At 49.8% G+C, this 135,114-nt stretch overlaps 3 protein-coding genes and 1 long non-coding RNA gene across 13 annotated transcripts; 2 read left to right on the forward strand and 2 right to left on the reverse strand.

The window, feature by feature from the left end:
* The first annotated feature begins 526 nt into the window (after window positions 1-526).
* Tpbgl (trophoblast glycoprotein like) lies at window positions 527-3,817 on the forward strand. Its single transcript, XM_028877429.2, is given in 2 exon segments — window positions 527-2,226; window positions 2,228-3,817. Coding segments are annotated over 2 exon segments (1,155 nt in total). The 5' UTR covers window positions 527-1,242; the 3' UTR covers window positions 2,399-3,817.
* Window positions 3,818-26,234: 22,417 nt separating this feature from the next.
* Arrb1 (arrestin beta 1) lies at window positions 26,235-98,761 on the reverse strand. 9 transcript variants are annotated; one of them, XM_028877510.2, is made up of 16 exons: window positions 98,644-98,761; window positions 51,311-51,341; window positions 49,480-49,540; window positions 46,252-46,296; window positions 45,359-45,555; window positions 44,618-44,677; window positions 43,777-43,844; window positions 41,995-42,130; window positions 40,699-40,783; window positions 40,237-40,309; window positions 38,522-38,659; window positions 37,203-37,286; window positions 36,198-36,221; window positions 34,397-34,467; window positions 33,334-33,385; window positions 26,235-32,095 (listed from the first exon to the last, which is right to left on the reverse strand). In XM_028877510.2, exons 1-16 carry the CDS (start codon window positions 98,661-98,663, stop codon window positions 31,984-31,986), a joined length of 1,257 nt encoding a protein of 418 aa, XP_028733343.1. In that variant the 5' UTR covers window positions 98,664-98,761; the 3' UTR covers window positions 26,235-31,983. The 9 variants fall into 9 exon arrangements, with proteins under 9 accessions (XP_028733343.1, XP_028733340.1, XP_028733341.1 ...); XM_028877507.2 differs by having other exon boundaries at window positions 45,359-45,585; XM_028877508.2 differs by lacking the exon at window positions 98,644-98,761 and adding an exon at window positions 62,634-62,767 and having other exon boundaries at window positions 45,359-45,585.
* Window positions 98,762-102,530: 3,769 nt separating this feature from the next.
* On the forward strand, window positions 102,531-111,184 carry LOC119086290. 2 transcript variants are annotated; one of them, XR_005089544.1, is made up of 3 exons: window positions 102,531-102,933; window positions 108,657-108,730; window positions 111,072-111,184. It is a non-coding gene; the product is annotated as an uncharacterized LOC119086290 (long non-coding RNA). The 2 variants fall into 2 exon arrangements; XR_005089543.1 differs by lacking the exon at window positions 102,531-102,933 and adding an exon at window positions 104,494-104,681.
* A 5,319-nt stretch (window positions 111,185-116,503) lies between these two features.
* Window positions 116,504-116,817, reverse strand: LOC114698654 (ATP synthase subunit ATP5MPL, mitochondrial-like). The gene has a single exon (XM_037204053.1). It carries the CDS (start codon window positions 116,787-116,789, stop codon window positions 116,607-116,609), a length of 183 nt encoding a protein of 60 aa, XP_037059948.1. The 5' UTR covers window positions 116,790-116,817; the 3' UTR covers window positions 116,504-116,606.
* Between the last annotated feature and the right edge of the window lie 18,297 nt (window positions 116,818-135,114).

Genomic DNA, 135,114 nt, shown 5'->3' on the forward strand with positions numbered 1-135,114 from the left:
CTTGAGCTTCCCAGTTCTGGAGAGAGAGAGAAAAAAAAGTAAATAAGTAAAAACCCAGAACAAAACAAGCCTATTAGCAGCTCAGCCCCCACCTCAGCCCTAGAGCCTACGACAGCCCTACCCCGCACTACAAATTCAGTTCCTAATTTCCCTGCATCTGGAGCTCTCTCCCCCAACCTGCACACCACTCAGTACTGACTGGCAGGGGAGTTTAGCGGGGCAAAGCTGACCTACCGTGTCTTAGGAGTGCTCAGGGGCTGGGGCAGGGTGGGAAAGCAAAGAGCTGAATCACTCTACCCACGGGTCCCTGAGCCTGGGAGGGGTCCAACCTGAAGGGCGGAACCGATGGAAGAGGTCCTGGCAGAAGCAGCGCAGCCTGAGTTAGGGGCGTGAGAGGTGTAGGGACAGGGGGTACTGCGGACTTCCCTTGGGCATGGGACAGGGTCGACAAAAGGCTGACGCACAGGACCTGCAGAGGTGGAGAACCGGCCGCGCCTAACGGAACTGAGATCGCAGGAGAGGCAGCCAAGGCTAGGTATTTTCCAGGCTCTCGCCCTTAGCACAGCCCCTTTCCTGGACTACAAGAAGAGTAACTTTCTCAGCCCACCTCTCTCTTCTAGCGGCAGCAGCTCTAATCTCCTCTCCCACCTTCGCGGGGTGCACAGACCCACCTGCGAGGTCAGCCCTGCGAGCCCCGCCCCACATGTGCCACGGAGGGAGGAGGAAAGAACCTGCCTAAACGTAGGGGGTGGGGAAAGACGCAAGTCAGAGCTTGGGGAGCCAAACTTCTCAGCAGCTCGGCAACTAGAGAGCAAGGGAGCAAGAGAGCGCAGCGGCCCTAAGCCTGCTGTTCCGGAGCCTCCCACCCCGCCTCCCTCGGCGAGGAGGTGCGGAGACTCCGCTGGGGGCGGAGGAGGCGGCCGGGAGGCGGGGAGGGGGAGGCAAACCCTGCCCACTCGGCTCGGAGCCCGGAACGGCCGCGGAAGTCGGAGGCCGGAGCGCAGGGCGAGCAGGGCACCGGGGGCGGGGGGCTCCTGCCTTACCCCTGTTGCCTCCCACTCAGCAAAGTGAAGGCTTCTCGGACTTTCCAGGCAGAAGAAACCGATCGGGACTGCCAGCCGCTCCGGGTCAAGGTCTAACCCATCCCCACCCTCCCGTGCCACCCCCACCCCATCATCACCAAGCGCTCCCAACTCACTGGTGAGCGCGGCGGGCCAGGGGCTGGATGCGGGGACGGCCGCGATGGCCCCGCGCGCGGGACAGCGGGGGCTCTGGAGCCCGCTGCCAGGGCTGCTGCTCGTGGCGGCGGCGCTGAGCCGGCCCGCCGCGCCCTGTCCCTTCCAGTGCTACTGCTTCGGCAGCCCCCGGCTGCTGTTGCGCTGCGCGTCGGGCGCGGAGCTCCGGCAGCCGCCGCGGGACGTGCCGCCCGACGCGCGCAACCTCACCATCGTGGGCGCCAACCTGACCGTGCTGCACGCTGCCGCCTTCGCGGGAGGGGACGAGGAGGAGACGGACGGCGTGCGCCTGCCGTTCCTCACCGCGCTGCGCCTCACGCACAACAACATCGAGGTGGTGGAGGACGGCGCCTTCGACGGGCTGCCCAGTCTGGCGGCGCTCGACCTGAGCCACAACCCGCTTCGCGCCCTGGGCGCCCGTGCCTTCCGCGGGCTGCCTGCGCTGCGCTCGCTGCAGCTCAATCACGCTCTGGCACGGGGCAGCCCCACGATGCTGGATGCACTGGACGCCGCGCTTGCCCCACTGGCCGAGCTGCGTCTGCTGGGCTTGGCGGGCAACGCGCTGAGTCGCCTGCCGCCTGCCGCGCTGCGCCTGCCTCGCCTGGAGCAATTGGACGCGCGTGGCAATGCGCTGGCCGGCCTGGGCCCCGACGAGCTGCGCGCGCTCGAGCGCGATGGCGACCTGCCCCGGCCGCGCCTGCTGCTGGCCGACAACCCGCTGAGCTGCGGGTGCACCTCGCGCCCCCTGCTGGCCTGGCTACACAATGCCACCGAGCGCGTGCCCGACGCGCGCCGCCTGCGCTGCGCCTCCCCGCGCGCGCTGCTGGATAAGCCTCTGATGGACCTGGATGAGGCGCGACTGGGTTGCACCGACGGCGATGCTAACGAGCGCGGGGAAGAGGTGGACGTCGCCGGCCCGGAGCTAGAAGCCTCTTACGTCTTCTTCGGGCTGGTGCTGGCGCTCATCGGCCTCATCTTCCTCATGGTGCTGCTACCTAAACCGCCGTGGCATCCAGCGCTGGATGCGCAACTTGCGCGAGGCCTGCAGGGACCAGATGGAGGGCTACCACTATCGCTATGAGCAGGATGCAGACCCGCGCCGCGCTCCTGCTCCGGCTGCCCCCTCTGGCTCCCGGGCCACTTCCCCGGGCTCGGGTCTTTGAGCCTCACCTCCCTAACGGGAGGCTGCCCCTGTCAGCTGATGACTTTACTGGGGCCACCCAGCCTTCCCCTGCCTGGCCTGAGCCCTGGAGATGACACACCAATGAGTCTGGAACTTCGAGACCTTTGGATCAATCCTAGCATCTCTCCCATCCCAAAGCTCCAAAGTGTACTCTTTTCCCCTGGCCTGAGAATTTCCAGGTCAAAAACCCAGAGATGCCCCCATCTGTTTCCAGAAACAAATCCTTACTGTCCATCCTTCCTGGACCATTGAAATCCCTTCTCCCTATCTCGGCTCACCCAAAGACCCTGCTCTTCCATTTTGAAATCTCTAGCACTTTCTCCACCACTCTACATGCTTTGAGCCAGACACCTTGGCTAGACTGCACTGATCCCTGGCCCCATTTAGGAGCCCTCCTCAGTCCTTTCTCATAGCTCAGGGGGTCTACATACCTTCTGGTCTTATCGGAAGGTTTTTGTGGAGTTTGAGCCTTTTGTCCCACCCCAAAATTCTGAGCCCTCCATCTTGTAATCCACACCCGGAGGCTCTGTGGCTTGAGTGGCCTCTCCTAGTCTGACGTGCTTCCTATCCTGGTTTTAGTTCAGGCTCCTCCATTCCTTGGCCCTGGCCGGGTGTCAGCTCCCAGACCCATCTCTCTCAACCCACGGACAAGCCTTGGTGTAGAATCCATCCATAGCCTTTCCACGGGGCTCTGATGCCCCAGTGCTCAGTGTTTGTCCTCAGTCTCAAACTCAGCTCTTCACCTCAGTCACTTTCAGGCCCTGCCCCAAGTCCTAGGCTCTCAGTTCCCTGGACACCCATCACTGGCACTTTTACCTGCCCCTGCCATTCACGGGTCAGGGTCCAGAGAAGAATCTCCCCATGGTGGAGAGCTACCCACTGCCCTCTGAGGAGGAGTTCTCCCATCCTGTAGGCATGTAGGCAGACCCTGGTGAGAAAGAGAGCATGTGAGGTGCGCAGGGCCTCCAAACCAGGGCCACTGGTCCACCTGGGAGAGGCTGGGAACTGCTGCCCATCGCTGCCCATCTCATTCACCTGTGCTTTTCCCACCCATGTGGTCCTCCCCCCCCCCCCCTGGAACTCCTGGCTACCACCTCTCATGCCTTCTGGAGAAGGATAGAGTCTGACCTCTTGTCTCAGTCACAGGCCTTCCTGCTCAAGGTCATGGCCTCAGCGCCCTGCCTTCTGCATGATCCCAAAGCACAAAGTGAGTGAGGAGGGACTGCCTCCCCGTCTCTCACCCTACGTCAGGCAGAATGGCAGGCCTGTGCTGCCTCTGCACAGGAAGTCTTCCTTCTCTGGGTGTTGGCTCGAGGCCCGCCTTCCCACCCTCAACTGAGAAATCTGGACCTCCCTTGGGCTGTTTTCTATAAAGTCTGCAATAATCTCCGATACTCTCTGCTCTTGTAAGTGGTGCTGTGTTTTTCCTACTGACCTTGGGGCGATGGTGGGAGCAAGAGGTGACGAGGGCATTTGGGGCAATGGCCTTTATGTGCTCTCTGGGGACGTGGGGAAAGAAATGGGCTGTGAACGCACAGAGCAAGATTGAGGCTATACACACGGAGGGGCTTCCCACCACTCTCCCGAACAGCCTGCTTTTTGATGGTCTCAAATGGGCTTATCCACTACCAGCCTGGGATTCTGGGCTTCCTTTACACTCCCTATCCCTTCTTTGGGGTGGGGTTTGAAAGGAAATATGTTTAGACTGACTAACCTCGCCTCAGATGAGCCGCTAGGGAAGGAGGCCAGCTATTGAGGGAAGCCAGTTTACTGGGGCAAAATTGTCTGAGGGGCCATGGGCTGCTCCGGGTCCATCTGCTTGCACTTCCTGTGTCAGGCTATTTCTTTTTAGCTAAAGGAGTTGAACCTGAGCCCTGGGTGTGCAAAAGGCAGAGAAACAGCAGCCTGGACAGAGTGGGGTGGTGACCCCCTAATAAAGGTGGATTTGGGAGGCAGGTGGGCCCCAGGCTGGAGGAAGATGGAGGAAGGGGTTCATACTTCAGTATTTCCAGAATGTTTACTTATGGTCTGCAAGCCCCAGAACCATGGGACAGAAATCTAGAGCTCCAGCACGTATTTTAGAAGTTCAGAGCCACATGTTTCTAGAATGTGTGACTTCTAAACATTGAAAAGGCGATCCGAGTGTCTCTGTTGTCTTTCGTGGGACACAGTGCACAGTCTCCCTGCCTTCCCCTAGTGGATGCTGTATCAGTTCCCCGAGCCATTTTCCATGAACATCTGTCAGTGACCTTCAGTGTGTGTCCTGAGCATCCTCTAGAAAAGAATAGTGATGTTCTTATGCGGGTTAGGAAACCACCTCTCAACAGATCACCTCAGTGCTAAAAGTGTACCCTCTGGTGACTGCAGTAAATCCTAGCAAATAAAATGTGCTGTTGGCTGTGGGCTCATTATCAGCAAACGAGGGAACCTTTTGCGGTAGTACCACTTTGGATATCTACTAAGCCCTAAGAACTCAGTTTCCCTGAGTCATGAAATAGCACCAGATATTTGGAAGATCAATTAAGGTCTACTGTATATGAGGCAAGATTTTGCCATCATGTCTTTCACGGACTCCATTAGAAGCCAGCTCTGGTCTGCTATGAGGGTAGCGATCTGCCAGCCCACATCCCCAGCCTTCCTCCTCGACAGATCTAGCCACACATTTAGCCTATACTGAATACAGCTCTGCCAGTTCTAAGGAAGCTAATGACCCAGAGCCCCTGACCCAGCCTTAAAGGATTTTGTAGATGAAGTAGCATTTGAGCTCAATTGGGGTTTATTCTGTTTTGGCTTTGCAGTGCTAGAGGGTCAAATCCAGATCCTTGCACATACTAGGCAATTACTGTACCACTGAGCTAAAAACCACAAACCATTGGTTTGTGTTTCCTTTGGTTGGTTTTGATACAGGGTCTGGCTGCATAGCCCAAACTGGCCTTGGACCCAAGACCCTCCGGTCTGAGCCTCCTTAGTGCTATGACTCCAGGAATGAGCCACCTTGACTCCCTGATACCAACCATTCAGTCCAAAGCCTCTCCCAGGAGCTGCTAAAAGTGAGGAGTGGGCAGAGGCCCAGAGGATAGGGACATCAGGGACGAGTGACAAGGAAGAAGCTATCTCTGGGATGTCCCTTACAGAGCAGGTAGGGCAGTGAGCAGGGGAGGGAGGGAAAGTGTGGTTGTAACTGAGAGTGTGGTAGACATGAACCCACTGCGCACTTGGAGACACAGGCAGACTTCCCAGGCTGCTGTGACCCATGAGCAATTTAAAATTGCCATTCACAAACTTCTCTGGGAGAAGCCTCTTGTGTCAGCGACCCTGAGCTTCCCCATGCCCTCGGAGCTGGAGTGAGAGCCAGTGAGGGCCTGGCTTGAGCCTGAGGACTGAGTTTGAATCTAAGCACCCCTCTTTCCAGGTCCCTTGAACCCTTGGACCAAAATATCAGGCGAGTCCTTCCTGCGCACTGGGGAATGCTGCCGGGCGGCCTCTCTCTTTCTAGCCCAGGCTGGCACTGTCCTCCAGTCTCCCTTGCTTCTCTGCAACTCTGCCTTGCTTCCTTCCATTCAGGCTGTGACCTCTGCGGACACGGCCTCCCCTTGAAGCCCACCTCCTTCTTCATTATGTCAGCCTGGCAGATGCTCGGCCCTAATTTACCGCATGGCCTTTCCTAGGCTGACAGAAGTGAGTAGGGCACTTCATATTGCCGTGCTCATGTACATGGCTGCCTTCTGAAGCCCTCCTCCACAACTTCACCCCACCTTGTGGGATGCTTCCCTCGGGTCCCACGGGGGCAGCTTTTCCAGGGATTGCAGATAGATGGCGCTCAACACACTCTTCCTTGGATGCGTGTGGAGGCCAAAGCTCAGAGTCTACAGGAGCCCCTTCCGGTCATACAGAGGCCAGAATACCTGTCTCCAAGGCTGGTCTGCCCTGAGTCTGAGTACCTGGTAGGCCCCTCACCTCTGAACTCAGCATCCTTTTATTCCTGTGGTACTGCTTCCAGAAGCCAGGATGAACCATGAGAACCACAGTGGGGTGGGAGTGAAGGGGTACCATCAGCCGCTTCAAACAGGTTGAAGGAGTACTGATCCAGCTCCTAGGAGGCAGTGGGTGTGCTGGGGGCCATGTCTGCTGTGAGGAGAGCAAGGGTCTGCTTCTGGATGCCTGAGCTCAAGGCCCCGACTTGCATTGGCTTTGCTAAACACCTCCTGAGCACAGGGCTCACAAGCAAGAACCAGATCTCACTGCTGTCCTGGGTCCAGATGGTGCCATAGAGGGTCACTGTGAATGTGGCCATACAAGCACAGGCTGTCAGGGAAGTCCCTGAGTTGACCACTCAAACTGGGAAACTTTGATATAAAAAGACTCACTTATCAATAATCACATGGGGGAATTTTTTTCTTTTTGGTTTTCCCGGACAGGGTTTCTCTGTGTAGCTTTGGGCCTGTCCTGGATCTTGCTCTGTAGACCAGGCTGACCTCAAACTCACAGAGATCTGCCTGGCTCTGCCTCCCAAGTGCTGGGATTAAAGGTGTGTGCCACCGCTGGCTTACATGGGGAAATCCTTAAAAAAAAAAAAAAAAAAAAAAAATACACAAAAAGCCAGGCACACACCTGTACCCCCAGGTGTCCGGGGGCAAAGCTGGAGGATTACCACAAGCATGAGGGCATCCTAGGCCAGACGGAGACCTCAAACAACAGCATCAGGGACTGGAGAGGTGGCTCAGTGCCTAAGAGCACCCACTGCTCTGTAGAGGACCAGAATCCAGAGCCCAGCACCCAGGTCAGGCAGCCCACAACTGCTCCAGAGGGCTTCTTGCCACCTGCTGGCCTCAGACACCCACAGGAATGTACAAATACACACGGATGGACATACACCAATAAATAAGATTTCAAAGTTTTTTTTTTTCATTTAAATCTCAAAAACAGAAGCAGGGACTGGAGAAATGATTCAAGGGTTAAGCACTTGCTGTTCTTCAATGACACCAGTTTGGTTCCCAGCCCTTCGCTGGTAGCCAGAACTGCCTGTAACTCCAGATCCAAAGGATCTGAGCCCTCTTCTGGTCTTGAAGCACCTATACATACTTTTCGTATACATACAGACACATACACGAAAATAAAAACTCAAAACTCTAATTTTTTCAAGTAGGCAGACTAAAGATGTAGCTTAATTGGGGGAGTGCTTTCCTAGCATGTACAAAGCCTTGACTTTGGTCCCCAAAACTGCACGGATATGCAGACTATGCCTGTAATTCCTGCACTTGGGAGATGGAGGTAAAAAGATCAGTTCAAGGTCACCCTTGGCTACATAGAAAGTTCAAGGTCACTCTGGGCTACACGCAACCCTGCTTTTAAAAGAATTCTATAGATACTTGTGTGTGTGTGTGTGTGTGTGTGTGTGTGTGTGTGTGTGTGTGTAAAATCAAAGGGAGACAAGGGTTAATGAGAGCTGGATAGGCTGCAGCCTTGGACTCAGTGACTTTTGGCAAGATCCCAGGAGAGAGGAAAGGGCTGAACTGCTGGGCTGGACTAGCGAGCCTCCCAGAACTGCGTATCTAATGCCCTCGCTTTCTTGCTCTCTGGCCATGGGAGCTCCTCCTCACGGCTTAGATGCAGCCAGCTGTCCCCGGCCCTGGGTCTCCATTAGCACAGTGTCCTTTCCCAGCACAGCATCAGGACTCTGCACTGTGTATCTGGACCTTCACCTGCACTGGACAAGGATAGAACTGTCTCATTTTTAGTCCTCATCCTAAAATGAAAACATTTTCAGAACTCCTCTGGCCTCGGTCCTACCCATCAGATACACAGATTCAGAGGGAGCGGATCACACAGGGCGCTCTGACCTCCCTCTCCCATTTCTCTAGACTCCCACAACCTCCCACCTCATTAAACTGGAATTGCAATGATATAAGATGCCTGGGTGGCCGGTTCCTCCCTCCTGTCCCACAAAGTGAATAAACTTGGTGAGGATGCCATCTGGCTCTTGGGAGGCAGAAGTAGGAGGATCAGGAGTTCAAGGCCAGCCTCAGCTATTCTAAGACCAGCCTGAGCAACCTGAGGCTCCCCAACTCTAAACCAAACTTTTGGAAGGTGAACCCACAAGACATCATTTGGACTTGGCTCTTTCACTTCATTTTTCAGTATGACTTAGTCTTCTGGATCTCCTTTGGATACTTTTTCATGTTCCTGCCTGGGCAGAGCCTCCCCAAGCTTTGTAGTGTGTAGTCTTCATCCCAGGGACCTGAAGAGACATCTATTGGCAGAGGGGTAGCCGAGTGGTGCCAGCTTTCTCTTTTCTTGGCATCCAGGCGCCATCTGCTGGTGAAGATAGGGCAAGTTCCTTTCTTCTTTCCACAATCCATGCCTGAAATATTGAAGTACCTAGGAACTGCTAAGAAGCTAAGGATACAATTTCGAGTAAAACAGAGAAAATACTATGTGACGTCTCCAAGAATTTACTGTATGCCAGAGATTCTTCCAGACACTATTTTTCATTCAACCTGTTATCCTGATGGCCGTTCTATGACACAGCTATTATTCCTGCCTCACAGATCAGGAGCATAGGTCACCAGGAGATGAATATGGCGACTAAGATCAAGATCACATGGCTAGTAAGAGGCCGGTGGGTTTAGGACCCAGACAGTGAGCTCCACAACCATGCTCTAGACTGTAAGCAAGATACTTCTTCGGAAGGAAATGGGACCGAGAATGGTAGGAAAAGACCTTTGAATGACGTAGTCATGGAAGGCTCTTCTGAGGAACCAGCTGGAAGACCAGCCTAGGAAGAAGATACAGCCAATGCCAAGGAACGGAGACCAAAATCTCCAGTATCGGTTGGGAGCGAACTCTGGCCCTAAGTACCTCTCCAGTCTGTCCTCTTTTCCACCACTGCTACCGCCAACTCTGCATCTCTCAACGGGATCATGCCTGGCTTCCTTCATGACTTCCTGCCTGCCGCGCCCCCTCTGGTCCATGTTCAACACTGCAGCCAGGCTGATGGTGGGAACACACTAATAGGATCCCTCTCGCTCCATCGCCACTAGCTTGCTCTTTTCTGGGTGGTGACCACACTCTTTGGGTTGATTGCCTGTGACCTCCTCCCTCTGGTCCAACTCGCTGCCAGCTCTCCAGCCCCTTCACCCCAGTGTCACAAAGGCCTTACAGTTACCTACAGGTCCAGGTTGTCTCTCCCATAAGCATCCTCCCCATGTGCCCGGAATGTCCACAGCTCCTCCTCACACACCTTCCTCCATCCTATCCTTCAGCATTCACATCAGACTTCTCTTCCTCCCAGAAGCCTGTCTGATATCCTTCTCAGCTACCCCAGCAGAGCATGAAGACCCTCCTTAGTGTGGCATGCTGTACTATACATCAAGGTCACTCAGCAGTAAGTCCAAACTTTGGTCTTATCCTCTATGAATGTATGAGCAATTGGTGGAAGATTGCTACAAACCCAGCAAATGGTGCAAACCAATAAGCTATTGTTTGTAGTCTCCTCCTCCTCCTCCTCCTCCTCTTTTCTTGTTCTTTTAGAGGCAGGATTTCCCTGTGCAGCCAAGACTGGACTAGACTTTCCTGTCCTGGACTTCTGAGCACAAAGATTTCTAACATGTACTACTATGCCTGGCTTCTTTTATTTTTCTTTCATGTTGAAATTTGTACAGTTAAAACCCACCCTTCGGGCACATGGGTCTACGAGTTTTGAGGAGATATAAAACAGGTCACTATCCTCTAAAATGACCCTCCTGATACTTCCCCACAGCCAGCTTTCACACTGGCAAGCACTGGCCCTATTTCCCCTCCACAGTGGTCCCTTTACCCACATGTATAAGCAGAACACAGATTGGTCCTCTTAAACTTCCTTTGTCCACTTAGCATAATTCATCAGAGACTCGTATTGTTTGTGTATTATAGGCAGTTCGTTCATTTTTATCAAGGAGTAGCATTCCACTGAGTACAATGGTATACCCATTAGGTGGCTGAAGAACATTGAACTTCTTTCTAGTTTGGATTTCCATTTTGTCCTGTTTTGTGACGGAGTCTCACCCCGTAGCCCAGGCTGGCCTTGAACTGCAGTCTCCTACGGCATCTTTCTAGTTTTTAACAATTGTGAATATAGCCCTTGTGAACATCTGTGTTAAGATTTTTGTGAGATTGTCATTTTTTTATGTCTCTTGTGGAGAGGAAATGCTGAGTTTAAATCTAAGAAGCTTCCAGGGCTGCCCAGGGTACCATCTCCAGTTCCCTCCAGCAATGTGTGAGCATTCAGGTTCCATATCTTCACCAGCACAATTTGTTGAAAATGATGGTTGAATGGCCTCTCTCTTTTGTCTAAAGTCAAGTGGTCCTGTTCTGCGAGGCATTTCTGGGCTCCCGCTCTAGTCATTCATGACCGTCACAGTCAATTGCTTAGCTTCATAGGGAGTCTTTTTAAAAAATTCTTCTCTCACACATTACATCCTGACTGCAGTTTCCCCTCCCTCCACTCCTCTCAGCCCCCTCCCCCCTCCCCTCTCCCCCAGACCCACTCCTCCTCCATTTCCCTTCCAATAAAAAGAGCAGGCCTCCCAGGGATATCAACTGAACATGGCATAACAAGTTACAACGAGACTAGGCACAAACCCTCACATAGAGGCTGGATGAGGAAACCCAGTAGAAGGAAAAGGGTCCCAAGAGCAGGCAAAAGTTAGAGACACCCCCTCTCTACTGTTAGGAGTCCCACAAGAACACCAAGCTACACAGCCATAACATATATGCAGATGACCTAGCTCAGACCCCTACAGAGTTTGATGATTCTGTAGGCCATGTTCTTGCATCCTCAACCCCTGTGTCTCCTACAATCCTTCTTTCCCCTCTTCTGTAGGGCTCCCCTGACTCCTAGTGTTTGGCTGTGGGTCTCTGCATCTGTTTCCATCAGTTCCTGGACGATGCCTCTCTGATGACAGCTGGGGCTAGGCACCGATCGATCTACGAGTATAGCAGAGTATCATTAGGAATCATTTCCTTGGCTTTTTTTTTTTTTTTTTTTTTTTTTTTTTTTTTTTTTGCCAGTCCTGTTTGGTTCTATCCTGGGTCTCTGGGCTCTCCAGACTCTGGTTCCTGGCCATTCAGGCAGTGTCAGATGTGGGCTCCCTCTTGTGGTGTGGACCAGTCATTGGTTGGCATTCCCACAAGGTCTGAGCCACCACTGCCCCAGACATCTTGCAGGCAGGACAGATTGTAGGTCAAAGGTTTTGTGGCTGAGTTGGTGTCCCAGTCCCACTGATGGGAACCTTGCCTGGTTATAGAAGATGGTTGTTTCAGTTTCTGTATCCCCCATTACTAGGAGTCTTCACTAGGGTCACTCTCATAGATTCCAGGGAGTTTCCACTGAACTAGGTTTCCAAATAGCCCTCCCAATGTCCCCCAATTTCACTCTCCTCTCCCTCCATCCCTGCCCCCCACCTGATCCCTTCTGTTACCATACCCACCCACCCCCAGTCTACGTGCAAACTCTATTCTATTTCCCTTTCCCAAGGAGATCCCATGCCTCCCCCACCCCCTTGAGCCCTCCTTATTTTTTTTAAAGATATATTTATTTATTTATTATGTATACAGTTTTCTGTCTGCACACCAGAAGAGGGCACTAGATCTCATTATAGATGGTTGTAAGCCACCATGTGGTTGCTGGGAATTGAACTCATGACCTCCGGAAGAACAGCCAGTGAGTGATCTTAACCTCTGAGCCATCTCTCCAGCTCCCGAGCCCTCCTTATTACTTAGCCTCTTTGGGTCTGTGGATTATAGCATGATTATCCTTTACTTAATAGCTAATGTCCACCTATAAGTGAGTACATACCATGTTTGTCTTTCTGTGTCTGTGTTAACTCACTCAGGATGATTTTTTCTAGTTCCATACATTTGCCTACAAATTTCATAATGTCATTGTTTTTAACAGCTGAGTAATACTCCATTGTGTAAACATACATTTTCTTTATCCATTCTTTGGTTGAGGGACATCAAAGTTGTTTCCTGGTCTGGCTATTATGAATAAAGCTTCTATGAACATAGTTAAGCAAGCATCCTTGTGGTATGATTGAGCATCCTTTGGGTATATGCCCAAGAGTAGTATAGCTGAGTCTTGATCCCAATTTTCTGAGGAACCTCCATATTGATTTCCATAGTAACTGTACAAGTTTGCACTCCCACTAGTAATGGATGAGTGTTCCCCTTGCTCCATATCCTTACCAGCATAAGCTGTCACTTGTGATTTTGATCTTAGCCATTCTGACAGGTATAATATGGAATCTCAAAGTAGTTTTGATTTGCATTTCCCTGGTGGCTAAGGATGTTGACCATTTCTTAAGTGTTTGTCTTAGGGTTTTTATTGCTGTGAAGAGACACCATGACCACAGCAACTCTTATAAAGAAAACATTTAACTGGGGTGGCTTGCTTACAGTTCCGAGGTTCAGTCCATTATCATCATGATGAGGAGTATGGCAGCATATATGCAGACATGGTGCTGGAGTAGTAGCTAAGAGTCCTACATCTTGCAGGCAAGAGGAAGTCAACTGAGACACTGGTCAGTAACCTGAGCATAGCCCACCCCCACAGTGACACACTTTCTCTAACAAGGCCATACCCACTCCAACAAAGCCACACCTCCTAATGCACCACTCCCTATAAGATTATGGGGGCCAATTACATTCAAACTACCACAATGTTTCTCAGCCATTTGAGATTTCTCTGTTGAGAATTCTCTATTTAGATCTCTACCCCACTTATTAATTGGATTATTTGGTTTGTTGATGTCTAATTTCTTGAGTTCTCTGTATATTTTGGATATTAGTCCTCTGTAGGATAAGGAGTTTGTGAAAATCATTTTCCATTCTGTAGGCTGCTGTTTCATCTTACTGAGGCTGTCCTTTGTCTTACAGAAGTTTTCAGTTTCATGAGGTCCCATTTATTTATTATTGGTCTTACTTAGTGCCTGCGCTATCAGTGTTCTGTTCAGGAAGCTGTCTCCTGTGCCAATGCATTCAAGGCTGTTCCCCACTTTGTCTTCCGTCAGGTTCAATGTATCTGGTTTTATATTGAGGTCTTTGATCCACTTGGACTTTTTATGCAGAATGATAGATATGAATCTATTTGCATTTTTCTACATGCCAACATGCAGTTACATCAGCACATTTTGTTGAAGATGCTTTCTTTTTTCACTTTGTATTTCTGGTTTCCTTATTAAAACTCAGGTGTCCATGGATGTGTAGATTTGTGTCTGGGTCTTCAATTCAATTCCATTGATCAACCTGTCTGTTTTTATATCAATACCATGCAGTTTTTATTACTACAGCTCTGTAGTACAGCTTGAAATCTGGGATGGTGATACCTCTGGATGTTCTTTTATTGTACAGGATTATTTTCACTATCCTAGTATTGTCCTTTCAAGATCTATAAAGAATTGTCTTGGGATTTTAATGGGGATTGTGTTGAATCTGTAGGTTGCTTTTGGTACAATGGCCATTTTTACTATGTTAATCCTACCAATTCATGAGCATGGGAGATCTTTCTATCTTCTGATATCTTCTTCATTTTCTTTCTTGAAAGATTTGAAGTTTTTGTCATGCAAGTCTTTCACTTATTTCGTTAGAGTTACCCCCAAGATATTTTACATTATTTGTGGCTATTGTGAAGGATGTTGTTTCCCTGATTTCTTTCTCAACTGGTTTGTCATTTGTGTATAGAAGGGCTACTAATTTTTTTTAGTTAATCTTATAGCCAACTACTTCACTAAAGGTGTTTATCAGCTGTAGAAGTTCCCTGGTAGAATTTTTGGGGTCACTTATGCATACTATCATATCATCTGCAAATAATGATACTTTGACTTCCTCCTTCAAATTTGTGCCCCTTTCATGTCATTTAGTTGTCATATTGTTCTAGCTAGAACTTCAAGTACTATATTGAATGTACAATGGAGAGAATGTACAGCCTTGTCTTGTTCCTTATTTTCTTGGAATTGCTTTAAGTTTCTCTTCAATTTGATGTTGGCTATAGGCTAGCTGTAAATTGCCTTTATTGTGTTTAGGTATGTCTCTTTTATCCTTATTCTCTACAAGACTTTTATCATGAAGAGGTGTTAGATTTTTGTCAAAGGCTTTTTCAGCATCCAATGAGATGATCATGTGGGGTTTTTTTTCCTTTCAGTTTGTTTAAATGATGGATTGCATTGACTGGTTTTTACATATTGAACCAGCCCTGTATCTCTGGGATGAAGGCTACTTGATCATGATAAATTATTTTTTTTGATATGGTCTTGGGTTCAGTTTTCAAATATTTTATTGAGTATTTTTGCATGTTCATGAGGGAAATTGGTCTGTAATTCTCTTTCTTTGTTGAATCTTTGTATAGTTTAGATATCAAAGTGACTGAGGCCTCATTAAATGTATTTGGCAATGTTCTTTCTGTTTCTATTTTGTGGAATAATTTGAGGAGTATTGGCATTAGCTCTTCTTTGAAATTCTGGTAGAATTCTGTGCTGAAACTGTTGGTCCTGGGCTTTTTTAGTTGGAAGACTTTTAATGACTGCTTCTATTTTCTTATGGCTTATAGGTCTATTTAAATTGCTTGTCTGATCTTGATTTAACTTTGGTAAGTGGTATCTATTGAGAAAACTATCCATTTCTTTTGGATTTTCCAATTTTATGGAGTACAAGTTTTTAAATTATGACTAATGATTCTTTGGATTTCCTCAGTGTCTGTTATTATGCAACCTCCTTTTTGTTTCTGATTTTATTAATTTGGATATTCTCTCTGTGTCTTTTAGTTAGTTTGGATAAGGGTTTGTCTGTCTTGTTGATTTTCTCAAAGAACCAATTCTTTGTTTCATTGATTTTTTTTGTATTGTTCTCTTTGTTTCTATTTTATTGATTTCAGCCCTCAGTTTGATTATTTCCTGTCATCTATTCCTCTTGGGTGAGCTTGCTTCTTTTTGTTATAGAGCTTTGAGGTGTACTGTTAAGTTGAGTATGAGAGATCTCTCCAATTTCTTTATGTAGGCACTTAGTGCTATGAACTTTTCCTCTTAGCACAGCTTTCATTGTGTTCCATAAATTTGAATATGTTGTGTATTCATTTTCATTGAATTCTACGAAGTCTTTAGTTTTTTATTTCTGCCTTGACCCAGTAGTCATTCAGTAGAGTTGTTCATGAGTTCCCATGAGTTTATAGGCTTTCTATTGTTTCTATTGTTGCTGAAATCCAGCTTTAACCCATAATGATCTGATAGGATGTGGGGGGGAGGGATTTCAATTTTCTCGTATTCATTGAGACTTACTTTATATGTGGTCAATTTTGCAGAATGTTCATGGGGTGCTGAGAAGAAGATATATTCTTTTGTGTTTGGGTGAAATGTTCTGTAGCTATCTGTTAGGTCCATTTGGTTCATAACATCTCTTAGCTTCAGTATTTCTCTGTTTAGTTTTTGTCTAGATGACCTATCAATAGGTGAGAGTGAGGTATTGAAGTCTCCCACTATGTGAAGGTCAATCTGTGATTTAAGCTTTAGTAGTGTTTCCTTTATAAATGTAGGTGCCCTTGAGTTTGGGGCATAGATATTAAGAATTGAAAGATCATCTTGGTGGATTTTTCCTTTGATGAGTATGAAGTGTCCTTCCCTATATCTTTGATTAATTTTGATTTGAAGTCTATTTTGTTAATTATTAGAATTTATTAGAATCACTATACCAGCTTGTTTCTTAGGTCTATTTGCTTTGAAAATCTTTTTCCAACCCTTTATTCTAAGGTGATATCTATCTTTGATGTTGAGGTGTGTTTCTTGTATGCAGCAGAAGGATGAATCCTGTTTTTGCATTCATTCTGTTAGTCTGTATCTTTTTATTAGAGATTTGAGTCCATTGATGTTGAGAGATATAAATTACCAATGATTGCTAATTCCTGTTATTTTTGTTGTTGTTGTTGTTGGTGGTGGTGGTGGTGGTGTGTGTGTGTGTGTGTGTGTGTGTGTGTGTGTGTGTGTTTCCCTCATTTGGTTCTGCTGGTGTAACATAATTTATTTCCTTTGTTTTTGTGGGTATAGCTAACTTCCTTGGGTTGGAATTTTCCTTTTAGTACCCTCTTGTAGGGCTGAGTTTGTGGATAGATATTATTTAAATTTGGTTTTATCATGGAATATTTTGTTTTCTCCATCTATGGTGATTGAAAGTTTTGCTAGGTATAGTAGTCCTGGACTGACATCTGTGCTATTTAGAGTCTGTAGGACATCTGTTCAGGCTCTTCTGGCTTTTAGAATCTCCACTGAGAAGTCAGGTGTAATTCTAATAGGTTTGTCTTTAATGTTAGTTGGCATTTTCCCTTGCAGATTTTAATATTCTTTCTTTGTTCTGTATGTTTAGTATTTTGATTATTATGTGGCAAGGGAACTTTCTTTTCTGATCCAATTTATTTGGTGTTCTGTAAGCTTCTTGTACCAATAATAGGATAAATGGGTAGATCACTGAATCTACTGTAAAAAGAAAAAGGGGAAGATATAAAAATGACAAAAGGTAGACTGTTGAATCTATTATGAAAAGAAAAAGGATGGAATATGGATATGATAAGATAAAAAGGTCAATTATTGAATCTACTTTTTAAAAAGAACTACTTGTTTTAAATAGGATAAGTAGTGAAATTTTTTGTCTCAGTTTATCAAACGTTACTGGACTGGACATTGTTAATATATATAATGGAGGTTTTTTATTTATATTTACAAGATTTATTAATTACATTAATTGTATTGATTTATTACATTCATGATATTATGTCCTGATACTACTGTCCATTTGTGGGGCTTTCTCATTACAAAAAAACAGAGATTATGTACTTAGGAAATCATTGCTCTATATTCCTTTCTTCTCCACCTTGAGATAACATCTAATCTTTCTGTCTCTATGAGTTTGTATATTCTATATATTACATGTAATACAATTCTATAGTATGTGTCCTTAGTTTGAATGTAAAAATATTTTATGTACAGCAGCAGGAGAAATAATACACAAATACCCTCGAAATACAAACCGGTTACAATTTAAAAGTCCAGTGTTATTTTAAACAGTAAAGTATTTTCTCTGCAGAAAATAGTATAAATGATACCATTTCCCAATAAGCCCTTATAAGCCAAATGATAGTGGAATTATACATATAAATATTGATTAGATTCTGGAATACAGAAGAAACCTATCTTTTGTTAAGAGAGCTATGTTTTACTTAAGTTGTATAAATGAGATTCCTATTCATCTTCCCCTTCACTGTTTGATTTACAGCAGACATTTTTCTATAGGCTAATCCATAATCTATAAAAACTTTAACCTCCCCTTATAATGGAGTTTTTATCTGAATCTGTCAAATGTTAATGGACTAGACATTGTTAATGTAACTCTTGACTGTATATATTGTATATACTTACTGGACAGTTTTTCTTGTATTAGTTATAAGCTTTTTTTAGTTTTAGACAAAAAGGGAGAAATGTGGTGGTATTGTGTTCCCCAAAATACTGTGCACCCTAATAAACTTATCTGGTGTCAGAGACAGAACAGTCACAATATTAAACGTAGATAGGCAGTGGTAGCACACGCCTTTAATCCTAGGATTCCAGAGGCAGAAATCCATCTGTTCAAGAATACAGCCAAACATGGTGACTCACACCTTTAATCCCAGAAAGTGAGCCTTTAATCCCAGGGAGTGATGGTAGAAAGCAGAAAGGTATATAAGGTGTGAGGACCAGAAAGTAGAAGCATTTGGCTGGTTAAGCATTTGACTGGTTAAGCATTTGGCTGGTTAAGCTTTCAGGCTTTGGAGCAGCACAGTTCAGCTGAGATTCATTCTGGATGAGGACTCAGAGGCCTCCAATCTGTGGAAACAAGACCAGCTGAGGATCCAGTGAGACGAGGTAGCTGTGGTTTGTTCTGTCTCTCTGATCTTCCAGTGTTCACCCCAGTACCTGCCTCAGGTTTGATTTTATTAATAAAGAACGGTTAAGATTCCTGCTACATGTACCTTTACAGGGAGCCTCTGTTGGAGTTGGGGCCAGGGTATGGTGAGGGGAGGGCCAATTGGAGGTAGGCTGGGTAGGCACTGAAAGAGTGCGAGCAGTCTGTGAGCAGAGGCCTGTGCAGCCTCTGGTGGAGCAGGGGTCTTCTGCCGGGGTTGTGACCATAGTAATCCTAAAATCAGATAGCAGATGCCTCCAACTTCATTCTTTTCCTTGCTTTTTTCCATTTTTGAAGTGTGTTGTGCATGTGTGTGTGTGCTTTTACATGTGTGGGGGTGCACCTGTGTGCATATGCATGTGGAAATCCAGGGTTGATGTTGGCAATCTTCCTGGATTCCCCACCATATTCGTGGAGGAAGGGTCTCAAACCCAGAGCTTGCAGATGTGGCTCATCTGGACAGCCAGCTTACCCTGGAGACCCCTGTATCTGCAATCCAAGGCTGAACCACAGGCGGCCACCACATGGGTCCTGGGGATCTGAACTCTGGTTCCTGAGCTCACACAGGAAGCGCTTTGACCACCCAGCCATCTTCCAGCCCCAACCTTATTATTTTTTAAAAGAATCGCTTGCCTATTTTAATTCCTTCACCTTGCCATATAGATTTTAGAATTGATGTGCCTACATGTATAAAAACAAAAACAAAACAAAATACCTTCCACAGTCTTGATTTGATCTTTTTTTTAAAAACAGCATCTTGCTGTGTTGCCCAGGCTGATCTTGAGCTCCCAGGCTTGGTGATTCTGAATCTCAGCATCTGGAGTAATCAGACTTCAGACTGGCACCCGGTGCTACCAAATCTCCTAATCTGTGAACATGGTATAGCTCGCATTGTATTTAGCTCTGCTTTGATTTCTTTCATTAGTATTTTTGAACTTCCTGCATAGATTTCATGTACGTATTTCCAATTTAAATCATATTGTCTTTTAAATTCCATTTGCATAAGCAGTGAGATAGCTCAGCAGGAGAAGTGTCTTCTTCACAAGCTGACGTTGACCTGAGTTCTACCTTTGGAACCAAGGTAAATGTGGAAGAAGAGAATGAACTCTGCCAAGTTCCCCTCTGACTTCTATATGTGTCCTGTGTTATATGTCCTCTCCACACGTCATATACACATAGACACATGATGGTAATAAATAAATTTAAATTAAAATTCAATTTTGAGGCCAGGCAGTGGTGGTGCGCACCTTTAATCCCAGCAGTCTGTGAGTTCCAGGCCAGCCTAGTCTACAGAGCCAGATCCAGGACAGGCACCAAAACTACACAGAGAAACCCTGTCTTGGGCACACACCTTGAATCACAGCACTTGGGAGGCAGGGGCAGGCAGATCTCTGTGATTTAGGGGCCATCCTGGTCTACATAGTGAGTTCCAGTTCAGCCAGGACTGCACAATGAGAAACTTGTCTTGGGGAAAAAAGAAAAAGATTTTAATCTCAATCCAGTTCAACGTTCAATGTTACCATATGAAAGTGCAATTGATATTAATGCACTGATTGTGTTCCTATATCCATCTAAATTTCCTAATATTTCTCCCACATTTTTGGTAAGTTTCTTGAGGATTTTAATGCTATAATCAAGTCGTCTGTGAGTGGTGCCATTTTATTTCTTCCTTTATGAATAGTAGTTCTCTGTATAGCTTTTCCTTGCCTAGGTGCATGGGCTAGGGCCACATAAGGTTGAGTAGAAGTTGAGAGAGCACTCTTCCTTGCCTATTCCTAATTTTGTTTTGTTTTGTTTTTGAGACAGAGTTTCACTGTGTTGTGTAGCCCTGGCTGTCCTGGAACTCACTCTGTAGACCAGGCTATCCTCCAACTCACAGAGATCTGCCTACCCCTGCCTCCCCAGTGCTAAGATTAAGACATGCGCCACCACTGCCCAGCTGCCTATTCCTAATTTTAAAAAAGAACGTTCAGTCTTTTAGCATTCAGTGTTAGCTGTGAGGTTTTAAATATGTATTTATTTACCTATTTATTTGAGGGCATGTGCCATGGTGCCAGTGTGGGGCTCAGAGAACAACTTGCAGGAGATGGTTCTCTCCTTTCTCCATGGGTTGAGTGTCTAACTGAGGTCATGAGGTTGGCCATGGTAAGTGCCTTTACCCCCTGAGCCGTCTCATTGGCCTGGCTGTGAGTTTCATAGACCTCCTTTATTGGCTTAAGATTTTCTAAGGCTGGAAAGATGGCGAAGGGTAACGACACTTGCCACCAAGCCTGACAAACCTGAGCTCAGGACACACATGGTGGAAGGAAAAAACCAAGTCTAGCAATCTATCCTATGACTTCCACACATGTGCTGTGGGATGCACAGACCCACAACACACACGCACAATAAATAAATAGTTAAACAAATAAATGAATGAATGAATGAATAAATGTGATTTTATTTTATGTGTATGATATTTTACTTGAATATACACCTTTGTACCTCATCCATGTCTGGTACCCAGAGGGGCCAGTGAGAGGATGTTGGATCCCCAGGAATTGGAGTTACAGATGGTGGTGAGTTGCCATGAAGGTGCTGAGACTGAACTCAGGAACTCTGGAAGGGCAGGCAGTGCTGAGATTGCAGAGCCATCTCTCCAGGTCCTAAATATAATTTCTTAAAAGCAGTTTTTTCTAAGTTTTTTGTTTAAAATCATAAATGGATATTGTTTCTCAACTGTCTTTTCTACCAAGAAAATCACCATTTTAACTCTATCTCGTGAATTCAAATATTTGTTCTTATTTTCATTTTTCTGTCCTGAAATAAAAGGGTCATTAGTAGTAATAGTATTTGAGACAGGTTTCTCTGTGTAATCCTGGCTGTCCTGGAACTCGCTCTATAGAGCAGGCTGGCCTTGAACTCACAGAGATCCGCCTGCCTCGCCCCCCCCCCCGGGTGGTGGGCTATTACTATTGTATTGTATTGGGTTACACAAGGTCATTTTCATGCAAGTGTGTGAGTGTGGTCTGAGTACATCCCCCATATTCCACTACCCTCCCTTCCCCAATCTTTCTTTCCATTTAATTCTATATTTTTTCAGAACAATATTTCCTCTTCTTCCTTGTGAATTCCTTTTTGAGCCATTTAGAGGTGTTGCTTGAATTCCAGATACCTGCAAATTTCCCAGATACTTTTCTGGTGTTAATTTCCAGTTTATTTCTGTGCTGATTGAGAAGAGATTTTTTTTTTATGACCTAAAAATTTTAAGTTTATTAAGGATATCTTTAGACACAGAAAATATGAGCTATGTATTTGAGAAGAAAGCTTATGTTTTGTCTGAGAGTAAAATATTCTATGATGTCTTTTAGGCCATGCTAATTGATACTGTCATTCAGGCCTTCTGTACCCTCACGGTCTTCTGCCTCAGTCAGCTGATGAGAGAGGGATACCATAGGTTCGTACATTTATGCTTTCTGCTCCATCCCTATTTCCTCATGTATATGGACATACAATGATCAGGTGCATCGTGCACTTAGGGTTGCCATGTCTTGATAAGTTGACACTTTTCATTAGTACATATATCCTTCTCCAACCCTGCTAACATTCCTTGTTCTGAAATCTACTTTATCAGTTACTAATATTGCCATTAATTATACTTTTTTATTGTTTGCATGGTATACTTTTCCCAACCTTTGAAGGACTATTTTGTTTTGAAGCCAGGGCCTTAGGCAGCCCAGGTAGACCTAGACGGCACTGTGTAGCTGAAGTTTGCCATCTGTTACCTCCTGACAGCTAGAATTATAGGTGTGAACCAATAAACCTGGCCTCTATCCTTTAAAACTTAACATATCAAGTAGGTGGTGGCTCACACCTTTAACCCAGAAGGCAGAGGCAGGTGGATCTCTATGAGTCTGAGGTCAGCCTGGTCTACAGAGTGAGTTCCAGGACAGCCAGAGCTACATAATGAGACCCTATTTTGAAAAAAAAAATTAACTAAAAGAAAATAAATTTTAGCATACCTCTTATCTTTATACTTAAAGCAGGTTTCTTAGAGATGGAATTTGGTGAGATGACGAGGCTGGTCTGGCAGTCTCTGCCTTTAAGTTGTATTTAGTACATTTCCATTTATTATAGTTACTGACATGATTAGTTTCAGGTCTACTACTTTTATTTTTCTATTTTTGCCATATGTTTTCCCCTTTTTTTGTAGTTGCTTCAAATTTCTTGCCTTCTTTTGGAATATCTGAATTAATTTTTAATATGCTCTTCTTTCTACTTTCATTTTTAGATTTGGTTCTATTTCTAGCTCTTGCTTCAGGGATCACAATACACACACACACCTTTTCTTGGCCTATTTAGGGTTATTATTTCATTGTTTCAAGTATAGTGTATATTTTACATTTATATGTGTTCATGTATGTGTATGTGTGGGTATGCATGCACAACATACTTGTGGAGCTCACAGGACAACATGAAGGGGTGGATTCGCTCCTTCCACCCTGTGGGTTCTGGGGGGGTCAAACTCTGGTCACCAGACTTGGCAGTAGGCACCTTTACCTGAGCCATCTCGACATACCATATCATGTAAGCCAATCTAAGAAATCCCCTTCATAACATATATACACCCTAAGGTTCTCATCCTGCACAGAATCCTGCCTGATTCACTTCTTGAATATGTTAATCTGTGCCTTTCATCAATTGAGGTGGGAGCAGTAGCCCCCATTATTTCCTCAAATATTTTTTTTTCTGCACCAATGTTTTCCTCCTCTGGTCTGAGAATCAAATGACATGAATACTCGATGATCATGTCCCACGTGTTGTCACACACACAGGACTCTATTAGCTCTAAAAGAAATTTATCCCCCTTTCTTTCAGATAGAATAATTCTATCATCTATCTTCAAATTTGGTGAATTTTTTTCTGTTACCTCCCTTCTGTGAACCTGGCCAGGGAGTATTTTATTTCAGTTATTTTTTTTAATTCAAAAATATCCGTTTTGCTATTTTTCCTATAGTTTCTGAAACTCTGCTTTGAACAACTGTCTTTCTAGCCGTTTAAATTATAACTGCCACCTCCGATAATAATCTTAGCATGGAAGTCTTCCTAGAGCTGGCACCTTTTGTAACTTTTATCTTAAGTACTGGTCACAGGGGCGTGTGTGGGTGTGGGTGTGTGTAGTGTAGTAGTGTAACGTGTTCAGTAATCTTAGATTATGTTCTGGAGACTGTGAACGTTACACTGTGTAGACTATGGGTCCTGTTGTCTATGGAATGTTGATGTTGCCAAGGCTGTCTCAAGGAACAACCAACAGTTGGTGAGATGGCTCAGTGTGAACATGCACTTGCTGCTCAAGCCGGTGGCCTGAGTTCGAGCCTCATGCTCACATAAAAGTAGATGGCGAGAACCAACTCCACAAGGTTGTCTTCCGACCTCCACATGTGTGCACACATAATCCACCTCTCTCTCTCTCTCTCTCTCTCTCTCTCTCTCTCTCTCTCTCTCTCTCTCTCTCTCTCTCGTTGTTTTGTTGCTTTCTTGTTTGTTTATTGAGACAAAGCCTCCCCACGTAACCCAGGCTGGCCTCAAACTTGCGGCAAGCCCCCAGCCTCTGCATTGTTCCTGCTGGGACTACAAGTGTGCTGAGATACTTATTTGTGTTCTGGGAGATGACGAACAGATCTGGTCTCAGCTCTAATCTTCCCCTTTCTCCTTCTGCATTTCCAGGCACCGGCAGCAGCAAACTACATTTGCCAGAATGCCTTGAAAGTCAGCTGGGAACTGGGTTCAGCAATAGCAGGTACTGAAACGAAGCTGGAAGAAGGCAGGAGGAAGGCAGAGGCCAGAGTGCTTCTCCCACTCTTCTGGTTTGGGCAGCATCCCCAGCAACGGCTGTGTGGGAGCCCGTTTTCATTGCTGTTACAAAATGATTGACCTAAACAACCTGAAGGATGTATGGGCTCACGGCTTCAGGTGTCACGGCAGGAGACTGTAGCAGAGCAAGTGTGGCAGTCAGAAAACAGGGAGAGAGACAGCCTACACTGGCAGACTTCTTTCATTCCCTCTAAGCCCCTAGCCTGTGGAATGCTGTCACCACCTCTGGGGCAGATCTCTGCTTTGTTAACCCTCTCCGGAAGGGACTCTCTGATGCACCCAGAGATCTACTTTATTAAAAATCCCGTGGGCACTTCTCAGCCCAATCAAGTTAACAAGCAAGACTAACCATCTGGGCTGGGGCAGAACATGCCCACCATAAGCACGAAAACCAGGGTTCAGATCCTTCACCACCCCCATACATGTATATATACATACATACATACATACGTACATACATACATGGTCATAGTGGTATGCCTATGATCCTGAAACGGGAGGACTCTTAGGCTTTGCTGGCCAGTCTAGCCAAATCAGTGAGCTGCAGATTCAGGGAGAGACCCTGTCTCAAAAAAATAAGGTGGAGGACTGAAGGAAACCTGAGACATGTACCTGTGACTTCCGTGTGTGTACATGCGAATGTGTGCACACAGATGCTCCTCCCCCGAAACAAGCAAACAAAAAAACAATACAGCTCAGAACACTCACCATCACATCTGTGTCTCCTTCCTTTTTTCTTCTTGAGACATTTGTCTGTCCAAGTCCCTGCTTGGTTGCCCGGGTTCCTGGGCTGGCCGAGTACTTGCCGCCTCCTCTCCCAGGCCCTCCACCCCAGGACAGGCGAAGCCTCCTCCTATCAGACCCCAGGGGCTTCTCACGCACCGTTTACCTTTCATCTCCAACCTAGAAACATCACATTTCCTGGGGCTGGAGGTGACTCCAAGGTTAAAGCGTGTGTTGCTCTTTCAGAGGACCAGGTTCAGATCCCAGCACCCATACGGTGGCTCACAACCATCCCTAACTCCAGTTCCAGGGCATCTGTGGCCCTCTTCTGACTTTCTTGGGCACTAGGTATGCACATGGTACATACACACATGTAGGCAAAGCACTCTTACACATAAAATAAAAGAACTACATCTAAACATCAACAAAACAGATGAAATGCCCATATAATTCCTCCTGTCCTGCTTTGTCTGTAAGAAAACAGCAGAAAGAAGGACCCACATACAGCTACCCGGGAGGGCAAGGATTTGACCTAAGTTGACACAATTTTTGTGAGACTATAAACAATAAGTTTTCATCACATAATCAATTTTTTAAATTATCATATTCATGGGTCTCTTTTTTCTTTCTTTCTCTTTCTTTTTTTTTTTTTTTTTTTTTTTTTTTTTTGAGACAGGATCTCACTCCGTAGCTAAGTAGACTCAGGACTCGCCCTGTAGTCCAGGTTGGCCTAAAATTGAGAGATCTGTCTGCCTCTGTCTCCCAAGAGCTTGGACTAAGGGTGTGTGCCACCTTGTCCAGCATGCCCTCTCTTTAACTGAAAACAAGATGGTCTATTAGAACGCTGGCTGGTGGTATTCATCTAGGCCCCTCCTCTTCCCCTGTGTCCCATTAGCCCAGGAGCAGGTAAAGCTTGGGGAACTGAAATGACCTCAAAGAGACCCGGCAGGGCAGGCTAGGGAAAGCAAGTAGAGCCAGAAGCGGGACTGGGCTAGGACTCGAGCTGAGGGGACAGTAACCGGTGGGGGACAGGGGCTTCAACTCAGGAGCAAACCAGGGCGCATGGAACCCAGCCAGTTCTGAGAGAGACCAAAGGCTTGGCAGCTTCCCCCACAAAGGCCTCTGAGCCTAGACACTAGGAAAACAGAAGCAGGGAACTCCCTCGGGAACATTCGGGAGGGCACAGATGAGGCACAAAACCAGAGCAGTCCAGGACGGGAGGGCACTTCTCGGTTCCTGTCCTGTGGGCGCTTGTGAGACAAGAGATAAAAGCACAGCCAATGTCCTCTATCGCAAAAGGCCTTTAATAGCCTCTCGTTCAAGGTTCTTTTGCTCATTTGTCCTGTTGGAGTTGAATAAACTACAATGACTTCATAGAACAAGGGCAGCCACAGGGACGACAGGTTGTCCTGGATGTGCTCCAGGAATGAATGTGCCACAAATCATCACTTCACAGAGGGTCACAGGCCTGAGGCTGCCCCAGCCACCCCTCCCCACCACACCCAGGACACATATCAGCTCCCATCCCTCGGAGAGGCAGCCACGCAGCACTGAGTGGAGATGCCCAGGGAAGACAGAATAGCCTGTGTATTCATTCTGTTGTGGACTCGGTAAGTTGGCAACTCAGGCAAGACGTTATTCCCTCACGTAGGCTGCCACCTCATATGACCTCTCTTCCTACCCACGTATATCCCCTCCAGTAGTCCCTGTGAGGTGGGCAGAGCCTGGTACTAGCCCTTTACACGTGGGGAACCTGAGGTCAGTGGGGGTCTCCTAAGTCACACTTGGACTGAACATACACATCAGTTGGCATTCTTTCTCCCATGCCATGTGATTAGCAGTGCCCTGAGCTTCAAATCCTAACCCAGAATGCCAGGAGGTCCAGGCAGGACTGTGCCAAAGGCTAGCCCAAGTCTCAACAACAAGCTGTCCTGCAAGTGAAGTCCCAGGAGGGTGCAGACCAAGGTGGAGGGAAGCTGGTGGACTGCAGGAGGGGAACCAACCTCCGGGACAAAAGCCTCCTGCTGTGCGCATGGACATCCACAGGTGTGGAAGTGGAATCCTAGGAGATTTTCTCAAGGAAGACGTGCTTAAGATGTCTCTGGAGAATCCAGCCTCATAAATGTCCTCCCTGTGGTACCTCTTCCGTGAACCTGGATTCCCACTCCTTGGCGGTGTATAAAGAAGCCAACCCTAGTTTCCCCACCCATTGCCCTGATCTTGCTGTCGAGCCATGGGCCTTGCCTGAGAATGAGTGTCCTGAGTGGAGACGGGGGCCTGGCTCCTCACTCCATGGTCCCGTGCAGCCCATGCCAAGCCCTGCCTTCACTGAGCAGCATCAGGCCCGGCCCACATCAAACTCGTTCCCACGCTGCAGGGTAGGTCAACTAGAAAACAAGCGTATGTGTGCTCAAATGCTTGGGCCTGGTGACCTGAGTTCCGGCACGGAGTGTCTTCGTGTTGGGGTGCGGGAGTCACCCCAACCCACGAAAGCAAGAGGAGAGCCTGTGCTTGCTGGTCTAAGATCAAACCTCAGAAGGGTGGTTTGAAGATTTTTCTTCAAAGCAGAGTTTAAAAGTGAAACCTCAAAAGACAAGAGAGCTAAAAGCAGAGTTATTCTGGAGGAAGTGGAAATGAGGGGAAGGCCGGACACTCGGCCGGTTCCCCCTTCCCCAACTTCCCCCGCAGCAACCCCGGCGAGGCTGTGTGGAACACCGAGAGGTCCACAGTACCTGGGGCAGACAGTGGGTCCCAGGGACCTGTGCTTTGACTGTGACTTCCCTTTTGGGGGTGACGGAGTTGGTAATGTGGAGGGAGGGGGTGCTTCCCCGTCCACAGGCCTCCCTGTGAAGCCAGTGTGCATGGGGGTGGCAGAGGCGTGGATCTGCCCCCACCAGGAGGCTGCCTCAGGCCAGGAAGGAGGGCAGCAGAAGTTACAGGGCTGCCTGGACCAGGCCCAAGACAGGCTGTGCGGATAAAAATCAGAGAAGTCTCATTTGGTCCTTAAGTTTAAAAAGAGTAAATGTCAGAGCAGGCCCCCGCCTGTGTCCTGGGGTTCAAGGTTGGAGCCTAGACCCTCTCTGGTGGATGGGAGCCACACATACAGGCGTTAGCCACTGGTGGGAGAGAGCTGCCTGAGATGCAGAAGCTACCGTGAGTGGATCAGCCAGGCGCCCCCTCTCAGCGCAAGAGGACTGGACATTCCCAAAGGTCTCCAAGGAGCTGTGGTGGTTCTGTCGGTCCTGGACGGGACCTTCTACCGCCAAGAGACAACATCTATCTCCTCTCCCCCTGGATGTCTTGGGTGGTATGATGGTGAGTTCGGCTCCCCGGCCTGTGGTCGGAGGCCAGGTTTCTTGACTTCTGTGAGCTCTAGGCGGTAAGAGAGTCCAGGCCCAGGAGAGTCTAAGATGTTCCTCCCTGTCCCCCAATCGCTGACAACATCCACGTCTTCCGTGTCCTGGTCCTGGGACCCATCCTTGGACAATAGCACCTACACGTCTCCCCCGTGCCGTTACCAAGGCCACAACGGCCGATTGTCACCGTGGCTGATATCTAACCGGGAAAATCAGGACAAAAGACTGGCAAACAGGAGGCTCATTCCACAGCAAGCTTCCTGCGTGACCTCGGGCCTCATCCCTGCGGTGACAAGGCCACCTCTGTGCAGCAGGCTGCAGCCCACAGAGTACTGGCTCCTGGCTCTCCTCTCAGCCTCATAGCAATCCCACAAATCAAGCAAACAAAGGCTATTGTTCCAGTGAGCAGGGACTGAGAGTTGACTTTGGGGACTTTCAGGACATGGTCCTTTTCACTGCACCAGGTGGGAATCAGGTTGTCAGCCACCCTCCAGCGGGAGCCATCTGGGCTTTAAAGCAGAAATGGCCATGGGGTCCAGCCAAGCAACTCAGTCCTTATCTCTCTCTCTGGGAACTGAATTCTTCTCTTGGCTGGGGTACTGGGCAAGTCCAGTTGCCCTCTATTGATGAGCTTTTACCAAAGCATGCTCTTCCTGCCCAGATTGGCATCAACATGTGCCCCTTGGTCTACTGGAAAGTCCCAGTGTGGGCTGTTTGGTGGCACAAATCCCAGTCCCTCAGCACAGGAAAAGCCAATACCACCTGATAGTGCCTGGAACCTCAGGAGGCTCCTTTGCCTCCAGGTTCATGCCAAGTACTTCCTGGCCAGGAATACTCCAGGACAGAGAAGGGCCCTACAGAGAAACATTGGGTCATGTCATGAGATGGGGGTCGGGCATGGTGTCTGGAGCAGACCAGAGGTCTAGACAAAGGATCTAAGCCCCTACTGAAGAAGAGGCCAAAGAAACAAGTTGGCCTGTGCATCTCACCCAGAATGGCAGCACACTCCTGTGAAGCAGACAAGTGACACCCAATCCCAGCCTCGCAGAGTGTAATTTCCAGGGCGGGTTTGAATCCACCTGGAAGGGGCACTGTGTCCAAACTCACATCAAGGCACTATGTGGACTAGCTGTAGCCAGAGCTGTCCGTGCTTTCTCTAACTTTCCCCTGACCAGGAGTTTTCCATAGACAGGGATCCAGGGAGAGATCCACCTCAGTGTCTATAGTGCCTAGCATTAAAGAACAAAGCTGTCAGCAAAGGATGCTTTGGCTGGAATCCAACTTGACCATTGCCTTTAGGCAGGCCCGGCTCAAAACACAGAAAACTCTGATCTTCCCTGCAGCTGGAGAAATTTCGGCTGATCTGTGGGATAAACCCAGAGGATGAGTGGGGATGCCCAGGTGCAGGAAGTTCAAGAAACCAGCCTGAGAGACTTTGCTTGTCCAAGTTAAGGATAGTAGGGAGGTTTGCCAGGGAGGGGTTAGCCCAAAAGCTAAAAGGCCTTGTATCAGCTCCAAAGGTTTTAGTGGAAGCCAGAGGAGGGTGCATGCTTGCCTTACACTGTTCAAGATTTTCATCAATTCTGTAGGTGCAAAAGTGCCCAGGTAGATCTGGCAGGGGAGAGGTACCAGGGGAGCCGGCAGTTACGATCCCAGGGCTGGCCAGGGCATATGACTGCCCCAAACTGGCTGTTCCAATCTGGAAAGAGATGCCTTAGGTTGACTGCTTATGAGATTCAGAAGGTGCAGGGCCAGTGGGCCTGGACCATTTCACCATGAGAAATTATTGCAATCACTGGGTACGATGAACTAAAAATGGTTGGGGTCCGACCTGTAAAATAAAGTATGAAGCCAGTAGTAGTGGGACATGCCTGTAATCCTAGCATCTGAGACAAGAGGATCAAGAATTCAAGGTCATTCTCAGTTACAGAGTGGGTTCATGGCTAGCCTGGGCTACATAAGATTCTGTCTCACAAACAAACCAAAGATGTGGTCTCCCTTCTCAGGCAAGTATGGAACTGGGAAAAAGAGAACAGAAGTGGAGATGAGATCCTCTTGCCCTGATAATCAATATATTTGATAAACCCAAGGTTGTTCACACACTTCTCATGCAAGCCTCAGCAAACACGAGCTCTGGGACAGAGAAATTCACAAAGGCTGTGACCACAACTTGACATCAGACAAGCCAACTAGGGTCCAAGGGCAGGCCTTCCCACGCAGGAAGCTGCATTCGGTGCTCCCCCCAGCCCTGAGTCCTCAGGTCCCATGAATCTCCTCTAGAGGGGCAGCTGACAGCCTCAGCTCCACCTGGTACACCAGAACTCAGAGAGCCACGTATTTAGAGAAACAAGAACTAGAAACTCTTGGGGTCATCTGGTCTACCTTCTGGCTTTCCAACAAGAAACTGAGGCCTGAAGAGGGGGAGGAACTGGCCCAAGGTCACACAACAAGTTAGCATCAAAGACCAAACAAGGCTATCTCTGAGCACTGTTTGCCACCTGTCTGCCCTGTTACCCTGGGAGACACCCCAGTCAAGTCACAACAACACCAGCTGATAGATACTGGGTACCCATGACCCTGATACTAATGGGATCAACTCCTCCAAGAGAGGAGGCACTTTCCTACAGGTGAGTGCATCTCTATGGGTGCCACCTTCTGGGATGGGCTCCCTTAACAGTGGAAATGGTTGCCTCAGGAACCTCTCTCTCTCCCTCCTCTTCCCCCTCCCCCACTCCTAGCTTATGGGGCCAACTCACTGGAAAACTACTAGAGGAAGCTGGAAGATGCTAAAGGCTTCAGCTGCCCACGGCCCTCCATCCTTGCTTCCTGAAGGACCAACCACGAAGGGAAAGAAGGAGGATGGATGCTCATCCCCTACCCTGCCCTGTCTCTTAAACCCCCCTCAGAAAACCTTCTCAGTAGCTTTGGCTCCCTGCTAGGGGCTGGCATTTGTTAAAGACCTGCTTCCTCTCTCTGTGCCCCCATTACAAAATGCAGCAAAGCTAAGGTGACTCATCCTATTAACACTGACAGATGTGTGGGTGGATCTGCAGCCTGCCTCGATCCAGGTGTCTGCTGGTTAGAAAGTCCGTCCATTGCTCTTCACTCCTGGGGTCTGTGTGCCTCCCCCATGAAACACAGGGACATGGACCAAGGATGAGGGTGCAGGGGAGGAGTCTCTGGTGGGCCTAGACCACAAGAAACGCATCAAGAATCTATTCACAGTCTTGCCCTCTCCAACCTTCAATACAGTCATCTGTGTCACCTCCTGAGACGGCAGACATCTTCTTGTGTGTCTTGAACCACCTTGCCCAGCCTCTCCACATCTTCATACCCACCATCACTTTGGCCTTCTGGCCCCACCCTCCCCTTTCTGCTCCCCAACTCAAGCCAAATCCCAAGGCCAGGTAGGGTGGCCTTCCCGGGAATGAGCGTGAAAAGGGGGTGGGCAGGTGATTGCAGAGAGACGGCTGAGGAGGATGTGTGCTGTGGTCCTGCTGGCATGGTGATGTGAGGCCAGTTCTGAGGCTCATCACCGAGACTTGGAAGACCACTGGGGCCCCTTGGTAGAAACTGGAAGAACAAAAGGGAGGGGGAACTGGAATGGGAAGGAGACGAGAAAGCATCCGAGTGCAGACGTGAACCTGGAGCTGCCAGGGCGGGCGCCGGCCCCAGTCTATCTGTTGTTGAGGTGTGGAGAGCCGGTGCCATCCTCCTCTTCGTCCTTGTCGTCCTTCATGCCTTTCAGCCTCTGGCGGGCAAAGTCCTCAAAGACAATGTCGTCATCACTAGTGGAAGAGACAAGGAAAACGCCGTGTGTTCGCAGGGGCAGACAACAGGCAGATCCAGAGGCCTGGTCAGATGTGGGAAGAGGGGCTCAAGAGAGACCCACACTCGCCAGGGGCTCTGGGATGACCTCAGGTGGAAAGGCATGCCGGGCTGACCTGTTTACAAGCCCACTGGTGGCTGTGGGAGTTGCCACATCTAAATTCTAAGAGCCTTGCCTCTCAGTGTATAGGGGCTAGGAAAGTGGCCCACTTCCTGAGGGGATGGAGAAGGTAAGGAGGGGTAGCAATGTGCCTCTGCATTGGATCCCCAAAGAACAGGCCCAAGAAACCCCACTTTACCCCTCAAAATCAAACCAAGACTGCTTAAGGGAGCATGGCTGTTTCAACCAGGAAGTTGATTCTGGGCTCTGTGGAAGAGAAAGCCTATACAGGCCCATTCTACTAGAAGTACTAGTTCACATGCCACCCCAAGGACCCGAAGTAGGGTAGGGACTTTTGAGCAGGGCACAGAGGAAGGGGGAAGCCTCGTGAGGGTTGCAGGACTAAGGACTGTTTCTTTCCATCAGTCACATAGGCTCAGACAGAGACACATAAAGGCCCTTGCCCTATGGAGTTCAGCCAGCTAAATGGGCTTCCTCATAGGGCAACTTGAAACCCCCGTTTCCCAGATCTCTCCAAAACGTCAAGGAAAGGAGGTTTAGGGAGCTGGAGGGGAAAAGCAAGCCTGGCCCCAGAGGTGATTCAAGCCACTGAACCAGGTCCTCTTCCTCTGGCCATTGTCTGGTGCCCCAGGGCCTTCCACCGCAGGGGAATCCGAGTCAGTTGGTTCTCAGGCGGCAGAAGTGACCAGAAACCTTCTCCACCCTACAGGCAGCCTCCAACTGGCATGGGTCAGGTGAGAGAGGGGAGCCCAGGGTCTGAACCAGCCCCGTGCCAGCCAGCTGAGTGGGCGCTGCGGATGGACGGACTGACTGACGAGGAGGAGCGTGCAAGGACGAGAGAGGAAGACAGACCCCACCAATGCGGGAGGAAGAGGAACAGGCACGCACGAAGGGTCCTTCAAGTCACATGCAGGCAAGCAGGTTGCTGAAGAGGTGATCAGAGGTGGCTCTCAGCAGACAGGCTAGACCAGCTGCTCCTCAGAGGTTAATAAGCATTTATGCAAATGACCCCTCCACCTCTCCCATCCCACCTCCAGCCCCACCCATAGACATCACCGGCAGGGAGGTTCAGCTTACTTGGTGTCAAGCTCTATGAGATTGGTGTCTACTGGAGTCTCGCTCTCTGGAACTGAACATACACAAGGCGCGTGAGGCACCCAGGGGTTAGTGGGGGGACGGGATGAGAGGTGAGGAATGGGGTGAAGATCCCCCCTTCCCCACTCCCCTCCCCCCCACCCATCCTGGGACTCCCTAGCTAAGATGGTCAAGTAAAGAAGGAAGGAGAGAGAAGCGTCCCAGGCCTCAGAGTGACCCGCATCTTCTCAAAAGCAGCAGAGGGAGGGAGGGAGGCATCCATGCCCACCGAAGACTGCAGGAGACAGGTCTCCGACATGAGACACATTCATTTCTTGCTTGCCTGAGTTCCATTTACTCTAAAAAGACCATTTTTTATAGCCCTGGCTGGCCTCAAACTTGTGATCCTCCTGCCTCACACACCTCTCTCTGCTGGGACTGTGATGGCATGTGCTGTCATGCCTGGCTATTTTTTCACATCGTAATTCAGAGTGCCATCTGGGGCACTTCACAGTCTATTTGTAGACACCGACTTCGTTTACGTTATGGACTTTAACATCCCTTTCAATGCACTGTGGCCAATCTGTCACCAGTTTAAAAACCAAACCAATGTAGGGACTGAGAAACGGCTCAGCAGTTCAGAGCACTGGGTCATCTGGCTGCGTGTTCAATTCCCAACACCCACAGGGTGTCTGTCAACCATCTGTAACTCCAGTCCCAGGGACTCTGACACCCTCTTCTGGCTTCTGAGGGCACTGTGTACATGTAGTACACAGAAATCCATGCAGGCAAAATACCCATACACACAAAAATATTTTAAATGAAAAAATAAAAATCCACCAGTATGGCCTGTCCTCCACTCCTAGCCCCCTCTCCATGGAGAACAGGAGTCAGGGCTCTCAGTCTCCTGGCTAGGTCTAAATCAAATGTGCTGTGAGCCCTGCAAAAGACTGGGAGCTGGGAAAAGGGTGATCCCGGGCTGAAGGCTAACCCAGAAAGAAGTGGGGTGGTAGGATAATGAGGAAGCTGGTAAGCCCCACCCCAGTGACCCACGGGTCCCACTCACCTTCCCGATGTGGGGGCTCCTCTTTAGGCTTGGGGTGCATTAAGGTAAAAGGCAGCTCCACGGCCACGTCACTGAAACACATACCCAACTCGGTGAGCTCGGAGGGAGCCTCTGGCTTTGAGACCCACTGCCCTGTCAGTCCGAGGCCTGGGAGGTTCTGGGAAAGCAACTATGATCCAGTTCTGCTACCCTGACCACCACCTTTTCTCCTATGTTCACGAAGGGCTAGAAACCCTACCACCACCAAAAAAATAAAAAGAAAAAGAAAAGAAAAGAAAAAGAAAAAAGAAACCGAAATTTCCCCTTGCTCCTAAGGACTGTCTGATTACCGTGGCTGGGAAGCACACCACTCACACCATGGTCAGTGGGTAACCGAAGTGGCCCGGGGTCCTGCCCACCTCAAGTCACCATGGCTTCCTGACATTACCCTTCTCAATTTTCTCCCTATCCTACCACCCCATCTCCCAACACTCCCATAAAGGGGTTCAGGTGACCCCAGGACCCTGCCACCTACAAGCTTCAGGGACTGGGGCTCAGAGCTGCTGCCCTGTGTGCAAATTCTGACCCCTCCTACATGTGCATGTGACCGGGAGAGCGGCCGCCACTCATTGTTGGTGACCAGGCCTCCCCTGACCTGTCCCTGACAGACAGGTTGAGGACAAGAGCAGGGACTTGCATGGCACAAGCTGTACCTAGGACTGTTCCAAGACCCTCCTTAGACTCCAACTCCTGTACCCCTCACAACGACCCTATTATTACCATGGCCTGGGCAAGGACCAGGAAGCTAAGGTACCTGTAGATTAAGTCTTGCCTCAGGCTGCACAGTGGTAAGTGAAAAAAGACTCTGGCTCCATCATAAACCCCCTTAACTACTGGATGATAAACAGAACTGGGAGACTGATTTTAAAAAAAGTAGCCCCAGAGGCTCTTCTCTGCTAATGGTGGCATCGTCCCAGGAGACCCTCCCCTTAAACTGTGAAGGCCTCCAGAAGACACAATCACATCTTACTGATTGTGTTGCTCGGAGCTGGGAGGGGGGAAGGGACTGGGTATGGTGACAGGCGCTGGTAAAAGCCAGATTCCATCAGCCTTCAGTGAAGTCATACAGATCAAGGCTGGAATGACCTGGACACCGGCTTTGCCAGGCTGTGAGTAGTAAGGGCACCAATGGCTCCCTTCTGAGATCCCAGCACCCTGCAAAGGCCTGGCTACAAGTCTAGACTCCGAAACTCTTTGCTGGATGACACTGAACAAGATAGAATTATCTCTCTCGGATTTCATAGGGTGAGTGACACCATCATCATGTGACAGGAGGAAGTCACACTATCGTGTCTGGGTGCACGCACGCACACACACACACACACACACACACACACACACACACACACACACACACACTCCTAAATTACTGTCTGGCTGCCGCAAGGGCAACTGACTACCGTTAGCCATGAATTCTCAATGGAGCAGAAGTCTGAAAGCCACTGAGACTGCCTATCTCTGAAGCATTCTGAATTCAGGTCAGGACTTCAGTTGGCCCTCCTAGGGGCCACTGCCTGGGCCACTGCTGTCTACAAAGGTCCTGCCACTTGAGTGGGAAGGAGAGCCGGCTGAGGTGTTCTGGTGGGAGCCAGCTCTCCCCACTGTTCCCAGTACAGCTCCAGCTGCCACACCTCCACAGAGCCTGCAGTCTGAGATAACCCCCAGATTCCTCCCTCCCAGCACCCTGTGGTTCTGATCAGCTGGCTCTGCGACCCTGGGACCTGCAGGAAGGCGGGCAAAGCAGGATGCGGGGGGACTTTACCTGGACGCAAGATCTCCCAACAGGCTGAGTGGGCCAGAGGAGGCAGAAGAAGCAGTCGGGACAGAGTGCAAAGGGGGAGAAAAGAAAAAGGACATTCGTTCACTCCTCTGCCACCCTGCCCCAGAAGACCCAAAGGACATGCTCCCCACCCCTGTGCAGCTAACAGATCACAGAGGACACGGAGGGGTGGGCTGGCTTGCGGAGCCCCTGGACCCCAGAATATCTGTAAGAACTAGTCCCCCACTTCCAGGCTACCTAATGGCAGAAGGAAGACTTTGGGGTCACTAGGATATGGGAAGACTGTGGGTCCTGTAAGGTCACAAAACACAGGACTGTCCACTGGGTTCAGAAATGGTCTGTAACATGCATTCAGTATTAACACTGCCAGCCACAGAGACGATATTCTTTATTCTATTGAAACAGGGTGTGTGTGATACAGTCCAGGCTGACCTCAAACTCGACATGCCACCAAGAACGGCCTTGAACTCCTGATCTCTTGCTTCTCCTTCCCAAGCGCTATGACAACATGGGTTGCATCATCCTTGGGTCAGAGGCAATACCCTAATAAGTGCTACCTAGTTCTTTGGGAGAACTATTTAGGCCTCATTTCCCCCATCTACAAAATGGGAAAGTCAGCCATGTTAGCAACCCCCCAACCCAGCTCTGAGTTTCTCAGTCTCTGAGAGTGGTGTGTGGACACTGTGCCCTGAGATGTGAGGAAGGGCATGGTAGCCCCTGAGAGTCACAGTACACAGTCTGAGGACACCCTGACTCACATAGGCTGTGTTCAGTCCTGAGAGCCAGACCCAGGCCTAGGCTGAAGAGCAGGAGAAAGGGAGAGGGATGGAGAGGAGGAGCCTCCGCCAGTGGAGAAGGAAGAGGAACCAGAGGGAGGAAGAGAAGAGAAGTCCTCAAGTCCCGCCTCCTCCACAGGAAGATGCAGCTGAAAGGCCAGGCACACGGGACGGGGCAGGGGTGCTGGGGTGCTGGGGCATCTGGACTCACCCGCCCCGAGACACCACCAGCTTCACTTTCACTTTGTAGGAGACGATGATCCCCAGGATCTCACGGTTGGCACCTTCCCTCAACCTGCAGGGAGACAGGGAAGCTGGTCCACGCCGCTCCTTGGTGGGTGGGATGTGGGAGGCAGTGGAGCGCAATGGGAGGTACCACCATCCTTCCCTCTCCTAAGCCACTAGGTCGGACAGAGCTGGGAAAGTGAGCTGTGCCCAGTGGACTGGACCCGGTGGCTTTGGGTTCCATAAATGTCACTCTTTGTGGTACTAGAGACCGAATTCGGAGCCTCCTACTTGATGGGCAAGTACTCTACCATTGAGCCACGGCCCCGGTTCTTTCTGTTCCACGTTTGCCTATGAGATGCCTTTGCTCTGCAGCCTTAGTGGGCCCTCCTCCGTGCCTAGCCAGTGCCACACAGTGCAGTGAGAGCAGGCCCTAACCACTCTCCTACCATTCACTCGCTTCTCTCACAAGGTTTGGTGCTCAGTAAGCCGTAAGCAGAAAGGGCCACATTGAGAGCTGAGAAGCCATGGGCCGCTGGGAGTCATGGTAGAATGGGAAGGATGTCTTCAAGAGGTGACGCCTCACAGGGGGAGTGGAGGGCAGGTCGGGTGTGAGCCAGGGTAGAAAGGGGACAAACAGCTGGTTGGTAAATTGCTTATTGTCACTGTGAGGAGTGACAATAATGTGATGGTCTAGCCTGAGCCAAGAGTCTTTGAGCTGGGAATGGTGGTCTCAGTCGCAACAGATAGAGACCAAATCCCTGAAGAGAGCCAGATTATCAACAGAGGGGATGAGTCCGCCACTGTCTGGACTCCTCCAGAGTCGGGTAACCCTGGAGGCTGTGACACCCACAGAACAAAAGTGACCAGATGGCCTCATTGTACCTCAGGTGGAAGGGCCCCCAAATCTATCTACCCAGCTCACCATCTCTTCCCCAGCCTCTCCAAGCCCCCATGTATCTCCTTCCAGGACCCTTCTAGAAGCCGTTCTCTCCCCTCCAGCCTTGACAGCATCAGGGACACTCCCAATCTATGTTAAGGACTCTAGGCCAAGGGCTGCTAATGCTTGCAGGAAGTTTTTCCATTTGCGCCCCCCCCAGGGCCAAATGATGGGGCTGAGTAGTCTTTGGGTGGGCAGGTGGGAGTAGGAAGACAGCCTTCCTGGCTAGTCACACTCTGGGGACTGGCCCTAGTCGAGACTGGGAAAAGAGCCTAAACCTCGTCCTCATGGTGGTGGGCCGAGAGGGTGGGGCCCCATGCAGGGTGCGCATTAGGAGCACGGGACTTGGAGGGGGCGGTTCTCACAGAGTGCTGGAAGCCAGATTGGTGTCTTCGTGCTTGAGTTTCCCATCCAGGGCAAGTCCCCGCTTCTCTCGGTTGTTGGCCAGGAAGGGAGTCAGTGTGTAGACCTTGCAGAACGTTGAGCTGGGTGCCACAGTGTCACTGGGAAGTAGAGAAGTGGCATGAAGGTGGCCCTTATCACAGCCGGCCCTAACCCGGTCAACATGTCTGGCCTGGCCCTATTCTAAGACTTCTTCTGTATCCCAGACGCAGGCAGGGGACCACTTTGGCCAGGCCCAGCTCTGGCAGGAAGCTCACTGCCACCCAAAAGAGACACAGGCACACCACACACAGGCAGGACGGCCCCTGGGCTAGGAATGGCCACGATGCACATTTAAACAGCACATTTACTTTCATCATTTACTTAATGATTAAGTTTGTGTCTGTGTGTGTGTGTGTGTGTGTGTGTGTGTGTGTGTGTGTGTGTGTGTGTGTGCCTCCATGAGTGTATATGCATCAACATTCATGCAAGTGCCCTCAGAGGCCAGAAAAGGGCATCATATCTCCTGGAACTGGAGAACAAGCAGTTGTGAGCTTCTGGCTGTGGATGGTGGAAAATGAACCCCAGGCCTTTGGAAGACCAGCAAGTGTTCTTAGCTGCTGAGCCATCGCATTTACTTTTAAAAGTATCACCGCATACAAACCACGAGTAAAGCTACTCAATGTCTGCAAGTCCCCACCTAGGTTCTACCATTACAATCTTACTTGCTGTAAAGCATATCTGTCAATCACATGCATATCTATTAATCACATGCCTATCTATCAATCACATGCATATCTATCAATCACATGCAGGGGCTTCGGCTGTTTATTTCTCCTGGTGTTGTTCTGTCTCCCCTCTCCCTTTTCATGATAATGCAGGTAAGGAAGCTGACACAGGGGCAGCCCTGGAGTAAGCCCCAGATTTGCCTCTTTGAGCAGAGTCAGCCACATCTCAACCCCAACACCAACCCCCACCCCCACCAGGAACATGCTCCCTGGAAGCCCAGGCACCTCTCCTTCTCCAGGCTGCAGATGCAAGTATGTCACAGAATGTGACATTCCACTTGGAACTGAATGCTATTCTGGCTCTGGGTCATTTCACTGTACCCCTGACACTCACCAGAAATCTAAGCCTTGTGGCCTTGGGTTTTGTTTTTAATTGATAATGGATATAAGAATATCCAATAATGCATGAACATTTGGCCCAATAATAACATGTAGGATATAAAAACTATGTCCAAGTGGCAGGTGTGGTTGCTCACACCTATAATGTCAGTACTTGGAGAGCTGAAGTAGAAGGATTACCATGAATTCCAAACAAGCCTGAGCCACATGGTGAGTTTCAGGCTAGCCTGGTTTCATAGTGAGACCTGGACTCAAAAACCAAAACAGGGGCCAGTGAATTCACTCAGCATGTGAAGGCACATGTCACCTGAATTCTAACCTCGGACACACATAATAGGAGAGAACTGACTCCCAAAAGTTGTCTTCTGACCTTCCTATATGTGCCACAACAAAAAGTTAGATGTGGGGGAAAAAATTTTTTTTTAAAGAAGGCTCTTCCACGCAGTCTACTATGAATGTCAAAGAAGGTGGAGACCCAGCCCTCCACAGTTGAGAAGAGATGCCTGGGCCTAGGCTTCCCATTCTCCTATCTAGTCCCACCCATCCAAAGTGGGCCTTAAAAACACACTCACTCGGCCTCCTCCATGGCCACTGGGCACTTGTACTGGGCTGTGTTGAAGAGACAGATGTCTGCATACTGGCGTACTGGAGAGAGAGAGGCAGGGGAGGCAGGCACATGAGTCAGGGGGCCGCTCCCAGGATGCACCTTAAGCTCCCTAGGCTAGGAGTGCTTAGATTGAGACAATGGTCAGGGTTTACCAGAGGCCATCACCCCAGCCAAAAAGAAGTCCCCACCAAAGCAAGCCCAGTTCCTTCCATGACCAAGTCTTTGCTCCCAGGACAGCTTGGTCAGGGCCCAGAAAGCCTTTGGAAAGAAGTAGCCAAAGCAAGAACCCCATTGCCTGGGACACCAGCTTCGAAGCCACCATTGCCTGAGAGCAGACCCATTTCTGAAGCTATTAATGGCGCTTCACAGATTTCAACAAAGGGCGTGCCTACAGCTATCCCAACCCTTGGGAGAATTTCCCAGCTACCCGAGATTTTGATCTTCTTCACAGTCTTGTTGGTGTTGTTGGTGACGTGGACATTGACGCTGATGGGTTCTCCATGGTAATAGATCTGTGAGGCAAAAGACAGGTGAGCGTGGGCAGAGAAAACACCTGGTTATTCTAACCTCTGCTCCCAAATTCATCAGCCACTTCCCACTGGAATAAAAGTGCCACCCAAACTACCAAGCATATTGACCTTCAGTACCATTGTGGGACCTTTCAATGATGTCTATATAAGAAGATGACATTCCAGGACTGGGGATGGCTTTGTCTGTAAAGTACTTGTATTGCAAACACAAAGACCTTTGTTCAATCTCTAGACCCATGTAAAAATGCTGGGTGTGCTGGCCCTTGATTGTATCCCAGCACTAGGGAGGCAGAGACCAGAGGATCTCTGTGTCTCAATGGCCAGCCAGTCCAGCCTAGTTGGTGAGCTCCAGGCCAATGGCAGACTCGGTCTCAAAAGGAAGTCGATTGTGTCCCTGAGAATGACACCCCCAGGGTCGTCATCCAGCTCCATACATGTGCATACACACACATACACCCACATATGCACCCATGCACACCCACACACATGTATACCAATAAGAAAAGGAAGCTGGCATTCCCAGCTTCAGTCCTGTTCTGGCCACTAGCTAAGACAACAATAGTAACCATGGTGATGACCACTGCATGCCCTTAGACATGCTATGTAAGTCTCAGATTCTCCTTTAGTTGATGTGAGGGGTGGAATGGAGCAATGTCTCAAGTCCCTGCGGGCCCTGATGGTCTGCATTTGCAGACACAGAAATCTCTGGAAGATTCAGGGAAGGGAAGAAGGGATAACCAACTTGCTAAAGGATGCTCTGAATTCTCAGAGAAGGGCCTCCACCGTATCTTACCCAGGCGCTTGCCTTTAGCTTCCCCAAGAAGGAGAGTCACAGCCACACCCCAGTCAGCTGCCTTAGAGTCCCCTGACTTCTTAAGAGTTCGTTGCCTTCTAGCTCACGGATGAGAGGGTAATGGTGAGGAGTCCCTGGGTCCTGCTCCCCATCACCACCCCTGCTAATACAGCTGGGCCTCCCCACCCAGCCTGAAGCAGGCAGTTATCAGGATGTGAGGAGGGAGTGACCAGGACCCTTCCAGAAGGTACCTTGCTCCTGTCTGGTCTGTGCACAGGCATACCTCTGTCAGTCCTTTGGATCCCCACAGGATTCCCAAAACCCTCAAGGAAGATCAGATCAGGAGACAGTGGGGTCTGAAGGGTATCAGAGTTGGGGACAACAAGTCTGAGCCTCTTACCTCCTTATCCAGAGATGCCTCGAGGTGCAGGGGCTTGTCCGACATGAGGAACTGCCTGGTGGTCTCGGCTGTGGGCTGAGGGCCAGGCCTCTCTGGGGCGTACTGAACCTTCCGGATGACTAGCCGCACAGAATTCCTAAGGAAGATGTGTGGGGAGAAAGACAGTCACCAGCCTCCACGCTCTCGTCTCCGAGGTACCTACATCTCTCTCCTGCTCAACAGGCAACTATAGCTCCCCGCTGCCTGCCAACCACAGAGGTTAGCCTGGAGGGCTTGTTGCCATGCGACTCCACTCCAGCCTCCTCCACTCTGTCCCTGGGCAACCCCGCAGCATCACTTCATCAGATCCATGTCCCGGTACCCAGCACAATGGTAAGAACGGGACTGTGTTTTGCTTCTCACACCCTCTGTCTCCTGAAGCTGCTTGAGGATGGAAGCCTCTTGTCTAACTTGTCCACTACCACAGTCTCAGCACATGTGGCTGTGCGGGCCGCCTGGCGGCCTTATCTGTTAAAGACCTGCTACGTGGAAATACGCAGGCTGGACAGGCTCCCGTCGGAGGTGGAGGATTTCATTACAGGATGTAGACTCAGCCAGAGAGGTACAGGACAAGGAGGAGGTGACTCAGAGAAACCCACCAAGAAGACCGGCTCAGCGGAGGTCCCAGGGCTTAGGGTAGAAGCAAAAGTGGACTGCACTGATGAGGGACTCGGTGGCACACGACCTCAGTGGCATGCGGGGAATGCCAGCACCCCATTTCTCCAACAAGCCACCTCCATTCCCTGGGACCTGAGAGTCTTGGCCGCACACCTAGCTCTCTTCGTATTAACCACATGGCCTGAGGAAATTACCTCCCAGTGCCTCAGTTTCTTCATCGGTAAAACAGCCTCAACCGCACTTACCCCTCAGGGCCACTGGGAGGGCTAAAGCAATCCACACCTGTCCATCACTCTGGACATGGCCAGAACCAACTAAGCGTTTGAGAACCGACAGCTCCTGTGTCAGTCTTACTAGTGAGTCTTGGGAGCAGACTTAAGATGACCCACAGGGGAGGGGGAGGGTGGTGACTCTCAAGGTCGCCTGCTGTTCACTGTTCCGCTCAAGATCCCGCCCATATTCCACAACGCTGTTAGGTCCCCTTCATCTCAGGTCTTGAGGGGAGAGTTGGGACAGAGCAGCAAGAGAGAAGAGTCGAATCCACCCCTCCGACCCCTACACGGGAGCTGCCAAGCTGCAGCTTGAAATGCTTGTGATACACCTAGTCGCCACCAGGGGGCAACCCCGTCCCTAAAGAGGCTGGTGGACATCCCTCAGCGGCCGGTCTAGCAACCGGTCTAGAAGGCAGGGGCGTGAGAGTCCTGTGTCCTGAACCCCAGGGAGGGCAGCCATGAGAGGTCAAGGCCGGCTGCTCTGTCCTCTCTCTGTCCAGCACTGCAGGGGAATGTCCCTTCTCTTAGCCACACTTTCTCCACTTCCCTTCCTTGTTCAGATCCCTCCACAACACACAGGCTCTGCTCCTGCTCTCAGTGGGCAAGCAGGGAGTGAGGACAGCCTGGGCACACTCTATGCACTGTCGAAAGTTAACTGCAGTCTGGAGGGTTAAGACCGCGGTAGGGATGTGAGGGAGGACTAGCTCAGACCCCTCAGACCACCTCCTCCAGGAAGCTCTCCATGACCTGACAGCCTTCCAGACCCTTCCCACGGCTCAGCCCCTCCTCATTGGTCCTCTTTGGACTTCCCCCTCCTGCCCTTCCTCCCTTCTCCCACCGGCATCCTGCCCACCTTTTGTGGATCTTCTCCTCCAGGTTCTCGGCACAGAAGGCTTTGACTTCATAATCCACACCACAGGCCTGTGTAGGAAGCCGTGCTGACCCCAGGGTATTGGGGAGTCAAGGTCCCAACCACCCTTCCCATCTTACAAGCCAGAATGCTGGGTGAGAAAATAAACTTCTGCCTCTTAGGGGCTCCTTGATATGGATCTGAAACCCTGGAAGCAGTGTTAACCTTGTCCCGATGCTGCCCCTGACCCAGGACCTTCCACTGGAACTGCTCCAGCGAGTCCACCAGCCAACCCCAATCACTCTTGGGACTCCGGCTTCGGTCAGGAAGCCATCAGCAATGTGAAGACCCCTGTACCGAGTGTCACGGGTCTCCCACTCTCTAATAATAGGAGGGCGCCTGTTCACTGTCTCTGCTGTGAAGATGAGAGTGTGAACTCTCAAGTCCGGGGCCTGGGATGCTGCAGCTTTGACTCCTCCCCAGCTTCCGTGACCCCCAGCTGTAAAACAGCAGCAATCCCATCCCCAAACAAGGCAGCTAGGCACTATGTGACGCCACATGTAGGTACTCAGAATCTGCTGGTCCTGTGCAACCAACACCAGAGCCAGCAAGAGTGACTCATGGGAGTCTCTGACGCATCACCGAATGTGGGGGCGAGGCCAGCCTGCATCTGCAGCCTTGTCTCAAGGGACTGAAGGTCCAAGGGATATCAGCCAGGCCTAGGCCCAGGCAGCTTCAACAGGAAGGGAGGTTCCAGATGTCCACTACTCTATGGGGACAAAACCAGGGCTCTGGGGGCACGAGAGCCTAGAACAAGAGAGATGGTCCCCTTGGGATGACCTACCTTCCCTGTGTCCTCCGGCCCTGGCTGCAATGTCACCGAGCATGGAAGGTTTGGAGGGATCTGTTCAGGAGACAAATACAATGAGCCAAACTTTCACCTCGGCCTCGCCTTTCCCTACACACCTCTCTCCTACACACCCACCAGACCGAGTCCCCAGAGGACAGGCCATCTCTTCTCTGTCAGACTAGGAAGCCCCGGAATAGACCTTTTCTCTCCTGGTCCAGCCATATCACACTCTGCTGTGCACAGGGGCAGGGGCAGACTGGGGGGGGGGGGGGGGAGAGATAAGAATCTGAGTGTTCTTCACCTAAGAGCTCAGCTCGGCCCCACCCCAGAATCGTGGAGTCTTGAAAACACGAAGATGTGAACTCCAGAAGCATGGAGTCTTGGAATGGTAAGGAGGCATGACAGAGGGGTCAGCTGGGCATGTGGGCAGCCTGTCTGCGGGGAGGGCCAGGCGGGACTCCCTCCTTCACCGCAACCACCCCGGCCTTCCTTTCTCTAATAACTGAAATGCAGGAGGGCCAGAAGAGCAGCCTAGAGGTCAAGGTGACCTCTCCACAGCGGTCAGAGATAAGACACATAGCAGGTAATGTAAGTGATGGGACCCGGGTCCCAGTCGGGTGAGTCAAAGCAGCTGCCCCCCCCCCCCCCCCCCCCCCGGCTTCCCCATGTGCCTGCCCTGAGCGCATCCCTGGGGTGACGACGCTTCTGGACTGCAGGTGGAGAAGGAGAGCTGACCTCAAAGGTAAAGGGGTAGGCATGCTCGCCCAGCTTCTTGATGAGCCGCTCCTGTAGCCGAGTCAGCGGCTTCTTGTCCTCAGGGGCCGGTGGGAAGGACTGTACGTTGGCCACAAACAAGTCTTTGCGAAAAGTCAGACCCAAGACATCCAGGTCTTCCCGGCCATACCGGAAGGCGCAGGTCAGCGTCACGTAGACTGTGAGGAGCAGGGGCACTGAGGAGGGGCCTGGGAGGGCAGCACACAACCCCCCCAGAGCTCCAGCTGCAGCCCTGGGGTTTGGCCCACTGGAGGCTATCAGCCTGTCCCAGGTTCAAGCAGGGGTGGGCACACTGGCTCTCTGACACAGGGCGCCTTCAAGGGCAGCCTTGATGCAGCCTCTTAGGAAGGGGCCTCCTTCCGGCCAGTTCTCCCCTCCTCCGCTCACTCCAGCCCAGGAGTACGGAGGGGCAGGAGGATAGTCAGGCAGCCTGGCGGCTGTGGTGGTTGGATTAGGCTGGCGGGCTTAGGAGAGGGGCGGAGGACAGCCTAGAAGGGAAGCGTACAGAAGGCTGTGTCTAAAAGGCGTGGGATCTCAGCCAGCCTAAGCCTAACCTTGTGCACAGACCTCCTCACCTTTAACGTCTATGAAATGGGAGCCTCTCTCCGGCTCTGCTGTCCTCCTCCCTGTGCCAGGCCCTGCTGTCTTATTGATGGGACAGGGCATAAGTTCTCCCATGGCGGGCATGAGGCAGGGCTGCTCTGGGCCAGAGGCCAGAGTTCTTACTACAGTATGCACTGGGGCATTTACGCATGTAATCACAGGATGGACAGGGAGAAGCCACGGGAGACCACCAGAGAGCAGAGGATGAGGAGCCCCCGGCATGCTGTGTGAGTAAGAGGAACACAGCTTACCTCGCCTTTCCTTGAGATATTCAGGATCCACCAGGACCACACCATCTGGGGGAGACAATGCACAGAGTCCCCCAACTTGGCCTTTTCAACCCAGGCCCCAAACATCCACTCAAACCAAACCCCAAAGGTAATAAGTAGGACACATGGTCTTTGGGTACCACCCTCTGCAGGATGCATACCTCCTGTCAGAGCCCTTGACACCTCTACAGGAAAACACAGCTCCAGTCACACACTATAGAACAATGTTTCAAAGAACATTATGTATTAGGTGGCCCCATACTGCCTAGGGACATCATGGTGATTTTAGTTTGTGTAAGCACACTATGTCCTGCACACAATGACAAACCCACATAAGGACAATTCTCAGAATTGCCATCATTAAATGACTAATCTCGCCAAGAGGCTAACTATGGTAAATGGCCTTGAGTCATGTTAGGTTAGCTTGGTAATAAACAGAGTCTGCACCAGGCTTAGGAACAGGGAGATTTTTCAGAGCTCCCTGGATATCGTGAGGAGTGGGGGGTGTCTATGATCAGTAGCTCTCAAGGCTCATGTGAGGACAGGTAGGTGGTCTGTGTCCAGGTGCACATGGGTAAATTCTGTCACATATGGAAGTATTCGGACAGCCCCTGGCATGTGTGGGCATGACTGTCACAGTTTGGATCTGAAATGTCCTCCAAAGGCTGGTGTATTGAAGGCTGGTCTCCAAAGCAACAGTGTCTGCCTTTGGGAAGTGACTGGCTCATGGAGGACCTAACCCATCAGCGAATTCACAGCTTAATGAACTACTGGAAGGCAGTGGGAACTTCAGGAGGAAGAATGCCAGTCAGTGTGCCATGAAGCATCTATTTGGTTCCTAGTCCCTCCTCCCTGCTCTGCTTCCTGGTCACTGTGAAGGAAGCAGCTTCGTTCCTCCACACGGCCCCTGTCATGGCCCTCTGCCTCACTGCAGTGCCACAGCGCTGAGTGACTGTGGCCTGAACCCTCTAAAGTCATCTCCCAAATAAGTGAACATCTCGTCACAGTGATAAAAGTGACTCACACAGTGGAGAGAATGGGAAGCACCTTAACACCGCTCACAAGGCCTGTCCTTGGGAGCAGAGCATCCGGCAGGACACAGAGGAGGAGCTGAGTGTCCCAGGAGGCTAGGAGGAGCATTGTCGCAAGGATCATCTCTGTCTGGCATCCCCAGACAGACAGACAGACAGACAGACAGACACACACACACACACACACACACACACACACACACACACGTACCCACTCCCGTGCTAGCCCTATAAACTGACCACTCAGACTATCTCAAGAAACAGACAGTGAGTACCTTAGTCCAAGGTCATAGGGTCGTCTAAACAGGGATGTCCCCAGTCTATCCTCAGGGTCCCCCAACCCCCCATGCATGCTTTTCCATCCATGATGGACATCACCTCTGTGCCATGTCCTGCACTGACTGGAATCCTGGGACTCAACTAGAATAAATACAATGTCCCAGTGAAGGCATTTGCCCCTGCCAGTGGTATTTCCTCAGTGGGGTTGTGGGGAGGGTGACTTGGAGCCAGGTCCTACAGGACAGGGAAGCGTCACTCACTAGATGACCAAAGGACATGACAAGATAGCCAGAAGGAACAGTTCAGCTCTGTGAAGTCTGGTAGGAGAGGATTCCCAGAGCTGGTGGCACATGCCCCATCAACTGGTCCTGGGCCCTGGACTAGCACCAGGTCCCCGCCCCAGATGGGAAGGTGAAGGACAGGAAGACAGGACCAGTTCAGAGAGAGGGCAACGTCACAGGCAGAGGGCTTCTTCATGAGGCACATGGCCAAACCTGGACAGTGACCTAGGAACTCACCGGGTCCTCAGGTCCCACGGGGAGCCTGGCATGAAGTAGGTCCCCTCTGGTGCCAACATATCTACTGAGGCCCTGGCTCCCTCCTTCTCTAGCCCTTCCACAGCCTCTGCTGCTCCTTCTAGGGTTATGTTCAACACTGGCCCACAGAGAACTCTCTGGAGTCCACTGCCTGAAGCCACGCACAGGTGAACCCCGGATGAACTGCAGGCCCAGTGCCTCAGAGAAGGCCAGTTCTGAAGAAGATGCAAATGGTGGAGCATCAGAAGACCTACACCCTGTCCCCAGGCAAGGCTGGAGAGGAGGAGTGGGTGGCCCTGTCCCAGGTCATAAAAGAAGGGGGCTGGAATGAAGCCAGAATCAGCAGCTTGCAGCCCTGCCCAGGGCCCCTGCTTACAGTCACTGGGTCTTTTCTCTGATGAGCTAAAACCTGCTGCTCTGCTCTGTCCTCGTGACTCTGGAACCACAAGGGTCCCTCTTAGCCCAGGGCAGTGCACAAGAACATAGCAACTTCTCTAGGACACCTCCCAAGTCACACACCCCAGTTTCTTCACCTGGCCCTGGCCTCAGTTTACATCACTCTGGTGTGTTCATGACCATCTTTTAAAAAAAATAATCATGATGATAATTGAACCTCTCCGGCCTCAGTGCTTCCATTTGTAAACCATGGTGATTCTGGACCTCCCTCACCCAATACGAAAAGAGGCTTGAGGCCGATGTCTTTCTATAGAAGCAGCTGTTCTGAGTGTGGACAATTCACTCCCACGGGGTCACTTAGCATTGTCCTACCTGCGGTGGTGGTAGGTGTAGTCCTGGTACCCAGTGGGCAGGGCCAGGGATGATGGCAAATATCCTGCAGTGTACCAGGCAGATGCCACCAACAGAGAATAATCCAACCCAAGATGGCAACAGTTCCAAGGGCAAGACACCCTGAACTCAGGCAAGACCTTAGGAGCTGATCTCAGCTGTGACTCAGCCTCTCCGGCAGAGCCCCACTTAAGTGAGGACAGCCCCTCTTTCCAAAATCCTGAGAAGAATTTCCCCAGGAGATAACAGAGCAAGGAGCTAGAATGCAGACCCTTCGACTCAGCTAGCTGTGTGACCTGGAACAAGTCGCTGAGCCTCTCTGTTCCTCAGTCTGTCTGTCCGGAAAGCAGGAGATACTGCTGCTGCACACTAAGCCTTATATAAGCTGTGGCAGCTGCTGTCCATCAGGGCCTCCTTCCAGCCTTGGAGCAGTCAAAGAGGACTCTCTCTCTCTTGACTAGGGAGGAGCTGCCCAGAAAGAAGCTCGCTTCCTGAAGCAGGAAGCCATGTCCATCCATTCTGGGTATCAGGCCCTGGTGGAGATGGGGCTCTTCCCTAGCCCACTTCCCAGCACTCACCCACAGGATCCACGAGGTCAATGTGGTCCACGAAGTCCCGCTTCCCCAGGTAGACAGTGAGCTGGAGGAGAGAGGCACAAGAAGATTAGTGGCTGTGGGCCAGCATGACACAGGACGCCGATGCCTAGACACATTCTTAACCCTTCCTGGAATCACAGCAAGATGTGGCCCCTCAAACCTAATATTAATATACCTAATATTAACGATAGTAGACCTTTGAAAAATGTTTAAACAACTCTGCCTCCCAAACCCCTATGAAAGAGTTGGTATTCTTCCCCTTTTACAGACCAACATACTGAGGCGGAGGGAGGTCTTCAAGCCAACCCCCCTGAGGAGTTGGAGGGAAAACAGATCAAAACAGGAAAGCAGGGCATCCTGAGGAGGGTTGGTGAGCAGGCAAGCAAGCCGTGTGCTCAGTGCAGGTGCTGAGGCTGGCTCTGGGCTCTTCAGCTCTGCCTACCCTGCACCAGGCCGGGAGCTACTCACATGAGGATGTTTCTTCTGGGGCACCGAGGAATCAGGGAGCTAGCTCCCTACCCCATCACCAGCCAGCAAGGAAGAGATCTGAGCCAGCTAGAGCTCCAATGACTCAAAACTGAACTGAGAGCACCATCCTAGATGGCCCTGCTCCTCAGCCTCCCTGTAGTCCTGACCATTCTACTCCATCATATTCCTCAAGGGAGACCACATCAGTCCCTTTGACATTCTGCAGCCTCCAGCTGCTCCCAGCACCTTTTAGCCACACCTAAAATGCAAACTAAGCAAGCAGCCTTTTCAGACAGCTGCGCCTTCCTGAAAACTCTTTAACCATTTCTCTGTGCCTGGAGGGAAGGATGACAGGTGGATTTCATTCTAAATACCAAATCTAATTGAATGGTCTTAGAAGGCCTGGGGCCCTGGATTGCCAAGGAATCCAAGATAGGGCGGATCTTGGCTCAGCAGGAAAGGTTAAAAGATGATTAGTGATGTCTGCTATGGACTCCAAATGGAGATAGAGATGTGCACAAGGCAACCCAGGTGTGTGAGTTGCTGAGCTTGCCCACAGGACACCTGCCATGGGTCCTGTGTCATCCTCAACTCTGCTCCTTCCGCTCGCTTAGAGGCTCACTAGCCCGGATGTCCCACACTTCCTTGATTTTATGCTCCACCCTTTAGTTCCCCCTTTTCACTTAGCTTTGCCTAGAATGGTGTCACCTCCAGAGGAAGCCATGGTTGACACACACATCCCAGGCAACGTCTTCCAGTCCCTGGGCATCCCAGGACCTCACACTTGGCATTTCGTGTGAGGTGGTCGATTTCTGCACTGTGAGCACCGAGTGCCTCTCTTATCTCAGTACTCTCCCGACCCCCAGCAGGCCCAGCCCAGACCTGGCAGAGACGTCAGTACAGCCTGTTTGCTGAACAGAGTAAAACAGGATACAGTCTGCAGCCTGTGCAAGCAAGCAAGCAAGCAAGCAAGAAGCCTGGGCCCTGGGAGCCCCTGGAGGAAGATGGACGAGGTGACACCATGACCTCTCATACCAGGGGACTTGATGGCATCACAGTGGCCAGCTTGTCTCAGTTTCTCACACTCACACTGATGTCTCTTCAGGACAGTCCAGTCCATCTCTTCCCAGCTGGGGCTCCCTGAAGCCCACAGAGAAAGTTTCCGGGGAGCCCCCATACCCCCCACGCACCCCATTTGGATTGGGTGCTCCTGAGGACAGAGCTGTGTCAACCCCAGACAGCTAGCAGTGCCTGTCTCTCCCTGGAGACGCCGCTTCCTTTCCTAGTCCGGAGAGGCGCCCGGAGTGTGGGGATAGTGAGGAGCCAGCACACACCACAGACTCACCTTTCCATTGGGGCTTGCCTTCTTGAACACTCTGTGGAAAGAAAGAGAGGCGAAGCCAGGGTTAATGGATTCTGCCCGGCCAATCTCTTGCAGGCGACCCTGAGGCAGGGCCATAGGTGACGGCCTTGAGTGGCATCCGGGCACCAGCAAAGGCTCAGAGCAAGACAGCGTCCATCCATCCTTCTACCTCTCCTAGGATGATGCCAGGCGCCTGCAGCCCTCCTTCGGTCCTTTGGAGTGGACTGGGGGAGACTCTCAAGTTCACCCAGCTCATGTACAGGAAAACCCTCGAGTGCCCGCAAGGTCCCAGGGATCTGACCTCGCCTCTTCCCCTCCCTGCACCCCGCCCCCCGCCATGCTCCCTTAGTCTCCAGGCTCACTGCCCTCCAGCCCCTCTGTTCCTTGCTGTTCCTTATGCACCAGGCGACTCCTCAAAGTTCCCCAACCCTACTCTCTTACCCGGGACACTCTTCCCAAATATCCACTTTCCCAATCCCGCTGCTGTCAAGGCCGGCCATCCCGTCCCCCAGTCCTCCTCTCGATTCCTTCTTCCTTTCTTCCCAGCAACCCCTGAAATGCCACACACTCTACTTCTTGCCCCACCTGTCTGCTGGCACGCGTGCTCTACCACGGTGGACTCTCTCCTGTCCACAGGTGCATCCCAAACACAAGGGCACACCTCCCTATCGTTCCACAGACGTGTGTTAAAGGACAGCAGGCGGCAAGAACTCCATAAACACTAGTTGAAACAGATAAACAAACGAACCAAACCGTGTGGCTTCACTGAGAGACAGAGGCACAGGACAGTCGGGGGGGGGGGGCTGCCTGTGCTCACACAGCAGACTGGGCGGGAGGTCAGATGGTAATGTAGTTCCCTAGAGCTTGAAGAGTGCCACTGGCCTTCCATGGCAACCCTTTCCCCCTCCCAGAGCTGTGTCTGGGAGCCTGAGTCTCCCTCACCTACATACCATCAGCCGGTAGGCAATTTCTCAGCCGCTATTGGGGAGAAGCAGAAGAAAAGGAAAACTAGCTAGCTGGGGATGTGGAAAGGGATGGAAAGAAGGAGGGGAGGGGTGTGAAGAGAGGAGAGACAGAGATACAAGTATGAAAATAACAGATGAACAAGAGACAGGAGGAAAGAGAACCAGGGAAAGAAAGAGAAAGCCTGAAGCGGAGAGATGGGACAGACCCAGAAAGATGAATCAGCTCCACCACGCTCAGCGGGGTATGCCCCAATCCTTCCCAGAAGGCGATCGGCAGGCATCCAGGCCTGTGACTGTGGGGTCTCCACAGCCTTGGCCCGGCCTCGCCTCCCTTCTGGGGCCCAGGGAATATTGACAGGTCTGGGTGTTGCTTGCAAAGGAGTTTGGCCCAGCATTTCCCCCAAGGCTCCCCAAGGGGCCCTAAGAGCCTCTTCTCCTCATTATTATTTATCAGTGTTGGGAGTGTGAAGACGCCACAACTGGCCTGGGTGCGATAATTGTTAAAGTAAGGAAAAAATGCAGAGCACTCAGTCTGAACAGGCAACTCCAAGCTAGGAGCTCCATGTTCCTGGAAGCCAGAGAAGCGACAACCCTGTAGCTTCCAAGCCTCGCTCACCTCCAGCCCTTGGTAGCCCGGGCTCTGAGGGAAAGGCAAGATCTCACACCCAGACAGCATAAACAACCAAGGGAGGGAAATGGCTGCTGAAAAGGTCGAGAGACACGGAGGGCCAGGAGGAACAACATCCACCAAGCAGAAAGGGAGGGGAGGCGAAGCTCTGGCGAGCCGCTAATTATTTCTCATAGTAGAATGTGTATTCTAACTCCCACTCCACAGAGAATTAACCGGAGGCTCCAGGCAGTGCATTAACTTGCCCGGGAGCACAGCAAACAAGGGACCAGGTCAGGACCCAGCCCCGCTTCTGATGGGGCCTCCAGGGACCAGTGCCTTCATCCAACCCACTGTTTCCTACATCCATGTTTCAAAAGGGCAGGAAGAACAGACGGGAGGGGAGGGCAAGGGGAATAAAGGCAAGGTGACAGGGGTGAGGGCAGAGTGGGGGTGATGAGGGGCAGGAAGCACAGCCATGCGTGGGGAATGTCCTGCTGCCACCTTAGTCAGCACCCGGGGCCACCTCCTTCAGGAAGCCCGGACTCTTGTGGCTTCCTCAAACAACACGAGCAGCTGCCCCGTTCTCCGCTCTCCGCTGCTGTCTGTGATTCCCCACTCATGCCTTGAAGTACTTTTCCCAGGACAGTGCTGATCCCGGGCAATCCCACTTCAAAGACTCAGAAACTGAGGCTCGAAGAGGTCACCCCTGAGGCTCAGCCAGTCCATCACATAGCCAACCAAACACCACCACTCAAAACTCCACCCACTTCTTGCCCCCAATACTGTCGGAAAAGAGGCTCCACAGAGTATTTTCAGTCTCCACAACCCCACATGGGCAACACCACACGGACCTCTCTGCCTGTGGCGGGCACCAACTTAACCTAAGCCCATGACCCCAGCCAGCCTTGCAGGGCTGCGCAGCTGCATCTGGTTCACCCCCAAGCCCTGCCTGCGCTCTACAACCTGAGCCTCAGTCACAGCTGGGTTCCCCAAAGAGATAGACAAGCAGTGTCCTTCCTGGTTAAGGCTCAGGATAGCTCGAGAGAAAGAAGAGAAGGTCCTAATAAGGAGGCCGAAATCTCACGGGAAAGATGAGCAGGCAGGATGCGCTGGGGCTGGAGCTGGGAATGGGGACGCCATCGGAGCCTCAAGCCGGAGCTCCCTGTCTCCACCGCTCCTTCTGGGGCTGCAGGTCCTCCTGGCTACAAGGCTGTCTGTGCGGCTGCTCCATTGTCTCTGTGGACCAGCGCGCTCCGCTTACTCAGGGATTTTTCTGTTCCTCCATCCTTTGGGCTCGCATGTGACTCACACTCCAACCCTGTTTCTACCCTGCCTCTCACTCAGCTTCCCGCTGCTAACTGACTGAATGGCCCAATTCCAAATTCCCAAGAGAGGAATCTGATTGGTCAGCTTTGATTAGGCATCCCACCCCCTGGCCCAATCACCTGTGCCCAGGACTTAGCCTGTGGTCCATGAAGCATGAACAGAAGAGGCTCTAGAGATTAGTATGTCCAAACCAGAGGTTGCAATTCTCTGGTTGATTAGGAAGTCTACTTCAAATATTAGGGGATGAGGAGACGGCTCAGTGGACAAATCTCCTGCCTCACAAGCATGAGGACCTGAATTTGGATCCCCAGTACCCACATAAAAGCTGGATATGGCCGTGTGTACCTGCAACCCCAGCACTGGGGAGGCAAAGATAGGCAGTTCCTGGAGGGTTCTCTGGCCACACAGTCTGGCCTACATAAAGAGCTCTGGATTCAGAGAAAGCTCCATGTTTCGTGAGAGACCCTGTTTCAAAAACTAAGGTGAAAAATGACGGGAAGACACCCATAGTTGACCTCCAGCCCCCACATTTACACACTCACACATATGTGCACAGACGCACACAGTACACACATACACAGAGACCTTTTTTAGAGGCAGGGTCTTACTATGTAGTCCTGGCAGGCCTGGAATTCACAATACAGACTCACAGTGATTCTCCTGCCTCTGCCTGCCAGGTGCTGGGATTGAAGGTATGCAGTCCTATGCCTGACTATATTTGAGGGTTGTTTGTTTGTTTGTTGTTTGTTTATTTTCAAGACAGGGTCTCACAATGTAGCTCTAGCTGTCCTGAAACTCACTGTGTACACCAGACTAGCCTCAAACTCAGAGATCCTCCTGCCTCTGACTCCTGGATGTCACTATACTCAGCTTTATTTTTTGTTTGTTTTTTTTAATAAAATGGAATGGACTATAATATAGAAACGTGCTACAGGCAGCAAAGATGTAATAGATACTCCTATGGGTACCACCAGGATTCTGATTCCCTGAGGCTGGATGTATGGAATACCAAGCATCTCCCTTCCTGTGGAGTTAGACACCACCCTGTGGCTTCTTCTGACCAATGACATAGGAGTACATTGAAATGCCACATGCCACTTCCAGCCAGATGCTCAGAAGGGGGATGTCCATGGGTCCCCAAACCCCTCATACTCATTTTCTGTGGCTGCCATTACAAAGTCCCACACACTCAGTGGCTCCAAACAACACAATTATAGTTCTGTGCTTCAGAAGTTCAAGGTGGGCCTCCCTGGGCTAAAATGAAGGGGTCAGCAGCCCTTGGTTCCTTCTGGAGGTTCAAGGGGCAAATCTGCTCCCTACTCTCTCTGGCTTCTAGAAGGCTCCTCCCTCCACCCTCAAGCCACTGAAAGAAGGTAGGTGTTCTACTGCATCACTCAGATCTGCCCTCCCTTTCCTTTTCAAGACAGTTGAGATGTCACGGGGCCCATCTGGGTGATCCAGAATGATCTCTCTATTTTAAGGTCATCAGATTAGCAGTCTGAAGCCCATCTGCAGCCATCATTACCCACTGCCACACAGCACAACATTCAGAGGTTCCAAGGAGCAGGACCCGGACATATTGGGGCAAAGCATTGCTTTGCCTGCCACACTATCTTTCTTCTGTTGCTAAAGTCAGCCGTGTGCTGGATTTTCCGCTACATGGCCATCTAGACAGAGAGGTTTGGGTCTTGTCAGATATCTTGTCAGATAAAATGATTTTAAAATTTGAAATCCTGAGCTGGGTGATGGTGGTGCAGGCCTTTCATCCCAGCACTTGGAGGCAGAAGCTGTTGGATCTCTGTGAGTTTGAGGCCAGCCTGGGCTACAGAGTGAATTTCTGGACAGGCTCCAAAGCTGCACTGAGAAACCCTATCTCAAAAAAAAGAAAGAAAGAAAGAAAGAAAGAAAGAAAGAAAGAAAGAGAGAGAGAGAGAGAGAGAGAGAGAGAAAGAAAGAAAGAAAGAAAGAAAGAAAGAAAGAAAGAAAGAAAGAAAGAAAAGAAAAGGAAAGAAAGAAAGAAAGAAAGAAAGAAAGAAAGAAAGAAAGAAAGAAAGAAAGAAAGAAAGAGAGAAAGAAAGAAAGAAAGGAAAAGAAAATTTGAAACCCTGAGGCATTTGTTACTGCAGCAGACCAGCTGGAACCTGATACAGAGAATGCCCAAGGTAAACCGACCCTAAAATTCACAGGGGAATACCAGGGAGCAGACTTGCCAAAATAATCTTGAAAAGAATAGACAAATTAGGAAGGCTTGGTCTTCTCAATTTCCAAACTTACAGCAAAGATACAGTGATAAAGAGGGCTAAAGAGATGCCTCAGTGGTTAAGAGCACATACTGCTCTTCCAGAAATTCTGAGTTTAATCCCCAGCACCCAGATCATGCAGCTCACAGCCACCTGTGACTCCAGTTCCATGGGTATCTGACTCCTCAGGCCTCTCCAAGTACCTGCACACATGTACACAGGCAAAAACATAATTAACAACAATAAATTATTTTAACAATAGAGTGATTAAAGTCCTATGGTACTGATGACATACAGATCAATAAAAGATAATTAACAGTACAGAAATAAACCCATATATTTATGGCAATTTATATTTATTTATATTCAAATCATGATATCTTTTATGATTCTTGACAAGAGAGCTAAGAAAGGTGGTGAAGAGAAAGAACAGCCTTTCTGTCTGTCTGTCTTCCTTCTTTCCCTCCTTCCTTCCTTCCTTCCATCCTTCCTTCCTTTTTTCCTCTGTATGTATCTCAGGCTGGTCTCAAACTCCGGGTCCTTGTACCTCAGCTTTATAGGTGTGAACCACTACACCCGCTAAAATAGTCTTTTCAACAAATAACAGAGGGACTAGATGTCCACATGCAAAGAAATTAGGTGAGGCCCCTATCTCACACCATACACAAAATTGGCTCAAAATGGACCAAAGATTCGAATGTAAAAGCTACTGCCACAAGACTATTAAAGAAACTATTAAGTATGTAAATCTTCATATCCCTGAATTTGGCAATAATTTTGTTTTGTTTTTCAAGACAGGGTTTCTCCGTATAGTCTGAGCTGTCATGGAACTCACTTCATAGACCAGGCTGGCCTTGAACTCAGAGATCCACCTGACTCTGCCTCCCGAGTGCTGGGATTAAAGGGTTGTGCCAAATTATCACCCAGCAGGCAATAATTTCTTAAATCAGGTACCAAAGTCACAAGCAGCTAAAGGAAGGAAAACTAAAATAAATATTTATGCTAAAGGAGTTACTATCAAGAAAGCAAAAGAGAGCTGAAGCAATAGATCCGTGCCTGGGGTCACTTGCTGCTCTCGCAAGGGACCTGAGTTTGGTTCCCAGCACCCACAGTTTGTCAGCTCACAATCACCCATAATGTCAGTTCCATGGGATCTAGTACCCTCTTCTGACCTTCAGGAGTTCATGTGTGTGTGGATGTGCGTGCGCACGTGTGTGCGCACACACACACACATACACACACACACACACACACACACACACACACACACACCAATCAATCAGTGCTAATCCCTCACACCCACTAAGATGACTACAACAAAGAAGGACAGTATAACTGAGGTGACAAGACCCTGGAGGAAGTGGAACCCGTGTGCATTGTTGGGAACATAGAGTGGCCAGCAGTGCAGCCTCTTTGAAAGACAGACAACTCCTCCCAAAAGCTAAACTGAGTTCAGATGTGACCCATGTGGTCCACTCCTGGGTACAGACCCAGGAGAGCAAAAAACATCTTTAAAAGGTTTACCCCTGGATGGCCACAGTAGCATCCTTTAATGCAGCCACAAAGAGGGAGAACTGCCTGGTTGATGATAAAGTGAATGTATATTTTAAATGTGGCAGACAGCTACAGTGGAATATTATTCAGCCACAAAATGGGACAAAATACTGATCCATGCCACAACATAGATGAACCCTGAAGGCAGTGTGTGTGTGGCGGGGGAGAGGCCAGGGGTCAGTTTCCAGACACAAAGGTGAAGAAGGCAGCTGAGGTCACTGGGTGTCTGAAAGATCCAGAGTATCTGGGCATAGCTGAAGAGTGTCCCCAGTGCCTGGGCAAACCCCAGAAGGCAAGCTGAGCCAGAGAAGGAGCCATTGTTTCTGGAGAGTCATGGTCATTTCTATGTACACCTGAGTCTTAACACAGCAGGTAGATAGCTGTGAGGGGCCTTGAGGGCCGAGCTGAGACACTTGGAACACAGCCAGAAGGCAGTGGAGAGCCACGGACATTGAGAGAGAGGGAGGATGGTGGGCTGGAACCAAATTCTGCACACAGACACACCCCTGAACTCATAGCTTCCCCCTGCATCTGCCCCTGCTCCTGCCCCCACCCCCAATCCCTCCCCAATGGCAGGACTGGCTCAGTTGGGTGAGGCAGGGACTAAGCAAGGGGGCCTTACTTCTCAGATGCGGCCGCCCTACATTCTGACCCACTTTCTTGGGTGTGAGAACAGCCATCAGGGAGCAGGGAGGCGTGAGGAGCAGGTGGCATCGGCAGCAGAGACTCAGAGGGCCTTACGATATTCTCCCTGGGTGGAGTTGTTTGTGCCGGGCTGTCTGCTCCTCTGCTGTCAGGAAGTAGCCGAATGGAACATCTCACGTGCTCAGCCCACCTGCTTCTCAGGTCAGCCCAGGAGGGGAGACAGGAAATGTCACCTCTTCTCACAGACCTCCCCACTGTCGGGGGCCTGAGAGGTCACAGCACAGGCCTGGGGGAGAAACCAAAGCCTGGGGGAAGCAGCTACTTGCACTGGAGCCAGAAAACTGGCCCCGACTTGTCACTGTGTCCCAGCCAGCCTAAAGTGAGCGCCCTGGGCTTCTGCCATCCTGCCTCCCGTTGCGGGCCTTCTCAAAACTTCAAAAGGATGCCCTTGGGCCTGACACAGTCCCTGGGCACAGAGTAATGTCTAGGAGGCCTGAGGGCTGGGCCCATGGATGGGACTCTGTCAGATTTACCTGTAATTATCCTGGCAGACAAGCCTCCAGTCTTGACTCACATAATCTCCTGGCCATGATCCGGACTGGAGAAGATTTACAGGGTAGGACCAAGCATGGGGTACGTGGACTAGACTCTGTCCCCCGGACACAGGAGAGCACAGCCCATCTTCTGGGACTCTATGTCACTGGAGGTTTTCCTTCGGAAAATCAAGGACTAATGCAAATTTTTCTAAGCTGCCTGGCATCTGAACACAATGGCACCCACAGAGGGCCTGAGCCTGCCTAGCTTTCCTGAGGTTGTTCCGTAGAGGCAGAAAGGAAAGGTATCAAAAGAAAGGGTCCAGAAATTCAGGCAGGTAGACCACACCTGACTCCAGTTTTCCATCAGCTCTAAGGCTCCCTCCCCGGTACGGAGGGTACAGAGGACCATCCACCCTGCACCTGGGAATAACAGGGAGACTTGAACCCTAATGTAGACTCCATAATGGGAGTGGGCATTGCTGGTAGTATACTTCCTACGGCCATCATCTTACCCTGGCCACACCAACACTCTCAGGTGAGAAAGTAACCGTCCCAGCAGGAGAGAAGACTGTTAAAGAGAATCCCATGCCATCAGACTGTGAAAACAACAGGCCCCCTTTTGGGAACAGGCCCAGGTGCCCCATGAGCCTCCAGGACACCTACAGTGTAGATGGGGTGCAAAGGGCAGACACTCCACAAACAAATCAAGTCCTCACTCACAGGCACAGTGGGAGGGTGGGAGGGAGTAGCCCCGTGTGCCCAGCCACATCAGAACCTTTCTCTCTTCCCAGGGTTGCCCTCAGCACCCACACCAGCCAGCAGGGACACCAGAGATGTTGTCTTTCTTTTCCTGTTGCTGTGATAAAATGCCTTGGCAGAGCCAACTTAAGGACAAAGAGTTGATTCTGTCTCACAGTTCAAAGGCATCGTCGGTAATGACAAGGAGGTCAAGGCTTCAGGAGCCTGAGGCAGCTGCTCACATGGCAACCGCAGTCAGGAAGCAGAGGGTCAAGGATGCCTGTGCTCAACTCGCTCTGCTTTGTACACAGCCCAGGGTAATTCACTCACAGTGCACAAGTCTTACTAAACCTAATCAAGATGACTCCACACTGGTGTGCCAAACTAATCTCATAATCCTAGATATCGAGTTGCCAGCTGAGTTAACTGTCGTAGATGAAAAAGGAGGCCCGGAACTGACTCCTCCCTCCAGGCTTGTTTTCCTCTGCACACAGTTCGTGCTTGAAAAATACTCTGAACGAGTGGCCAACTGAACCAGTCACAGACCAGCTCTGAGACCCAGAAAGAAGGGGACCTGGGCCATGCAGGAAATTAGGGTTGATGGCCCAGACGTCAGGAGGTGCCTAGCTGAGAGGGGCCAGGACCAACAGGGCACCACACACAAGACAGCTGGCCCCTTGTTTTTACACTGAGAAGTTCTTACTCTACTTTTTAAATTTATTTATTTATTTGTTTGTTTCTTTGTTTGTTTCCTTATTTATTTTTAAGGGGGGTGAGACAGTGTCTCACTCTGGCTGTCCTGAAACTCACTCTGTATCTTAGGATGGCCTTGAACTCCTGTTCCTCCAGCCTCTGCCTCTGGGATACCTGGGTGACATAAATACATCCCCTTGCCTGGGGGACGATTTTAATTGGAAACACTACTCCTACTTTACTTTGATTTGCTTTGATTTTGCCAGTGTGAGTGTGCAAACGTTCAGAATACGGAATAACACACTATAGTATATTAAACACAAAGACAAATTCAGAAGCGTCCCTCCCTTCCCGTTCTAACGGTTCCAAAGATGTCACAGGGGATCCAGCAGAAGAGGCTCCTCTCTGCCTGGGACAGCCACGCTGTGGCCAATCAGGGAGCTGAGAGCCCTCTGCTGCCAGGGCCTCTCCGGGGACAGCATCCTACCGCCTAAGGGACAGCTCTCGTCCTGAGGAAGAAGTTGGTCACGGTGCCTGCAGTGAACTGGAGCTGGCTTCTCCAGATGCCTGGGAGCTGCCCAGCACCACAGTTCCGGGGATTTCTGAGCTTATTGTCACACAGCCTTCATGAGAGGTTCTAAGCTAGGAGTCAGTTTTCAGCACAGGGGACATTTGGACCATGTGGTCGTTTTTTTTGTTATAATTTGATTTCCAGCTGCTTGCCCTATGCACAGGGCAGACCTGTCCAGCAAAGGTTCTCACTATTAGCCCCCATCGGTCCCATGTCAAGAAATCTCAATCCACACTTACGACTGAGTAAATGACCTCCGAAACAAGGAAGCCATACGCAGCCCCATCCCTTCCATATCACCCTACTGAATTCCTCTTCTGTCCTTGAGGTTAGTTATGTCTACTGTGTCCTGTGGAGTGTGGTGCCTCCTGTTCAGCCCTCTCAACCCTACACCCAAGGGCAATCACTCTGGCAGCATGAACCCCACAGTGGGAGAATCTGCTCTACAGGACAGGTAAGGCTTGAAATCCCCCCCCACACACACACACACCTTTGTTTTCTTCCAGTGAGTCGGTGGTCCTCAGGGCAACATTGGGTGTAGCCCTAAGTGAAGTAGAATCCCCTCCACTCCAGCTCCGGTGCAGGGGGGTATCAAGGTACCAGCAGTGTGCAAGGACCAGATCATGGCCATGTGTACACACTCCACCACACATATACACAGAAACCATGCAAAGAGCAGACACTCCGACACATCCGCACAGGCACACCACACAACACACTAGCCACACCACGCACACATTGCAGACTGCTACCACACACCCTCCCTGGCAATCCCCATCCACACAGCACATGAACACACACATGTACACCTACAGTGGTGCTCTGCCGCGCAAAGGAGAAACTACAGCCATGAGAAAACCAAGGAAAGGCAGTCCTCCTGATGCCCCCACCCGTCTGAACACAGTCCCTGTCCTCATCCTTCACGGTCCACCCAGCCCCCTCCTCCAACAGCAGCCTCCCAATGCAAAAGTCTCAACCTTCCCTCAGGAAGCATCAAGCTCGGACGTCCCCTTTCAGAGTCCCTGGAGTCTCTGGCCAAACGATTGGCCAGTGCTGCCTCAGGTCTGGCTCTGAGTAGCTCTGGTGCTGAATTTACCTCTGCCTTTCCTAGAGCCCACAGCCATCAGCCCCTGCAGCATCCCATCACTTGGAGCGCCTTGGCTGCCACAGACACAGCTAATCCCAAAGCTTTCTCTCCAGCTAGACCATGTTACCAGGGCTCAGGCAAGCTTTAAGCAACTCCTCCCATAATGCTCTCCCACTGTGTGCTCTGCCCTTCCCAGCCCAGCCCAGCCCTGCCCATCTGAGCCATCATCAGAGGATGTGCTTGCTCTGTGCACCTCTCAGGGATCAAGGGAAAAGTGATACAAAGCCACAGAGAGAGGAAAACAGCTGCTTCCTGGCCAGGCAGATGAGAAAAGTCTTACCCCATTTTGCAGACACAAGCCTCAAGACTCAGTGGTGCCACAGCGCAAGCCCCGGAGGGAGCAGAGCAGAGGCCGGGCCCCTCGGTGAGACCCAGAGCTGGGGCTCTAGGCAGCGCCGCAGCCAAGCTAGCCCTGCAGACGGCTCTCCCCAGCCCCAAATGAGGGTCACTTACAAAGAAAAGGAAAAGGCGTTCCTGCTACGCGTCCTGTTTCCTCTCCTCCTCTGGCCTTCTCGGGCCAGAGAGAGCGGATGTCTCCGGGCTAGTAGAACTTGGCCTGTACACAGTCAGCCAGTGGTGAGGGTCTCTCTGAGGCCTCCCTCTGCCTCAGCAACTCGGGATGCATGGAGATGGGTTTCTAGAGTACCCCTCAAGTTTCTCTTCCTTGGCGAAGGAGCCTCTATGCGTTAATCCTTTGTAAGTTAAGTCACAGGCAGCACCTGATTCTACCATGAAGACACCTCCTCCAGGAAGCCTTCCCTATCATTTTCGCTTGCTTCAGGAATCCTTCTCCAGTCCCCTGTCTTGGCTCCTATACCTGACTGCCCAGCTCATTCTTTACCTGCTGTCTGTGGGAGCTGGACTCTCTAAAAGTCTGGCAATGGAGGGGATCCCAAAGTCAGAGCCCACCTGTTGAGTACAAGAACAAAATGTGCCTGCTTGTCATCTAGGAGTCCTTCCTGAGGGCAGAGGTCAGGACCCAAGACAGCATCTCCCTGAGGGAAGTGGCCATGACTCCTCTATCAGATTGGATGCTCCTAAAGGACAAAGGTCATGCCTCCATCCTCAGACAAGAGGGCTACTGTGCTTGTAGTGGATAGAGAGTTCCAGGGACCAGGAGCTGAGTTTTCCCATCACACCAGAATTCCTCTCCTGGCAGACATATGTGCCTTCTCCTCCATCAGATCAGTAGCTTGCCTCTCCCATCAGACCTACAGCCCCACAGCAGTTCCAGAACAAACCAGTTCAGACAAAGACATAGTGATGAACTCTCTTCTAGGGAAGAATTGGAAGGAATCTTGCCGGGGGCTCCATGCCAACTTCCAACCCACACTTCAACTGAACTGAAACTTTTGTGTTATTCTTAAGGCAGTCTGGTCAAAGGTCTAGGCAGAGGTTATCAACTGTCAGTCGGGACTATCAACTCCTGGAGGGATGGTGACAGTGGTGGGGAGATGTCTCTGAAAAGGGGGTGCCAATCAGACTGTGCACCCAGCTCTGGTCTTGTTGCAACTGTATGTCACATCTCTGTGGTCAGTAATGCCACCTCCCCATCTCCAAATGATGCTGCACCCACTCCTGGCTACAGTGACATGAAGCATCAGGAAGAATGGACAGCGGGGGCCGTCCTAGGTCCCTCTTTGAAGGCAATACTGGCCTTCCCTGGGGGATGCCCCTACCCCTGATCCAAGTAGCCTTCATGTCCTCTTCCCTACCTCCGCCAGCTCCAGGGGCAGATGTGGTGGTATTGTGTTCCCCAAAATATTGTGTACCTTAATAAACTTATCTGGGGTCAGAAAACAGAAAAGCCACTAGTTAGGCAGTGATAGCACACGCCTTTAATCCTAGCATTCCAGAGGCAGAAATCCATCTGGGATCTCTGTGAGTTCAAGGCCACATTGGACACAGCAGGCATGGTGACTCACATTCCTTTAATCCAGAAGCAAGCTTTAATCCTAGGGAGTGATGGTAGAAAGCAGAAAGGTATATAAGGCTTGAGGACCAGAAACTACAGGCATTTGGCTCGTTAAGCATGTGGCTGATTAAGCACATAACTGGCCTCGGGTTTGATTTTATTAATAAGTACTTTTAAGATTCCTGCTACAGGCAGCTATTAGCATCAGTCCACAGAGTGCTTGCAACACCTCTTAGGAACTCAGCCTCGTGTGTTCCAAGGACAAGAGGTAGAAGCAAAGGCTGAGGACCCCAGGCTAAAGGTAGAATCAGGGCAGGGTCTGAAATCAGACGCCAAGATCAAGGCCCAAGCTACCCAGAGCCAGCAGACTGAATGTCAGCTGAACAGGTGTTCAGCAAAGTGGCTGAACTCTGGTAATGATTTGCATCTCTTCTTACTCAGAAATTATTGCAAAACAGATGCCTCAGTGTTTACTACAAGCCAGGCACTATTCTAAATACTACATTAACTCATTTAACAATCAACTGTTATGCCCTTTCAACACACACCGCTTGATACACTCTTATTGTCTCCAACTGGAAACTAGCACACTCAATAAACAGTTCACCCCAAGTAACAGTGTAGGAAATGAACAATGTATGCAGTTCAAAGCAGATTAAGAAGTCAAAAGGAAGCTGGGTGGTGGTGAGACACTCCTTTAGTCCCAGCACTCAGGAGGCAGAGGCGGGTGGGTCTCTGAGTTCGAGGCCAGCCTGGTCTACAGAGTGAGTTCCAGGACAGCCGGAGCTATACAGAGAAACCCTGTCTCAAAAAAACAAAATAAACAACAAGTCAAAAGGAGGGCCCAGGAGATGGCTCAGAGGGCAAGGATGCTTGTGGCCAGACGTGAAACACACAGGGTAGAAAGAAAACACTGACTCCTCCAAGTTACCCTCTGACCTACACACACACACACACACACACACACACACACACATACACGTAAATGTGAAAGTTGAAAAGTGCTAGAGTTCAGTGGAAGAACACTTACCTAGCACATGTATCGCTGTATTTAATGAGGCAATTCCACGTAATTTATCCAGTAATCAAGAGAGGTTTATTTCTGGGATAACTTACAGCCAATAGGGATTGGTTACAGGATCCAGGAGAGATGAGGTACCATCCAGCAGAGAACTCAGGCTTGGTCTCCCATCCAGATCCCAGGACTACGAGGTATCCAGAAGAGACCAAGCAAGCATGTATGTGCCTTGAGTCTTAAGGGGCTCCCTCTCGGCCACGCCCCAGGGGCAGGTCATAAGTAGGTGTGACAGTACCTGCTGTCACTCTAGGGGCAGTGTTTCAAGGTCAAAGATGGAACCACTACTCACTACACACATGGATCCCCAGTATCACCAGTTCAGAAAACTGAAACCTAGTAACAGTGCTTCTAAATATTGAAAGAAATAGATACTTCTAAAAGACACAATTCATCCTATTTCTGTTACAAACCACACACTTCATAACTGGACACAGGATGGTACAGTTCAGGATGTGAGAGGGTCTCCAAAAGAGTAGCGCACAATGTTTCTCAGGCATCTTAAATCACAGTTAATTTCTTTTCAAAAAAAATTTTTTTAAGTCTATGGTCTCAGTAGCCCAGGCTGGCCTCAAACTCAAAATGTAGCCAAGGGTAGCCTGAACTCATCTGTCTGCCTCTGTCTGTGAAGTGTTGGGCTTATAGGTCACCGCATCCAGTTTATGTGATGCTGAGGACTGAACCCAGAGCTTTGCACATACTTGGCAAGCATTCTACCAACTGAGCTACATCCCACCTTATTTATTTACTTATTTATTGACATGGTTTCCTTACGTAGCTCAGGCTGGACTTAAACTCAAGATCCTCCTGTTCCTGCCTCCTGAGTGCTGGGGTTACAAGCATGGGTTACCACATCCAGGTCTTCTGAAATTGTTTTATTAGAATTTAGAAAACAAAACCCCCATGATAATTATTTTATGATGGTGTCTGACTATTGATGGGTGAGGTGTTGAGCACTTTACATGGTTTTCAGGTCTCCTCTTTTGGAAAACTCCAATGAAAAGACATTATTCTCAATTTACAGAAGGAGAAGCTGGATCCAGAGAAGAAGAGAGATAGCCACCACCATCCCCCAGGTTGTCAAAAGCAAGGCTAGCCTGCCAGAGCCCAGCCTCTGTTCCTCTCCTTGCTCTCTGAAGGAGGGAGGCTGGGGAGGCCAGAGACCCCAAAGAGACAGCTTGCCCCTTTGTAAGGAGCACTGACTCCTGGGTGCTTGAGCCCTCCAGGGGAAGCACCTAGCTACATTTCCCTGTAGGCATGATCCCTTTGGCTCTTTGCCCTGGTGTGTGGGAGCACTCTGGAACTACACCCCCACCCCATTTGTTTGTTTGTTTATTGATACAGTCTCCTTGTGTAGCCCAGGCTGGACTTGACAACTCAAGATCCTCCTGTCTCTCGCTGAACCTAGAGAGCTACAATATAGAAGAACAAAGTGCACAGGCAGGATGTCTAATGGACCCGTGGCATCCTAGCCCTGCTATTCAGCTGCCCAGGGTGTGACATGCGGCTCTGGCATGAGCTGGGGCTCTCTAAGTGACCATAAAACTAACACCATCACAGCAAACAGACCTGCCAGGTGGACTTGGGCAGGTCCAAGTCCCTCTTGGCTTAAGCTGGATCAGGGGCTCTCAGTGGAGTCATGCACAGGAGCCTGGACAGCTGAGGAGATAAGAGGAATGATGCATTCTGGGAAGACCACAAAGATCGTTAGTAGAACATGGCTGAATTATGGAGCACGTTTAAGAAATGCTTTCCCATTACTTCTAAGAACACAGGGACCTGAAAGTGAGGTAGGTGCCAAGAAGCTGGCCAAGAATGGTTGCATGAGCCCCGTGAGGCAGTAAGCAGGGAGAGGCATTCAGGAACACCTCCAAAACTTTCCCCTGGACTTGGTAATAAGCACCCCCACATCCACTGTAAACCAACAACATACTCCTCAGTTTCACTTCCTTTGCCCCCAGAGGGGTGGTGAGAAGTCAGCTGTGGGGAGCCACACTGACCGCCTCAACCACCAGTTTGTCCAAGGCAGCACCCCCAGAGCCAACTCTACCACCCCAGCCTAGAGACAGACCATTTGATCCCAAACCCTCAGAGGGCTGCCCAGGAGGAATGGATGTGAAGAGTAAACTAGATTGCTGAGATTTCTCTCCTGGCACCGTCTCCCGGGGCACCTTGCCGCACGTGTCCTCATCCGGTTATGGGAAGGAGTGAACTGATGTCATCATGCACTGGGCAAATAAGCCAGTTCAATGTATGGAGGCTTGGTGCACAAGAGAAGAACAAGGCTAGAGAGGACAGTGCCCTTGGGGCTGCCAGTCAAGTGGGGAAACCAATGTGAATCATCTTACGTAAGAACAGCAGCCAGGAAAACCCACTGGCACCCAGTACCAACTGGGTACTCTCTCTGAGTCCAGCACATCCCCTAGCTTGCACTTTTATGCACTGGTTCAGCCATGGAAGACTGCTCAAGCCAAAGACGGTGGCTGCGTGGCTTCTATGTTAGGTCCCTGCCACCCCAAGCCAGACTCCAAGGTGCCAACTTCCCAGTACCTTTGCCAAGCTTTCTCTGGTCTACCTCAACTACAGTGGCTAAGAAGCAGAGGGGACTGCTAGACACCATCGCCATGAGACAGGGAAAACATAGCCCAGCCACTAGCCCAACACAGACACCAGAGGAAGGCTGCCAAGAGGAGGACAGTGACTCCAGGGTGAGATGGGGATGGACAGGGCTGCTTAAAAGAGAGAAGTTGGAGAGCAAGCTGTCTCTAAGCTGGGCCTTGAAGGATAATGCTGGGAGAGAGTTTATTAAAGCCGTATGCATGTGCATTCCACACTCCTTATGTAGCAGAAGGCACATCCATGATCCATTCAAAGTCACTCTAGTTCCATCTTCTCACAAGCCATGATGGTGTTCACACACACACACACACACACACACACACACACACACACTCACCACTCTAGGTCCATCTTCTCACAAGCCATAATGGTGTTAACACACACACACACACACACTCACCACTCTAGGTCCATCTTTCACAAGCCATAATGGTGTTCACACACACACACACACACACACACACACACACACACACACTCACCACTCTAGGTCCATCCTTTCACAAGCCACAGTGGTGTCAACACACACACTCACGTATGCATGCATACACATAGGTGAATGAGAAAAACGAGGCTCGGTGAAGGAAGATAAGAAGGCCAGCCAAGCCATGACTGGTTTCTAGGCAGAGGGAGGGAGTTGGAGCTGAGCTGAGCCGCAGTCTGCAGTCTGTTATGGGAGGCAGGGGGTCCTGTGTTCTCCAGCCAGCTCCCCACTCTCAGGCCTGCTGCTCCCTGGCTCCCCTCTCACCACCTCACACCCATGCACACACACTCAGCCAGGCCCTGAGGCCTGTCAGAGGGGACCCACTCCAGGAAAGCAATCAGCAGAGCACAGCCAAGGATGAATCCTCACTCCAGCCCCTCTAGGTACTGATAACCTCGACCCCCCTGCTGTAAATCCGCTCTCCCATCAAGTGCACAAGGCCGCAGCCTCTCCCATCTCCTTCCTCTGCCCCTCACCCTCCCCAGGGAGCAGTTAGCTCAGCCTTTCCCATCAGTGGCTCAGGAATGCTGGGAAGTGCTCCTGGCCAGGAACTGAGAGGAGGCTGCTCCAGGGAGGGAGGAGAGGGGCATCCTTGGGGCAAGGATCATGTCTGTGTTTCCTGAGCCCCAGGCTGCCAGGAGCACAGAGGCCTGGGCTCAAGACCACGGGAGCGGCAGGGTCTCACTTTACAAACGGAGAGACAGAAACTCAGAGAGAAGAGAGAGGGGGAGTACCAGAAACTGATTGGGGTGTCACAGGTACAACTACCTTGCAAGATATGTGTAGGTGACCTCCTCATGCTGAGTGCCAACATACTCCCTGGGTTACCTTTGCCACCACACAGACAGTGCCTTTGGTTTGGTGAGGGCCATATTCTGCAGTGGGGAGACAGTTAGCAAGAGATGCACAGTGCGGAAGTGCCCTGAGGAGGTCATGCACAGTCAGGGAATGAACGCAGGATCTGAGGAGTCACCCAGGGCTCCCAGAGGTTCTGAATGAGCAACAATACAAGATGCAGCGGTGGGAGCTGGGTGTGGGGGTGCTGTGCACGCTGCTGAAGCAACAGGATCGATGTGCTGTTTATTTATTTTTTACAGTCATTTATGGCCATTGATGAAGAGTCTTGAGGGAGGCTGAAGTGAGGAGAGGGATGGGGAGACAGGGTAATGAGCTGTGGACACTGAGGTGGGGTCAGAGGCTATCTCACGGTCTCACCTCCCTGGTCTGGGTCTTTCCTAGACGACATTGCTTCAGAAAGGGAGTGGACTCTACCCAGAGTTCCAGGAGAAGCGAGCAGGACAGCAAGGTGAGCTTGCGCTCTGAACGAGTACACCCAGCCGGCAGTGTGGTGTGTGATGTATGGGACCTGAGGGAGTCATAGTCTTTCTCTGAGCCTTGCTTGCTGGAGGTCAGAATCCTAAAATGGGTCAGCAGGATTGTGTCCCTTCTGAGACCCCAGCGGAGAATGCTTTCCCTGGTCTCCACTGGCTTCTAGACACTGCCCGCATTCCATAGCTCCTAGCCTTATCTTCCATGTTCAGTGCCATCAGTAGACTACCTTCCAGTGACTCTAAAGCCGTCATTTCTCTCTGACCCTGTGATTACTGTAGGCCCGCCCACATAATCCAGGAGGCTCCTCCCCACCCCACCCCTGCAGGCAAGATTTTTAACTAGACAGTGCCTCCATCTTACCTCAGGATTAGGGTGGGGTACTTTGTTCAGCCTGTTATACAGATCTTATTTCAGCCAGGCTCAATGCTGAAAGCTGCACTAGGCGTATTTAATCATCAGAGTCACTCAGGAGGGAAGGCGATGATCTGATCTTTGTACAGACAGGACAGAGAGATCCCGAGAGGGAGGGTGACCTCCTCTGGTTACCCAGCTAAGCTAGAACCAGCACTGAGGCTAGCTACACAACTCATGGGCCCTGTGCAAATGAAAACATGGACTTGACATCTTTGTGCACATGTCCAGACAGAAACAGCAGTGTTAGAGCCCTAGGGAAACCTTGACTACAGATCCTGGCACCCCTGCCTCCCGTGGGCCCCCACCATCAGCAATGCCAGACCACTCCCTACGCAATGTTCAAAGGCAAAAGTCCCAAAAGGCATTGGAAGGCATCAGATCTCACATTGGAGGAGGGGGCAGGACATGAAAGACTTGTTAAAGCAAATCTGACCTCTACACAGTACCAAGAACGGATGCTGGGAATTTTTCTTTTTTTCTTTTTAGCTGCTACACTGTACACACGCATGTGTGTGGAGGCCAGAGGTCAGTACCAGGTGTCGTTCTCAGTCACTCGCCAATTTCTGCTAGACTGGCGGGACAAGAGCCAGGAATCTCCCTGCCTCCACCTCCCGAGTGCTGGGATCACAAGCGCATGCCCAGTGTTTTATGGGGGGCCTGGGGATCCGAACTCAGGTCCTCATGCTTTCATAGCAAGCACTTTACCCACTGAACCCTCTCCCCAGCCCTGGCAGCTGCATTTTTAAAAAAGGAGATGCTGTGTGGACCAGAGGCACTGAGAACCAAGATGTCAGGCCTGAGGAAACCCAGTATCCTTCAAATTGTATTCAGGCCTCAGCCTGCACAGAAGGGGAGGGTTGGGGGAGCAGAATACAGGAAGGAGGAGAGAGGGGGAAAAAAGAAATCCTTCCCCAGGTTGCCTTGTCTCATTTTCCTAACTCTCTGGACAGACGACTCTCTACCCTCATTAGCGGTAACTGCAACTCCCCACAGTCAGCGAAAGGCTCAGTCACCACCAGAAAATGATAGAGGCCGCGTGGCTCCATGTCACCTGCGGGTGACAACCTGCTTTGTCACTGCTGTCATCCCACATCCTGCTCACCCAGAAAGCACAGCCAAACCCCCAGGGGGGATTCAGACAGCCTCAGGCCCCTCAGAGCCACAAAACCCACCCTTTCCCCCCCCCCACTGCCTGCTGCCCCTCAACCCAGAGACCAGCTGAGCAGGCCAGTGCTGGCATCATTCTGGCAGGCCAGGGTGCCCATCACCAGATCAGACCTTCCTCCCACATCTAGATACCTCTCTCTGCCTCCCCTCCTGCCACCGATGTACACATTCCCTGGGCATCGGGACACCTCACAGAGTTTGCCGAGGCTGTTCTGGTTGCCTGGGAGGCTCTTCCCATCTGGCCTACCTGTCCCACTCTTACTTGTCCTTCAAAACCCGGGCCAGTTCTAGCTCCTCTGGCCAGAGCTCCCTGAGGCTCCTGCTTGCCCTCTCAGGCTCAGCTTCCCCGGGTGCTCCTCCACCATATTTCCTAAGCAGCTGCACTCCCCTGGCACAGCGCAAGGTGCTGAGGAGACAAAGTTGAGTCTTGGCCCTGTCAGGTCAGGGTGTGGCTCTGCTTTCTCCTGGTGAACATGAACCAGACTGGACCAGTGAGGATTCCCAGGGAGTGAGGGGACCCAGGCTAGGAATCTGTTCTCAACTCTTACATTCCAGGCCTCTGCTGAGGTTGAGGGCAAGGCCTCTCATTTCCCTCAGGCCTGGGGCAGAGATGCTAGGTGAGACGGATCCAAACATTTCCAAATGAGAACAAGGCCATTATGAGCCTTTCCAGAAAACAGAGGCCCTGGAGAGAAAAAGATGCAGCCAAAGTCCACCCAGATCGGCCCTGGAATGACTAAGAGCCTCCTCAGCAGGTGTGGGTTTTATGCTGAGAAGAGAACAAGCAGGTGGTGTGCCCTGACCCTGAGGGAATCGCTCCATGGGTCCCTCAAAGAGCGGAAGGCATCACGTCCACTATGGGAAGCCACAGCCCACAGAAGCTCCAAGCAGAGAGGATTGCTACTAGTGCCTGAGGTGGACTCGGCCTGGAGTGGAGCCAGGCTGGCAGAGGAAACATCTTGAGCGCCACTGGAAGGAAGGGAGGAGGAAGGAGAGGGAGGCAAGAGCCAGACACGCAAACTCCTCCGCTTTGCCGCCTTCCAATCAAAACAGAATTCCTGGCAGGCCGAGACCTGTGAGGAAGGAGAGAGGGCAAGAATCTAGGGCCTCAGGGGTCAGGGTGAGTGGCTGGCCCTGGGGCTGGGGCCTCTGGAAGCTGAGAGGTGGAAGAGACAGGCTCAGCCTACTCCTCAATACTCCACTCATGTACCAACGCTTCCCTAACCCCAGACCCACGGCTCAGCAGAATTAGCACCAAATGGTGCAAAGTTGGTCTGATCAGGGCAAGATGGAGGCCCAGCCTCGAGGAAGCCTCCAGCCCACTGGAAACCCAAGGAGCCCAGAGAGAGAGTGCAGGCTGAGAGATAACTCTGGGGTCCAGACAAGCGGAAACTGGTCCATGCCTCAGGTCAGGGCGAGGCTTTAACCCGGTGGGAATGAAGAGCCCAGAGGAAGCGTGGAGACCAAGGAAGAAGGAAGTACCATCTTTGCCAATGGCCTTCACACATACATACACAGGCACACAGAGAGACACACAGGCACAAAACACACACAGAGAGAGAGAGACACACACACACAGAGACACACAAATAGAGAGACAGACAGGCACGGGCACAGAGACACACACACAGTGGCACACAGACACACAAACACACACACACAACACACACAAGCACACACACAGAGACACATACACACACATACACAGAAACACACAGAGACACACACAGGCACACACACACACACACACACACACACACACACACACACACACACACACGGTAGAAGGCTGTGACTCCTGCACATTCTCCTCTGATCTCCCACTAAGAAGAGAAGCCGCTGAACAGGAAATGAATTGTGTCTCACAGCATCTAATCCAGTTGTGTGTGTGCTGAATGTATGGGTACAGGCTTGCGACACACAGCTGAGAACTCACACCAACACTTGTAAACCTCCTTCTGAATAGTGGGGTCATGCAGGACTGTCATTTTCTTTGTCCAAGTGGGAAGGGTTGCTGTTAAATTACTGAAGGATAACATGAATGCTTTCAGCTGTGCCCTCAGAAATGGGGCCATGTCACCCCACTCCTGTATCTAAAGGAACTCTGCACCAGTACGCTGGCTTTGGGATGGTATTTCTTAGCCATTTTGTGCACTATTGGTGCCCCAATGCCAGGTCTGCACCCGGCAAATGAAGGCACTTACGGTGCTTGCTGAGTGAGTGAGTGAGTGAGTGAGTGAGTGAGTGAGTGAATGAATGAACTCCTGAAACCATAGCATTCTCCTTTATCAGTGTCAAGTGAAAGTGAGGTCTGTCCCATGTTCTCCTGGGCTCAGGTCAGAACCTGGTACCAAGGAGGTGTTACCAAAGGCCTGTGGATGAAGGAATTCTCAGTAAATGGACACCCCACCCCGAAGTCCTCCGTGGTCCCAGGATGCCAAGTTCCTGAGGCCTGGGGTCTGTGAGACTATGAGAGGAGGGTGGACACAGGGGAGAAGTTGGTCTGGGTATTCTAGAATGCAAAAGAGCTTGATCTAGCCAAACTCCAACTCCTCCTGCTTCCTCGGGTCCCTTCTCTTTCCACTGTGACTTGGCCCATTGGAACACCCAAGGCCACAGAGGACAAGCCCTGGAAGGTTCCAGCTGCTGTGTCTTCCCTATAGACATAGCTTACTTTATTTTGTTTTGTTATTTATTGTAACAGGGTCTTCCTGTGGAGCATTAGCTAGCCTGGAATTGGCTACGTAGACCAGGATGGCCTCAAACTTGTGGCTCTCCTCCTGCCTGTCTCCCAGGTGTTGGAATCACAGGTGTGAGTACTACACCCAGCTCACTCACTTCCATTTTTTGTTTTGAGACAAGGGCTCAGCTAGCCCAGGCTGCCCTTCAATTCCGTATTGTCATATCTCCATGCCCCTGAGAGCTCAGATGACAGACACATACCACTACACCTCGCCCACTGTGCTGCACGCAGCGGTTTTTGGAAGAAGAAGATAGCCAGCTCCTTCTTAGAATGGTTCTTCTGAATGCCCGTCAGGACAGCCCCTGGACAGCAGGATGGAAGCCAGTGTGCACACAGCAGTGGGCAGGAGGCAGGAGGGATACAGGCATTAGAGTCACTCAGCATCCTGGATGCAGGGTGTGGAGGTGGGTGGGGGGTACACCTGAGAAAGACTTTGCTTTTGCATCCTGGTGACCCTGTGTCAGTTTTCACCACTGGGGTGTGTGACAGTGCCAGGTTGATCACCGAAGGTACGGAGAGGGAAGTATAAACAGAAACCTGGAGGGGTTGACAGAGCACGGAGGAACAGCAGTAGAATAAAGTTGTTCTGAGGAGAGCTGAGGTCCTACTGAGCCTAAATGATTTGTGGACAAACATAGAGAAGAGAAACAGGGGTGGCCTCCTCCAAAGAAGACAGGGTCCCCATTCTCCAAGGCTGCTGACCAGGCAGAAACCCCAGCCTTCCACCCCAGTTCCTACCCTGGCTGCCCAGATGGCAGTCTGCACAAAGCAGTTCACTTCTTATTAAGCGGGTCTCGGTAGGCATGAGAGCTCCAGCCCATCCCAGCTCAGGAGAGTGAACCTGCAGCCCTGCTAAGGACAGGTGTGGCCAGAAGCCACGAGAGCCACTCCCGCTCTGGTCTTGCTGTTCTTTTCTTTAGCAGCCCCTGGCACTCCTCAGGGACCTCTGAGAGCCTGTGGAACAACAGTCCCTGCACTCTGGAGTCAGCCCCTGCCAGTCCTCACAACCTCAGCAAAAGCCCAAGGGACAGCTCAGCTCTGGGCTGGTGCAAGGGCTGGAGGGCAGGAAATGCTGGGAACCATTCTGAGCCGTCCACAGCAGGCAGGGAAGCTGGAGCCCAGGGCTTTGCTGCTGGCCTCCTTAAATCTTGTCACCAGCTCCCAAGTCTGGTACATTTCAAAACCATTAAGAGGGCCTGCTGGGTCCCAGGGGAGGCGCCCGCTCAGCCAGTTCTGGAGAAGCAAGAGCCGATGAAGGCTTTTCATCAATAGCCAAGGCTGCAGGTGCGACGGCGGACTCTTAGACCAGGATGGGAGGCGGTCCAGAGAGCAGGCTCTGAGTCACGCATGCAGCTGTGTCTCCAGAACCCAGTCCCAGCCCTGGCTCCCTGTGCGTGCCCAGCAAATGAACAAATAAATAAAAACATGAATGAGTGATAATAACAGCTGCCAATGTGGAGTTCTTTCAAATATTAACTCATTTAATCCTCGGGAAAGCTCTAAGATTCCCATAATAGAAGATTTAAATTTCCATAATAAAAACTTTATTATTCCCACTTTCTAGACGGGGAAACTGAAACAAACAAATGATAAGAAACCTGGCCAAGATGACACAGCTTTGCTCTAAAGCTTTTATGGTTTTCTTTTACGGCTGGGCGGTGGTGGCGCACACCTTTGATCACAGCACTCTGGAGGCAGAGGCAGGCGGATCTCTATGCATCTGAGGCCAGCCGGGTCTACAGAGTGAGTTCCAGGACAGCCTAAGGCTACACAGAGAAATCCTGTCTTGAAAAAATAAAAAAAATCTTACTCATGTGTCTGCATGTATGTATCTGTGTGCACATGTGTGTATCATGCACATGTGTGTACAGGTGTCCACAAAGGCATCAGATCCCTAGGAGCTAGAGTTACAGGCCTCTGTGAGCCACTCAGCTCCAGTTCTCATGGTTGAACAGCAAGCATCTTGACCACTGATCCATCTCTCCAGCCCCTGAGGATTGCTGTGGTTTGGGTATAACTGAGGGCCCTCTCAGCCCCACTGCCAGGACTCAGGTATGAGACGCCTGTTCCCAGTGTGCAGGCATTGAGGGGAGCTGGGCCTTTAAGAGGTGGGGTTGGCTGGGAGTGTAGCTCAGTAGTGGAATACTTGCCTTGCATACATGAGGCCTGGGCTCTAGCTAAAGGAAGGAAGGGGGAGGAAGAAGCTTGTAGGAGGCAGCTAGGTCGTTAGGGGAACTGCCCTGGGAAGGGAGGAAGGCGGTTACCATAGGCCGCTTCTTGAGTGAGCTGTGGGCTCTGGAGACAGCTCAGTCAGCTGGGAAAGCACACGGACCACATAAGAAGGACTGCATGGCGGAGCTCCCTGTAATGCCAGCACTGGTTGGTAGTGTGGACAGATGATTCCCTAGAGCTCATGGGGAGCCAGCCTGGGCTACTAGGTGAGCTCCAGGCCAGTAAGAGACTCAGTCTCAAAAGAAAGAAAACAAAAACACCACAGATGACTCCTGAAGAAGATGGGTGCTGAGGAGTGGCAGCTGAGGTTGACCTCTAGCCTCCACACACATGAGCACAGGCTCCCACACAAATACGTGTATCTACATGGATACACACATATACACACATGATCAAAGAGTCAGTTGTTAGGACAAGCCAGAGTCCTGAATTCTGGTTCCCAATCTCACTGTGAGATTTCCCACATACATGCCTGCCATGATGCCATCCATCTAGAGGTCTTCACCAGAGCCTCGCCCATGCCAGTGTTATTTCTTGGAATCTCCAGAACTGGGAGCCTAAATAAACCTCGGGAATTCTGCTACAGCAACAGGAAACAGACCGGTAACAACAACGTCGGTCTTCACCCCTGTGGAACTATTCCACTCTGCACCGAAAGCCTACCATAGCCTCTTAGATCTGAACTTTCCTTACTTCAACAGCTTCAACCTAAGTCCCAGGTCTCACCTCCACTGTGCCACTCCCAGCAGAAGCCGCTTTCTTAGGATTGTTATCAACTTAAAACACGAACTCACTGAGATGTAACTCACATAGCATGCCATTAACATTTAAAATGACCAGACCCAGTGGCACATACCTATCATCCTAACACCTGGAAGCAGGAGGATCCGTGAGCTTGAGGTCAGCCTGAGAGACACAGTAAGATCCCACCCATAAGAACAACAAATGGAAGGCCAGCGGTGGTGGCACACGCCTTTAATCCCAGCACTCGGGAGGCAGAGCCAGGCAGATCTCTGTGAGCTGTGAGTTCGAGGCCAGCCTGGGCTACCAAGTGAGTTCCAGGAAAGGCGCAAAGCTACACAGAGAAACCCTGTCTCGAAAAACCAAAAAAAACAAATGGCTGTAAGGAACCAATAAAACAGTTGAAGACCAGGGAGATGGGTCAGTTGTAAAGTGCATGCCACACAGACTTGAGGACCTGAATTTGACCACCCAGAACCTAATCCAAAAAAGCCAGGTGAGGTAGCAGTGAGTATCTGTGACGCTGCCTTCGGGGAGGCAAAGATGAAGGGTCCCGGGACTCACTTGCCTATCTAGCCGAATTGGTGGGCTCCAGGCTCCGTGAGAGATCTTGTCTCAAAAAATAAGGTGGATAGCAACTGAGGAAAATACCAAACATTAACCCCAGCCTCGACATGCACACGTACACATACACAAACACACACAATTAGTGAATTAACAATTAAAGTAACTTTTTAAATAAGCCTTTGTAGAAAGAGAAGTCAGGGGCAGCTGGCATCTTCACATGGCTGTGCAAAACCACGGCCCCGTCTGCTGCCTGCACACTTGCACGCTCTCCTTGCCCATTAAGTCTTTTTCCCGTTGCTCACAACCAGCCAGGGCCTGCTTCCCATCTCATGGACTCATCTGTTCTAGATGTTTCACATTAAGTCTCTAATACAATACGTGGCCTTTGGTACCCAGCTTCTATCTCTTAGCAGGATGTCTTCAGGATGATTCATCCAATTACAGCCTGCGTCAGGATTCCATTGCCTTTCAGCTGAATAATGTTCTGCAGCATGGATATACCGCAATTTGCCTATCTATACATCTGTGACCAGAACTTTGGTCCCCTGGTTAGGTATGACCTGTAACCCTACCCCCCACCCCGACCCCACAAGCAGGGATTATTTTGTCCCCAACACCGGAATGCAACACTAATGGTCATCTGTGGTACAGGTTATAACTTGAACCAAAACCTCTGGCCTCTGGAGTTAGATGCCGTCCCAATGTGGTGTCTCCTGAAGCATTCTCTCCCTCCACACATCCCTTCCTCTCTGACCTTCTGTGTCTACACCCCAGGCTCCGAGAAGGGGGCTGACATGGTATGCCCAACTCAAGCTGAGCCCAGACTCCACGATAGCCCAAAGCCACAGAGGCCCAAGGGCTGCAGCCCCACCCTTGGGCATGTGCTCCTGCCCAGTCAAGGGTTTCGAAGACCCCAGGCTAGAGACCAAGCACCCCATTTGTGCGGTGGGAATCTGCAGCGGTGGCCTGAGCCTTTCATCGCCCGTGTTGTTTTCCTCTGCAAAAAGGAAGGTGGCCCCCAGCAGATGGCTCTAGAGATCCATGAGCAAGACCAGTGAGCTGGGTTTGGCTGAACAGGGGACTGGAAAACCCGGGCCAAGCATGGAAGGGGATGAGCATAGAGCAGTCACTGATGAGCAGTTCTTGGCAGCCAGTGCCTTCACTCCCCAGTCTTAAACATCCTTGCTCTAGAATCCCTAGTACCTCTTCCTGCCACCAAACCTCGAACCATGCCGAATCACACCTCCTCTGAGCCATCTAGCCCCACAGCAGAAGGGAGGTTGATGATCTATAATCTAAAAGTCCTAAATCTGAAACTTTCTGAGCATCTGCAGGCCACAAGGGAAAACCGTATCCCTGACCTCATGCAAAGGGTGAGGACAAAGAGGCATTGAAAGGTTTAAAACTGGAGCCAGGGATGTAGCTCTGTGGTTAGGGACTTGCCTAGCACGCACAAGACCCTGGGTTCAGTCCTCACCATACACACACACACACACACACACACACACACACACACACCCCTACATCAGGCTACCTACACAAGACATACACAAAACAAATGGATTTCATGTTAAATGGGGTCCCATCCCCAAGAAATGTTGTGCCATATATGCAAATATTCCAAAATCTCAAGTCTAAAACATTTCCCAAGCGTGGAGGATATTCAAGCTGTGTAGACTTCCAGATCTGGGGAGTAGAGCAACTGAGGCTGTCCTTGAGGAGCTATTTCTGCTGACGCATCCAGGCCACCCCCATGTAAGACAGGCAGATGTGACCACTAAAGACCCTCATAGGCCATCTCGTTCCTCTTCTGTTTGGGGATAATCCCTACCAATGTAACCAAGGCTGAACCCCAGAACTGTTTCGATAAGGTCTCACTGAATGAGGAAGCCACACAGACATGCTGAGGTGAACCTCAGCCCTACACGCAGAGCCAGAGGCAACTGAGGAACGCTCAGAGTGAGAGAAACCGTCTCCCCCAGGGAGGAGCACACCGATCATTTATCCAATACCAAATGGTCAGCCCTAAAAACAAACACACAAGTAACAGACTGAGCAGGTTATATTTAGGAATATATATGTATATACATATATGAATGTAACAATTCATGAAAAAGGAGCCATGAATTTGAAAGAAAGCAAGGAGGGTGTTGTGGGATATTTGCACACTGTGTGAAAAATGTATTTCTCTGATTGGCGTAATAAAAAGCTGACTGGCCAATAGCAAGGCAGAAGGTATAGGCGGGACTTTCGGGCAGAAGGGGAAGTAGGAGGAGATAGTCGAGGTGCAGGGGAGAAACCAATGAGACATGGAGGGAGTCGGACATGCAGAATGAAAGAAAGGTAAAAAGCTACAGAGTAAAATCGTAGATTAATAAAATCAGGTTAATTTAAGTTATAAGAGCTAGTGGGACAAGCCTAAGCTAAGGCCAAGCTTTCATAATTAATAATAAGTCTCCTTATCGTTATCTGTGAGCTGGTGGCCCAAAGGAAAATCCATCTGCAGAGGGGTATAAAGAGGGTATGGAAAGAGGGAAGGGAGAATGGGGGTAGGTGGGATGATGAAATTTAATTGTACTATAATCTCAAAAAGCAAAAGAAGTAATAAGAATAATAAAAGATTAAGTCTCACTGTGCAGCTGGAACTGGTCTGAACTGGCTATATGACCAGGCTGGCCTCGAACTCACAGAGACCCTCCTGTCTCTGCCTCCTGAGTGCTGGGATTCAAGGCATGTACCACCACACCCAGCACTCTCTATAACTTAGTCCTTTTGCTTTCACTCCAGACTACAGGTAGGTGGCCGAGGTGCCCAGTTTATGTGGTGTTGGAATTGAACCCAGGACTTTATAAATGCTAAGCAAGCACTCCAGTAACCGAGCCACATGCCTGGTCCCAAGGCCACCACCTTCTGCCTACAAATCCAGCCACATTAGGAAAGTTCTATGTAGTGAATGTCACCAGTTACCACTAGCCTCCTCAGACCCCCTTCCCACGTGATGAGAGATTAATAAATATGGATGATGGATGGATGGATGGATGGATGGATGGACGGACGGACAGACAGACAACACTGCTTGCAAGATGTGTGGTCTTGGACAAACTGCTTAACTCTGCCTGAGTCTCCCTTTACAAGTGGGACCCTATCCTGGGGATAATTTGGAAGACTGAAAGAGAACACATGCACAGGACCTCCCGGGCTCAGGCGGAAATGGGCCCACCCCATCCTGCCCTTCTGTTCCCAAGGCCAGAGGGAAGCACCCAGCCTCTGGGCTGGCCCCTGGCTATACGTAAATGTTTATGCCAAGCCCCAGTCTCTCAGAGACAAGTTATTTGTTTGGCTTATAATTAATTGCAGAAGGCCAGGCTGGGCAATAAATTCTGCCGAGGAAACATAAACAGCTTTGCACAGAGTTCCAAACCCATTGTGAGGCCAGCAGCAAGGGTCCGCTAGAAATGGAATGTTTGTGCTGTCGGCCCCTCCCTCGACCCCAGGCAGACAGAGGACAGGTCAAATGGAAGGACCCTTGAAAATCCTTGAAAACAACCACTGACTTCCAGCATGACCTCCTCCAGGACCCAGCAGAACACTTGATTTATCTGGCTGCCCAATCTGAACCTGAGGAAGCCGACTCTCCAGGTGCCTTGCCCCACCTAGAAAATGGCTGGGCTGCACAAGGCAGCAGGCTTGACTTAGGAGAGAGAAAAGCAGCCGCGAGCCCGTCCTCAGCATGGAATTCCGGTCGCATACCTCTGGTGCCAGGCGCTGGAACCTGGAGACACAGCTCCCAGGGTGCTTGCATTCCACGGCAGGGAGCTGCAGATGTCAGATTGTCACCAACAGCAATTTGATTACAGGGCTCTGCAGAGAACAGAGTCGCCGGCCTGCGGGAGCCTAGCAACAGTCGCAGCGGCTGGAGCTCGGCAGGGCAAAAGCCACACAGAAGGCCCCTGGAAGGAGCACACAGTAGGTGCACAGTACTGGGGTTTTTAAGTAAAAGAACATTCTTTTCTTCTTACCTACCCTTTCAAAGTGTCTCAAAGGCCCTGTACATAGGCTGTGGAAGGTCACAAGATGACCTAAACAAAACCCAGGGAGTACACGTTGACTCGGGGCACAGGCAGATGGGGCAAAGTGCAGAATACAAGCTAGTGAGGGACCTGGGACGGTGTGCGAGGCACAATCTGAGTACCTACTCTGTGCCAGGTCTTCTGTGAAGTCCCACATTATCTCTTTTGAGGCTTACCACAACCCCCATGGCAGGAAGGACACTTTGAAGATGAAATTTTTTTTTAAGTTCAGGAAAATTATATAACTATTTAAAAATTTAACATTCACTGACTTGATGAGCAGAAGAGGTGAAATTTGATTTTATTTTTTTCCTTTGAGAATGAAGTCTCATATAGCCAGAGCCAGCCTTGGACTCACCATGTAGTTGAAGATGGTTTTGAACTGATCTCCTGCCTCAGCTTCCCTGGTGCTGGGATTACGGGTGTATACCATCACAACCAATTAGACATGAGATTTGAAACCTAGTCCATAACAAGGCACCTGATCTTTCCTGGCAGCCTCTAACCTGCTCTCCTCCCTTTCTCCCCTAAACTGGACACTGAGGTTGGGGAGGACAGGCAGCCCCCTTGGGACTTCGTTAGAGTACAGCATAGCCCATCGGCCTGGCTTCCTTAGGAGCAGCGAAGTTCAGCTAGCTGCTCCGGAAGCGTCCACAAGCCCCAAAGCAACCAGACACTTCATCCAGCTGCAGGATGGCCAGGCCAGGCTTCCTCTAGCCCCCTCCCCGTGGAAAGCCCCATCGGATTCTGATAGTCCCTTCCCAGTCCAGCTGTGCTCCACAGGATAGCCTATGTCACCCTCCTGGTTTGTCCTGCCTTCACCTCCCAGGTGCTGAGATTACAGACATGCACCCCTACACCGTTTGTGGGTGCTGGGAATCTAACCCAGGGCCAAGTATATGAGCTATACCCCCATCCAAGAAGCCTGCTTAAAGTAAAAAAACAAAACAAAACAAAACAAAAAACTAGCAAATAACACAAATGATCTTTCTTTGTCAAAGTTCAGGGAGGCCCTGAGTCCTGGGACACAAGAGGGGCCCTGGGAAGAGCCTGGAGTCCAGAAGGCCTGAAGCTAGGGTGCAGCTTTGTCTTGAAGTAAATCTGCCTCGGGACTGGAGGAAGGGCCCAGAGGCGATCTGAGCATAACCCGCCTTCACAAAGGCCCTGCCCCCAGCCCAACAGACAGATGTGGCTCTGGCTCCGCTCCAGCTCCAAGGAAGTTCTTCTGATGCAGAAAGCCTCCCTGCCGTGGTCCAGGTCTGTGTGTCTTGCCACAGCTTCCGAAGTAGCCAAGCTCATCTGAGTCCAGGCCCTGCTGCTTTCGAAGGCCCCACCAGTGGATCTCTTGGTGATCCTGACGCACATCCCTGAGAAGATCTGCCCGCGAGTGGGCTGGCAGGATCTGCCCCTAGCTGCACCTGCAACTCAGAGTAGCTAAGAAGCCCGCCTGCCAGCTAGCACATACCACAGTCTCAGCAGCTAGACAGGGTAAGTTGTTTCGTCCTCGTTTTGCAAAAGGAGACAGTGAGTGCCTACCAAGTATGCGCTAACACACGCACCAGGGGGCTTTCTGCAAGTGTCTTGACACACTTAGGTGGAAAGTCTGTAACCATGTGAGAAACTGAGCCTTTCGTTTCTGAAACCGGCCCTGAGCACGGCCTGAAGCTCTCCTCTCCCGCTCCCACCCTAGCCCTGGAGGGGAGGAGCGGCAGGCAGACACTTTAGAGAGCAGTGGTCCACAGAGTGAAAGGCCTTGAGCTGCTGGGACAGAAGAGCGGCTGGGCACTCGTGACAGATCTTCCTGAACAAGAGCAAACCGGCCATTGCCTTCTCTTGAGATATCCAAGAGTGCACCAGACCTTGGAAGCGAGTTTCCGAGCCTTACACAGCCTTACACAGCCTTACACAGCCTTACACAGCCGTCAGGGCCTTGCGTCCTTCCACTCCCGCCAAGCACATTTCACGTCCCGCTGTCCGGTCCTTTCCTCACTGTCCACCTCCTGGGCCTTCCAGGTGCTTTTTCGCTTCCTGACTCACCCTACAGACCAGCATTTGCTCTTATTCGTCCTGGTCCCTTCGCTGTCCCGCACCAATGATGAAGTCATTGATATACCTCAAGCACAAGCCGTCGTGGAAAATGTGCAGTAGGAAACTGTGGTGGATTGAATGAAAATGGCCCCCATAGGCTCATGTGTCCGAGTGTTTGGTTCCCAGTCCGTGGACTGTTTAGGGGGGACTAAGAGGTGTTGGAGGAGGGGTGTCACTGCGAGTGAGCTCTGAGGTGTTAAAGCCCATGGTAGGCCCAGCCACCCCCTCTCTGCCTGAGGATGAGGTGTAAGCTCTCAGCTCCCACATTGCTGCCATGCCTATCTGCTGCCGCCGCACTTCCCGCCATGATGGCCGGGGATTCTCCCTCTGAAACTCTAAGCAAGGTCCTAGTCAATTGCTTCCTGTTGTAAGCTGCTTTGGTCATGGTGTCTTTTCACAGCAATAGAACAGTGAGTCACCAAGACAGTACCTTGGTCCCAGTGTGCTCAGCACCGAGCTGGGGGTGGGGGAGGTTCCCTAAGGTGCAAAAATGACAGTCCCAAGAAGACTGGTGTGGCGCTATGAGCCTGGCCCTGGCCCAGGTGACCATCAATGCTCTCGAGACTTCTGACCTGAAAGTAGCTTCCGCTCCACAAACAGGCACTTTCAAAGACACCTGCTCAGTCCTTCGCCCCCCGCAGAGTGACACCACCCTGTGGGGAAGGCGTTATCCATTCTGTGGTATGCAGAAGAAACCGAGGCTCAGAAAGGCGGTGTGACCTGCCCAGAGTTACGAATGTTCAAAAGTAAAAAAAAAAAAAAAAAAAAAAAAAAAAAAAAAAAAAAAAAAAGTGTGACTGCCAGAGTTACGGAGTTCCAAGTGTTTGTCAAGACTTGAACTCAGATCTGGCAAGACAGATAAAGGGAAGGGTGAGTTTCAGCATGCACACGACCTCAAAGTCAGTTCCGCAGTCAGTGTCTGCATAGCCCATGTGGGCAGAAAGAGTGTAAGAAAAGGAAAGGAAGAAGAAAGGCCTGGGCCTTGTTTGTTCATCTCCAGGCTAGGAGATCCCAAACCCCAGCTCAAAATATAGCCATTTCCCCTTTTCTGCTGGTCCTGTCTGCTTTCTTCCAGCACCAGGACCAGGAAGGCATCAAGAAAGAAAGGTGCTTCTCCTTTGGGGCAGCAGCTCAGGCCCACTTCCTCTGAGCCGACTCCGACCCCAAGGACAGCCTCTAACTGGACAGAGGACCCTTCTCTCTATCAGTAGCCCACTCTGGGACAGAGCGCCACCAAGGAGTCCTGTCAGGTGCCAAGGGACGTCGAGGACTGTTTGTTCTTCCTCCAGGGGGCACAGAGCCAAGAGAAAGCTCCATGCCTGGAAAAGGTGCACAAGCAACTGTTCAAATTAAGGTCTAAGGACGGCGGGCCAGGGATGTAGCTCGGTTAGCCGAACACTTGCCTCATGTGCAGGAGGCCCTGGGTTCGATCCCCAGCCATACATAAACCCATTTCCAACAGCACATGCCTGCATCCCAACATTCAGGATGTAGAAACAGGAGGATCACACGTTCAGGGTCACCCTCGAATATACAGTGAATTTGAAGCCAGCCTGGGACGCATGAGACCCTGTCTCAAATGTGATGGATGGAGGGGATGGAAGGTCCTAAGAAGGGAGACAAGTACGGGAGCATGAACCTTCATTCCCAGTACTCAGGTGGCTGAGGCAGGAGAATCATCTCGAGTACAAGGCCAGCTTGGGTTATATAGTGAGATTGTGCCTTGAAAACAACATATAAAGAAGGTTCTAACAATTGGGGGAGGAAGGGCTAGCCAAGGCAAAAAGCCTGATCTAATAGAGACACAAGGTGTGAAAGTCAATGGCCACTGAGGTCAAGCCAGTGTCCACGGTGTGGGGACAGCAGGCAGGGAGTCAGAGACAGGAACTGCAGGGCTCTTGGTGCTGCCTGAAAGTCATGGATGCTCCTGTAGGGAGCAACTGGTTATCTTTTAAGCTGGGAAGGTCAGTCTGGTGTGTTTCTGAATGAAGGGATTGCTTACGGCTTTATACTGAGCTGCAGGACAGGCAGAAGTCTAGTGGAACCGCCCAGGCCAGAAGCTGGTGGAATGGAGCAGCATTATAAGACACACACACACACACACACACACACACACACACACATCATCATCATCATCATCTATCATCATCATCATCATCTTCATCATTCAGACTGAATGTCTGAGCTGGGACCGAAGGGAATGGGTTTCTCTACAGGGAGGATGAGCTCGGGTCACCTTTGTTCCAGATACTCACTTACTCTTTTTTTTTTTTTTTTTGGAAACAGGGTTTCTCTGTGTAGCTCTGGCTGTCCTGGAACTAGCTCTGTAGAGCAGGTTGGCCTCGAACTCAGAGAACCATGTGCTTCTGCCTCCCAAGTGCTGGGATTAAAGGCGTGCACCACCATCGATAGTCAGGCATTTTTGTTTTGGTTTGGTTTGGTTTTTTGTTTGTTTGTTTTACTATCTCACTCATAAGGAAGCTGAGGCTGGAGGAACCCAGGACCATCTGTGGCCTGAGCGGGGCTCATTATAGTCCTCTGAAAATTCCCTACTACAGAGTTCCTTCTGCAAAATGGTGATTGCAATCATGTCTGCCGAGTGGCTGCAAAGAAGGCAGTTCGCTGCTGTGTGTGAGGAAGAGCGGCGTGCATATTAGCTGCTTCATTATAACATGTCATCAGCTTTGTCCTTTTTAGGATATCGGAAAAAAGAAACTTGCCAAAAAAAATCAAAATTCTCCTTACTAAGTCTTCTTAAATGCTTCAGTTTTCTCGCACAGCCCTGGGGCTGCACAGACTCGCAACAAAAATCTCACCCACCCGGTGAGCCCTGTGAAGATGCTGGGCGCTCTCATTAGCACAGACACTCCAGTGAAGAAGACGGGTACCACTTCCCCGGAACTTGAGCATCTCACTCATAGATGGATACAGGTATGAGGAGGTGAGAACCCCAGCCTGCTGCCCTCTCTGCCACACCACTTGGCCTCAATGTCCCTAAAGATGGCCCTCTAAGCTATAGAGACCAACAGACATGCCCCTTCCTGGCCACGGCCCCAAAACCAGAGCTGTCTCTCCTAAGACTTAGCTCCCCAGCCTTGCACTCTGCTGGAAACCTCCAATGGCCTCCTGCAAGGTCTGTTCTGCTGCAGAGAAGCTTTGAAATCTCCGCCTGCCACCAGGGTAGACCCCAGGCAGACCTGGCTTCCAGTGCTGCTTGCCCAGTGTCTGCCCGTATGCCCACCTCATTTCCAATCTCACTAAAATACTCACTGGGCCACCTTCACTTTTCACCCTGATTTCTTGACCTTTTTGTTTTGGTTTTGTTTAGAAAAGGTGGGGGGTGGAGGATGGAGGAGACTCACTATGTCACCCTGGCTGGCCGGGAGCTTACAGGGTAGAGCAGGATGACCTCACACTTGCAGCCTTCTGCCTCCCTCTTCCTCCCGAGTGATTAGAAGCAAAGCACTCCCGTGACTAGTTTCACTCTGGTTTGTTGTTGTTGTTGTTTTGTTTTGTTGTCCTGAAGCAATCTGCATTCCCAAGAAACTCCTGTGGAAAGCCATGAGCCTCCACCTAGCACAGGGGGGGGGTCTCCAGTCCCAGATGACGGCCTGTTTCACAGACCACCAAGCTCATCTTTGGGGCCTCTCAAATGACTCTCCCACAGCATGTTTGAGTGTCCCCTGTTCTATACAGAAGACTCTCAGCCTTAATCCTAGATTGCTGTCTCCAGTTATAAATGGATACCCCTTACCACTCTTAAGAATGTTACAGCGATTTATCTTCTGTCTCCCCCCACATACAAATGCCGTGAGAGGCTGCCTCCACTTCCTATCTCAGGTGTCCAGCATTGGGCCCAGGGCCTGGCAAAATGCTCAGAGAAACATATGTTCATCGGCACCTCCTGGGGGGAGTGGCATGGCCCAGTTAAAAGGGAATAAGCCATCCCTGAAAACCCCAACCTGCAGGAGACAGCTTTCCATTCATGAGAGCTCCAGGAGGACCAGTATGCCAGCCACAGAAACACGGTCCACCCTTAGGTGTCGCATGAAGCCAAACTGCTCCTTAAATGTCCACGGTGGTAGGCTGAGCCACTCCAGGGACATGCCTGTAGCAGAGGTCTGGCGCCTGGCCAGCACTGGAGAAATGTTTGTGGAATGGAACGGAACAAACCGAAAAATGCTGGCGATTTGTTCTTCTGGCTGCAGAGGCCAGCTCCCCTCTGGGGGCAGTTTGTAGGCAAATGATCTCAGGCCCGCCGCCGCCTGTTTCCTCTAATGAAGCTTTGCAGCTTCAGACTGCTCAGGGTGTGGGAGGAGGCAATGCTCAGTGCCAACCCAGAGGCCTGCACTGAGGCAGCCCACAAGGCTTGCCCCACAGGGTGTGGACAAAGAGACCACCCCCACGCCTACCACACTCCAGCACAGGATGGTCACAGCAACCTGCTGGGCCTAGAGAGTCGGAGCAAAGCACACCTGCCTCCTGCTTGCAGGGCCTCACTAGGGAGGGAAGGAGGAAGTGAGCAGGGAGTCTTGCTGACTTACATAACCAGCTTCCTAGGCGTCCTCCAAGTCAGAGGCCCTTGCTGGGGGCAGGCCACAGCCCAACTCTGAGGCTGGCCAGAGGCTGGGGAAACAGAGGCAGACTCCTGCCCTGTGCTGCTGGTCCCCCAAACCTCCTGACATCTCTCCAGCCCTTCCTGCTGAATGCTGGGAACCAGGAAGGGCTGTTGTTTTCCAAGTGTGTGAAAAAGTGGCCTGTCGGCTTGCCTGGCAGCCAACCAGGCTCTGGCCTGTGAACGAGGGTAAGGGCTCAAGGAGCTGGGACTGAGTCTGGGATGCCAGGGCGCTCTCTCCACAACTGCTTCCAGCTTCTAGCTCTGCAATCTCTCCCCATTTCCTCTTAGAGAGTCTGCTTTGGCAGGCAGAGGCCAGAGAAGAGGCACCCCACCCCAGCCCTGCAGCGCTGGCCCTGGGCAATCTCATTTCCCTTTCCTGTCTTGACTGGTCTTCTATGGCCCTGGGTAACCCCACTAACCCCCACCCAGCAGTGTGCACAGGCCTGGACCAGCTAGGGGCAAGTCAGGAGAGCAAAGAGAAGAACAGGGAAGGGATGGGTGGAGGGGATAGGCTAGGCAGGCAAAAGCCAAAGTCCATTTCCCAGGCTTCGATAACAAGTGACTTGTATATCACATTTTATTTATTTGTGTTCGAGTGCCTGAGAACAGGTTCTCTTCTTCAACTACGTGGGTTCTAGAGATCAAACTCAGGTAGTCAGTCCTGGTAGCAAGTCCCTTCACCAGCTCAGCTCTCTCACGGCCCCTTTATTTCAAAAACCAGTTGGCCTCAAATTCAAGACAATCCTCTCGTGTGCTCTGCTCACGGTGTGAACCACCATCCCATCTACAATAGTGATTGTATCAAACCCTTACCTCTGGGCCCATAGCCACCCAGTGTGTAATAGACAGGTGCATTGACTTCCCAAGGGTGGAAACTGAGGCCCAGGGAGTCCAAGGCCCTTGACCAAGGTCATGATAGTGAAATATTGAGAGCTCAGAGGGTAGTAGCTGAGTTTATCTTACTGTAAAATCCACACCCTAAACCTTGGGGCTCTACCTCCCAACACATACACTGCACACACACACACACACACACACACACACACACACACACACCACACACACACGACACACACACACACACACACGCACGCACACACACCCTGACAGAGAGTACTACCCGGGAAATTTCTAGAATGGAAAATGACTACTCCATCCCTGGAGAGGGAGAACATCACTTAAAACAGTCCCTTTCTGAGGACACTATTTGGATTCACAGGACAGTGTCAGGACTCAGCCTGGGGATAGGATGACCTGGGGAGAGCATCCGAGCTGGGCAAGCCTCCCCTTCCGATTCACCTCGGCCCAGGGCTGCTCCGACCCACAGGTTCCAGCAGAGCATGGCACTGTCTGCTCCTCCCTCACCACAGGCTGCTGGAGGCTCCGCCTTTGCTCCAGGCCGGAACTGTATTACTTGCTCCCTTCAGTACAGAACCTGAGGAACGAGGAGAGATCCCAGAGACCTCCTAGGCCAAGGCCTCTCCCACCTCGTCTTTGACACATGGAGAAACTGAGGCTTAGAGAGGAAGAGCACCTTGCCTTGACGTGAAAGACTGAGGAAGTGGGGTTCGGGCTCCCATTTTACCCGGGTGATCTGCCCACAGGGCACCCTCTCTGCACCTGCCCCTTCCCTTGCTCTCCAGCTCCTCCCCCTGCTTCCTGCTTCCCTTTCCCAGCTCTGCCCTGCAGGCTCAGCTCTCAGCATCCATCCCTCTTACTCTCCCCCAGCCTCACCACCCTCCTCAACCCCCCTACACACTCCTCTGGGCCAAACATCCATTCTTGGGTGGTTTAATTAGCTGATTATGACCACAGCCTGCTGGATCCAGTGCCCAGAATTCTGTGCCTTATAATGAGGTGGGTTCTGGGCACTTGCCCACTGGACAGCCAATGGGGAGTCCTCGGCTCGGCCAGCCAAGGCAGGCTCTTGAGCTGCATAAAGAGCTCCTTGATCCAGGGAGATCACGGGAAGCCACAGCCCCCTCCTCAAGCCAGGTCAGACCACACTGGGTGTACTGTTGCCAGACCCAGATGTCCACCCTCGAGTGGGACTCCCTGCTCTCATGCTCCTGTCCAAAGCGGAGAGAGAAAGGCTCAGGGACGTCTGAGGATGAGCGTGACAGAGGAGCCCACACTTGAGGGTCAGGGGAAGATGGTTCCACATCGGGGCACTTAAGAAGTGGGATTTGGGGCTGGGATACAGGTCAGCTGACGAAGCGTTTCAGTGTTTGCCTAGTACAAGCGATGCCCTGGGTTCAATCCCCCGCACCTCATCAACCAAGCACACTGACACAGGCTTGTAATCCCAGCACTCTGAAGGTGGAGGCAGGAGGACCAAAAGTGCAAGATCAACCTTGGCTATATAGGAAGATGAAGGCTAGCCTGAGCTAAGGCCCCTGCCTCAAAACAAAAACAGGGCTGGGGCTTCAGATCAGCGGTAGAGCACTTGCCTCGCACACAGGGGTTTAATCCATAGTACCTACCAGAGATGTGGACAAGCAGAGAAATGTTTCGGAGGGCTGCTACCAAGAGGGAGCAGCAGCAACAGCAGCAGCAGCAGCAGCAGCAGCAGCAGCGCCGGCAGCCACCCCCCCCAACCTACACACACACACACACACACACACACACACACACACACACACACACACACCCCACCCCCTGCCGGGAAGTTCCAGGATCAGAAACTAAGTTTTTTTTTTTTTAAATGGAGAGAAAGTTGACCATCCCATGACCTCTGCCTTCTGGGCCACGAGCCTAATCTAATTCCTGTGGCTCTACGCTACTCCGAGATCCTTCTCTCCTCTCTGAGGACATCTCCCACTGAAACGCCCACATTCAGCTTCTTTCACTGAACAAATATTTATGGAGCTCAGGGCCATGCCAGGCCTGCACAGATACAGGGACAAGGCAACCTGGGCCAGGTGCCCTTGCAGAGTGTCCTTGCTTCATACAAGAATATCACAAAGTGCGGGCAGGGAGAGAGGTAAGTGTGTGCAGGAGAAGACGGCAAAGAGATCAGGAAGCTTCGGAGGGCTTCCTGGAGGAATTTGGGCCTGTCAAACGGGAAGGACTTTCACTATGCGGGGCCAAGTCACCCCCTGTGTACTAAGGATGGGGCCTTTGGGACCTGAAAAGTGAATCAGCCGTTCCCTCCCTGGGGGAGCTTCAGCTTGGTAAGGAAGGCTGATCCAAGGAGAGCATTCAACACTCACCTTCAGGCCTGACACTGTGCCAGGACTCTGAGCTAGACCTGTTTCAAATCACCTGCCCCTCAAAGACAGCCTCCTCCCAGCTTCCCAGACAGGGAGCAACAATTAGCTAAACAATTGGTTAGACAATCAGCTTTTGAGTGTCAGAGGTGGGATTTGGAACCCGGAAATTGGTTCTTCCCAAGAGCAGCTAATCCATGCCTGATAGATAGACCTGATAGCGTCAGAGAGTCCAGCCTAGAAGAGGGCCCCAGAGTACCACAGAGACTCAGGCTGCTTCCTGAAGGATGTGATTCCCAAAGACCCTTGAAGGAGCCGGGCGGTGGTGGTGCACACCTTTAATCCCAACACTTGGGAGGCAGAGGCAGGCAGATCTCTGTGAGTTCAAGGACAACCTGGTCTACACAGAGAAACCCTGTCTGGGGTGGGGGGTGAGGGGGCTGAAGGGAAGAGGGAAACATGCTCAGGAGGGAATAGCCTAGCAGAGGCGACTGACCTCAGGGACTTGCCAATAACTAGTTGATCTGATGTCCCTGGAGGCCGGAGATGAGACCAGAGAGTGGAGACCACTACTAAAGGAAGCTTTTAATGCCACAGAAGCCAGCAGGAGGTACATCCTTCCGCATCCTTATCACTGTGGACTCTATACCCTGGACCTGCTTGCTTGACAGTCTCTGCCTCACCAATCTGTCACAGAGACCCGAACTGTCCAACCCCCCATTTTTGGCCCCCAGAAGAAAAGCCAATCATCAGAATGCAAGAGAAGAGACCTCACACATGCACGCTGATTTGATTTCTACAGGGACATGGGGGCTCAGAGCTGGTGAATCTCATGTCCTCAGTCACACAGCAGTGAGTGACCAGTCAACAAGGACTGGAGTGCTCCTAGAATGGGCCATCCCAGTCTATTCCCTTGTCCTTTTGCCAAAACCTTTCCTCTTCCGTTGGTGGCAACGCGGGAGGGGTGACCCTGCAGAAGCATCAAGGGGACCCATTGTCAATCCACAGGCCGCAGGCCACCATGGAAGGGACATTCTGCCCCACAGCTCAGGAACTGAAGTCTTAATTCCTGCCACAGCCCCCCGACTTGCTGAGGCTCTTTAGTAAACAATTTTCTTTTCCTGGGACCTAAGCTCTATGGGGACCTTACCAGACAGGGCCCTATCCTTTCAGTATTGACTTCAATTACACAGACCTCCAGGGACCTGTGAGGTCCAGCCCCTGGGGCCTGGCCTCCCGGGGCCTCATCTGGCATCAGGTCTCCTGAGCAGGAACAAGGAGATCCTCTGAGGGAATTCTAGAGATGGGCCAGTCCCAGGAAGGAGGAGGCTGTCTCCTGAGAGATGACCCAGCCAGGGCTCCTCTGAGGAGGGAGGCCGAGAAGGGGCTGGACAACAGAACCCTTTGTTCCCCTCTCAAAACAGCCACCCTGTCCCACCCCCATTCTCCACTCCCAAGCTAGGAATCAAGCCACCCACCCCCGGGGACAGGATCCATCCTGTACATGGCAGGGCAGTGCCCGGAATCTGCCAGGAGGACACTTGTTCTGTCCCAGGATATATATATAGTGATGAGATTCACCCTCAGCAGCCCCATGCCTCAGGAAGTGGGGACACTGTCTGCTAGGCAGCTTCCAGTCTGAGAGAGTACTACTTACTGCCTCTGCCTGGGACCTCCTGGTCTAAATGAGCTATGATCCCCTTCTCAGGACACCCAGACCAGTGTGAGAAGCAGTGCTTTGGTTCTGAGGGATCCCTAATGGAAGAGATGGAATTTACGTCAGCACTTAGGGGGGCCCCAGGGCTGAGAGCAGAGCGTGGAGGACAGAGTTCAATTTAGTCCAAAAAGCACTGCCAGGCATCTTCCAAGAACCAGATCTGAAGGCTGGTGGGCCTAACAGACAAGACACAGATTTAGCCAGAACCAAAAAGAGCTCACCAACGGGGAGGCAAGCCCCGCCCCCAGACTATGCTTGTTACTCGGTTCCTCCAGTGCCTCAGGCCAGAGCTGGCATCCCTCTTAGCCTTGCCCTCCCAGTCCCCCACCTGAGCTAGTGTCAATCAATACCTTGGCATGGGCTCTTCTTTCTGTCCAAGGCACCCTCCTACCACCTAGGCCTTCCTTCAGATCCAGCACCCAGCTCAGGGCCACCTGATCCAGGAAGCTCTTCCAGACCTCCACTGGAGTCAGAGGACCCTCCCTCCAGGAGCACGCCTGCCCTGGCCAGCTCACACACCACACTGCATTTTGTTCCACCCTACAAGACCCGAATTCCTCCGGGAAGCCCTCGCTGATCTAAGTGCTTTGTGACCAAGAGTTCTGGAAGGCACGTAGAAAAGCAGAGGCTCCTCCTTTCTCCTCTGCCTACTGTGTTCATGTGCAGCCTCACACTCCACCAAACCCCAGACTCCCATCCGCCACCTGGCTACACAGGAGAATCTTGCTGCACCCCCTCCTCTGGCCTCTGTCATCCTTTGCTGCTTCTGGGACTCCAGGGCCCAGCTGTCCTCAGCTGTCTGCTGATTCTCTCCACCACCCCCCCACACCCGGGCTCTGCAAGGCTCTGCTGTCCCTGCCATCTTGTCACGTTCTCCCTTCTCCCGACACCAAGGTCATCTATAGCCTCCAAGTGTCCACTCAGAAGACTGTCAAGTCCCCAGCTGCCCCCTGGCCCTAGCCTGAGGTCCAGAGGAACCTGTCAAAGCCTCCCTCGTCTTGCTCAGCCCACTCCTGGCTCCCCTGCCGCCCATGCGGACCTTAGCTAGACAGTCAGCATGTCACCCCAGCAAGCGGTAGAATGGATTGCCCAGTGGTGGTCAAGAGGCCACTCTGAATCTCCCTGTTGCTGTCTTCAACCAATACTGCCCGTGTGAAAGAACGGCCCTGATGGAGGCCAGCCCACAACTAAGGACCCCTGAGCCCATGCCAGCTAGAGGTTTCAGTCTCTCGGGCCAGGAGGTCCAGACTTGAAAGGAAACCAGCCATCAAAGGAGTCTGCAGCCCAGAGGCCAGCTGGGAATCAGGGACACTGGGCCAGGCTCACCGCCACGCCCAGCAGCAACCCAGGAACACTCCTGCCAAAGCCACAGGACTTCCCTATGTTCTAGCCAAGAAGGGTCACCCAGGGCTTAACCACCTCAAGAAAGACAGCCAAGGTTCACGGAGAGCTGGTGATTGCGAGTCCCATTACAGCTGCCCTCCCTCCCTGGGGCGGAGTAGGGGGACACACAGGGGGAGAGTTTATCAGCATCTGCAGCAAAGGAGATTCCACTCCATCCCTCCTGCTGCCTCAAGATGATCCCTCGGGTCACTTTTCGAGTTAATAGGACCAGCTGGGGGCAGTTGAAAGGCCAGCTGTGGATAGGACAAGTCCCTTTCCTTCTGAGTATACAGTAGCAGAGAGGACCTGATGGACACAGAGAGCTCCGTTCAGATGCTAGCTGGCTGAATGGTGGTAGACATGCTTCTTCTCTCCTAGTTTATTTCCATATCTTTAAAATGGGAACAGCAATTTCTAATTTAATAAACTGTGGCAGGAATACAGTGAGATTATGCACCTACTTCTTGTATATGTGCTGATGTGCATGTATGTAAAGGCCAGAAGTTCATATCTGCTATTTTCTTCATACACTCTCCACCCTGTGAGACAGTCTCTTGCTAAACCTGGGCACTAGGCTGGCTGGCCAGAGAGCTCCAGCAACATGCCTGTCTCCACAGCCCTTCCCCTCCTGACCCCCAAGCCCCAGTACTAGGGTTAGAGACGCCCAGCTTTTATGTGGGTTCTGGAGATCCAAACTCAGGGCCTCATGCTTAAGCAGCAGACCTTTCTGGAGCCATCTTTCCAGCCCCTAGGAACATAATTCTAACTCCAGACAGGCAGCAAAGATCCAATCAACCATCTAGTTTTCTAGGTCCACTTCCTTGTCTAAATGCTGTTGATCAGCCCCATCCTCCCTGCAGCCTTAGTTCTGAAGCTTCTTCCTAGAGTGTCTCTACCTCTAGGCCTGCTCCTCCCCCTGTCCAAGTCTAAGAGGAAGAAGATTCATGCCTGCCCCTCCATCACCCCACCCTCTCCTTTCAGCTGCCCCTGGTGTTGGGAGAAAAAATGCTGTCCCCGCAGCCTGACAGTCCCAGGCTGGGGATGACAGGCCAGTGTTCACCTCTTGAACCCACCCCTAGGCTGCAGGCCACCTTTCACATCTCCAGGCCTGGCAGGGTGCTCCGGTTTCCTTCTTCAACTTCCTCAGGCTTCTAGGTAAATCTCAGCCGCTCTGACTACCCGGGACAGCTTCAGGCCACATGCAGCTCAGAGCTCTGGCAGGGACTCCTCTTCCACCGGCCACAGTGCTGTGCCCTGTGTCACATGCCCCTGGGGATGGATCTCCTGGGGATTCACCTTTGAAAACTCCAGCCCCAGGGTACCAAGGAGCCACTTGTTTAATGACTGGACCTGTGCTCCTGGGACCGCTGTTGGGACTCCTCCATCTTGGAGCCAGCATGTTCCTGCCCTGTTACTCCTCTCTCTCTCTCTCTCTCTCTCTCTCTCTCTCTCTCTCTCTCTCTCTCTCTCTCTCTCTCTCTCTCGACCAGGGGGCTCCCAGAGGATGGTGACCGTTTTGATTAATGTTCATTATCACTTCCTCTGGATGGGGAAATTTGAGACAGATGGATAGACGTGAAGACTCCAGAGCCTGAGTGTTGGGTGTTTGCAATGTCCTTTCCGATTCACAAAGTAAAGTCTCACGGCTAATGGAACACAATGGTCAACGTCTCTGTGATTTTGCCCTTCTTATCCAGATAGGTCTAGAAAGGGAGTGTCAGAATTTGAAGTTCTAGAGGATGGGGAGGGGGTGCAGGAAGGACAGGCGGGGACAGGTGGAGTTTATCTAGTCAGACCATATTTCCAGGCCTAGGCAGCTCCTGCTCCTGTATCCAGTGACCTCGGTAAGCTCATGGGAACTGTGAAAACCAAAGTTCTGAGTGCTCCAATTTACAGATGGGAATACTAGGCTCGCCCTTGAGTTAGAAGCAGAGCAGAGGGAGTCAAGGGCAAAGCTCTGGCCTCAGACAGGTTCTCCAACAGGTGTCCGGCAGCCCACATGTCCTCATCCTGTGACAACTCATGCTATCAGGGAGGCATGTGACAATTCTCCCCTAGTTACAGAGAGGCCCAGCAGGGCTGAGTCACCCTGGTCACCAGCAGCACAGCAGAACAAAGGAGAAGGGATGGCCGATGACTGCCTGCCATGCCCTGCCAGAGCAAAGCCTGACCTCACAGGTCGGGAGGGTTTGCATGGGGAGATGGATGTGGCTGAAGAGAGTCTCACATCCTTCCTCCAAGGACGGAGGCCTGGGTCACGGTGTTGGGCAGCCAGCTGCTAGGGGCCGGGCCTCAAGGTGAATGTAAAGGCTTCATGACCCTCTGCAGTCTCCCAAGGCCGTGCCTCTGTACAGTGCGGGGACCCTGCTAGTCCTCACACCTGGGGTCCACACAGTGCCTAGTGGCCCAAGGAGAGCCACAGACACAGTGGGTTCTGGCCCCTGCCCCCTCCTGACCTTTAAGCACGCCAAGAGACTTTTCTCATCCTTTGGTTCCTCTTTGGGGAAACCAGAAAAGGAAAATTAACCTCCTGGAGGAGCCTCTGTAGAGCGGCTGGTGGGAAGCAGTTTCTAAACATGAGGTGTCTGAGTTACCTCAGTGCCTCAGTTTCTACCCCTGGGTCGCCTTTCACACATGGCTAAGAGTGTCAACTAGCAGTGATCGAACAATCCATTTGTTTAAGGGTCCCAGCATGTGACAACGGAGATGTGTCTTCTCTGATCATCTCGGATCCCCTATGCTATTTTCAGTATACAACAGGGGCTTAATAAATACTGGAAGAAAGGAGGTAAAGGCAGAGAGAAGGACACAAAGGTGAGTGATAAGGAAAGCAATGAAAACCAGCAGGTGCAGGAAGGCTAGAGGAGAGCCAGGCAGGACCGCAGCGAGACTTTCAGGGGCCAGGAAGGTGAAATGGTAGAAACCTGTCCAGGGTTGGTTCGGGTCATAAGGCTGACCCCAAGAGCTTCCCTGCCGCACCCCTAGCCCTCCTACTTCCATCCTGAGGGCCTCACCTCTCCTTTCAAGGGAGGCTCTCCAACACAGTTCCCCCACTTCCCTCTGCTCATAGCTCCCAGCTGTGCGTTTTGGAGGTCAGAGGGGAAGGAAGCCATGTGAAAGGGACCTGCCTTTCCAGGCCCCAGACAGACCTCCACTCTGTGACCTGTGTTTCCAGTCCTGCCATGGGGAGTCAGGAGTGACTGTATCCAACCTCCCCCACCCCACCCCCGGGGGGGGGATGGGTGTCAGGCCCCGCAGGCATTTTCTGACGTGCAGTGTGGTTAACGCTGGTGTGTCTCTAAGACATGTGGCTACATCATGTCATGTCGGTGTCGCGTCAGAGAGGGTTGGCAGACTGCGTGCACCAGCCAGAGCGCGCTTTGCAGCATCCAAGTGACAGGATATGTGTGTTGGTGTATGCCCACATGTGTGCAGCAACATGAGGGTGTGTTAGAGCTGATGCGTGTTCTAGTGGGACCTGTGTGTGCTAACAGGACTGTCAGCAAGAATGTGTTGACAGACGAGTGTGTGTGCGCGCGCGAGGAGAGAGACCGTGTGTGACGTCGTCGTGTCACAAATGCGAAGTGTGGCAGTGCTGTCAGTGTGTGCCAGCAGGAGGGTGCTCCTGTGTTCATGAGCATGTGTGTAGTGTGTCAGGCCGCCCCGGAGCGTCCTCGAATCTGCCGGCCAGTGCAGGGTGTGTGAGAGCTCGTCTCAGCCAGGAGCCTGAGCCAGAGGGGGTGGCCCACCCTGGCTGCCTCGGTCCTTACACATGGTCCTGGCTAGCGACCACACAAGAGACTTGGGCGGAGAACAGAGTGCCAGATCCCGGGTGACGCTGATTGGACCCTCCGCCCGTGCCCTCGCCCAGGTCGTCCCCACGCGCGCGCGAGGCAGGGCGGCCACTCGCACTCACCGTGTCCCTTTGTCGCCCATGGTCCGCGGCGGCCGCAGGGAGGTCCGCGGCGTCAGCGCCCAGGCTGGAAAATCCCCGGCCGCCAGGAGGAGCGCGGGCCAGCCCGCTCCCGGCTACCCCGCTCCGCCTCCTCTGCTGTCGCCGCCGCCGCCGCCCCCGCCCGGGTCCCCGCCCGTCGCTCGAGCAGCACAGCGCCCCGGCCGCCGCCAGGGGCGTGGAGCGTGCGGGTGTGAGCGCGCGTGTGTGGCTCCGTGCGCGGCTCTGCGTGTGCGCGCCCAGAGAGTAAAGGCTGGGCGGCCGACCGCGGCTGGTCCACGCGAGCGCGTGCACGCGAGCGCGTGCCAGTGCGAGTCAGTGTGCACGGCTGCGCGCGCCCGCGGCTGTCGGGAAAGTGTCTGTGTGTATGTCTGTGTGTGTGTGTGTGTATGCAGAGGTGTGCACGTCTTTGTGCAGTTGTGCGTGTGTGCGCACAGCCGTGGGTGCGAGCGCGTCTCCCGCGCACGCCAGGGGCTGGCCTTTGTGTCCGCGGGTAGATGAAAGCGGAAAATCCGCAGACTCCGAGGCCCAGCCACAGCGGCGCCCCGGCGTGAGGACAGCGAGAGATTCCAGAAGCCTAGCCAGGCCTTCGCCCTTGCTCCACCCTCCCCGCCCCCGCCCTTCTGGAGAGATACCACCCAACAGCACAACGGGGACAGGAAGAAGGGGTGGGGGCGGGCAGCGGACTGCAACTCTGGAGAGCTGATGAGAGTGGAAAGGGTACGGGAGGGGCAGGCCGAAAGAGGAAGCGGTGAGAACTGGAGATAAGGAAGGGACCGAGAGCCGACCCGTGGGTGGCCGGTAGCATCATCGTTGATAGCACCCAGGCCTAGGTTGGTTGCCTGCAATGGTGACTATCTCAGAGCCCATTTCATGCGTATTGGCTGGGTCCTAAAGCCAGCAGGGGACCTGTCCACAGGTTGAAGGGACTCACTTGTTCTTGTGGGCCGGCACCTGAATACAGTTGTGTCCAGCAGAGCCTACTGTCTGCATCTTCCTTGGTATCCTTGGAAATCTTGACTTTCCTCAAGTTTCTACTACTGTAGAAGCTGCAGGTGAGGGGTGAGAGGGTGGAACCCAAACGCTAAGGAGGAGTAGGGAAGGGTTCTGGGTTTTAATCCATTTTCTCCGAGCAAGGATCTTGAGAGGTACCTTCATGCTTTGCAGACAGTGGGAGAATGTGAGGTCTTTCTCACCCCCTCACTGCTGGGGTTTGACTAATTGGCCCTGATAGGTCCCTAATATCAGAGTATTAATGATAGGAAAGGAAGCTATCATTTACTCGGATGCAATTGCGGTTCTGGAAACATCTCCTGTAATTACGTGCAGAAGCAGTTACCTATACTGTTTACACAGAGTGTGCTGTTTATAGAGTTGGTAATAATATCCTAGGATAATGACTATAATTATGTCCAGATTGGGGAGGGGTGGGTAGAGGCTAATGGGCAGGCAGGGTGGTCCACGTCTGGGCAATGATAAGAGCTCGGAGAAAATGGATTAAGGTCTGGAACTTTTACCTGCCTTTTCTTCGCCCCTGGGATCTTCCCTTGCCCCAACCAGGGCAGAACAGAAAACCACCTGTTCCTTCTACAGGAGTGGGGGGTCTTGAAAGGAACAGAATCGAGTCTTCTGTTGATAGCAGGAAGCTCACTTTGGGACCCCAAAAGGCCCTTAACCAATGGAGAGGCCTGGTCTTGTACTCTCCACATAGACTTCCTCCAAGCCTGAGGCTCTCAATACAGTGCCCAGTAATAATTCTCAAAGCATTCAGGCAAATCCGTCATCCTACTCAATAAGTATCTGTGGTTATGTTACTATAACAAGCAATGTTTTAGATTACTTCCCAGTAAAACAAGCAGTTCAGAAAGATGCACCAGATGTTCCAGGTAGCCCCCACCCCCACGGAGTGCTTCTTGGACTGGCTTTGGAAAGCGAGGCTCTAAACACTGAGGGACACTGAAGAGATTGGTAGATGGTGGAGTCAGCATGCAAGATGTCAAGTGCATGCATCCCTTCTACAAATCCCACGAAGGGATGGGGGGGGGTGCCTGGTGCTACTTGGTGCTTGCATGTCTGTGAGCTAGATCCTCTGTTGCCTTTTCCAGAATGAATGAGCCAACTGGTGCTTAGAGAAACTAAGTAGCTAGCCCAAATCCACAGCCTGCTCTTGACCTTGGCCCCAAGCTCCCTTTCTCCAGTGTTCCTCCAAGGGACGCTAACACAGAGCAGGGCCAGAATTCGGCTTACTGTTTATTCAATGACTGTTTATTGTGCCAGTTGCGGTTCTGGGGAATTTACAGGTCAGCAGCAAATAGGACAGAGCTTTCAGTCCAGGGAGGGCTCTAGAATGGGGGTGGGGGGTAAAGAGGACACTTTCTGCCAGGCCTAAGGAAAGCACTTAGTATTCACTCAAAGCCAGGCAGTGGTGGCACACGCCTTTAATCCCAGCACTCAGGAGGCAGAGGCAGGTGGATCTCTGTGAGTTCGAGGCCAGCCTGGTCTACAAAGTGAGTTCCAGGAAAGGTGCAAAGCTACACAGAGAAACCCTGTCTCGAAAAAACAAACAAACAAAAGTATTCACTCGATAATCAAAATTCATAAAACTGCAAAAGTGGTCATGAGACCTCCCTGTCAACAATCTAGTTTTAGTGATAAGTGTTATGAAAGAAACAAAACATAGCGGTTGAGACTAAAGTTCTTAGATAAGGTCACCTCTGGTGACCTTTGAGCAGAAACCTTCACCAAGAAGCCAGTGACATGGAGGGCTGCCTCTGAAGGACCAGCAAGGAACCAGGAGGGTGTGTCCGGGTTTGATAAACAAGAAGAGTGGGTGCAGGTAAGACAGGCAGCAGCCAGATCACACAGGTCTCCTAATTAGGGGTGAGGTGCACAGGAAGCCAATTTAAAGAGAGGGTTTAGGGTTTCACTGTGTCTAAATAACCTTTGGCCCATGGGCTACATGCAGCCAAGAATACCCATGAATGTTGCCCAACACAAAAGCACAAACTTCTTTAAACCATTATGAGATTTTTGTGTGATTAGACGGTGCATTTCTGGTGTGTGAACTTGGTAGATGGCAATGTTGTGTCCTGATGTCGAGAGGTTGGACATACGGGGCATGCAGGTGACGACAGTCCAGCTTTACATTTCCCAAGGTTGTGCTGCACGGTGTTGGATGGGGCTGACGTGAGACAGGGCAAGAGCAGAGGCCTCATGCCCCCTTGGTACAGTATCCTGGTACTGCAGTGCTTTGGACTAGAGCTGTGGCCCAGGAAATACAGAGTAAAGGACTCATGCTGCACTTGGAGGCTGTACCATACTTTCCTGTTGCTGTGATAAAGCACCATGGCCGAGGCAGCTAAAGGGAGAGTTGACGTTGGCTCCAGTTAATGGTTCCAGAGGGATGGGAATCCATGAGGGCAGAGCAGAGGCGTGTGGCTGGAGCAGGACGCTGAGCTCACATCTTCTAACAGTTAGCATGACGCAAAAATCACACTAGTAAGCTGGGCCTGGGGCACCTGCTTTGATCCCAGCACTCAAGAGGAAGAGACAAGTGGATCTCTGTGAGTTCGAGGCCAGCCTGGTCTACGTAGTGAATTCCAGAAATGCCAAGGCTCTGTAGAGAGACCCTGTGTCAAAGGGGGAAAAGAAAGACACTGGGCGTGGTGTGACCTTTTGAAACCTCAAAGCCCATCCACAGTGCCTGCTTCCTCCCGCAGGGCCACACCTCCCAGACCTCCTCAAACAACGCCATCAGTTCGGGGCAAGGATTCGAATGCCAGAGCTTGTGGGGGACACTTCCCCTTCACTTCATAGGTAGAGCCAGCTGCACCTGCTCAGAGGCTCGTGTGCGCAGCGGACGGTTCAGGATGACTTGGAGGCTGAGGGCAGAGTCTGTTCAACACTCAGGCAGGCCCCTTCCTCAAACAAGAGAAGTCACGGTCCAGAGAACTGGAAGTTCCACCCTTCCTGTCTCAACCTATTTGATATGCATGCTCCACCAGAGAGATGTTCCTAAAAGGCAAACGGATTCCACTCCTGAGGCCCCCAGGAAACAGCCACCTCCAGCCATGCACCGCTCAGGCCTGTTATGTGTCTTCAGTTTCCCACCCATAATCATAACTTCTTTCCTTTTTAAACTTTTTTAGAGAGAGTCTATTGTAATCCAGCCTGGCCTTTCACTCACTGTGTAGCCAAAGATGACCTTGACCTTCTGATGCTCTTGTCTCTACTTCCTTGCTTTCGGGATGACAGGTAGGTGCCACTGCACCCAGTTTATGCATTCCTGGGGATCGAATCCAGGGCTTTGTATGCTAGGCACGTATTTTTCCAAGTGGGCTACATCCCTAGGTACTAATAATTTTTTTGTATTTAAAAAAAAAAAAAAAAGAGGGGTTGGGGATTTAGCTCAGTGGTAGAGCGCTTGCCTAGCAAGTGCAAGGCCCTGGGTTCGGTCCTCAGCCCTGAAATAAAAATTTAAAAAAAAAAAAAAAGAGCCCAGTGGAGAAATGGATCTGTGTAGCAGAAGTTTCTCTGGTCCCACCTGGCCCTGCAGTCCCGTAGCCATTTATAAAATAATCATTCAGCAGCTTATATTAATTATCAACTATATGGCCTATGGCAGGCTTCTTGCTAGCTAGCTCTTTCACCTTAAATTAACCCATTTCTATTTATCTATGTATACCACGTGTTCTGTGGCTTTACATGCACCCCATTACATGTTGCTCCTTGGACGGTGAGTTGGCGTCTCCCCTTACTCTCCTTTCTTCTTTCACTGTCTCTCCTGGATTTTCCTGCCTGGCTCCATCCTGCCCTGCCATAGGCCAATGCAGCTTTATTTGTCAACCAATCAGAGCAATGCATATTCACAGCGTACAAAAGACACCCCACAGCAGAGCTGTACTTAAGAGCATGTGCTGCCCTTGCCGAGGACCGGAGTGTGGTTCCCAGCACCTAGGTCAGGAAGCTCACAAATGCCGTTAACTCCGGCTCCAGAGAATCTAATGTCCTCTTTTGGCTTCAGCAGGGAACTGCACTGATATGCATACCCACACATAGACATGCATGCATAAGCATAATTTAAAATAAAAATAAATCTCTCTGTCTCTCTCTCTCTCTCTCTCTCTCTCTCTCTCTCTCTCTCTCTCGCTCTCTCTCTCGCTCTCGCTCTCTCTCGAGCTCTCTCTCGAGCTCTCTCTCGAGCTCTCGCTCTCACTCTTGTTCTCTCTCTCTCTTTAGTGAGCCAAGCTGACAAGATAACTTAGCAGGTGAGGGTGCTTGCTACCAAACCTGACTATCTGAATTCAGTCCCTGGGGGACCCACAGGGAGGAAGGAGAGAACTCCTACATGCTGTCCTCTGACCTCCACATGCACACTGTGGCATGTCTACATTGCCCCCTCCCCTCAAGCAATGTTTTTGAAAAAAAAATGCATAGGGGAAGCTATATGAAGTCAACCTGTGGTATCCAATGTGCATTCAGGCAAGTCCACCCGCACTCACAAGCGCCAGACACAGTAGTACACACCTGTAATCCCAGCACTTGAGAGGCCAAGGTAAGATTGTGTGAGGCCTTAGTGTGAGGCCAGCCTGAATAAACTAACTATGTAGGAGGTACCAGGCCAGCCAGGGCTACAGCATGAGACGCTGGGAGGAATGGAGGGGTGGGAATAATTCCTGCTTTCTAGAAGAGAAAGCAGGGTTCTTGAAGGAGGAAGTGCTGAGCCCAGGGGGGCACAGCAAATGAAAGGCGGACCTAGGACTCAGGCTCAAAGCTTACTCAGGCAGTTGGAAGGCAGAGTGAGGGACAGAGGAAGTAGGAGGTGTGGTCCCTGCATTTGCAGCTAACTGATGTTCCCTGGAGATGTTGGGAGTTAGAAACTTCTCTGACTTGCCCAACCAGAAATCTGAGTATCATCCTTGAAGTGTCCGTGCCTGCTACAGTTCATGTCAACCCAGTCTGGGACTTCTGACTCCTGTGTGCCTCACAGCAAAGCTAGAGAAGTGAGTAGGAAGCAGACCACATCATGCTAAGGTGTGTGTGTGTCTGTGTGTGTGTGTGTGTGGTGTGTGTGTGTGTGTGTGTCTGTGTGTGTGTGTGTGTGTGTGTTGTGTGTGTGTTGTGTGGTGTGTATGTGGTGTGTATGGTGTGTGTGTGGTATGTGTGTGTGATATGTGTGGGGTGTGTGTGTGTATGTGTGATGTGTGTGTGGTGTGTGTGTATGTATGTGGTGTGGTGGTGTGTGTGTGTGGTGGGTGGTGGTGGTGGCATGTGTGGTGTGTGTGTGTGTGTGTGTGTGTATAAGGAGTTTAATCTTCTTTCAGAGGCCAGTAAAGAGGCTATAAAGGCTTTACGCAGCATGGGGACATGCTCAGATGTGCTTTGAGATCATCCAGCTCTTATATGAAGAACAGATTAGACAGGGACAGAGGAAGTGGAGACCCAAGGAGAGCAAGGAGGAGGCGTGAGCAGTGCAGGGGAGGAATCAAGGATAAACTGCATTCCAGGGGGAGGGCACGCAGCAGCAGCAGCAGCAGCAGAGCCTGAGCGGAAAAAGGAGCCTGCCACCGGGAGGAATTCAGATAGACCCGGGGCCAATGCCTGGAACAGGAGATAGGGAGTGGAAAGGAAGCCCAGGACAGCAGGCTACCCTGAGGAAGCAGGCTCAGTCAGAGACTGGGCAATTCGTCAACATGCAGAGCTACTTCAGCTTATTTATGAACTCCAGTCCCCACTGAAAACAATGCTGGATTTTCCTGTTTAACATAAAATACTGGCATTGCTGAAGGTGATACAAACTCATGATAGGACACTACACAGATGTCTTCAAAGACAAATTAGTAAAAAGTAGTGTCTTTAAGATCAGTCAGTATCTATTACAGATAGGTAGATGGATAAACCCAGAATCTTTCTATCATTTTTCAGCTCATATGTGCGAGAAACTTACTAAATATTTGTTCCAATTTTGACAGTCTTAATATTAACAATAGCAGTTTTTTGTTTTGTTTTGGTTTTGTGGGTTTTGTTGTTGTTGTTGTTGTTGTTGTTTGAGGGGGGCGGGGTTGAGACAGGGTTTCTCTGTGTACCCTTGACTGTTCTGGAACTAGCTCTGTAGAACAGGCTGGCCTCAAACTCATAGAGATCTGCCTGCCTCTGTCTCCCAGGCTGCCCTTGAACTCCACACGTAGCTGAGAATGACCTTGACTTCTCCATCCTACTTCCTCCATCTCCCAAGTACTGGAGTTACACACATGTGCTATGAGATGTCTTTCTGTATGCAGTGAATATGTGTGGCTCCCATTTGATAATAAATAAAGCTGTTTTGGCCTATGGCAAGAAAGCTTACAGCCAGGTGGGAAATCCAAGCAGAGATATAGAGAGAAGAAGGGTAGAGTCTGGGGAGACCAGAGCCCACTGCCGAAGGAGCAACAAGATGCCAGCAGGCCGGTAACACCATGGTCATGTGGCAACATATAGATTAGTAGGAATGGGTTAATTTGAGATGAAAAAGCTAGCTAGCAAGAAGCTGAAACCATAGGCCATACAGTTTGTAATTAATATAAGCCTCTGTGTAATTATTTTATAAGCAGCTGCGGGACGTGGGTGGGAGAGACTCATTCCACCACAAGGCTGGGCGGGACACAGAGAAACTTCCTTCTACACACATGCACCGTCACAAGTGTCTTTTCTAAACTGTTCATTAAAAACAAATAATTAAAATTGAAATAGTCACTAAAAGAAAAACATTTTTAAAAATTCACAAGTTCAAGATGACCAGCCTATGATTTAATTACCTGTTAGAACAAAAGGAATGCTCTTCACAAATAGCTGACGAAGTCAGGCAGTGGTGGCACACACTTTTAATCCCTGCATTCAGGAGGCAGAGGCAGGCAGATCTCTGTGAGTTCAAGGACAACCTGGTTGACAGAGCTAGTCCAGGACAGGCTCCAAAGCTACAGAGAAACCCTGTCTTGAAAAACAAAACAAAAACAAAAACAACAACAACAACAAAAGGAAAAGACCCAAGCACATCATAGCCAAGCAGCTGCAAGCCAGAAAAAGAGAAAAACCTGAAAGCCACAAGAAGGCAAATAGCAAATAGAAAAAGAGAACAAGCCAGTTGGGTTTGACTTCTCAGAAGCCAAAGAGGCCAAGATAATAGAATACCACCATTACAGTACTCAAACCAAAACCCAAATAAATCCTGTGGGCCCACTTAAGTCAAGATGAGCCTGCAGAGGAATGAAAGCAGAGACCATTCCTCACCCTCAGACTAGCAGTGAGTAGAGTGTTCAAGGAAGTTCTTCAGGATGAAAAGGGATGACATTAGACAGAAGGCTAGAGCTTTGAGACTGGTGTAATTAGACATTTTTTGTCCCAACTGCCCAGTCCCAAATAACTGACTCAGAGACTTAATATTAATTATAAATGCTCGGCTGATAGCTCAAGCTTGTTACTAGTTAGCTCTTACACTTAAATGAACCCATATTTCTATTAATGCTTTGTCATGTGGTGGTACCTTTATCAGCATGGCATGTTTATCTCCTGCTCCCTCTGGGTCTGACTGGTGACTCTGCTCTCTACCCTTTTCCTTCCCATCATCCTTAGTTTGGTCTCCCTGCCTATACTTCCTGCCTGGCTACTGGCCAACCAGCATTTTATTAAATCAATTCAAGTGACAAATCCTTACAGTGTACAAGAGGATTATTCCACAGCAGACTGGAGAGGTGACTGCACAGTTAAGAACTTGTGCTGCTCCTGCAGAGGACCTGAATTCAGTTCCCAGCACCCACATGGTGGCTCATAACAATCTGTAACTCCAGTTCCAGGGGATATGATGCCTTCTTCTGCAGACACCAAGAGTGCACAATGTGCATGCCCAACCATCCAGGCAAAACACCCATACACATAAAATAAAACAAAACAAATCTTTAAAAAAATTAATGTAAAAAAAAAAATAGAAAGATGAGTGTGGCTCATGCCTTTGATTCCAGCATGCAGGAGACAGAAACAGGCAGATTTCCGTGAGTTTGAGGTCAGTCTGCTCTACATAGAGAGTTCCAGGACAGCCAGCAGGGCTACACAGACAGACTCTGTCTCAGAAAACAAAAATAAAAAAGGATAGAAGTTTAGAAGTAAGCAAAGATTTCTGGAAAGGATAATGTTTAAACAACCAAAAAACTTAAGTATTTTGTTTAATTTGTTTTATTACATTTTATTTATTTGGGGTGTGTATGACATATGCAGGCACACACAAAGTCCAAGGAGTCCCAGTAGGGTGATGGTGGCATATTCCTTTAATCCCAGTAATTGAGAGGCAGAGGACAGCCTGGTGTACAGAATAAGTTCCAGGACAGCCAAGGTTACACAGAGAAACCCTGTCTTAAAAAAAGTTTTTTTTTGTTTGTTTGTTTTGATTTGATTTGATTTTTACTCTTTGGGGGTCTGCCACTCAGCTCCCAAATAAATACAATGAGACTTATTCTTATTTATGAATGTCCGGCCCTAGCTTGCCTTCTTTCTAGCCATTTTCTAACTTAAATTATCCAATTTCTCTTTAACTATGTTTTGCCTCTGGGCTTTTTACCTTTCTTTATTCTATATATCTTTCTTTCCTTCTTACTCCATGGCTGACTGTGTGGGTGGGTGGCTGGCCCCTGGTGTCCTCCTCTCCTCCTTTTCTCTCAAGCCTAGATTTCTCATCCTATTTATTCTCTCTACCTGGCAGCCCCACCTATCCCTTTCCTACCTAGTCATTGGCCGTTCAGCTCTTTATTAGACCAATCAAGTGTTTTAGACAGGCAAAGTAACATAGCTCCACAGAATTAAACAAATGCAACATAAGAGAATACAGCACATCTTTGCATCATTAAACAAATATTCCACAGCATAAATGAACGTAACACATCTTAAACTAATATTCCACAACAGAGAAAAATAAGCCTGAGTCCCTGAGATGTGTTTTATTTGTTTTGCAGGCTGGGTAGACAGACCTGTCACATGCCAGGCAAGTGCTCCAACACTGCGCTACATCTCCATCCCAGCTGGCAAGGTAAGTGCCTTTACTAGCCAGACACAGTGACCCATCTTGTCAACCCCATACACTTGGAACTGTTACATGCCAAAATAACAACATTTTTGTGGGGATAAAAGTTTGTTTCTATTTTGGTTTGGTTTGAGTTGGGTTTCTTTTGGGGGGATTGTTTGTTTTTTCCGTTTAGTTTTGCTTTTGAGACAAGGTCTTATGTAGTCAAGGCTGGCCTTGAATTCCTGATCTCTTGAGCCATTTCCAAATGCTGGGATTATAGGCATCTGCACCATGCCTGACTAAGGGGTTTTCAAATATAGAATAGTAGCTGCAAGCGGGTAGTCGGTGGGATTACTATGTTGCAGTTCATACAACCTCTTCTGATTGTAATAAGAAGACACATTGTATGTAGTCCTTAAATACAAAACATTGAGACTGGAGTGGAGTTCAGTGTTAAGGGACTGCCTAGCATGTGTAAAGTCCTGTGTTTAATCCTTGAACTATAAAAAGTAAAAAACAAAACAAAATAAAAATACAAGAAGTTGGGGGTGGGCAAGATGATTCATAGAGTAAGGGCACTTGCCAAGTCGGATGGCCTGAGTTCCACCCCCAGAACCCACAGGGTAGAAGATGAACACTGAGTCCTGAAAGTTGTCCTCTGGCCTCCATGTGTGCTGTGGTGTGCACAGATGCCCCCCCCACACACACAATGAATAAATAAATGCACTTTTGGCCTCCTGAACAACTGAGATCACAGCTGCACCTTACCACAGCTGGCACCACTGGATTTAAATTATCAGAATTTTTCTTATATCAAAGCCTGGAAAACTTAGTTATAAGCACACATGCAAATATAACTCAAACTCACGGCATTCTAAAAGCAAAGCTATGGTGTGGTGGCGTGGGTCTTTGATCTCAGGACTCAGAAGACAGAGGCAGGCAGGTCTCTATGAGTTTGAGGCTAGCTTGATCTATGTAGCTTGAAGTATATACACATTAGTGACATTTTGGCACAAGCTACAATGGCTAAAAGCAGAAAAAATTAAAGCTGCTTTTCTTTGGTTTTTTTGTTTGTTTGTTTGTTTGTTTGTGTTTTGAGACAGGATTTTACATAGCCCAGGTTGGCCTTGAACTCACTACTCCCGATATTATGACTAGAAACTTTCAGATGACATTATCCTGCATCCACAAAACCAGAGAGAATTGCTAATAAAAAAGATCAATCCGGTAACATAAGGTTTCAGAGAAATGAAAAATAGGAGGGCTCAAACAAAAAAAAGCGTGATTTTTAAACATTTAGAGGCAATTGCCAGAAAGCAAAACTTAGGATGAGGCGTGTTAGCAGGATTCAGGAACCAAACGGAACAAATTCTCAACAGCCAGCAGTGGAACAATTTGAGCAATAAAATGAATAATGTCTTGGGCTAGAACCCAAAGTCTAAAATAAATAAACATGAACCCACAGTGATCTAAATGAGTAAATAAACACATAGAGGAAGTCAACACTGTAATCCCAGCACTTGGGTGACTAGAGGTGGAAGGTCAGGAGTTCAAGGCTTTCCTCCGCCACATTTCAAGTTCAATACCAACCTGGGCTGATGGTGCACTGTTTCAAAACCCTAAAAAAAAAAAAAAAAAAAAAAAAAAAAAAAAAAAAAAAAAAAAAAAAAAAAACCAAGGTGAAGAGACTTGACAGTGACTTCTGTAATCAAGTGGTGCCTCCTGTCACCAGATGAGTTGGGCCCTTCTCCTAACCAAGGGGAGATCACAAGAAAAATTCCAAACTTTTGTAGGGACAGTCTACAAAATGCCTGATGGGTGTCAGGAGAGATGGCTCAGTAGTTAAGAGCACTGTCTACTCTCCCAGAGGTCTAGAGTTCAGTTCCCAGCATCCATGCTGGCCAAGTTACAAGCACCTCCTAGAACTCCACGGCTCCTCACATCAGTCCTTTTTTTTTGTTTTCAGACAGGGTCTCTGTTTTGCGCCTCTGAGCTCACTTGGAGCCCAGTGCTCAACTCACAGAGATCCCTGCTCGCTCCGGTGCGGGAGGCGCCCCAACCCCCTCCAGTGCCCTCTTTTGGCCTCTTTGGGCACCTGTGCTCAATCACATGCACCTGCCCCTCACACAAATACATATGCATTAGGGGGGAAAAAAAAGCCTGGAGAGATGGCTCAGCAGTTAAGAGTACTGGCTACTGTAGTGGGTGGGTGGTTGTGCCATGCCCTGAAGCTCCGCCCCTAATGAAGCAGCAGGTAGCTGCTAGGTACCTGCCCTTTGGGCGTGGTCACCAGGGACCCTTAACACATGGGATGCTCTCTCTTCTCTTCGCTACCTCATGGTCTTGAATGTTGGTTCGGATCAAGGCACAGCTCTCCTGAGAACCACGTTGGCCCGTGCCCCACCCTCCAGGATTCCACGACCAACTCCTTTATTCTGGTTGTGAGTTAACCCCCGAATAAATTCCTTTGACCATCAAGTAGACTCTGTGGATTTATCCATTAGGGCTACTCTTCCAGAATTCCCAGCACCCACGCGGCAGCTCACAACGTCTGTAACTCCAGTTCTAGAGGATTCCACACCCTCACACAGACATACATGCAGGCAAAACACAATTGTACATAAAATAAATAAATAAATCACTTTAAAAAAAATAAAGCGGGCTGGTGGCGGTGGCGGTGGTGGTGGTGGTGGCGGCGGCGGCGGGGGCGCACGCCTTTAATCCCAGCACTCAGGAGGCAGAGGCAGGGACAGGCATACTTTGTGAATTTGAGGCCAGCCTGATCTACAAAGTGAGTTCCAGGACAGTCAGGGCTACACAGAGAAATCATGTCTCAAAAAAACCGGAAAAAAAAAAAAAAAAGAAAAGAAAGAAAGAAAAATAAAAACTCGATTAGTGCTTTACAAAACTGTCAGATATTTCTTTCACTTAACTTTAAATTTTAAATTCCTTATTTATTTTTTTGTTTGCTTGTTTATTTGTATTTTGAAACAGGGTTTCTCTGTGTAGCCCTGGCTGTCCTGGAACTCTCTCTGCAGACCAGGCTGGCCTCGAACTCGCAGAGATCTGCCTGCCTCTGCCTCCTAAGTGCTAGGTGGGATTAAAGGCATGCAACAGCACTGCCTAGCAATAAATTTTTAAAAAGAAGAAGCTGGGCAGTGGCTCTCTCTCTCTCTCTCTCTCTCTCTCTCTCTCTCTCTCTCTCTCTCTCTCTCTCTTCCAGGCTAGCCTTGAACTCAGAGAAATCCTCCTGCCTCTGACTCTCAAATACTGGGATTGAAGGTGTACCTTTCTATTTAGCTCCACTTAGACTCTAGTTGCAAAAGTTACCTTGAGTTTGTAGTCCAGGAAAGCAAAGGCAAAGGGCAGGAGAGACGGCTCGTCAGATCAAGGTGCTTGTCCCTAAGCCTGACGATCCTAGACACTATAGGTCGCGAGAGAACTGACTTCTCCAAGTTTCCTCCAACCCTCACACATGGACCATTGCATGAGTGTGCATGCCCAAACATACATACCAAAGCAAACAAACACATTAATAATAATCATTATTAAATAAAATAATAATTATTATTATTAATTATTATTACAGCAACAATAACATTAAAGAAATCAAAGGAGAGGAATCAGTGGACTGTTGCCTGGAAAGTATAGTTCTGGGAGAACCTGGAAACGTACTAGAAGAGCATATGCTCAGCCCCCCCACCCCTCTGAGTCAGAAACTGTGGAAGTGTGCCCAGCCACCTGCATGTGAGCAAGCTCTCTAGGCAAAGCGGTGCTAGTCAGGTCTGAGATCTGTGGGTAGGTGTGGATGGTGCTGGAGCTGGCACTGGTGCACCAATCAGACCCCCGCTGGGCCTAGTTCTCCAAGGCCTGCCACTGCCACTGGCCCTGTCTCCAGGTGTGACAAACTAGAATTTCTCAGGACCAGGCTGAAGCTTGTCTCCAGAAGAAAATACTTCCCTCTTAGTTCTGTCCTCCATCTCACCCTCCTCCCCTGTTACCATGTCCTCAGCTCCCCTCACTGTCGTCCCTTCCTATGGTTCCTATGTGGTTTGAGGGTGTTCCCCAAGAGTTCAAGATAGGGAAGTTGGTTGCCTAGTGTGGCCATGTTGGGAGATGATGAGGCCTACTGGGGGTGATTAGATCATCGTTCTCAAAAAAGTTGAAGAATTTCTTAAAGGACCTTAAATTACTTAGATTTCCGAAGAGTGAGTTGTTATGTGTAAAAGCCAGAGCCTGAGCCCCAAGTCACTCTGGCTTTCTGCTTTTCCAGGTGATCTCCCCCCACCCCCCGTATTCCTATCATTGTGAGGCCATTTGCCTGGAAGTCCTCAGCAGAACTGTTGCTCCGGAACTGTGAACTTAACAAACTTCTTAATAAAACAACCGGCTTCAGGAGTTTTGTTACAGTACCAGGAAACAAATACACTGTTGCAGGTACTGCCTCTGTGGATTCTAGTCTGAGATACATAGTTACCAAAGAACGATGTAACCAGTGCAGACACAAACTGAAAGAAACCTTATCGTAGGAGCTGAATTCGATTTCAATCAGAACAAGAAAACAGAAAACTCCCATAATAATGCTGTTAAGACAAAGAAATATATCGTGTAAGAAACTCTTCCTCTTAGAGTCAAGAAACATGCACTTCTTCTCTCAAAAAGAATTGGGAAAGGTGCCAAGAAACTTCAAGAAAAAAACGAAGTGAACAGGCATGAAAACACATACCTGGAAGTCTGGCAATCAGGAAGCAAAGGCGGGGGATCCTGAGTGAACTACAAAGTGAACCACACAGGAGTGTGAGGCTGCTCAGAACCAGACAAGAGTCTTCTAAAGCCTAACAACATAAAACTGTACCGCAAGCTTGTAATTCAAATATGATCATGTGGCTTTTTTTTTTTTTTGAACAATTGATGACATGTAAGAAAAATGAAGCATTTGATACAAACATCTGAAAAAAAAATCTCATTTTCTTCTTTTTATGGACATTATTTTACTTTCATATAGAAAAACATAAACATATGTAGGAATTTTTTAAAAAACCAGGTAGCATTGGTGCACACTTTTAATCCCAGCACAGGAGGAAGAGGAAGGCCAGCCTGGTCTACATAGTGATTTCCAGGACAGCCAGGCCGTTACACAGAGAAACCCTGTCTCGAGAAAGAAAAAGAAAAAAAAAAGGAAGAGCAAAACTGAACCACCATACCTATCCCTCAGCTTCAATGATTATTATAAATGTCATTGGTGTGTGTGTGTACATGTGAGGATGTGTGGTGTGTGTTATGTATTTATATGTGTGCACATGCACGTGCACATCTTTCCTTTCTTTATGGTTATGATTCAGATCTAATGAAGTCTACAGACTGCCCTGAGTTCTGGGCTGTGTGGACTCCATGTGGACATCTCCGAGTTAGGCACCAGAGCTACATTTCCTTTTCTACCAAACTCTGTAGATGTGGTTTGCTCCTGCTGAAGGCCAGATCCCTGTCTTAGCTGCTGGTGCTTTCTCAAGCAATGGTTGGACAATCTTCCAGTCGAGGCCGTTTCAGCCATTCTCAAATCTTCCATTTCTTTAGAGTCAACAGCATCTCCAGTTTATTTAGTTCCTGAAGGCCCATTCCTTGGTGGTCCAGTCAATGTAGATGTTCAGGATACCCTGCTCCAGCATAAACATGGGCCAGGTGTCCAACATCCAGAGGCCTTCCTCAGTTCTCTGTTTACCTAAGTTTACTAAGAGCCCCCTCTGGTTACACACACGATGGATACAAGAGTGTCAGGCCAGATTAAGGACACTCAAACTGTGCTATAATTTATATCTGGGCCTCTCTAAAGTTCAGGAAGTTTAGATGAGGAATGAAAAGCTATTTGGAGCTGTAACCACAAAAGACCCTCAGAAATAACACATAGCCGCAGAGTCTAGGCTTTGCCATAGAACCCCTTGGCTGTGGAGATGCTGGAGGTAGCTGGTCTTGAGCCCATAGCCTGCTGCAGCAGAATCTGGCCTTCTAGCCAAACCTGAGTCGTGGGTCCTGGATTTATTCTTTTCTTTTATTCTCATTTTATTAGGGTGGCTGGTTGGGGGTGGGGAGGGCAGCAGGAGCAGAAGATGAAGGGAGTTTTGGTCTGATTTGCCCAAGACTTCATTGCAACTCAGTTGTTGGGCCAGAATTTGCACCTGGGTCTGTATGGCTCTGTATGTCAGCCTCATCTCCTCCCTCATAACTCCCAAGGAATCTAGAAAGCCCAGGGAAGCCTTGATACTGCCTTGAGTGTTCCCTGAGGAACCAGGCAGGAATGCCTGTTCTCAGAAGGGTCAAGTTTCCTGTAGTTACACAGGTGATTCGGACAAAAGTCAACAGCCACACCCAGAAACCTGAAGCCAAAAGTTAACCAACCAACAACTGTCCTTTTGACAGGTGACCTCTTGGTTAACCTTGATGCCTACAAGCCTTAAATTCCATCCACTCCCAGGTCCTGGGATCACAGGCCTGGGCCACTATGTTTGGCTGATAAGTTATTTATTTAATTTATTATTATTATTATTATTATTATTATTATTATTATTATTATTATTTCTGTTTTTTTCAAGACAGGATCACACTATGTAGTCGTGGCTGTCCTGGAATTCACTCTGTAGACCAGGCTAACCTTGAACTCACAGAGACCCACTTGCCTCTGCCTCCCAAACGCTGGGATTAAAGGTGTGTGACACCACACCTGGCTTATTTAATTTTTTAAAAGACTTATTTATTTTAAACTGAGTGTAGTAGCACACACACCTTAATCCCAGTACTCAGGAGGCAGAGCCAGGTGGATCTCTGTGAGTTCAAGGCCAGCCTGGGCTACAGAGTGAGTTCCAGGACAGCCAAGGCTATACAGAGAAACACTGTCTCGAAAAACCAAAACAAAACAAGTTTATTTTTTGTGTGTGCATGTTCTGCCTGCATGCATGTGTGTGCACTGCATGCATGTCTGGTGCCAGGGATGTCAGAAGAGGACTTTTGAATCCCTGGGAACGGGTTACAGATGGTTATGAACCCTCATGTGGGTGGGTGCTGGGAACCAAGCCTGAGTCCTCTGCAAGAGCAGCAAGTGCTTTTAACCTCTGAGCCATCTCTCCAGCCCTGCCTTAAATCTCTTTTCTTTCCATTGTAATATTTATTAATGGGTATGTGTGCGTGCTATATGTATATGGATGCCCAAAGAGAAATCGGGTGCTGAATCCACTGGAGCCAAAGTCAGCAAGTATGTGTAAGCTGCTTGATGTGGACCATCTTCCAGCTCCTTTCCATTTACTTTTTAAACACTTTTTTGAGACAGGGTTTCAGCAGCTCACCCTGGCCTTGAACTCCAGAACTCGTGCTCCTCCCTGCTCTGGTTGGGATTAGTGGTGTGCCACCAAGCTTGTTTTATGCTCTTATTTCGGCATTTCACAATTTAATGTTTTGTTTTCCCCTTACCTTCTTATTGACCCTCATAAAAAATTTACATTAGCCCTTAAGATAATTAACATCTTCTTTCCCAAAATATGGAAACAAGATCAGAGAAGCAAGATGCTAGGCAGAGACAAAACTGTTTAATGAACAATTATAGAATATTGGAATCGGTTTGTATCTAGACACCAATGACCAGTCTCTATGCAGCACACACTGCTGCTCATTCCTCGGTTTCCTCATGGAGGGTGGCTCAGAGGTTCTGATGGAGCCTGCTGCACTACGGAGGACTTATTCAGGGGAAGCAGAGAGGAGGATCCGCAGGGAGCGGTACTGCTCACATACATTTATTAATGCCTCGTTGTAAATGGTTCTTAGGTAAGTGCACAGCGATGTTCCCTGTTCCCATCTAACACAGCTTGCTTAGGTTTAGCTGACGGGATTCATCGTGAGTGGACTCAGCGAGCGGCTAATGATGGCCTTGGGCAGGTGCAGGACTGGAGCCTTTCAAAGCTTTACTTCTTTTATCAGCATTCCTGATTTTATAATCGATGAAGGTCATTAACCCCATTCCTACCCAAATTTCCTGGCAAGCCTGGGTATAGTAGGGTTTCATGGGGACCCAGACATTCTTAATAAGGCTTTGAAGCATCTCAGCAAGACCAAGGCCACAGGCCACAACAGAATCCACTAGGAAAGGTCACTGAGCACTCAGGCGCCGCCCCTGTGTTAAATCCTAACTCCTTTTTGAGGAGAGAAGTGAGGATAGCAGGTGGTATCTTAAATATGGCTCATTGAAAACCAAACCTGGGACTCTAAGCTGAGCGTGCCCCCCCCACACACACACCTCCACCCCTACTTCTTTTTTTTTTTTTTTTTTTTTTTTTTGATTTTTCGAGACAGGGTTTCTCTGTGTAGCTTTGTGCCTTTCCTGGGACTCACTTGGTAGCCCAGGCTGGCCTCGAACTCACAGAGATCCGCCTGGCTCTGCCTCCCGAGTGCTGGGATTAAAGGCGTGCGCCACCACCGCCCGGCTCACCCCTACTTCTTAAGGAAAGCCCCTCTGAACACTGGCTTCCTGTGAGGCTAGCAGAGACCGGTCTCCAACCCATCCAGCTGCCAGCAGGGGGCTGGCACAGCGTTACTGCTCACGCCTTCAGTGACTTTCTTGGTGTTTGGCTTTGTTTGCTTTTGTTGAAACAGTTTCTCACTGTGTGGCTAGCCTGGAACTCTCCATGTAGACCAGGCTGGCCTCAAACTCAGAGCTATGCCTACCTTTGCCTCTCAAGAGCTGGGGTTAAAGAGAAGTGCTACCTATGACTCCCAGCTTGTGTGTGTGCGTGGTGCGTGCTGCGTGTGTGTGTGTGTGTGTGTGTGTGTGTGTGTGTGTGTGTGTGTACATTTATGTGTGCTACTAGGGACTAAGGCTAGGCCCTCATGTATGCTGTTGTTGCAGGGTGCTTTGACGTGACAGAACCTATATCTCAGGGGGCTTCAGTTAGCATGGAAAAGGGAAAACCGGCATCCCTGAAACTCACCCTTCTGAACCCACTGCGCCCGGGTTTATTGTCTCATCATCTTGAAGAATGGTCAGGAAGGATAGCAGAGTGAGGGCGAGTCTTAATGACGGTGGGAAGCAGCTCCCTGTAACCTGCAAGGGGACTCAAGAGTGAATTGCTAGCCAAGCCTTCTTGCCTGGGTCCTTTTCTGCCCAGGACATGAGCCTGATTGGCTCTGGCCTGTGTATAAACAAGGAATTGGGTTGAGAGGCTTCTGTCTGGTAGACTGAATGGCTGTTGGAGACTTTGGTTGGTTAGGAGATAAAGTAGGAGGGGCAAGCCCAGGAAAAGATAAAGCCCAAGATATTTCACTAGGTTGAGGTGGGACCAGGAAGTGAGGAGGGCAAGGGCCGGTGGTCAGTGGCCTTCAGAGCAAAGCTGGTAGTCATCTTGGTGAGTCACAGCCTTTTAAAACTTACAGTTCCTGGGGCTGGAGAGATCAGTGGCGAAGAGCACATATTATTCTTGCAGGGGACCCATGTTTGGTGTCCGGAACCAGTGTTGGCTGGCTCACAACTCCTTGTAACTCCAGCTCCAGGGGATCCAACGTTCTGGCTTCCTCGGGCACCTGCAGTCAAGTGCACACACCTATACACTGAAACACACACATACACATAATTAAAAATAATAATAATGTCCAGGCAGTGGTGGCTCACGCCTTTAGTCTCAGCACTCAGGAGGCAGAGGCAGGAGGATCTCTGTGAGTTCGAGGCCAGTCTGGGCTACAGAGTGAGTTCCAGGACAGGCTCCAAAGCTACACCGAGAAACCCCGTCTCAAAAAACCAAAAAAAGAAAATAATAATAATAAACAGAGCTGGAGAGATGGCTCAGTGATTAAGATCACAAACATACACTCAGGCAAAACACTCACAAATAAAAAAATGAATAAATCTAATTTTAAAAAATCTAATAATAATAAAAAATAAAAACCTAAGACGTACAGGTTCTGAGTTAAATTTCCAGCTTTGAGTCCCGCCCTTGCATTCACTGTCTGTGAAGGGTTCCGAGCAGGTTCTGCCACATTGTAGATGTTCCTTCCTCTGAGATAGGCTGCTGCCTCCTGTCTGCGGGGCACTCACTCTGCTGGACCTCTCTCTCCTGTCTGGCTATCTGAAAAGAAGCTGCCTTCCTCCTCATATCTGGCACTATGCTGGTGCTCTGCAACATCCCCAGTCCTTGACGACTGACTGACTGAATGAATGAATGAATGACTTAATGACTGACTGACCAACCGAGACCCAGTCTCACTTAGCCCAGGCTGGCCTCTAACTCTCTATGTAGTTGAGGATGACCTTGAACTCCTGCCTCCATCTTCTAAGTGCGGCCATTCTAGTCCTGTGCCATCTAGCTTAATTTTGTTTGTTTTCTGTGATACTGAAGGTCAACCCTAGGGCCTCCTGCTTGCTGTTTACATCCTACCGACTAAGCTACAAACCCCACCCCTTCTTTTCATCTTTTATTTTAAGTCAGGGTCCCTGTAAGTGTCCCAGACCAACCTCTCGCTTGCTCTGTGGTCCCCGTGGGTCTTGAACTTCCAGTCTTCTTGGCTGAACCTCCTGAGACTCTGGAATGGCAGACGCGTGCCACCAGGGACAGCATGAGTTCCTTTCTGAAAAATCCCACGTTCTCTCTCTTTATGTATTTGGTGATTCTGTAGATTTTTTGTGGTTTGTTGTTTTGTTTTTGTTTTTGTTTTTGTTTTTGGTTTTTCGAGACAGGGTTTCTCTGTGTAGCTTTGCGCCTTTCCTGGAACTTGCTTTGGAGACCAGGCTGGCCTCGAACTCACAGAGATCCGCCTGGCTCTGCCTCCCGAGTGCTGGGATTTAAAGGCGTGCGCCACCACTGCCCGGCAATTTTGTGTTTTAAGAGAGGAAACGGAGAGCTGGAGAGATGCTCAGGAGTTAAAAGCATGTACTCTCTTGCAGAGGACCTCAGTTCAGTGCCCAGCACCACTTTGGGTAGCTCACAACCACCTGTCACTCTAGCTCCTGAGGATCTGATGCCTCTGGCCTCTGCAGGCACCTGTCCTCATGGGCACACCCCCACACACATATACATGATTGAAAATAATGAAAATTTTAAGAAAAGACGAGACCATAGTCAGGAGAGGGCACATAGAGGTGAAAAGTTTCAGGTGCCTAGCAAGTATTTTGCTGACTGTCTTCCTGAGGAAAGTAAGGGGAACGGAGGGAGAGAACAGTCAGAACAACTGGACACTCTGGACTTTGGGTTTCTGAAGGAGATGGTGGGAGCATCTGCTGTCTTAAAGATGCTCCGTGAATCTGAGCCTTTCAGGAAGGAGACAGAGCAGGTGGCACTGTGATGGACCCAGCCCCATCTCCAGTTGACTCATTTCCGGATCTGTTCTTGAGCACCTGTTCTGTCCAAGGCTTATTTGAAGTGCTGGGAACACAGCAAGAACCGAGTTTAAAAGTTCCCTGTGTCAGCCGGGCAGTGGTGGCCCACGCCTTTAATCCCAGCACGTGGGAGGCAGAGGCAGGCAGATCTCTGTGAATTCAAGACCGGCCTGGTCTACAGAGTGAGTTTTAATGCAGCTACACAGAGAAACCCTGTCTTAAAAACCAAAACAAAAAAAGTCCTCAGGGCTGGAGAGATGGTTCAGTGGTTAAGAGCACTGGCTGTTCTTCCAGAGGTCCCAAGTTCAACTCACACACACACATGGTGGCTCACAACTATCTATAATAGGGTCTGATGCCCTCTTCTGGCAGGTATACATGTAGAGCACTCATACTACACACACACACATACACACACACACACACACACACACACACACACACACACACACACACACACAAAGTCCTCTGTTTCATGACTAACAAGATGGTTCAGCACCCACATTGTGCACCTCCAGTGGATCCCGTTAGACCTCAAACTGAGGACAAATGGCTAACTGAGATGCCTAATACACAGAGTCATCCCAGGTGCCCCTCCCCCTCCCCTAGGCGCTCCAGTGAGAGGCTGGGCTGTCCTTCCCCTAGATGCTGTTCCCTAGGTAGTCTCAGCCAGCTTGGTTGCTATTCCTTTTTAACCTTTGGCCTTCTGGTCTCCTGGCTTGCTCCTGGCCTCTTGGTCCCTGCATCTCCCCATCGCCTCATCTCCTCACGTGACCCCATTCAGTCTGCCAGGCGTGTTCAGTCTGGACTGTCATGGACACCTCTGCCTGTGCTCTCCTTTCTATCTATAATAAAAACCTCAGCCCCTTAGTCATGTCCTCCATTTACTTCTTTGTTTCATTCATCTGGTGCCAAAATGTGGGCATGAACCGGGGACCCAACACTCTCCTCTGGTCCCCACACACAGCACACAGACCCACACAAATATAAATCTATTTTAAAATCCTTTCTCTCTCGGACTGGGAATGTAGTGTGGGGCCTGAAGTTGGGTTTTACGTTTAAATTGCTGTGCTTAAGAGATCTATAAAAGGGAAATGCCTCGAGCCTGCGTGACCTACTTGCCCAAGGATAGATGACTTCCTGGACCGCTGGGGGCTATTGTACATGTATGACAACAAGCCACGTGTTTTCACTTCAGTAAACAAGGTTGGTTGCCCGAACTGCACAGGATATGCTTGATCATACATAAGCAGGAGGTATATAGGCAGGAAGTACATCAGGGTGTATGTTTGCCCTCGAGTGGGAAAAGGTGGGAAGTATGAGTTATGGGTTTTGCCTTTGCAAGTGCCTGACTAACCTAATTCAGTGCATTCTCTGGGAGTCCCAGGTAAGGGCCTGCCCAGTGTCCATCATCCCGGCCAGTATTTAAATATAGCTTGCTTTAATTAGACAGTCATGGATTTGATCTTCCTTAAGATTTTCAGTTTTAACAGTAGCTCAGTTGTTAGAATACTTGCCTAGCATGCATGAAGCCCTAGACTCAATCCTCAGCATCCACATAAACCAGGCAAGGTAGCTTCACTCCTGTAACCCCAGCACGTGGAAGACAGGGGCAGGAGGATTAGCAGTTCAAAAAATAGAGGCTGAACTGGAGACATGGTGGTGGTGACAGGTGAGAAAGGGGCCTGAGGTCAGAGAGCTATCTTTGCCCAGGAAGGGTAGTGGCGTGCTGTGCAGCAACCTGGAGCTTATACAGATGTAGACTCAGCCCCAGAACCTTCGCCTGGACATGCAATTGCCCTGGCTCTGGGCAACAATGGAGATGAGGAAAGCTTCACTTTCTGGATTGGACCTCCTGCGAGGACCACTGTGGTCCATGATGCCACCAGAGGTCATGATGGTACCTGTGGTCCATGCTGCTGCCCCAGACATGATGAAGCCTGAGATTCCTGTGGATGTTTGTTGTCTGGGCCACTGACTGACACCTTGGTGATCTCCTCGGGATTTGCTGCTTGCAGGTGGGATGGGAACATCTGGATGTGAGTGGCATGTTTAGCCTCTGGAGGCCATGTTGAAGCCATGGTCTGTACAGCCACCGAGGGCCATGAAGAGGTCCGTGGCCTGGGCTGCTGCCTGAAGCTTCTGATGTCCATGAGCCATGCTGACCTGTCCCCATCTGGTGGTGGCATGGGCCAGGGAGAGCTGGCCCTACCCCTCACCAGCCACTGCACAGCTCTCCACAATTGATGGCTTCTGGCTGGAGTGGAGGTGGAGAAGATACACCTTCCCTTGGGGGGCTGGCCATTAGGATTTTGACTATGCTCCAGTTAGTATATGGACAACTCGAAATGGATGTTTTGTGTGTGTGTGTGTGTGTGTGTGTTGGCAGGGTGAGTCATGGAGGTGGGGGATGAACATGGGAGGACTTGGAGGCGAGCACAATCTGGGTTCATGATGTAAGATTCCTAAATAATCAATAAAAGAAAAAAAAAGTTCAAGGTCATCCTCAGATATTTATCAAGTTCTAGGCCAGCCTTGGCTGTATGTAACCCTGTCTTTTAAAATCGTATTCATTTTATATGTATGAGTGTTCTGCCTGCATGTAAGTGTGTGTACCATGGGTACGCCTGTTGTCTACAGAGGCCAGAAGAGGGTGTTAGACCCTTAGGATTGGAATTACAAATGATTGTGAGTCACCATGTGGGTGTTCAGATTTGAACCCAAGTCCTCTGGAAGATCAACTAGTGCTCTTTGTTGTTGTTTGTTTTGTTTTGTTTTTCAAGATGGGATTTCTCTGTGTAAACAGTCCTGGCTGTCCTGGAACTTGCTCTGTAGACCAGGCTGGCCTCAAACTCACTGAGATCCTCCTGCCTCTGCCTCCCGAGTGCTGGGATTAAAGGTGTGTGCCACCGCCATCTGTCTGGCTACAGTGCTCTTAACTGCTGAGCTATCTCGCCAATCCAGCGACCCTGTCTTAAAACAAACAAACCCCTTTCTCTTTCATAGAGCTAGTCAGGAAACAAGCATAAAATTAATAAGATAAAACTGAATCCACGCTGGGCGGTGGTGGCGCCCGCCTTTAATCCCAGCACTTGGGAGGACAACCAGGCAGATCTCTGTGAGTTCGAGGCCAGCCTGGGATACAGAGTGAGTTCCAGGAAAGGCACAAAGCTACACAGAGAAACCTCTCTCGAAAAAACCAAAAAAAAGGAAAAAAGAAAGAAAGAAAATTGATTCCGCTTTCTCCTTGAGTCAGCCATCCCATTTCTGAGACTTCAGCCCAGAGCTTCATCTGTATGGTGAGATAAGCCAAGTGTCCCCAGGGCTAAGGCTGAGACACTCTGCCCTGAAGTGTGGCTAGAGTCACAGAATTCCCCCCTCCCAACCCTTCTCTTCCCTCCCTCCCACCCCCAAGTCCTTGTGGATCTGTCAAGGTGAGAACAGTGTCAGGGTAGGACTTTTCTTATTGTTCTTGTGTTGTTTGAGACAGGGTCTCATGAGGCCCAGACTGTCCTCAGTTTGTATCTAATGATGACCTTGAACTCCAGACCCTCTGTTGTTACTTCCCAAACCTCAGATTACAGGGCTTTGCCACTACTCCTGACACAAGGTAGGACTTTTTTTTTTTTTTTTGGTTTTGTTTTGTTTTCAAGACAGGGTTTCTCTGTGTAGTTTTGGAGTCTGTCCTGGAATTCACTTGGTAGCCCAGGCTGGCCTCGAACACACAGAGATCTGCCTGCCTCTGCCTCCTGAGTGTTGGGATCAAAGATGTGCTCCACCACCGCCTGGCTACAAGTTAGGAAATTAATGAAAGAAAAACATGGGAAGTTTTGTGCACTTTCTCAACGCAACCATGAGTGAAAGTCCCTGGATAGAAACCAAACCTGACAAAGAACCTTCTAGAAGGCTGATTTACTGATTAGGACCTCAGTGATTGTGGAGAGGTTGAAATGCTGTTGGTCTAGAGCCTAATTATACTTTACTTTGGCCTCTCTTTAGTCCTTTTAATAGCCATTCTTTGCTTACCTCCACGTCAAACCCAACATCCTTGTGGCGATCACAGGAAACCTTTAGGAATGTGTTAGCTCAGCAGGCCATTAGCTTCCTCTGACCAACCGCTGAGCTTGTCATCAGATAGCATCCGTGGTCTACAGCGGAGGCTGCCTGTTTTGCCCTAACAGCTTACCTGACATCTCCAACAGCTATTTGAACCGCTGTCTGGATTTATGATTTTCTTTGTTCTGTTACTATGAAATGTCATGATCCTGTTACTCTGTTAGAACACTGAGTCTGAGGGAGCCCGAGTCTGTGTTCCTGAGCTATGCTCATTCCTATTTGGGTCCAAAAAAAAAAAAAGATTTCTTTTCTCCTTGGAGGTGAGAGTTGTGTTTTTGCCTCAATACTACATGGGGGTGCTATACATTTACAAAGCATTACTGGCAAGGTTGGTCAGCAGGGAAAGGCACTTGTTACTATTGACCTGAGTTCAATCCCCATGACCCATGTTGTGCAAGAAAAGAACTGACTCCAAAGGTTATCCTCTGACCTCCACCTGTGTGCACATGCACATACACACACAATACATAAATCAATGTAGTAAAATAATTAAAAAATATATATTATTGTCAGGCATGGTAATGTATACCTTCAATCTTCACATGTGGGAAGCAGAGGCAGGCAGATTCTTATGATTTTTGAGGCCAGTGTGGTCTATATAGCATGTTCCAGACCAACACAGGCTACACAGTAATCCTGTCTTAAAATGTATGTGTTTGTGTTGTATGTGTTGAGTGTGTGTGTGTGGTATGTATGTGGTGTATATGCATGTGTATTGTGAGGTGTGTGTTATATGTGTGTTGTGGTGTGTGTTCTGTGTGTGTTGTGGTGTGTGTTCTGTGTATTGAATATGTGTGCGAGCGCACATTACTGGGGATATAACTTAATTCAGAGCATTTGCCTAACTTGTGTGAGGCCTCGAGTTCAATCTGCACCAGAAGAAGAAGAAACAGTCCAGGGTAAGAGCCGGTGCAGGCCTGTGCCTTTAACCAACACTTAAGAGGAAGATCAGGGATTTAAGGTCATCCTCAGACACACAGCGAGTTCAAGACCTTCCTGGGCTATGGAGACCTTATTCCAAGCAAACAAACAAACCCACTAGAGCCAGGCACAGTGGCATATGCCTGGACTCCTGAGACACAGGAGACTAAGACCAAAGGAGCTTGATTTTGTGATGGCCTATGATACACAGTGGTGTCAAGGTGGTTACCTTTTCCTCTCTTGTTTCCCTGCCTTTCTTCTCCCAGACTTCCTAAGAACCTGCTTGTAAGTACGTCTAAATTTCCAAATCTTTAAATATACAAGCAGTAAACACATATATGTGTATCCTGTAATTAATAAGTGTGTGTTTAAAAATTAGAAGGCCTGGAAATGAGAGGCCAAAGCCAATGCTCCAGCACCTCTGCATCCTGATGTGCCCTCTGTGTGGAGGTCACTGATCTGCTGGATGATGCTAAGCACAGGAGGGGCATGACTCTACCTTCAGCTTCAAGCTGGTGCAGGAAAGCAGGATCACCCTGTATAGACAGCAAGCTTGTTTCCCTAGATATTTCCAAATGGTCTCATAATCAGCTAGACCACTTTTCTCTACCCGAAGCCGGTATAGCAAGGCCATTGTGAGGATTGGACACCTGCTGTGGGATGTCGTTTTGTATGCTGTGAATATGTGTTGCTCTGATTGGTTGATAAATAAAATGCTGACTAGCCAGTAGCCAGGCAGGAAGTATAGGTGGGGTAAGCAGATGAGGAGAATTCTAGAAAGATGAAGGGCTGAGTCAAGAGTCTCCAGCCAGACACAGAGGAAGCAAGATGACAAGGCAGAATTGAGAAAACGTACCAAGCCATGTGGCTAAACATAGATAAGAATTATGGGTTAATTTAAGTGTAAGAGCTAGTCAGTAATAAGCCTGAGCTAATGGCCGAGCAGTTATAATTAATATAAGTTTCTGAGTGATTATTTAATAAGTGGGTCATGGGCCTGCAGGGGCCTGGCAAGACCGGAGAAAACTTCCAGCCACAGACACCAGGTAGAGGATGGCCTTGAACTCCTGAACCTCAGAGATGGAATTACAAGCATGTACCATTAGCCTTGCTTGCATATATAACTTCTTACATGTGGGGATGTATTTGTAAGTTAATCATCTAGAAGTAAAACTTCTGGTTCAAACCAGGAGTGGCAGCACACACCTTTAATCCCAGCAATCAGGAGGCAGAGGCAGGAAGATCTCTGAGTCTGCGGCCAGCCTGGGCAACAGATCAAGTTCCAGGACAGGTAGGGCTACACAAAGAAACCCCATCTCAGAAGAAAAACAAACAAAACAAAACAAAACAAAACAAAACAAAACAAAAACCACCCAAAACAATAACAAAAACCATCTGGTTCAAAGAGCAAATGTGTTTTAAATGGTTAATTACAGTTAAAGTGTTATTGATTTTGAAGAAACTAATTTTTTTAATCATTTTTTAAAAAAACAAATAAAAACCTGTAGAAGGCACAAGCTCACAGATCTGCACGAGGGAAACCAGGAATGTTAAGCACTCAGGCTTGTCTCTTCAATGGAGGGGATGCATACCTGTTTTCCACCCAGGAAGCTGGGAGTGGATGTAGTTAACAGCCTGGTGATCTGGGCTATCTGTAGGGCCAGGCCACACCCTCAGAATGTTTATCCGAGACTCTCCTTCTCTGGACGTTTATCTTTAGTTTTGTTTCCCAGTCAATAGAACCCATCCTTAGGGAAGATGTCGTCACATGTGCTTCATGGCCTGCTGACCTCTATGCTGTCCTACTCAGGGACCACACCAGATCCCAGGCTTTTAAGTTATAGAACCCATCTTCATGGTAGAGGTCACATGTACTCTGCAAAAGAGTTTTCAATGTAGTCATGCCTTAAGCTTTATTGAACACATGAGATTGGGATAATTATTACCAAGAAACCTTTTTCCAAATTTGTGCTTGATTTAAGTATGTCTAAAATAAGCTGGCCTGGTGTCAGACTCTAGAAGTTTGAACCAGTCCAGCTAACTAAGTCGTGCTGAACCAGATTTCCTTCTTGTCTCTCTTGGATCATTTCTCTGATGGCTGTAAGCATTTGCAGGGATCCCCCCCCCCCAAATGAGATGTCTGTATCAACCCTCCATCACCAAGTTTTAGGGACCATCTCAGGAGGGGAGGTGGAAAGACATAAAAGCTGGAGGGTGCGGAGGGGCACTGTGAAATGCTGTCTTCTGGTCCTGCCTGTGACCACGGAACTCATGACTTCACAGCCGCTGTGGTGACCTGCGCAAGAGTTCCAGACTAGACGGGGGAGGTGCTCCCCAGGCCCCACACTTTATTGAGGCGCTCAAAGAAGTTGATAGTTACCAGGGGTAGGAAGACCCATTCTTTTTTGAGGATATTCCCACTGATGAGCTCCCCATGTTCCAGTGGACGGCCCCACACTCACGCATATATGGGCAGCACTAGCTGGACTTCGTCAATTATCAAAAATTTGGGGGGTGGGGGTGGGCAGGCATGGTGGTGCACACTTTTAATTCCAACAGAGACAGGAGGATCTCTGTGAGTTTGATGCCAGCCTGGTCTACAGAGCAAGTTCCAGGACAGCCAGGGCTACATGGAGAGACCCTGTCTCCAAAAAAAAAACTTGGGGTGGGAGACAGCTGGAACAATGGATCAGCCCTTAAGAGCACTGGCTGCTCTTCCAGAGGACCAGGATTTGATTCCAGGCCCTACATAGCAGCTCAAACCATCTGTAACTCCAGCCCCAGAGAGTCCAGTGCCCTCCTCTGGCTACTTTGACCATAGGCACATATGTGGTGCATAGACATGTATGCAGGCAAAACACCCATATACAATATATACATTTTTTTTAAGGCATGGCTGGGTGTGTTGGTGTATGACTCTAATCCCAGGGGAGGCAGAGGCAAGTGGATCTCTGTAAACTCGATGCCAGCCTGGTCTAGAGAGTCAGTTCCAGGACAGCCAGGGCTTCAAAGAGCAACCCTGTCTGGAAAAACAAAACAAAACAAAAAAATAAAGCAAATAAAAGACATGAAGTTGGGAGGGGACATGTTTCAGGGATTCAAAGGGAGGGAAATGGGAAGTGGATATGGTCATATTTCATTATTGTATGAAATTCTCAAGAATAAAGAAAAATTATAACAAAAAATAAGCTGCTTCTATTTTTTTTTTTTTTTTTTTTTTTTTTTTTTTTTTAGACAGTCTCTCTGTAGATATTTTGTTCTGGCCTGGAACTCACTGTGTAGACCAGGGCTTGAACTCAGTGAGATCCACCTGCCCCTGCCTCCTGAGTGCTAGGATTAAAGGTGTTCCCCACCATGCTGGGTTAAACTGCCTCTATTTTTAGCAATAAATTAGCAACATCAAAACTCAAGAAACAGAACAAAACGCAAAAAAAGCTGCCATGATCCCCGGCATTAAGTGCCTAGATTAGAGTGATGTGCCTGCCACCTTACCTAACCTCTCCTCCCCCATCCTCTAATTTAGAAGAAAAAACGTAACACCGCCATGGCCTCTGATGATAGAACAAAACAAACAAAGATGATTTATAAACCACGTCCGGAGCTTACACAGCTGACCCTGAGGTCATCTGCTGAAGATCCCCTGGATGTGGGCGGCTGAGTCAGAAGCCAAGTCTGCACCTCCTCACTCAACAGAGGCTGAGAGCACAGGCCAGTATGAAGAACTCAATTCCAGCTTAATTCACCCTGATGCCTTGTGACTGCTGTCCAGAAATACACACAGGACAGGTGGGGTGGGGTGAGGAGGGGGCGGCGTCACAGTGACGGTGGCAGCCTCTCTGCCGTGAGGACAGTGGGTGGGGAGGTTCAGAAAGAGGAGCCACCATTCACAGAGGCCTGGCACCCACTGAAGAGGGAGAACACAGGTGTGCACACAGCCAGGCCTGCAGACAGAGCCCGGAAGGGTGGCCATTAGCAGGTGCTGAAGCTGCCCCTCCCCTGCTCCCCCACCCACTTCCTTCCCCCGCCCCCCTGTCCCCTGCCCCCCTCTGCCCCCTGTCCCCCTGTCCCCCTGTCCCCCTGTCCCCTGTCCCACTCCCAGAAGCCTGGCTTCACAATGAGAGGACCCCTTGTTTGGGGTGCTGGCCCTGGAGGAGCCGCACAGGTGGAACTCAGCCCTGAAGTCAGACTTTGACCTCACCCCTGCCTTTTCCTAACTGATGGCCTGCCTCCTCCCCTGTACAAGAGAGAACATCGTTCATAGTTTTGGTAATTTAATGTTTAAATCACTTTAAAAAGAGAGAAAGTATCTGACATTTATCAATTACTCAGTAAATGATGACTACTTATCATCAAACAACTTTGTTTTGTTGAGACAAGTTGCACCATGTAGCCTTGGTTAGCCTGAAACTGACTAGAGCTGCCTGCCTCTGCTTCCCACAGGCAGTTCTTTGTAAGTTCGAGACCAGCCTGGTCTACAGAGCTAGTTCCAGGATAGCCAAGGCTACACAAAGAAACCCTGTCTCGAAAAAGAAAAGAAAAAAAAAAAAGGCTACTAGAGAATTTGAAATTAAACCAAAATTTTATTTAAAAAGGAGGAGAAAAGAAAAAGAAACCTTGAGTTTACATACATGGTTCATGTTATGTTTCTTTTAAATATAGTTCTGGTCCATTTCTCAAACTCATGGCGATCCATGCCTCTGCCTCCTGAGCACTATGATAAAAGGCTTGTACCACTACTCCCAGATGTTAGGTTTGCCTCAGGATCTTCTGGGGATGCTCCTGGTTCCTCACAAGACTCCTCCCCACAGCTAACACATCTAATAGATGGAATTGACTATCTGTAGACATAAGAACTGCTAGAAACACAAAATACACATCGGATTTCAGAGTTAATACTAAAACAATATAATAATAATGCGAGGTGACTAAATAAATTTATATTAAAACATTTTGGAAATACAGGATTAAATTAAAATTATTTATCTTTACCGTTTTTTTGCCTTTTGTTAGTAGGGTACTAGAAAATTTGAAATTAAAACGACATTTTATTTAGAAAAAAAGGAAAAGTAAGCAAGCAAGCTTGAAATTACATACGTGGCTCGCGTTATGTTCCTCTTGGATAGTTTTTGCTCCCTTCCCATCTCTGGGCTCTCTGCCTTCCTTCCTCTTCATTCAAAGCTGTGGCTCCAAAGAGACAGCTCCAGACAGGCTTTTAAACCAGTTCTCTCATGCTTTCCCGACAGCGCCCAGGCCTCGCCCCGTACTCTGCTGCCCCCTAGCGGCTGCTCTTCCATGCTGCTCTCCAGTGACAGCCATCTTCGCTCCTGGGGTTTGTACCCAATTCTTGAAACACGTTGCGGTCCCAAACCAAGTATCCTAGTTATTTCCGATCCTTTGACTTTATTTGATTCGGGTTGTGGAGACGGTGTATCCGCCTTCAGTCCCAGCGCTTCCGAGGTGAAGGCAGAGGATGAGTTCAGGTCATCGTCTGCTACACAGTGAGTTTCAAGTCAAAACAGCACAAAACAGTTCATAGAAGAAATCTAGATCACTCTCGGTCCCTGTTTACTATCCTTTTTGCTTGCTGCTGGCATGATTGAGATGCACCTTTTAAACTTCTCTATTGTGTCTTCTGGTTGGTGAAAAGTTATTATTTACATCTGGAAAAGGAGGCTACTGACCCCTCTAAATCCCTGAGTTAAAAAGTACCTGAATTAATGGGACAAGAATTTGGGTCCTGGAAGGTAGTTTCCTGCTACTGGCCATTTCATAGTTCATAGTATGGTAACAGTTGTAATCGTTGTAATCGCACCATGAGGATAATGGGGATTGGATATGAGAATTAGATACAATGTGCGTCCTTATTTTTTGGCAGTACTGGGGATTGAACCTCCAGGCACACAGGTCAGTGCTCTACCACCAAGTTGCATCCGCAGCTCTTAGGTTTATATAATCTTGACTGCATATTTACCACAGGGCCTGAGTACATTGCAAACTCACCATAACTGTAGCCATCAATGTGGGAAACTATTGTTACTTGCAAGGCATCATTTGAGGGTGTTCTTTGTTGCCTGCTAGGGCTCTACAGCTTCATGTTAGTCAAGAAAGGGAGTGGAAATAACTACGTTTCAATCCATCACCGGGCTGAGAAAATTCCCAGGTGGTTAGGCTCTTTCCTGGACATGTGCCAACCCTGGGTGAACTCAGCCAACCAGGGCAAGGGGAGCAGATGGATCAACTCCACAGGGACCGACAGGTTTCCCAGAGTACATGAAGATATTCCCAGGGTTGTCTGGAAATATAGTTGAGGTCACAAAAAATGGACAGCTCTATAAAGAAAATGGATCTATATATTTTAAGTGGATTATGGTGAGTATCATCAAATTTCAATGACATTCCTATTCCTGTGGATAAAGGACATTTTTTAAATGAGTGACCAACTGCTCTATTTTAAAGTGTTGACATTGTGATAATCCTGGGAATTATATAGTCTTTGCAAATGTATTTTGACTTATGGTGAAAAATTATATGTACTTGGGTAAAAAACTGAAAGTTCTCACCAGGCATGGTGGCAATTAACTTTAATCCCAACACTCCTGAGGCAAAGACAGGTGTATCTCTGTGAGTTCAAGGCCAGTTTGGTTTACATAGAGAGTTCCAGGCCAGCCAGGGACACCTAGTGAGATCTTGTCTCCAAGTAAAAAATAATAAAAATAGCAATTTTTGTAATCCTAAAATTTTTGTAGGGAGAATGTGAACAGAATTTTTTTTCTTTCAAGACAGGGTTTCTCTGTGTAGCTTGCCTTTCCTGGAACTCACTTGGTAGCCCAGGCTGGCCTCGAACTCACAGAGATCCGCCTGTCTCTGCCTCCTGAGTGCTGGGATTAAAGGCGTGTGCCACCACCGCCCGGCACAGAATTTTTTGAAGATCAAAACTACATGCTGTCTCTCCAAGATTGGAATTGCTGGGTGCAGGTACAACTTCTATCTTAGGTAAGGTTTTTATTGCTGTGAAGAGACACCATGACCATGGCAGCTCTTATAAAGAAAGCATTCAATTGGGGTGGCTTGCTTATAGTTTCAGAGGTTCAGTCCATTATCAGCATCATGGGGAGCATGGCAGCATGCAGGCAGATGTGGTGGTGGCTGAGAGTCCTACATCTTACAGGCAACAGGAAGTTGATTGTCACACTGAGAGAAGCTTGAGCAAAAGAGATCTCAAAACCTACTCCCACAGTGACACACTTCCTCCAACAAGGCCATACCTTCTAATAGTGCCACTCCCTTTGGGGGCCATCTTCTTTTAAACCATTACAAACCACCATTCCTCCCAAATAGCAAGCTTTCCATGACCAGTAAGACGGCTCAGCAGGTAAAGGTGCCTGCACTCAAGACCTGAGTTCAATCGCCAGGACCCACATAATAGAAAGAAACAAAGGATTCCTGAAGGTAGGCCTGAGCATGAAGCTGGCATGTGCATGCATGTGGGCACACACAACAATAAATAGATAAGTAAATAATTTGTTTTTCGAGACAGGGTTTCTCTGTGTATCTTTGGCTGTCCTGGAACTCATTCTGTAGACCAGGCTGGCCTTGAACTCACAGAGATCTGCCTGCCTCTGCCTCCCGAGTGCTGGAATTAAAGGCATGCGCCACCACGCCTGGCAGTAGGTAATATTTTTAAAAGCTCTCCAAAGCAGGTGTGTCGCTCTACAACGCCTACAAAGTGAGTGGGGATTGTTGCAATGCATTTGCAGGAGTAGTGACGAAACTTCATTCAGAGCAAAGTAAGAGAGCATGTCAGATACAGGGTCAGGAGTGGCCACTGACCACTTGAGTGGGAGTACCCAAGGGCCCCCGCTTATTACCTGAGGCTTCTTTTAATGAGGTTCAAAGAAGATGCTGTGGTGACAGTTTGCAGTTTTCACAAGGCAAGCATGCTCATCAGCTACCTCTCTGGTGGAGTCCAAGGTCAAGTGAATGTTCCCAGAGCCAGGACTTTCAAGACTGAGGGGTCAGTCTGGAGACTCAAATTTGATGGTCCTAATGGCTTCTCTCCAAGGAAGAGCCTTCTCCCTGCCCCCAAGCCAGGCCCTATACTTCCCAAGACTTCCCAAGGTTCCTGTTGGGGTCTGAGGTCTCTGACTTACTTATTTCCACCTCTTTCCTTCCAAGGAATGGTTCCTGCTGCAGATGTCATGGTGAAGTGGGTCATTTTGCCTGTAGGGGACACTGACTGCTCCAAGGATGGGAGATGATGGCTACTGGTGTCTCACACCTCTGTGAAGAGCAGAGATGAGCCATGGTTTGGTGGTGTTGATACCACGTGTGAGGGAAGCAGCATAGGAAATGTGAGCAACCTGAGACTCCATTTGGCTTGAGCTGTACACACACCTCTTCCAACGATGTCCGTGGCAGTCTGAGGCTCTGATGTGCACGTACTGCTCACATACCCTCTCCAGACAATGCACCTAGCAACCTAGGACCCCACACACACCTGCATCAAACTGCACCTCCCCCCCCACACACACACACTCAGAACAGTGGAATTAAATTGCTTCTCCCCTTAATGATCACCAAACTTAGATTCTCCTTAATCACACTCTAGCTATGTCTTAGTTATAAAGGATCTATTCTGCTCTGAACTGGTTTGGGGTGTGTCTTGGAGTTTCTATTGCTCTGATAAAACACCATGTCCAAAACTTGGGGAGTAAAGAGTTTATCTCCTTTACACTTCCAGGTAACAGTCCATCGCTGAGGGAAGTCAGGGCAGGCACCTGGAGTCAGGAGCTGATGCAGAGGCCATGGAGGTGCTGCTTACTTAAGTCTTGCTCCTCATGGCTGACTTCATCTGCTTTCTGATCACACCCAGGACCAATAACCCATTGTTGGGCGCCACCCACAATAAGCTGAGCCCTCCCACATCAATCACTAAGTCCTACAGACTTCCTACAGCCTGATCTTATAGAGAGGGATTTTCTCAACTGTGGCTCCGTCATCTCTGATGACTACAGCTGTGCCAGGTTGACATAAAATTAGCCAGCACAGGGTGCACGCCCATAAGGCAATCTGTGTCTTCTAAGTGAACATTTAGGAATGATCGCCTATTACCATCTTGTGCCCATGCATCATTGAACATATGTATGGTTAAAATCAGGTGCATTGTGGGAAGAGGAAGGCACAGTAATCAAAGGCTTATGTAATCCCGCCTTGTCAATCAAATAGAGAGCCACCGAAACTATCCTAACTACTAGTCCCTCATAACCAAACTCCTCCTTCTTAAGACCCCATTAATAGAAGCCCCAGACAATAATGTGGGGTCCTCAAGGACTTTCATTCATGGGTCAAAGGTCACTCTTGGCACTGAATCTGGCATGTTCTAACACTCTACTCTGAGTGAAGTTTCCTTGTTACTTTTGCAAACCTGCACAAACCTTCCAGTTTTTTTGTTTGTTTGTTTGTTTGTTTGTTTGTTTTGTTTTGTTTTGTTTGTTAGCACCACCAAGACTTGGGACTGCAGGTAGGACTCATTGAAAGAGATTCGCCCTAACCAAAAGAGCTGGCCCTTAAAGTGCACCCCACTGTTTGTCCACATTAAGAGAACTTTCTGTGTACTGGATGGGATGCCAACAGCTTTTCAGATACGACCCTGTGGCTGGAACAGAGCAGTCCTACAGGGCTCACGGTCATCTCCTGGTTTTGAAGGTGAAGAGGCTCAGTGGTAGCACTGGGGTATAGCAGGAATCTTAGAGAGTCTTATTAATAAAATCAAACCTGGAGCCAAGTATTGGAGTGAAATGCTGGAAGATCAGATGCAGAACAAGCCACAGCTACCTCACCTCACCGGATCCTCAGCTGGTCTTATTTCCTCAGACTGGAGGCCTCTGAGTCCTCATCCAGAATGGGTCTCAGCTGAACTGCTACTAGAAGCCTGAAAGCTTAACCAGCCAAATGCTTCTAGTTTCTGGTCCTCACACCTTATATACCTTTCTGCTTTCTACCACCACTCCCTAGGATTAAAGGC

This window comes from Peromyscus leucopus, chromosome 1 (assembly GCF_004664715.2).
Source record: "Peromyscus leucopus breed LL Stock chromosome 1, UCI_PerLeu_2.1, whole genome shotgun sequence".
In the NCBI taxonomy this organism is placed as follows: domain Eukaryota; kingdom Metazoa; phylum Chordata; class Mammalia; order Rodentia; family Cricetidae; genus Peromyscus; species Peromyscus leucopus.

Excerpts from the sequence above, each read along its gene's own strand:
- Arrb1 (XM_028877502.2), bottom strand. The coding sequence starts at position 54,043 with ATGGCGTCCCCATTCCCAGCTCCAGCCCCAGCGCATCCTGCCTGCTCA. Across the intron at positions 43,845-44,617 it reads GGCCGGAGGACACAGGGAAG|GCCTGTGGTGTGGATTATGA; the intron begins GTAGGTCATCCC and ends CTTCCTACACAG. Across the intron at positions 36,222-37,202 it reads CTGGTGGTGTCTCGGGGCGG|CCTGTTGGGAGATCTTGCGT; the intron begins GTGAGTCCAGAT and ends TGGCCCACTCAG.
- LOC114698654 (XM_037204053.1), bottom strand. The coding sequence starts at position 116,789 with ATGCTTCAAAGCCTTATTAAGAATGTCTGGGTCCCCATGAAACCCTAC.